The 104,295-nt window shown below is 51.6% G+C and overlaps 2 protein-coding genes, 1 long non-coding RNA gene, 1 other non-coding gene and 1 pseudogene across 15 annotated transcripts; 2 read left to right on the forward strand and 3 right to left on the reverse strand.

Moving 5' to 3' along the window:
- Positions 1–1,353: 1,353 nt before the first annotated feature.
- RAB11FIP3 (RAB11 family interacting protein 3) lies at positions 1,354–77,373 on the forward strand. 6 transcript variants are annotated; one of them, XM_072942297.1, is made up of 16 exons: positions 2,237–2,370; positions 29,816–31,044; positions 41,006–41,099; positions 48,841–48,935; positions 55,899–56,056; positions 59,516–59,665; positions 61,652–61,786; positions 64,840–64,875; positions 68,685–68,778; positions 69,637–69,740; positions 72,057–72,197; positions 74,346–74,427; positions 75,096–75,233; positions 75,364–75,519; positions 75,666–75,806; positions 75,894–77,373. In XM_072942297.1, exons 2-16 carry the CDS (start codon positions 31,018–31,020, stop codon positions 76,005–76,007), a joined length of 1,665 nt encoding a protein of 554 aa, XP_072798398.1. In that variant the 5' UTR covers positions 2,237–2,370; positions 29,816–31,017; the 3' UTR covers positions 76,008–77,373. The 6 variants fall into 6 exon arrangements, with proteins under 6 accessions (XP_015094649.2, XP_072798396.1, XP_015094652.2 ...); XM_072942298.1 differs by having other exon boundaries at positions 48,844–48,935; XM_015239163.3 differs by lacking the exon at positions 29,816–31,044 and having other exon boundaries at positions 1,354–2,370.
- On the reverse strand, positions 33,289–37,655 carry LOC140687042 (RING finger protein 11 pseudogene; annotated as a pseudogene).
- Positions 39,452–39,524, reverse strand: TRNAD-AUC (transfer RNA aspartic acid (anticodon AUC)). Its single transcript has one exon. It is a non-coding gene; the product is annotated as a tRNA-Asp (tRNA).
- A 352-nt stretch (positions 77,374–77,725) lies between the features above and the next one.
- Positions 77,726–81,449, reverse strand: LOC140687043 (uncharacterized). Of its 2 annotated transcripts, none has more exons than XR_012061071.1 (2): positions 81,333–81,449; positions 77,726–80,402 (listed from the first exon to the last, which is right to left on the reverse strand). It is a non-coding gene; the product is annotated as an uncharacterized lncRNA (long non-coding RNA). The 2 variants fall into 2 exon arrangements; XR_012061070.1 differs by lacking the exon at positions 81,333–81,449 and adding an exon at positions 80,790–81,176.
- A 120-nt stretch (positions 81,450–81,569) lies between these two features.
- On the forward strand, positions 81,570–102,504 carry CAPN15 (calpain 15). Of its 6 annotated transcripts, none has more exons than XM_072942291.1 (13): positions 81,570–81,773; positions 89,879–90,168; positions 95,412–96,870; positions 97,707–97,915; positions 97,986–98,169; positions 98,250–98,473; positions 99,152–99,277; positions 99,373–99,525; positions 99,875–100,036; positions 100,117–100,343; positions 100,575–100,741; positions 100,820–100,998; positions 101,068–101,210. In XM_072942291.1, the coding sequence occupies exons 2-13, from the start codon at positions 89,987–89,989 to the stop codon at positions 101,075–101,077; spliced, it is 3,282 nt and encodes a 1,093-aa protein (XP_072798392.1). In that variant the 5' UTR covers positions 81,570–81,773; positions 89,879–89,986; the 3' UTR covers positions 101,078–101,210. The 6 variants fall into 6 exon arrangements, with proteins under 6 accessions (XP_072798392.1, XP_072798390.1, XP_072798391.1 ...); XM_072942289.1 differs by having other exon boundaries at positions 81,576–81,773; positions 101,064–102,504; XM_072942290.1 differs by having other exon boundaries at positions 81,576–81,773; positions 89,884–90,168; positions 101,064–102,504.
- Positions 102,505–104,295: the final 1,791 nt, after the last annotated feature.

Here is a 104,295-nt window from a genome sequence, read left to right on the forward strand (position 1 = left end):
TGAGCTGGTTTATTTTACCTTGAATGTTAGAGATGGAAAATGTCTATAGGCTACAAAGGGAAAGCTCGGGTCTAAATAACTGCCTGGGAACTTGTCACTTTTGTTTTAGGAACAGTCTCTTGTACTGGTCTGAGGAGGAAGGCATATGCTTTCCATGCTGGGGTTCTATTTGGGCACATCAGCCAGCCAAAGAATACCAAGTTTTCAGGCATTGCCACAGCAGCAGGAGGAATGCCTGCTTCCTCGGGCCACAAGCCCTACCCTCATGTGGTTTCTACCTCCACCACATTAACACCTCTATTTAGAAAGGTTGACCCATCATCATAACCACCTCTGAAAATTGTATCTGGTCAAAAGCATCAGTTCATTTTGGATTCTTACCAAAACTGAAGTTTTTTTTTTCCCTATAAATGCGGTATCTTTCTCATGAAAGCATACAGCTCTTACAAGAAATTGAGAATATAGTTTTTGGGTGGGTGGGGGGAATCCCTTGCCCTTCTTTTCCGAGTGCCAACCTCACAAAATCTGGTACCACATGTCTTGGGATTTTGTCATGGGAGATGATTCAGTTAATTAACACACTGCTCTCACGTACACTTGGAAAAAGAGGTTCAGTTTCCTTTGGTTCCTGACAAAGCTGCTTATGATACATACCTGGTGCTGGTGCTTTCCTCCATACATTTCATTACAGGCTATATTTAGCACCTCGTCTGAGGCCCGGAGGTTCGCCGTCTCCTATGTAGCATGTCTCCGCTTTCATGCCTGCTGCAAAGTGCCCACATTGCTATCTAGCACCCTGTGTCCCCACTGAGGATAGTGACATCTAGACAAACATATGTCAGTTGTCGAAGACAGCCCTAGTGCTTGGGAGGCCTGACTGTGCAGTAGCGATGAACACTGGATATCCTACGGAAAAAACCCTTGTCGTAGATTTGAAAAAAGGTCTCAGCGTTTGACCACGCGTTCCTTCCGTCACAAGTGACGGGCCGCATTTTCGGGGCCCTTTCACACTCGGGGAGGAACTGCGCGCGGGCCGCCGCAGGGTGCCTGCGGAGGGCAGCACAAACACTTCCCTCGCTCCACTAGGATGGTGTTTGTTGCTTATCAATTTGTTAGAGCGCTTTACGCAGGACTCAGTCCATCCGCATCGCACGTGGGTCTGTGACGTCACGCCGGGCTTAGCCGACTCCGAAGGCACCCTCCCACTGCGCCCATCAAAGCCAGAACCAAACAGAACTGGTGGACCGCACACCACCTCCCAGCGCCAGCACCCGTGCGCCTGCCTTTATAGCAAGCCGGAGAGGGGCGGAGCCGGCAGGCGCCGCGACGTAATGACGTCAGGCCCAGCGGAGGGCGGGGCTAGGGCGGCGGCGTGCGCTCGGGTACCTCGGGCGCCTCCGCGTCGTCGTCCTCCTCCTCCGCTTCCCCCTCAGCGTTCTCCTTCTCGCCGTCCTCCTCCGGGACCCCCTCCTCAGCGTCCCCCTCCCCAGCGTCCCCTCTGCGCCCTCCCCTTCGGTTTCCCTTGGCCGCCCGCAGTCGCCATGGGCCCGCGCCCGTCGCGCCGCCGGGCCGAGGACAGCTGAGGCGCGGTGCGAAGATGGGCGAGGGCGAAGCAGGGCCCGAGCGCCAGCCCGAGCAGCCCGGGCGCCCCGCGCGCGCCCGCTCGCGCCGCCGCGGGGATGCCCGCGCCCGCCGCCGCGCCCTGAGCGCCTTTGTCTGCCGCCCGCGCCGCCCGCCGCATCACTGGCCTCGCGGGCCCGCGCCGTGGCCGGGGGCGCGCCCATGAAGATGGAGCCAGGCCGACCGGCCTCCCCCGCGGGCGGCCGGGGCCCAGACCCAGAGCCCGGCGGGCCCGCGGCCGCCCCGCGCACGCCCGCCGCCCCCTCCCCGCGCATGGGGCTCTGTCCGCAGGACCCCGCCGTCGGCGCAATTGCCGGGCGGGTTGCGGGCCCGGAGCGGCGGCCTCAGCGTGCCGGCCAGGAGCCCGACCCTGACCCGCCGCTGCTGGAACTCGGCCCACTTTTTTCTTGGACTACGGAGCCTGAGGGTGACGGCCCCGCAAGTTGCCCGCACAGCGCGTCTGTCCCCGCGCAGGATTTTAGCCGCAGCCACCACCTGAGGGGCGAGGTCGATTTTTTCCCTTCCTTCCCCTCGCCCACGGTGGGCGAGCCGGCGCTGGAGGTGGGTCCCGGGGACCCCGACCGGCCCTCGGACTTCAGCCAGACCCTCCCCCTAGCGAGCGAGTCCTCGGGGTGTCCGGAGGATGGCCCCCGCCTCCGGGCCGTGTTCGATGCCCTGGACGGGGATGGGGACGGCTTCGTCCGCATCGAGGACTTCGTCCAGTTCGCCACCGTCTACGGGGCAGAGCAGGTAACTCGCAGCCTGGGAGCCTGGCCCCGTGCGGTGGTCGCGGGGTGCACTGTTAAGGCCAAGGGTCCCGCGTTCTCTTTTGATTCACTTCTGTCAGTACCTCTTCCCCCTTTAATGAGGTTCTATTCCTGGGAGTCAGTTTTTTTCCTTGCCATTCCAAGCCACACAAGCTGGATCTTTCCTAAATCGAGGGGTGCTCCTGGCTTGGGAACATGTCCCCAGGCTGCCCGATAGACTGGCCCCCTGCATGGGTAAGTGCTAGCGGTTCCGCCAGCTGAGCGCCCAGGTTTGGCTTGGCTGAAGTAGTACTCTCCTTGGGTCTGCAAAGTCGAGGCTGCACTTGGACGCTGAAGATCATGTTAATAGACACCTATTTTAAGCGCAGTTACTTTACTGTGTGTGATTGGCATATGTTCTACGTAAATTCGTTAGCTTACTGTTTGGGAGACAGTGAACTCTAAAAATTTTCACTTCCGTACCTTCTGTGCAGAGGGGAAAGAGATGAACCCTGGTAGGTGGGGAATGAGCCTCAGAGCACCGTGGTGAATGCAGACTCGAGTAGAACTCCACTCGGGACACCTCCACTCTTGTAGGACAGGTGAGATGCTGGACAGGAATGCACAGTGCAGTGTGGCAGGTGTCCCCTGAAGCTCCCAATGCCTTGGCTGCTTTGGGAGGTGGGCCTCAAGACCCAGGCCTTCCCTCTCCTCCCCCTCCAGCACTTATGGAAGTTAAGGTGAAGAAGGCATCAGGACTGTGTGTTCTGCAGTTAACCCAAATAGACATTAAGTAGATTACTAGTGTTAACGTTTAAATATTTTATTTAGCAGTGGAAAATCCCTAAAATGCTGATCTGCTAGGTTTTGTATTTTATTGACTTCTCACACGTGCAGACAGTTGTTAAGTGGGTGTTCAGTTTAAGTGGGTGTTAAGTGGGTGTACAGATGCATGTTTAAACCAAGAGATCTTTAAGAGGTAGAATTACACCCTACCATTTAGGGTGTCTGTCATAACATTAAGAACCTTTATCCGTGTACCCCTTGAGGGTTCAGTGTCCGTTAAGCTGTCATGTAAAGAACTGGCTCATCCTGAGTCAGGGCTCCTTGTTGAGTTTTCAGCCTGGGAAGATGTGCAAGCCTCTGTGGGCATCCTGAATGTTGGGGTCAGTGTGACCCTCCTGTTTAGCTCTGGGTTGGAAGATCTTGCTCAGGATGGTCTTCCATCTCTTAGTTTAATGGGCAGAGAGATAGATACATGACTGACAATTTCCGGTATGGTTAACGTGGATTGTGATTGCTGGTTCAAGTTTTTTTATGTTTTTTTCTTTTTGCCCCTGGGCTGAAGAGCACCTTGGGTATCCTTGGTTGTTTTTAACTAGTGTGATGTGTCTTTTCTCCAAACACACCCTTCCTCGTTACACCAATCAAAGATGTTAGGAAAGTGGGACTTTTGTTCCTCTTTACCATAATCTGACCCCAGTCTCTACCTTACAGCTTAAGTGAGGCTCATTTATATTTTCATTGGATCATCAACCTTTCTTTGAGGTGACAGTAGGCAGACAGGATTCATCCTACTTGACAGGAAACTGGAGGCCCAGAAAGGTTAAATAACTTCCCAAGGCCTCAGAGATTGTCAGTGCCAGAACTAGGACTTGAACTAGGCCTTTTGGGTCTTAAGGTTTAGATGGCTTTCAGCTTAGGTTTGGTGGCCCTAAATATTCCCACAAAGTGTCATCTCATTGATTTCCATAAAATCCTTTTCATTTGAAAACCACCTTCTGTTGAAACATTCTTATTGATCACAGTGGGAAAAACTTTGGGTTGCTATTGGGGGCTGAGATTTTTGTCAGTACAAAGTAGAAATGAGTCAACATTCTTTGCTCTGATAGCTCCTGGTGGAATGTTAAGTTTAAGGGTAAGGCAGGGATGACTCAGGATTTGGTGGGGATGGGCGAGTTGGGGAGATCTGTGGCATTGCCCCTTCTGTCTGCTCTCCTAGACTGCTCAGGAAGAAGTAATGTGGGATGTGATCTAAGTACCTGACTTACATGAGCTTCCTGGGATGATGAAGAGAGCTCTTGTTTTGGAGCAGATAATTAACAGGGTAATGAAAGGTTGATTTTTGTGTCTGTAAGCTTTGCTAGCCTTGGTTATGACTCAGGCTTGCTTTTCCAAGTCCAGTGTTGAAATACATTATAGAAAAGCAAAGAAAAGAAATACACTTTGACGGTGAAGTAGTTTGGGAAAAAGTAAAAAATTCTACATTATGATAAATATTTTTTATTTTTTAAAATGAAAAATCTTGTACATATATAAGAATAGAGAGACTAATCTAGTGAAACACTCTACCTGTCCCCAAGTCATCGCTCAGTGTTCACAGTCTTGCTTCATCTGTAAACTCACCACTCCCCACCCCCAGATTACTTTTGAAGCACATACTTGACATTTCATCCATAAATAGCTGAAAGATAAGAACTCTTTTTAAAAATTCGTGATTTTTTTTTAAAACCATAGGAACAGTTTGGATAAGCTGGATAGATAACAGCAATAAAGATGATAAATTTTTGTACTTTCCACCTGAGATTTCAAAATACTGAATGCATGAGACTCTTAGGCTGGTCACATTACTGTCCTTGATGATAGCAACTAGATTATCTGGGTTACTGTCAAATTTTCAAAGGTAGCATGTTCATTCTCTCTTATGTAATCTGTTTATGAAGGAAGCTTTTTAAATTATTTAAGTGGATTATCTGAATTTTTAATAGACGCCGTTCCCATTCAGAATACAGATGGCTTTTGTGACCCTCTTTCTTTAGCAGTGTCATGGTGTGTTTGGATCTCATTACATCATCTGGTGATAGATCAGGTGTGGTGTAATATAACAGTGTTAGCAGGAATCAGGAGGAGAAAGAGGACTACTGTGGAGCTTTCTGGTTGTGTTTTCTTGAAATAGGAATTTACAGTCATATATGCCAGACACTAGTTGTGAGTTTGGAACAGGTTATTTTTAAGGTCTCTGCTAGATTCCTCATTGACATGACCCCTTCATACTGAGAGGACTGATGGTTTTGTACTCAACACCAATGTAGAAAGCGGAAATTGCAAAATAAATTATAAGTATTATGAGAAAGGATTAGTTTCTTTTGGTTTTGCTTTCCAAAGAAATTAATTATAATTGTAAAGATTTTCACATTTTATTACAGCACTCACATAAGCATTTATGTTTTAACAGTCACTGATTCTTTCCAGAGAACCCTTCACGTTGGAGCACTGAATGCCCTTCAGTCACCTTGTGGTCTGTCTGCCATTCTCAGTACTTGCATGTAGGCTGCTGAAGGAAGTGTTGATGCACAGGTCTCCCTGCCTTTCTTTCCTGCACCTCTGCTGGTAGGCAGTTGGAACTCCCCAGGGACATTTGGCTGCACCTTTTAGTTGCTTCAGTGTCCTTTGCAGTTTCTGTCCTAGCCTTGGATTTGTGTGTGTCTATGTGTGAGTGAGAGAGAATGAGCATGTGTACATGAACAGGTGCATATAGGAACTAGTGTGTGTGTCAGGGTCTGTGTACAGATGAACTGTTAAAAGGCAGATGATCCTGTCTGTGCTTGAATCACAGGCAATTTTGTTAGTGTCTTAAAAAACACCTTTTTTATAATGTAAATGTAATACATGCTTATTATTTTAAAAAAACTGGAGAATACAGAATGGTATAAAATATAAAGCAAAAAATGATCATTGTCTTGAGAAAAACACTATTAGCATTTTAATGCATTTCCTTCCAGACTTTTTTGTACACATACACACACAACTTTGTATAGAAGTATGTAATTTGAGATCATATTGGGTAGAAGAAGCTCATTATTTTTATAGATGTTCCTTGTTTTAAAAAAGTGAAATAATACAAATAAGCAAAATAAAAAATGAGAATCACCTATAATCCCACCATCCAGAGATAACTACTTAGTATTTAATATGTAAATTAAAATATGTGTAATAAATGTTTCATTGTCCCCAAATGGTATAGTTCCACGTCTGTTGTTATGAACCTGCTTTTACCTGTTTTTTAAAAACTGAGGATCTCAGGTGTATACATTTATCCTTCTATATGGAGGGTTTTGCTTTCCAGGACTCCCCACTCCCCCTCTTGGACGCTAAAATCCTCGGAAGCTCTAGTTCCTTATATAAAATGGTGTTTATTTGCTTATAACCTACACACATCCTCCCATATACTTTAAAACATCCTCCTTTTACTTATGTAATACAATGTAAATGCCACACAGTTTTAAATATAATATAAATGCTATGTATATAGTTGACAGCATGGGGCAAATTCAAGTTTTGCTTTTTGGAACATACTGGAATTTTTCCCCTGAATATTTTTGACCTTTGGTCCGTTGAATCTGTGGATGTGAAACACAGATATGGAGGGTGAACTATACTTTAATAGAAGTCAAAGGTTTATAGAATATAACCAAGGAAGATTCAGCATCGTTAGGGATTATTCCAGTGTAGGACCTAACATATAGGAGGAATTTAATAACATGTAGACCACACTGACAAGGTTGTAAAGAACACTAAGTTTATGGTTGCTTCCTTTTCAGACACTTTGTTCAAATGCCGGAAATAGGGACTAAACATTAATTATAATCGAAAATATCAGACTAAAGGTTTAGGCATCCATTGAAGACTGTTATGGGGCCCTTGAAAGTACTTTTGTGATAGTTGCAAGGTCTCCAAAGTAACTTAGATTATCACTTCTGATATTAGCGGATAGTTGTGTATAGATTGTACATATACCATGATTTTAACTGTAAAAATTATCCCCGTGAAAAAAGTCTTGAAGAAAATATTTTTTTCAGTAGAAGTTTTCAACAGTTTCAAATAGACTATTGACTATTTTCAATAGTAGATTTTGTTGTGTTACAAAGGAAATATTAAAAATTACTTTTAGTTATGTGAGTATGTTGGGAGATGTGTTTGTAGGAGTAGGGGTGGGGTGAAAATGGGGCTGGTTTTATTTGAAGTATTGGCCAAATTTTCTATTATGTTACTGATTTTAATTAATTTGAAAAGTAGTTCCTGTACACCTATAAACTAAAGAGTAAAGATGAATCTAGTAAAAAATTTCATTATACCATCTTTAGAAATAAAAATGTAAATAAATCCTAAAGAGAAAATATTTACTTGTTTTACTTTGACTCAGTTAAGATTTTAGGTCAATATACAAAATACATCTAAAGAAACTCAGATTTTCTAGTAAATTTAAAAACTTTATAGAACACTAAACTGGAATGTTAATGTACTTATCGAAGATGGATTGTTAATTTTTATTGATACTTAGAAAAATGCATGTTAGAAAATGCCTATAATTCTCGAGGGTTGGCTTCCAGATGGGCATTGTGCTTTCATCAATATTTAACATCAGTATCTAACATAAGTAACTAAGAACTCTCTGGTGAAAAGAATGGCACTGACTGCATTGTAATTTTCAAAAGTTTTTGAGCAGTAGATTAGCACAAATGGATTAAGTATCATTGTTAGGGAGGAAAAGAAATTTTTTCGGTAGGTACAGTTTTCTGTCTAAATATTTAGTACTTTTATGCAAGTTGGTATAACTCTGGTTACAGTCTTTAGTATTGTGTTTGTCATAAATTTCAGAACCAGAGCCAGGGGTCCTGCCTCCTTGTCTATATGCCTCTTGCTGGGCAAGTTGAGCCTTGGGCTCACAACAGCAAGCCTTGATGGGTGCTGCCCCTTTTCTGTAGGGACATATTGTGGGTATTGAGGATGGATTCTCTGAGTGTGACAAACCAGAGGGTTGGTAACATTTTAGTATTATTAGTTGTAAACACAGGAAGCACTATCACTGTGTATTATATTAAGCACTTGTGTACACAGGATCTATATGTTGATAACTTGGGATTTCTAAAATCCCAGGTAATTTTAGCTGTTTTCTTGAAATCCCAGTGATGTTTCTGAAGATCTTAAAGATTTAAGGATAGACAAGTCCTGTAATTCTTGTTTGTTAAATGATCTATTTTGCTTTTTCTTTTGTTGAATACTTTTTAAAAACCTTTGCAAAAGTTTTAGATCTTCCTGTGCCCACAGGTGAATAGTCCTTTATAGTCAGAAATGAGCCTGTCTGTTTATATCCCTGTTTTGAGCAAGGGCTCCAGGGTATTGGAAATGTACCAGTGTTGTTGATGATGGAGGACTTCATGATTCATGTTCTTTTTTATTTCACATATTTTATTCTGATTTTTCTTTAAACAAATTTAATCAGCTTAAAGCCTAAAACTCAGGTTATGGCTGATGTGGTGGTACCTGTTGGCTCAGTCATAGGTGGTTATCTGTTCAATCAGAGGCATTGTTCAGTATTGTAAAGACTTCTGTTGCCATAAATCATTGGGTCAGTAAACAGAACAATGGCTTAGCATTTTAGTGTCACTAGCAATCCAAGGGTGTTTTGTAAACCTTTTTGTTTAGTTTAAGCTTCCTGCCAGTGAACACGTTAATCATATTTTTTTAAAGTTAAATGGAAAAAAAAAAGGACCTGCTGTATAGCACAGGGAACTGTATTCAATATCTTGTAATAACCTATAATGGAAAATAATTTGAAAGAGAATGTATATATATATATATATATATATATATATATATATATAACTGAATCACTACTATACACTTGAAACTAGCACACATTGTAAGTCAACTATACTTCAGTTTAAAAAAATAAAATTTAAAAAAGTCAAATGGTAATTTAAAATTTACTAATAAATTGCTTGAGCCACAATAAAAGTAAAAATCCACATTGATTAGAGAGATTAGCATTTTTTTGAAAGCCTACCTTTTTAAAATCTTCAGCAGTGAGAATACTTTTCTAATCTGACAAGAATGAGGGTGGTTGAAAGGTTGTGAGCTGTGGGAGAGACCTGAGAGATGGCAGCCTCCTGGCTTTCCTCTGAGCACTGTTAGAGTTGGTGGGCTCTGTGTCAGGTCCATCCTGGATCTCCTGACCACGCCCTGTGCAGGAGCCTAGGTCTTCACCTGGAAGATTGGGGAGGCACAGCCAGCCCAGGGCACCTCTCTCGCCCCAGTGTTCTTGAGTAGTGGTTCTCAGTAAGATTTTTTTAAAATCGTATGAGTCACGGATAAAAGGCTGATATAAAAACTCTTAGAAGTCAAAGGGAAAAAAACACTAAAAGCTGATAGAAGAATGGACAAAAGATATGAAAACATTGCATAGAAAAAGATATACAGACAGCCTTTAAATACGTGAAAAGATGCTCAGCTTCACTCATGATAAAAGAAATGCATATTAAAATCTCTGAGGTAACATTTCTCATGCATCTTGATGAAATTGTAAAAGCTTGGACACTTCCTTTTGATGAGACTCTTGAGAAACAGGCACGTTCTCACATTGCTGGTGGGACTGCAGAGTAGTACAGTTCTCATCGAGGGGAGCTGGGCAGTACCTTTGTGTGCAGTTACCTTCAGTGAGACAGTCATTTTCCCCAAGGATGCACCTCCACAGACATAAAGCATAAGATGCACAAGGTTATTCACTGCAGCATTATCTGTGATATAAAAATGGAAACAACCTAAATGTCCATCCCGGATGAATGAACTGTGGAAAATCCACTTAACAGAGAACTGTGCAGCTGCAGAAATAAAAGAGGAAGATTCCCTATGAACTGGTAGAGAGTCATATCCAAGAATATTAAGTGAAAAAGTACAAATTAATCTGCATAGTATATGGTAAGAAAGAATGGGTGCTGTGTGATGCCTCTTATAGAAGTTTCCTTGAGTTAATTATGGAAACGGAAAGTAGAATGGTGGTTGCCAGGGGAAGGGGGAATGGGGAATTAGTGTTTAATGGGTAGAATTTCAGTTGAGGAAGATGAAAAAGTCCCAGAGATGGATAATGGTGGTGATTGTACAGTGTGAATGTACTCAGTGCCACAAGAGCTGTATACTTTAAAACGGTTGACTTACCTCAGTTTAAAAAAAGAGAGGTTAGGGGGAAGAGATGAAGGATCTGAGGCTCAGAACCCTGAGTGATGGACTTCAGCTCAGAGGAGGAGAAATTGACAGAAAGAATAAGAAACCTCGACCCCTAGACTGGGCTCTTCTCTTCATCTATCTTCCCAGCCTATAGTCCGGATCCTCCACCCATCTGAGGCTTCAGTAGTCACAGGCTCCAGGACAGGGTCTGACTGGAAAGAGAGAAAAAGAAAGAGATGGGGGAAGGAAAGGAAGGGTAGGGAGAGAGGGAGAAGAAAAGGAAGAAAGGGAGAAGAGGGGAAGAAGAATATGTATATATTATAAACCAATTATACTTCAATAAAATTTTTTAATGAATATGTATTTGCAAAAAGAAACATATGAAGGATAGACAAGAAACTAATTAAGATAGTTTCTTTGAGTAGGTGGGAGCAAGGTGTAAGGGATCTGGATGGGAGTGAAACTTATCTGAGTATGCCTTTTTATATAATTTTGACTTTAAAATATTCTTATTTTTTATTTTTTTTATTTTGGTGGTGGTAGGGGAGGTAGTTAGGTTTATTTATGTTTAGAGGAGGTACTGGGGATTGAACCAAGGACTGTGCATACTAAGCATGCACTGTACCACTTGAGCTATACCCTCCCCTCCTAATTTTGACTTTTTGAACCATGCAAATATTCTCCATATTCAAAAAATAAAACAATGATAGAAAAAAGGTGAATTCAAATAGAAACAAATGAACTTGGAAGTATATTGAATTAATAGCATAACCATATAGGAAAGAAAAATTCAAGTCAAACATATAGTACTCTATTCCTTTAGTGGGATGTATTCAGAAGAAAAGAAACTACAAAGAAACAACTACAAAGTAGGCTTCTTGCCTGTTGATTAGAGTAGTAGTTCTCAAGTTACTTTGGTTGTATTTTAGGATAAGGCAAATATGTAAACATACTGGTGTTGGGAACAGGTTCTCTGGGAGAAAAGAGAGGAAGTGTGGTGTGGAAGAGGTGAGGAAGGACCTTGTTGTCTTGGGGTCAAAATAGAGTTATCAGTATGAATACATGATTTAAAAAGTTCCTAGGTTTGTCTTCTGAGAGGGTCTGGGAGCAATGACCCCAGTAGCAGTGAGTACACCTAGTCCCCAGATCTCGGTTGTCAAGTACCATTTTCCACTGAAGCAATCAGGGATCTTTGGAGAAATGACTTATTCCAGGTTATGGGCAGGGAAAATTCATTGTCAGCCTGGATTATCTTATACCAAAAGGACGGAAGTGTTCAAAAATTGATGGAGATGTGTCAAAAAAAAGCAGCAGTTTCTACTGCGCAGATCTGGGGCATTCTGAGCACGCACAAAAAATAATGATAATGGATATGTTAAGTTTAAGAAGTCCATGGTACACAGAGGGTAAAAATCAGTCATAGTGATACTCCAGAGCATGGGTGCATGGGGGCTCTTCAGACTACTGTCAGTCAGAGGGGGAAGACTGACATTAGAGAGTCAGTGTTCTGCAGCCACCAGGGTACTAGTTGATTCAGGCAAGGATCATCAGTGGTTGCCACAAAACACTGTGTAAACATGTGTCAGGGGTTGCGGGAGTGGGACAGGATACTCACAGTGAAATATCTTTCCATTAATGATAGATTACAAAGGGGAAAAAATGTCTTTATATTGGAGAAGTCTGGCAGACTCCACCTCGACCAGGTAGTCAAACTCAGACTCCCCCGTAATGGGCAGATTATGTGTCCCTCTATGGGAGGCACAGGGAGAGATGACATTCTTGCCAAAAATGTTTGACCTTAGTCATGTAATGAGGAATAATCAGACCCAGACTGAAGGGTGTCTACCCGACAGCTGCTCGGACTCTTCAGATATCAGTGTCGTTAAAAGGGTCGGGAACCTAGATTGAAGAAGACTAAAGAATCGTGACAGCTAATGCCTGGCTCTTGATTGGATCCTGAATTTAAATTAAAAAACTACAAAGGCCATTATTGGGATGTTTGGGAAGATGTGAATATAGACAGAGTACTTGATAATGACAGTGTTAAATTTCTGGGGTGTCATAATGCTATCGTAATTATGTAGGAGGACGGTCCCTGTTCCTAGGAAATGCATTTTGGAAGGATTTAGGGAGGTATCATGATGTCTATAATATATTTTTAATAGTTCCACAAAAAAAGTGTGTGTATGTATAAAGAGCCGTAAAGCCAACATGGAAGGACATTAACCATCGATGACTCTTGGGGCGGGATGTCCAGATGTTCCTTGTATTATGTGAACTTTACAGTGAGCTGGATGTATTTCAAAATAAAAAGGAAAAATACAATACGGGAAGTTCACTGATGACCATTTATACTTCATCCTATATGGTATGTTAGATTTTGTAGCTCTTACCAGTCTTGGAAACAACCAACAAAAAGAAACAGAAAACCTCCTTTGTTCTCAAACAAGTGAAAGGAACATTACACACAAAAAAGGTTTTACTTCTCATTAACTCAACCCCTAATCTAGCATTTTTTGGGTCATAGATGACATGGGGTGTGAAATGACCCTTTTTTTTTTGACATGGGTTGAAATGGGAGATTGAAAACTCCTCTTAAACTAGGAATAGCTGAGTGGTGAAACCATGTTCCTGTTTATCAAGAGATTCTCCTTCCCTGAGGGATGTAAATGTCTTATTCAACCTACTGGTTCACTCAATAGGAAATTTAGAGAGAGCTTCCTTCTCTCCTCTCTAGAGATGGTGTTCAGATGGGATAAACCCATATTTGAATAAATACATGAAAGGAGCTTAGAAGTGCATAGAGGACCTGAAGATTAATTTCTTGTTTCAGGGTAACTTCATGTGTTTTCTGCCTTGTGTTTTGTCATGAAAGTGGTCAGATGCTACTGTGGAGCTGTTGGGTATGTGGCTTGTTTCATTGTGTATGTAGGTATTGACCAAGTGCAGCAAAATGGGTTTGTGGTGGTGGGTTGTTTTAAGCCTCAGAGTTGCCCGTTCTCACTGCTAGTGATGTAGAAAGCATTTAAATATGGTTAAATATATTTTGTGACCTTTTGGTGATGGTCAGGAGAGTCCTTGTGTAGGTTGTTGATGCCTTAGGCTACTGATTCATACATAAACTTTTTGTCTCAGACCCTGTTACATTGTTCAGTGTTATTGAGGACCAACTAGCTTTTGTTTATATGGGTTATTTCTGTTGGTCTTTACTGTATTATAAAGTAAAACTTAAAAAAGATCTAAAATATCTTTTTATTAATTCATTAAAAAGAATCCATTACAAATTTTAAAAATAACTGCTTTCTAAAATGGTGAGAAGAGTGGCATTTTATATTTTGGCAAGTCTCTTAAACATCTGGTTTGATTGAAGAGAGCCGGGTTTTTTTTATATCTGCTCCTGGAAGCAATTGGTTGTGTTGTGTAGCCTCTGGAAAATTCTACTGTACCTTCATGAGAGAGTGCAATGGAAGAAAGCAAAGAGCATCTTAGAATGTTTATGAAACTGGGTTTGATCTTGCAGACCCCCCTTTCCTCAGACATTAAGGTCCCTAGACCACTGGTTGAGAACAACTGTCTGACACTCCTAAGTGGCCAGGTTGTCGCCTGGTCTCACACTTAGATGCATCAGAGTCACCTGGAGATCCTTTTAAAACTGACTGCTGGGCCCACTCCACAGTGTGTGGTTTACCTGGTCTGTGGGGCCTGATGGTTTCCTTGGCACCAGTTCCCGGTGACGCTGCTGCTCCTGGTCCTGGGGTTGTGTGTGGAGAGCCACTGTCCTGGAGAGATTTGAAAACATTTGCATCTCTTTAAAGACCACCTGACAGTCATATTTTAACCTCACCCTGTTCCTCTCTGCTCTGTTTACCTTGATACTAATTTCATAAGTGTGCTTGGGGCCCCTCACTGCTTTCTGTCTAGTAGGGAAGCCAGGACCCTGACCAAGAGGTCCACCCACCTTGGCCTCCCCTTCCTGACATGTCTCTGCTACTCTCTTGCCTCAGTCTGCTACATGTTTTTGATACTTATTTTAATTTTATGTTTTAGTTTAATTTTTTATCATGTGTTTAGTTTATAAAGTCAAGCAGTGTTCTGCACGGTGTATGACAAAAGTTGCTGTATTCACCTTCCTGCCCTGCCTCCAGTTCCCAGACTCCTGGCTGGTTCCTTCTAGTGTTTTTCTCCCCAGTTTTTTAGGTAGTTTCTCCTGACTTTCTCTTGTGGAAGTTACACACATGTATTTCCCTTCCATCTCCTCTATTCTTTCAATACAGGTCATCCTAATCCTGGCTAAATAGGAGTTCTGTGTTTATCTTATTCTGACTGCAGCCAACCCATTTCTTATATGTTTTCCTTTGTTTGGTTTTTTTTGTACCTGTCAGTAGTTCTTTGTAGCCTGTCTGCCACCATCTGACTGTTCTGCTTGCAACCTGGGGCTCCTGCGGTTGTGTTCTCTAGGGGGCTTGCCTCCCACTGCTGGGCCTGGGGTCCTGCTTGGGGAGCACCTCTGACTGTGTCTCCTGAGTCGGCCTTCCTGCCTGAGGTTGCCTGTTAGACCCTCAATTAGGCTTTTCTTTTCAGGTCTGATGCTCGGTGCCTGTTCCACATCCTGCGCTTTACTGGGGCGTCAAGCATCCCTTCTTAACATTTCTGTGTTCTCTGCTCTCAGCGCGTTCCCGCTTGTCTGTCCCCAGGTGTCTTCTGGAACATTGGGGCCTCTCCCCTGGAGCTGCATTTTCCCCTGGACTTCCTGAAGGGAGGGGAGAGAAGGTCACGTGTCCCCCATTTAACTCGTTTAAGCCTCTCTCTCTCTCTCTCCTCAGCTTCCCACACGTGCATCTGTTAGAACAGGCCTGGGAATCTGCCTATGTGCTTTCCTCCCTGCTCCACCAGAGTCCTGTGACACAGGTGGAGCAGGACTTGTCACTGTCCCCAAGCTGAGGAGCAGGACCGGATGCAGGCTCTGTGGGAAATGTGTGTCAACAAATGATTTGGTTTAGCCTGTCTCATCTGTATTTCATATGTGTGTAAAAGTTTTTGTATTTTGACAAAGTCTACATACACAAACTTGGGTTGTGATAACCTTAGAGTATTCCTTTACGTTGAAGTGTTGTGGTTGGTAGGCATTTATTTTTTCCAGTTTTTCTCTGCTCAGACTAATGCCACTATACCTCCAACCATATGGGTTTCTTTTCACGTACCTAACTCCTAAGCAAGACCTAATTTTTGTGCTGGGAAAATTGAGGTTATTGTCACAGGCTTGGAGATGTTGATATTTAAAAGGGATTTAGTCAGCCTTTCTTAGCCTGCCAGGGCTTTTCTGTGGGATTCATAGTTGGTAATGAAGGGAGGAGGCAGAAAGAAAGTCCTTGGCTGTGCTTCTGGAAATACCTCAACTGTTTCAGCAAAAGCTTCCTGTTACTGGCTCTGAAATGCCGTCCTGAGATGTAAGCTGAGACCTCAGGCTGAGCTGCCAGAGTCCCGCCCCTGCCTGGTTTGCAGGAGCTCAGCCCCACGTGCTGGGTGCTTTGAGGAATGCGGTGCTGCCGTTGATGGCCTCTGGCCAGGTGCTGCTGGACGTCCTGTTCTTTGGTGTTTAGGAGCTAGTTTTCCATCCATAAAGTGGATGTTATATGCCTTCAAAGATGCGGGTTGGTCCGACAGCCCTGGGCATTGGTCCAGGCTCAGCCCCTAATTGTTCTTTCACTCAGTGCCTTGTGTGATGGTGTTTGTGAACACCTTCCTGTGTCTGTGGGGCGATCGGTGCTGGGACGTGGTAGAAGCAAGGCTGACCCACTTCCTGTCCTTCTCAAGATGTTAAACTCTTGTCTCCAGGAGCTGCAAGCTGATGTAAATGCTGTGGAGAAAAAGCAGGGATTATCTGAGGTTGTGTAACAGGGAACCCAGCCTAGTCAGGAGTGTTTCCCATGGGGAGTCAGTTTATTCTTGTTGATTCTTCTTCTTCTTCTTCTTCTTCTTCCTTCTTCTTCTTTCTTCTTCTTCTTCTTCTTTCTTCCTTCTTCTTCTTCTTCTTTTCTTTCTTCTTTCTTCTTCTTTTTTTTTTGAGGTAACCTGTAACCTGACATTCTGAGGGTGAGTAGAGTTAGTGAGGCAAGAGTGGGAGAGGAAGAGCAAGCAGGGGAGGCACAGTCCATGGAGAGGCCTGAGTGGGAGGAAAGGGCACTTGAGAAGGACGAGGAGCCTCAAAGCTGGAGGAAGCGCTGGGCCCTTGGTCTCAGTGTGGTTGGAAGGCGTTAGAGGGTCCAAGTAGAGAAGGGCAGGTAATAGGACTTGCTTTTTCAAGAGATGGTTCAGTTTGGAGAGGACAAGAGTGGTGGGGGAGACTCATCAGGAGGCCAGTGCAGGCTGGTGGTGGCTCAAGTTGAAGCTCAAGGAGATGGGGCAGAGGGGGCCTGAAAGAGACCCTGGGAGGCAGTAATGGTACCACCAGGTGGCTGAATGGGGGTGGGCGGAACAGAGGGGCTTGGCCTGGGTTGGGATGGGGAGGAGGCAGTTGGGAGGTGGAAGTTCTCTTTTAGCCCCTCTGGATGTTTCTAACGGTGTCCAGTTCCTTCTGGGTTTGGAGCTCAGGGAAGAGGTAAATCTGAGAGTTCAGCAGAGAGGACTTGAGCAGAAAGTAACAGAAAGCTGAATTGAGTAGCTCCAGGAATACAGAGGGTTCATCATCTCATTCAGGACAGGCCCCAGTGAGTGGCCTTCACAGTGTCCTTAAGATCCAGCCCTGTCTGTGCCTCAACAGCCAGGGTCCTGAGGCAAAAAGAGGAACCCCACCCTGCGTCTCTATTTAAGAAGCTCTCCTCCAGTCTTCCTCAGGTCCACTGACCCACTCCCCTTTGTTGGCCACTTTGCTCATAGACACTCCTCCCGCAGTACCTGCCCAGTGGGGTCCCTGGAGGTAGGTTGGGGATGCAGCACTCACTCTGCACCCTCCCCTTTTTCTCCTTAGCATGTCCCACCATCTAGGCAACTCCATGTTTTACTTATTTTACAATTCATCACCTCTTGTCTGTTTCCATTCCTGCCTATCTGCCATGAATGTGCCTGCTGGGCCTCCCAGGTATTTGCTGACCTAGAGGAAGGAAGGAAGGAAGACCTGCACAGGGTTGGGGGTCTGTCAGCAAGGAGAAGAGGGGGAGTAGTCTTGGTGCCCAGCCGGCAGTGGCCTCTGGCGTCCAGCTAGAGTTACTGATGAAGCCTCAGGAAAACACCACTGTTGAGGGCCCCTGGAGGATGGGAGGGGGCTGACGAAGGGGTGTGAGGGGCAGAGGCCAGGGGCCCTAGCAAGATACTCAACTGCTTTAGGCCTCTCCCTAAGTGTGGGTCCTGGCAGTACTTAATTCACAGGTGGTTGTGAGCCATGAATAGGGCAGGTGTAGTACTTAAACCCTTCCTGGCACTCAGGATGTGGGGGTAGTGCTCTGAGTGACTGAGGGCTCACTGTGTGCAGAGCAGTGTTCTCTGGATTTTAATTCCCCTTTGGGATGCCCTAGGGGAACTTTAAAACACTGCACATGTATTTATGGCTTGTGGCTTAAGAACCTGGCCCCAGGGCAACCTGAAAGCTGGGTACTGGCCTTTTAGGGGGAGTGGCCAAAAGAAATTAGGAAACACTTTCCTGCCTTCTTGGAGTTATTGGTTTGGGGGCTGTTTGAAATTGGGTAGGAAAAGTAAATACTTTTCTTTTAAAGGGAAGCTCAATTTCTTGTCTGTGGTTTCTGTGTGCATGTTTTTGCCATGTCAGATTATCTAGGACTGTATTTTTTCCTTTGGTTGATTTTCATTTAATTTTTATTTTGTAAAAAGCATTTGTTCTGCCTCCTAGGAATCTCCTGCTCCAATTCTGTAGGTACGAATAGCATATTCAGTATGACCTTTCCATTTTGTAAGTATAGGCATACTGCAAAAACATGTATGTATTATTAATGTATGTGGTGAGCTTGTAAATAGTTTCAAAATTTGGAAAGTGCTTAAAATGTTTCTAGACCGTACGTTTCTGCTTTCTGGGTTCCTTTTTTTTTTCTTTTCCTCCTGGAAGTTCAGAGCGTTTTGATTGAAACCAGCCCCTTGCTGTGATTTGCTAGGACATGAGTGTCTTCCCAGCTGGGCTGTGCCCCCATCACTCTGCAGTCAGGACTGTCTCTGGGGCAGATGGCCCTCCTCGACTGCTGGCCAGGGACCACTGACTGTGGGCTCTGAGTCCTTCTCCTGCCTGACCTTGGGGCGGTTCCTCTCTACCTGGAGGAGACCACCCATGGACCAAAGGCCTCCTGGGCTTGGCTGGGGACCCTGGCTTTTCTTTTTATTGAAGACTTACTAAGTGGCTTCAAGAACTTGGGGATGGGGGAGGGTATAGCTCAAGTGGTAGAGCTCATGCTTAGCCTGCAGGAGGTCCTGGGTTCAATCCCCTAATTACCTCCCCTACAAAAATAAATAAATAAAATTAAAAAAAAAAAAGGAACTTGGGGATGAAATTGCTTTCTGTGAAAGCCAGAAGTGCAGGGAGAGTTTGGACCAGGGTGGCTTCTTCTCTCTTCTCTTCTTCCCTGAGGACTGTGTCACTGCTGGGTGATCTCCTTAGGCCTGGCTGGCATCTTTAGTCTCTGAAGAATGTTCTCTTTGCTGAAAGAGATCCCTTTGCTTTGCCCCGACATCCTACCTGTTGTTTCACAGAAAGTCAGAGATGTGTCTTCCTCCAAAGATGCTCAAAGGGCACAGTAAGACTCTTACCCTCCAAGGGAGAAAGACTTACTTCTGAAGATACCGTGTGCCGAGTCTGGGTGTTAGTGCTCAAGACCAGCCATCCCAGGAAGAGCCATCTCTGGATGGGGAATGGGGCTCCCTGTGTCCCGGTGGCTCAACTGGGGAGGGGCAGGGGAGAGGAGGACAGAGGCAAGAACGGGCAAGAACACCTCCGGCCACACACGTCTACCTTCTTCCTCATCCAGCTGCTAGAGGCCCGAGGAAGGTCAGCTTGGGTTTGTTTTTCTTCAACATTTGATATTCCTGGTGACTCAAGTCGTATTTGTTCATTACTAAAAAAAACAAAAGTTCTAGAAGTCTGTACCATAAGACATGAAATCTTCTCCAGTCACTAACAACAGTGGAGCTTGTTCTCACTTGGGACTAATTTGCCTCTCTCCACGTCCACCCCCACCTCCCAGTGAAGTGCTGCTGATTCATTTACAGACCTGCAGGTAGACAAGCAACGGAGATAAAATACATGAAATTTCCTGTAATGGTAATACAGGATACTTACACCTGATACTCTGCAGTGTCCGCTACAAAGTGTGTCTGGTTGTGGATAGTTGGCGCTGCTGTACCCCTAGCTGGAGCGCTTTGCCTTGTGCTGCTCTGTCCTTCCTCATTAAGCAGACACTTGCAGCTCCAGCCCTCTTTCTGTGATACAATGACAGTCTTCAAGTGACTGGGGTCAGGCATGTACTGTTGACTGAAGTCTTTGAGGCAGGAAGAATCCAGGTTTGAATCCACAAACTGTGAAATAGGAGATTCCCTCCCTGACAGTGTTATTGAGGTGGTAGCTGTCTTGGGGACGTCTGGGGACAGTAGTTGGAGTTGTATATTTACCCCAAGGTCTTTGGCTCCTTTAACCCTATCCTGTATGGTCCCATGAAGTCCTCCTGAGACTGGCCTCTGCTCCTCCCTCTATATCAGATGTTCCAAAGCTGCAGCAGCATTGGATCACCTGGAGGGCTTGTTAAAACACAGTGCCCAGTCTCATCAGCACATCCCTTTTTCAGCAGGTCCTGGGTGGGGCCTGAGAGTCTTCATTCCTAACAAGTTCCTGGATAGTGATGCTGCATCCATTGAAGACTTCCCTCCAGGCTGATGCTTCTGGGCCCGCTGCACCTTGAACAGTTTCAGTCTGACTCTCTTGGGGCAGGGGTAGAGCTGGGAAGAGGTAGACAGCTTTGCTGTCAGGGAAAACCTTTGTCCTGCCTGAGCAGGAGCTCAGTGCCTCTCTTGTGTGAGGAGTATCACCTTAGACCAGCAGCTCTTGAGGAACCGCTCCGAGAAAGCCAGAAAGACAGCTGGGGAGAGAGGCTACATTTGAACCTGGAACCATCAGGCCCAGAGTCTAATTAATTTCCACTTTGGGGCTCTGCCTTCTCCAGGAGAAAGTCCCAGAGCTGCGGTGATGGAGACTGGGGCCTCTCTAGCTGGGCATGTCAGTGGGCCCTTTGTCGCCTTTTTAAGTGGTTAGTTAACAAGCATGTTTTGTGGTCAGGCTTCAGGGTCAGTGCTTGGGCCTGAGCACAGGACTCCTTTGTGGTTGTCACCACAGAGGGTACCCCCTGGGTCCTATACTCCTGCCTTGCCCAGGCCCCATCAGTGTGAGGGTACTCAAGGAGAAATGAGGGGCGGGATGGCTGTGGGTGCACATGCTTTGAGTTAATGCATTTTTCCTTTTCCTTCTGGAGCCTTTGGTAATTCTCATGAGGCCGCTGGTGTTTGCAGAGGAGCAGGGTCTACGGGGCTGTGGTCAGGAGCCAGCTTGCTCTGGCCCGGCTCTTGACGCTTTCATGGATTTCTGCTCTGGAGCAGCACTCCAAGGTAGTCAGGGGAGGATGAATAGTTCTCTGTGTCGTCTTGCAGTTTTCTCAGACGGAGCTGCCCTGTTTACCGAGCTGCGGGAAAGCACAGAGATGGGCTTCCTGTGTGCGCTTGGGGGGCGGCAGCGCCCTGCGTGACCCTCTGCACCAGAGCTCAGGCTCTGCCGGTTGCTTTACCAGGTGGCTCTTTGACTGCAAAGGGGACAGCGGGGTAGTCTTTCTGGCCGAGGGGGTTCTCCTGAGAGTCAGAAGAGACCCTGCTGGGCAGGCCCCTCCCTCTCATCCCTCCTCTACCCCCAGCTTCTTCTTTTCCGCTTGTTTATGGTTTTATTTCATTCCAGCATCGGGTGGGGTGGTTTACTTTACTAAAATCCATGGAAAACAAGGCTGACTTTGGCTACAGGAAACAAAAAGCCCTTTTATGAGAAAGTCCATCCTTATCAACATGGTTCACTGTGGCTGGTGAGGAGAGAGAAGCTGTGAGGTCACCAGCTGTTCTCTTGGTAAGTTTGTTGTTAAGAACCCCCTTCAAGGATCCTGCCTTATGATGCCTTTTGCAAGAAGTACTGGTTAGTGAGGCCTAATCAGCATTTGGAGGAACATTTGGCTCTCTTTTACATTAAGAACTTTCTAGTAGGAGGAATCTTAGCATTTGTGACATGTGAATCAAGAAGCTGTTCTCAGGTTGGTGTTGCCTTTAAAGCAATAACAAGATAATGTACATTTATATAAAAATGTACAAATAAAGGAGGAAACAAAAACCTTATCTGGCATTGTGAATCTTTTCAACCTTCTAGACTTTTAAATCATTATTTATGTAAGAGAAATAAATAAAACCAGAGTCATAATTAATTTACAGTTGTAACCACTTTAAATCATTGTGTTGTCAGCATCTCGCACTGTCAGTATATTTACGTCTACAATGATTTTAATGGTTACTTTTTCTTCATATGAGTGAATATGCTAGAATTTATTTGATTAATCGTCTGCCTTTAGGATTTTAGGTTTTTACTTTTCTGCTGTTACAAGCATTCTTCTACCTGAATCTCCCTGCACAGTGTTTATTTCCTTAGGTTAAAGTCATGAAAATGGAATTACTGGGGAAACATGTACAGATATTAAAGGATTTTAAAATATTTTTTGACAGCAAATTGCCCTCTAGAAAAGTATTGTTGATCTGATCAGGAAAAATGGTATATCAGTGTCACTTTAACTTGCATCTCTCTCGAGTGTATTTGAGCTGATGTTCCTCTATAAGTGTTAGTGAACAAGTATTTCTGTGGGCGTTTATCGTCTGTGTCATAGCATGAATGCTCACTGGCCTCCATTTCTTAACCTTTGATGTGGTGGTTGGCTCAGGTGTCTTCTGAAGTCTTGTGGAGTCATAAAAGTATTATGAGTTTCTGTAGAGTTCCTTTCTTTTGTGGTATTATCCCTTCTTATAAGTTTCAGATGGGTGCCATCAATCCGTATCATTCCATAAGGAGTAAATACTGTCTTTGTCTTGATTTAACATTCTGCTTTTGAAGAGCAAAGATGAAGGCAGAGAAAGACAGGATGAGAGATGGGGATAGAATGAGAGCCTGGAGAATCTTCATTTTGTGTTGATTTAGAGGTTTTCTCCATTGTTGAATGATCTCTTGATGATTAAAAAAAAATTGTGATAATCCTAGACATTAGGCCAGTTGCATAGTTGACTCTATTCAGCAGTAGTGGCCTGATGCTCCAGGGTCTATTGCTTAGTATTTTAGAGCATCTGGAATTTTTTAGACCTCTCAAGATTGGGGTCCTAGGTATTGTCCCAGTCTAGGAACTGTTACTTTTAGATTTAAACAAAGTTCAAAACAAAACAACCAAAACCCAGCCACAGCTACCTGGGAGTGGCTCTTTCTGGTCTGGTCTGGTATTGCAAAGTGAGGTCTGAAGGGCATTGTCCCCAGTCAGGTGGCTGAACCAGAGGCCTGAATCCAGGTTTTCCTGTAGGGAGAAAAGTTCTGCCAGTAGACCTGAGGGGGCCGCAGGATAGAACCCTTTCTTCCCCACAGTGTGCTTGTTGGGGTGTGCTTTGTGCCACTCTGGGCCAGGGGCAGGCTCCCAGCAGCGGACCGGACAGCCTGGTCCTTGCCTGGGAAGGTGGATGAGGAAACAGAGCACTAGAATGTGCATATCTGGACGCCTCTCCAGGAAAGTTGTGCTCTGCGTGAGTTCTGAGGCTCTGGGAGAAGCCCTGGTGTGCAGGGGTGGGGCCAGTGGGTACAGGACCAGAGTGCAGTGAGGAAGGGGGAGGAGGTGATGATACTAGGGGCAGGAGTACCAGTCTACCTGGTGATCCCAGACCTGTAGAAGAGAATGCTCTTTGGCTTTTTCTTATCTCTTAGTTTCCTTGCCTCTTGCCTCGGCCTGTCTCTGGCCTATGTCATAAGTCGGTTTTCCCTATGGACTGGGAGAAAATATTTGCAAATGATACGACCAAAACATACAAACAGCTCATACAACTCAACAAATAACCAATCAAAATATGGGCAAAAGACCTAAACAAGCAATTCTCCAATGAAGACATACAGGCGGCCAATAGGCACATGAAAAGCTGCTCAACATCACTAATTTATTAGAGAAATGCAAATCAAAACTACAGTGATTGACACAGCATTGTAAACTGACTATACTTCAATTGAAAAAAAAACAAACTACAATGGGGTATTACTTCACACCAGTCAGAATGCCATCATTAAACAGTTCACCAACAGTAAATGCTGGAGAGGGTGTAGAGAAAAGGGAACCCTCCTACACTGTTGGTGGGAATGTAAATTGGTGCAGCCACTATGGAAAACAGACGGGAGGTTCCTTAAAAAACTTAAAATAGAGTTACCGTACTGTCTAGCAATCCCACTTCTGGGTATATATCTGGAGAGAACTCCAATTCGAAAAGATATATGCACCCCAATGTTCACAGCAGCACTATTTACAATAGGCTAGATATGGAAGCAACCTAAATGTCCATTGACAGATTATTGGATAAAGAAGTTACAATGTATGTACACAATGGAGTACTATTCAACCATAAAAAATAATAAAATAATGCCATTTGCAGCAACATGGATGACCTAGAGATTGTCATACTAAGTGAAGTAAGTCAGAGAAAGACAAATTATCATATGATACCACTTATATGGAATCTTTAAAAAATGATACAAATGAACTTATTTACAAAACAGACAGACTCACAGGCATAGGAAACGAACTTGTGGTTACCAGCGGGGAAAGGGGAGGGTTGAGGGATAAATCAGGAGTTCGGGATTTGCAGGTACTAATTATTACATTAAAAATAGATAAACAAGGTCCTACTATGTATCGCAGAGAACTATATTCAATAGCTATGTTCAGTAGTGTCTAATAACCTATAATGGAAAAGAATATGAGAAAGAATGTATTATATATAACTGAATCACTATGCTGTACACCAGAAACTAACACAACATTGTGAATCAACTATACTTCAATTAAAAAAAAGTTTGTTGTCCAAGTGAAGCAAAACACTGGTACTACTTGAGGACGGGGTTGGCAAGGTCTGCCTTGTTTTTGGTGATGACTTTGCAGAGGAGGCTCTCCTTGTGGAGGGGTGGAGGGTGTCTCCTTCTGAAGACTTACAGTGTGATAACTTGCAGGCTGTCCTCCCAGAGTGGCCCTTGGTACTGCTCACCTGGGCAGTGTGCAGTGGGCCTAAAGGACTGCTAGGGCCTGGGACCAGTGTGTCCTTCAGAAGACACCTGTGTGCAGATGGTGCCCGGCCTGGCTGTTCACACGGTGCTGCTTATTCACACATGCCGGGGCTCTTTTGTAAAGCAGAATGATTGTAAGTTTAAATCACATAGTAAAGTCTCTGTGTTGCTTGTGAATTTGCCTTCAGATATACCCAGGTGAAGCTGAAGACACAAGGGAAAGAGTTTTGAGTCCCAGCTCTGCTTACCCAGTGCCCTGGGTATAACCGTCTGGAGCACGCAGGGTCAGTGCTGGGGCTGTGGGTGGTCAGGGATTTTATTTGTAGTTTCAAATGGCCTGTGCAGCTGTATGTCTCCTAATCTAGTAGAGTGAGCATGGGCAAATCACAGGCTTTGCCATGTTGCAGGATTTGTGCCTGCTGGAGAGCCCTGAAATGTGTGTGTCCCCAGTTCTCTCCTGTGCTTGTATGTCCCTTTGTAGGAAACAAAGTGAGGAGTTGTACCATGTCTTCATTATGACCGTGTATGACTGCACATGGCACCAGGCCCTGTGCAGGTGCCGTGCTCCAGCCTTGTCAGTTCTCCACCACTTGGAGCCTGGGCTTGTGTGGTTGGTGTCTTTCCTAGGCAGCCTGTCCGTGCATGGTGGCTCCAGGGTTCCACCCAAGGAGAGAGAGACCTTTCCTTGAGGCAGAGCACAGGGTCTAGGAGGGCGTTGGGTTCCCTAGTGGGGAGGTGGGGCTCTGTCACCATAAAAGGGGGACATGGAAACCCACTCTGGGCAGCCACCCATGCTGGGAGAAGCAGATGTTCTTTTGGTGTGTGGTGGTTCTGGCTGGATCAGAGGGTCTCGACCTGCGGCTCTCTGTTTCTTCCAGCTGAGGGTCACTGTCTCGGAGGAAACATTTCCTGAGCACCTGTTGTGGGCCTGGGCGGACCAGAATATGCCTTAGGGGTATAGCAGTGAGCAGAATGGACCATGGCAGTGGGCTCCCAAAAAGGGTGAGAATAAAAGCTTAAAATTGGCCTTCAGATAAGCTGAAGAGTAGATTAATTTAAGACAGAAGAGTGGAAGGTGTATCTCAATAAACTGTTTTTAAAAAGTACAGTGGGTGTGGAAGGTATGGCCCCCAAAGTCGTCCAGGTCCTAATCCCTGGAGCCTGTGAATGTTACCTAACATGGCAAATGGGGCTTCGTGGGCAGATTAAACTAAGGGTCTTGGGTGGGATTATCCTGCTGGGCTCTACATGGAACCACAGGAGCCACAGTGAGGGAGGTGGTGTGATGGTGGAGGCAGAGCCGGGTGTAGCAGCTGGAAGGTGGGGGAGCGGGTTCTTCCTTGGAGCCTCCAAAAGGAACCAGCCCTGTGGACTCTTTGATTTTAGCCTTTAGGACTCATTTTGAACTCTTGACTCCCAGAACTGTAAGAGAATAGATTTCTGTTGTTTTAGGGTTCTGAATTTGTGGTAATTTGTTACAGCAGCAGGAGGAAGCTAATAGAATAGGGATAAGTTTACTCGATCCAAGAAAGGGAAACCAACAGCTTCAGATGAAGGAGATAGAAGTTCAAAGCACTTCAGAAGCTGTGGAGGGAGGATTGAAGATGGGAAGAAACCACTATCGTTTTACATCTAGACGCTTGAGATGTAAAACAGTGACGTTTACCCAGGTTGTTAAATGTCATGGTGTTACAATCACACTGCTTGTACATGTTTTCTCTTCTTAAGTTATACCATTATGGCCGTCATCAAAAAGAGCACAAATGACTAATGTTGGAGAGGGTGTGGAGAAAAGGGAACCCTCATAAACTATTGGTGTGAATGTGAACTGGTGTAGCCACTGTGGAAAACAGTAAGGAGGTTGTCTCAAAAAACTAAAAACAGAACTACCATGTGACCCAGCAATCCCATGCCTGGAGATATATCTGTAAAACAAAACAAAACAAAACAAAAACATTAATTTGAAAAGGTACATGCACCCTAATGTTCATAGCAACATTATTTCCAACTGCCAAGATACAGAAGCAACCTAAGTGTCCATCAACAGGTGAATGGATGAAAAAGATGTGGTATATACACACAATGGAATACTAATAAGCTACTAAAAATGAAAATTTGCCATTTGCAGCAACATGGATGGACGTGGATGACATTACGCTAAGTGAAATAAGTCACGCAGAAAAAGACAACTACTGCATGGTATCACTTACATGTGGAATCTAAAAAACAGAACAAACTAATGAATACAGCAAAAAAGAAACAGATTCACAGATACAGAGAACAAACTAGAACAGTGAAGGGAGGGAAGAAGGGAGGGGCAAGATGGGGTAGGGGATTAAGAGGAACAAACTATTATATATAAAGTAAGTTATAAGGTTCTATTGCACAGCACAGGGAATATAGCCAACATTTTATAATAACTATAATGGAGTATATAACCTTTAAAAATCGTTAATCACTACATTGTACATCTGTACAATATATAATGTACATCAGCTGTACTTCACTTAAAAAAAAACGTTATGTATTTGCACACCCATATTCCTAGCAGCACTATTTACAGTAAGCAAAAAGTGGAAGCAACTCCAAGTGTCCATGGTCAGATGAGTGGAGAAACAGAATGTAGTGTATACATATAATGGCTCTTGTTCTGCCTTATAGAGGAAGCACATTCTGACACATGCTACAACATGGATGAACCTGGAGGTCACATGCTCAGGGAAGTACATCGGTCACAAAAAGACACATCTTGTATGGTTCCACTTCTATAAGGCCCCTAGAGCAGTCAGATTCAGAGACAGTAGAGGTTGCCTGGGGCTGGAGGAGGGGTGGGGAGTTAGTGCTCAGTGGGTACAGAGTTTCAGTTGGGAAAGATGAAAAAGCCCTGGAGGTGGTGGTGATACGGTTGCACAAGCGTGTGAATGCACTTAATACCACTGAGTTGTACTCTTAGAAATGGTTGAGATGGTGAATCTTTTGTGTATTTTATCACAACTAAAAGATAGTAATAGCGTGCCATGAAAGCCTTCTGAAGGTGAAGTAACAATAGGCATTAAAAGCCTTTAGAAAGTGAGGCTTAGCAAAGCAACCCCATGTCTAGGTCAGTGTGAACAGGTGCTCTTCACACAAATTTCCACTCAGCGTGTGGTGCTCAGTTTCCCTCACCAGGCTGGCTTGTGCGGGCTCATCTCGCTGTTGTCCCCGGCTCAGTCTCCTTTCTGGTTTCTGGGTCCTCTGTCCTCACATCCTCCATCTCACTCACTCCTAGTCTGTAAAGGTGGCCTCTGTGCTGACAACCGGCAACATCTCCAGCCCGGCCCACTCGTGGACACTGGGTTCATAGTTGATGTCAGACAGACACCTCACACTCCCATGGCTGAAGCTTTGCGTGCCACCTACAGCGTCCCCATCTCAGTTAACAGCAATCCCCTCTTTCCAGTGACTTGGGCTAGAATCTCTTTTTCTGGCCCTACATCTGATCCATCAGGAATCTTCTGGTTCTGTTGTCAGAATACATCAGGGTCCCCCCCATTTCTCAAGCCTCGTCTGTCTCTGCCCCACCCTGCAGGTAGCCAAACAGTACTGTTAAGGCAAATCCTGTGACTCCTTAGGCTCCCACATGCCACCTTGAGCCCTTGGCACTGGCTGTGCCTTCTGCCTGGGACACTGTCCCACCTGTCCTCTGCCCAGCGTGTCTGCAGACTTATGTTCCCACCTGGGGTTCAGGGTTTCCTGCCACACTTGTTTAGATGATTGACAGGATTCAGTTTCTTGTGGTTGTAGGGCTGAGATCCCTGCTGGTTGGCAGGCAGTGACCCTCAAGTCCAGCCACGCGGCCTTCTCAAGGAACAGTAGCTTTGCAGCCAGCTGTCTGCTACAGTAATATGCCTGCACTGGCTTGGCCCCTCGTGTTTGCATGCAAGCTTTCCCATCATATTCCCAAGCCCTCTCAGGACTCTACCCTGACAGTGTCCCATCCCAGACCGGCCCTCAACACGAGCTTGGTTACTGCCCAGGGCACCTGCAACAAGGTCCCCAGTTGACAAGCCCACCACACAGACCAAACTTTTAATGATCTTTTTAGTAACCATTTTTAAGTGGAAAGGGTAGGTCAGGGACCTCAGGTACTTTAGGAAGACCTCCAACAAGAATGGCAAAACCAGAACAGAGAGAAAAGCAGAAGGCACTTGAAGGGGGAGGGGAGTTCCAGAGTCAGTGCAGAGAACAGAAGAAAGCTTGGTTAATAAAGCTTAATTTATATTGTCAGATTAAAGAAGACATCACATTCAGGGAACTAGAAAGCACTCTTAGAAAATTAAAAATGAAATGAAAGTGTTTCTTTAATAAGAAATTAAAAATGAGGATCAAGTCCAGGATGTATCCCTGAAAGTTCTTTAAGGGGCAGAGAGACTAGGGAATGAAAGATAAAGAAAGTGCATAATGAACGACAAGGTGTGCCTGCAGCCTGACAGACAGCAGGGAGTGGGCAGAGGTGTTGACACCTTCCAGATGCTTCTGGAATGTGAGGACTGTGCCTCCAGGTGAAGCAGTGAGGAGAAAGTACCCCCAGCACATACAGCCAATCCTTCCAGTACAGGAAAGTCCTCACCAGCTTCTCAAGATTAAAACAGGCCCGGCACAGCTCTGGAATGGGGTTAGTGTAAGACACCGCAGCCGGGCAGGGGAAGGGGGCGGCCTTCCCAACCTGTGGCTGTATGCGGACACCTGGCCAGGTGAGGCAGGAGTGCAGTCCGCACGCCCTTTCTCCGGAAGCTCTGGGGGCTTCTCAGATGGGGGAGCATAAGATGGGGACGCAGCTCCTAGCACGGAAGGAAGGTGGGCGAGGCAGCAGAGGTGCAGAGGCAGGTGGAAACAGTGAGACGTTGGGTGGGGCAGGGATGGTCTGGAGGAGAAGGTGTGACTATGGAGAAGGTGGGATAGAGCGATGGGTGTAGAGACGGGGAAGGGAATGGAGAGCTCAGTATTAAGGAGAGATTATATGAGAAAGGCAGTGCTCCACAGTTTAAATGTGGTTCACCGGCGAAAAATATGAACATGGCCCATGGAAGCGCAGCACGTGGCCTGGCCAAACCTGGGGGTGGGGAGGGTACTGAATCCCCTCTTTTCATCCTAGGAGGCCACAGTGCAACGTGGAAATTTGGCAAGCCAAGAAACAGCACCAGGAGCACGTTCGACATGGAACCATCCAAGCTGAAGAGCAGGAAGAAGGGCCTCTGGAGCGGGGCAGGGTTGGGAGTGGAGTGGGGAGGGCAAGAAGGGTGGGAGCTGCCGTTTGGGTCCGGGCCTGCAGCCTGTGACTTTCTGAACCTACACTTGGTAGCCTATGTAGTTTCTTTTCTTCCCCTTCACTTATACTCAGGGGCTGGGATTTGGCTGGGGGAGTTGAAGGGTGTTCCACAGGAATGAAGGGTTAGGGCAGAGGGCAGGCTACCCTCACGCAGCCGGGAGCAAAGCCTGAGCTCGAGAGGGGACACTTTAGCCCTTGGAGCCACAGTGCCCCCTCCTGGGAACCGACCTGACTTGCAGGAATGAGCCGGAGAGGCCTCTGCCTCCCATCACGCCTCTTCTGTGCTCTGGTTTCTGTGGTTACCTAAGTGTTGACCGGATGTGTTCTCTGAGGACTTCTGTGAATTCTCTTTCATTTCTTTAGCACATTTGCATGATGCTTAAATATATCCACTTGACCATTTTCCAAGTATTCTCGCACGCCTTTTAAGACTTTATTGTCAAGGGGAGGGTATAGCTCAAGTGGTAGAGTATATGCTTAGCATGCGTGAGGTTCCGGGTTCAATCCCCAGTACCTCCTCTAAGAATAAATAAATAAGTAAACCTAATTACCGCCCCCCCAAAAGATTATTGTCTTTAAAATAACATGAAGACAGCTCTGTGAATATACTGAAAACCACTGAGTTATATACCCTTTACATTGGTAGACTGTATGGCGTGTGAGTTTTATGTCTGTAAAGCTGGTAACAGAAATCACATGGACGGTCAGAACTGCTGGGTCCCCAAGGCAGCTGAAAGTGCCACTGCCCCAGACCCTGACCTCCCCAGCCCTCCATCCCCCACCAGAGGAGATCTCCTAACAGAATGGGTGGTGAATTTGCCAGAGAGCAGCAATCTGCCAGAATCCTGGTGATGACAGATGTAGGGAGACAGCAGCTTCCGGTACCAGAGACAACCCACGTCCCTGTCCCAAAGCATGGCAAGAAGAGCGTGTAACCGGTTCCAGTCTGGCGCTGAGTAGGTGGTACCTTCCGTCCATAAAGGACACGGCGACATCTATCTCTAAAAGACTCAAGTGGATTCCTGAATATGACACATGGGAATGGCCTTTTCAAGGTATGACCAGTACGATGCTTTTACTTTAGACCAGGGTCGGTGAATCAGTTCATCATCACAGGTCATCTCGGAACTTTAGGCAGAAACACTCCAGTTTCTCCAGTTGAGCACATTTTCTATCAGTTAACCTACCTGTCTTTCACATTGAAGTTTAGAAATAAACATATCTTGCCTTTTAAGTTGCCCCAAAGTTAACACTAGATTTACTTGAGTACTTCATTTTTACCCAGCAGGACCCAGTAATTCCAGAGTGGTTAAGGTGTTGAGGGAGACAGTGAGTTTTCATCATGTGTTCAGACAGCTGGCCAGTTTTTTAAGAAGTAAATATATTTACTCATCTAGAGAAAGCCCTGAACAGGGTCTTTAAGCCTAAATTGCCAAGTGTAACCCCTGAGAAAGGGGTTACCTCTCCCCCATCCCCCCACCTCTCCCTCCTCATCGCTCCCCTCCCCGTCCCGTTGTCTTTTTTGTGTGCGTGATATGTGAACTCAAACCAGTGCCCACTCTGGTGGTTTTCTATTAAACGTGTCGCTAAAATAATTTATCAAACCTCCTTACATTCCTAAGACTCCTTCAGGTATCTCTGTTAAAATGAACCAACCCGCAAAATCTCCGCCCAACTCGAGTATGAGTTTGCTCTTTACAAATATTAACGTCAAGAGTGAAGCCTCCTCAAAGTTCAGCCTGGAATGAGTGACTCATTGATGCCTGCTGCTTGTGGGATTTGAAACTATTATTTTCAGGGGACTGTCTCAAGAAAGATCAGAATTTTTACTAGTAAATTAGTAAATATATGTGAAATACCTGCATTTATTAATAACAGTTGTTTACTATGCTGTGGGGAACTGCCCTCCTCTCTCCTGCCTGCTGTCCCTTCTCCGTGCATCTGTCCACACCTCTGACTTCCAGTGGGTCTGTCTTACGGAATTAAATCAGTTCCTAATCCACCCGTCGTGGCTAGACTTTGTGAGAGTCATTGCATCTGACAGACTGTGTGGCCCATATGATTCCTGTAAGAAGACCGCTTGATAAAGAAGATGAAAGCAGTGCTGAAAGGCTTGCATCCCACTCCCACTGCTTCCCAGAAACATGGACATTCAGTTTCGGGTTTTTTCTTTTTAAAGCTGGAGAGATGTGGTTTCTGTGACCTGTGCCTGTAGTGTCAGCTCTCTCATGAGTGGAGAGACTTGCTGCAGAGGAAAGGCAGGTCCTGGGCAGCGCCTGGGCCTCTTAGAAAGGGAGTCATTCCTGGAAAAGAGGGAGACCGATGTGCCCGCCTACCTCTGCTTCCTGCTGCTGGCCTAGACATGATGAAAGGTTTTTACGCCACATCAGAGAGGGGGCTCCCTCTTTGGATTGAGTTTTTAATCTGCTGGAAAACTGACTGTTAGTAAGTTACTTGAGGGGAATGTAGACTTTGAAGCAACACAGCAAATACAGGATTTTATGATAATCAGAAGGATTTGGATTTACATAGTTGAGGGGTTTTTTTCCCTCCAATTAGGTCAGTTAAAATGTCCTCTTAATTAAAACTTGTTTTGCTTTGCAAGTAGGAACCAATTTGAAAATTTCCATCCTTTAAATTATCTAACAGAACAGTTCAGACTTCCAATTTTGGGGGGTAATTAGGTGCATTTATTTAATTAGTGGAGGTACTGGAGATTGAACCCAGGACCTTGGGTGTGCTAAGCATGCACTCTACCAGTGACCTATACTCTCCCCCACCTAGAGTAGTGCAAATACTAAGCCACATGTGTACTTCCATACCCAGTTCTTGCTTTTCTGTGTCTTTGCCTTCCCTCTTTTTTGGTTTATTAAAGTGTACAATTCTGTGCTTCAAAAAAAAACCTTACTATTATGGAAATTTTCAAGTGTATACAAAAGTAGACAGTAGTGTGATAAACCACTCTGTTCCCATTGCTCTGCTAAATGATCAGCTCTTGTCCTGTCTCCTCACCAGTATTTTCAGGCCAGTCCCAGACATTGTATCATTTTATTCATAAATATAAATATTTCAGTACAGTGATTATTTCTTTTCTTTTCTTTTTTTTTTAGTAAAATGAAGCTTTTCATAAAACCTTGACCCAAATGCTAGCAACTTCAGGAAAGAATTTGGGTGAGGGGAAGAAGAAAGTTATTTCATTTAGGAGGAACAACCACTATCTTCTTCCTAATCTTCACACACAATTTAAACATATACAGCTGCTATAACATTTTACACAGTTCCCATGTACTGGAGCAATAACAAGATCTAAATACAATTATATTTTTAAACACTGGGTCAAGGCTTTACATAAAAATACTATTCTACTTTCCCTCTAAGTTTCTAAAATATCATGTACTTTCTTCCAGCATCTGCAGCCATTCAGGAATTTTTAGGAAACTTTTGTGCATGATCTTAATTCCTAATCCCTGGCTCTTTGGGCTCACTGACAAAAGATCTGAACCACCAAAATGATGGTTCACATGGTTCACTTGAAGTCAGGTAAGAGACCCCGGCTCAGTTAGTCTCACAGGACAAAAGCAGTGCTGCATCAACTGGCTCCATGTGGGAGGGGCACGTGAAGGATCTCAACAACCAGTCATCTTTATAGTCCAGGTGACAGATGTACATACAGGGCAGAAATCTAATTGGGTCCCCATAAACAAAGTCCATCATACAGATCACACACTCCTGGATCTTTTTTTCTGATCCATCTCTTCCAGGGTCATAAACTCCTCTAGGCAGATCCTGTGTAAGTCCTGTTCTTTGAACTGTCCTAATTTGTTCCTCTTCAGTCAGCTGAGTTGCTAGGTGAGTCTGGCTAGGTATTGGATGGTAGACTGGAACTGGAACCTGTTCCTGGTATTGCAGTGGTGGCTCACCAAAACTAGCCTGGTGGGACTGAGTCTCGTGAAGCAGGGAGATGTCATCTGACGTGGGGGATTTTAGGCAGTTCCCCATCTTCAGGGGCTGGTGTGTGTGATCTGTGCACGGTCTGACAGTCTTCTCAGTATGTACTTCTAAAAGATAAGGATTCTTTAAAAGAAAATCACATACCATTATCACATCTAAAAATAATTAAAATAAGTCCTTAGTGTCATCAGCTGTTTTGTCAGCACCATCCAAAGGTAATAGATGCTAACATGTTGCTATATTTGCTGTGGTTCTTTTTTCAGAAATAACTACAGATGTGCTTATAGCCTTGTCCACCCCTTTTCCTTCCTTATCTCTGTCTCCCTCCCCTGACCCCTAAACTTGTGCTAAGAATCATGGCTCTGTTTACTTAAAATACTCCAGATTTAATTCCAAAGGTGCCAGCAAAGAAACAGAACATATATACCCTTTCTGCCTCCAATTGTTTATAAACTTCGAAAACGATATGACATTCAGCCGTTTCCAATTAAGTCAAAGTGACTTTGTTTTTATCCTTCCCTGAAGTCTAAGTAAGGGAAGTTGGAAATGGCGTCTTGAGTGTTGGTACTGCTGGGACACCCTCCACGTGCAGAGGCAGGTGGACCTGTCTGTGTCACAGAGCTCTGGACGCCTTGGGCACTGGCTGGTCCTGTCAGGGGCATGAGTGGAGCAACTCAGGGCAGCTCAGAGGGCTGCCGAGAGGCAGCAGGGAAAACCTGTTGTATATATACGACATACAACATTAGCTGCTTTATAGATGCTCCTAAGAAGGAAGTGCAGATACTATAAAGTAGGCGAGCTGCAGGCCTCAGTGTGGGTATTCAGAATGATCTACAGGCAGGCTTCTCTCCCTGTCCCTCCTGCCCACTCACACGTCTGGTGTGAAGTTTATGAATAGCTAAAGGAGCCCCTAGGAACATTTTGCTTACTGTCACCAAGGCTGCTGCTGCTTGTCCCTGCCCCGCCCCCGTGGAATTCCATAATTTATACATTCTTATGTTGATGGGCATTGGGATTGTCGCCATGTTTGGCCATTACATATGAGGCATCTGTGATCCTTCGTGTGCAGGTCTTTACGTGGACCTCTGCTTTCATTTCTCTTGGGTCAACACCTAGGAGTGGGCTGACTGGATCTTATGGTAGGTATATGGCTAACCTTCTCAGGAGTTTCCTGTTTTCCAAAATGGGTGTGTAATTTTACAGTCGCAATAGCAGTGTAGAAGAATAACAGTTCCTCCACGTTCTCCAAACACTTGATGTGTGTGGTGTGGCCAGTCTTTTATATTTCAGCCATTCAAATAGACACATACCTCTTGGTAGTGTGCATTTACACTTCCCTAAACATTAATGTCAACTTGAAACCTTAATCTATTGAAACTTGCTTTATGGTCCAGAATATGTGTACTCTGTCATGGTAAATGTTCCACGTGCAGTTGGAAGGAATTGGCTGGAGTGTTCTGTAAATGTTAGCTAGGCTGAGGTGCTTGGTAATATCACATGGCTTCTGATAAGACAGATTCTTTTGGAATGTAATTCAAGGATGGTAGTAATGACAAGATGCAGAAAGGAGGCTTTTTTTGTTTTGTTTTAGGTTGGATAAAATGTTTTAGTATATAATAGTAACATTTTTATATCAATGCAATCATAAAATTCAATCTTTTAATCTTTTACTTTAGTTGAAGTATAGTTGATTTACAATGTTGTGTTTCAGGTGTATAGCAAAGTGATTCACTTATACACATATATATGTATATTCTCTTGTAAATTCTTTTCTGTTATAGGTTATTACAAGATACTGAATCTAGTTCTCAGTGTTGTACAGTAGGACCTTGTTGTTTATCTGTTTTGTATATAGTAGTTTGTATCTGCTAATCCCAAACTCCTAATTTATCCCTCCCCGCTACCCTTTACCCTTTGGTAACCATAGTTTGTCTTCTATGTCTGTGAGTTTGTTTTTGTTTTGTAAATAAGTTAATTTGTATCATTTTCTAGATTCCATATATAAGTGATATCATATGATGTTTGTCTTTCTCTTTCTAACTTAATTTCACTTAGTATGATAATCTCTAGGTCCATCCACGTTGCCGCAAGTGGCATTATTTCATTCTTTTTTATGGCTGAGAAATTCCATTGTGTGTGTCTATGTGTGTGTGTCTATGTGTGTGTGTGTATACCACAACTTCTTTATCCATTTAACTGTTGATGGACACTTAGGTTGTTTCCATGTCTTGGCTGTTGTTAATAGTGCTGCTGTGAACACTGGGGTGCATGTATCTTTTCGAATTAGAGCTTTAGGCTTTAGAAGGGTCATATCTCCCTGTGAAATGCTGTGCTTTCTGGGTGATCTCTGTGCTTGGTGCTTCCATAGCTGGAGTTAACTGTGGTTAAAGTTGTTCTGGTTTCTTCTGCAGATTATGTCTGCACATCTGTAGCAGAAACAAAATAATTTGCTAGTAAATTTCTCACTTTAGGATAACCACGTGGGAGCCAGGCTGCCCGCCTGCAGCTGGTTGCAGACTGGGGTTCTCTCCTGGGGTATTTCTGTGGCTTCCCGTGTCCCCAGATCATCAGCTACATGGATGTTGATTTATTCTCCAAATTATAAAGAAAACATAGTTAAAGTGGACTTTGAAAATGCATGCTTTGATTCATCCTTGCTCATTGTAACATGGTTAACTGCCTAATGATTTGTTTAAAAAGCACTGGTTAATGTTTCTGAATGAACACATTGGTACTTTGTGTCCAATTGGTAGTTTCATTGTTGAAATTCTTAGGACTCTTAAGGACAGACCGACCACTGTGGATATCAGGTCCCCAGCAAGATGCTCCCTAGACATCGTATGCTTTAGGAATGAAGGTCTTTGTGAGATAAGGAGGGGGGCATCTTGTAAAGAACTCCAACTCAGTTGTTTCAGAGATTCAGCTGATAAGTGGACTTCTGAGCCCAATGTCTCAGAAACACACCGAGCCCAGGGATGGAGGGACAGGGCTGCCATCTTATTCCCTTTGTGGAGTGGGAGGGGAGACGCCGCCTCTGGCTTGAGAATCCTGGACAGTTAGGTCAGTCAGCTCGAGCTGGTACTGTCCACCGCATGGCCGCAGGTGGTGCTGGGAGGGCCAGATGAGGCAGCACCTGAGGGACCAGATGCATCCACAGCCCTGAGGAATGTTGGTGGGTGGGTTTGGCCTCAGCCCAGGCTCTTTTCCTGCTGATTCTCCACCTTTGAAACACCCTGTCTGTGCCCCACCCCCAGGTGTACCCCATTCACACCCTCCCTGTGTGGTCCAAGGTCAGCTCTCTGCCTTGCTACTGCCTCCTCCTTTGTTCCCTCCCCTCCCCCACCTTGCCTCGCTTTCTTGCTCGTCTTTGCTCTTTTTCTCTCTCATTTTCATTATGGAAAGTTCAGATCTATGCAAAAGAGAAGAGAATTGTGCGATGCCTCCCTACTACCCGCCCCCCCCAGCACCTTTTAGCGGTGTCAGCTGGTTACATACATGTCACTATATACGTGCCTTAGCCCCAGAGTTTTGAAGTATCTCTAAATATATAAGTATATATCAAAAAAGCAATGCACTTGGAAAAATTACTAAAATATCTCACCTGCAAAAATTAACAGCTGTTCCTTCATATCATCAAATATTCAATCAGTGTTCAGTATCCTGGATCAGTCAGTATTCACATTTCTAGTTTTCTTATAAATATGATTTTAAAACATTGCAATTTGAATCTGGATCCAAAAAGTCCCCATGTGGTAGTAGGTTCATATGTCTCCTGAGTCTCTAAATAAAGGTTTCCTCTCTCCATCCCTTTTTCCCCTTGAAGACTGCAGGGCACATATCTGTCTCCTCATGGACTGGGTTTTCTGACCCATCCCTGTGATACTGTTGACCTGCTGCTTTGATCGATGTATTTCCTGTAAATAGGTAGTTGGTTTGATTTAGGCGGTGTCGCACGCTTCTGTCAGGAGACACACAGTGGTTGTGTATGGCTGTGTCCTCAGGGGCACTGGAGCCCCATCATGTGATGTGTCATCACCTCCCCAAGGTTGGCAGGCTGTCCTGGCCCCATCGTGCCCTCGCTGGTTAGCCGGGCTCTCTATCAGAGGTGCTTGCCCGCACTCATGTACTGTGGCCCTGTCACAGCTTGTGGGAGAGGCAGGCTCGCTGCGTGGTCTTCCTCTTAGATATTAGTTTCCCCAGTAATACACTGGCTCCCAAGCGTCCTGCAGTGACCGGCAGTTACTTTACTGCGCTGCTCTGGGTGGAAGCGTGTTTGATCCGTTCAGTGTCCGCTGCCCTCCTCGCTCTCACCAGGGCTCTAATCAGAGTTCTATGATGTGACCTAGTAAAGTCTTCAGCAGCACCTTTGTCTCCAGGGGTGTTGAGATATTCTAGGAGACCTGCATGTTTCCAAGCGTTTCTCCAAGGGTCCTGGTTCCTTTTAATGGGAAATGGAGTGTAAGTACCGCTCCCTGGGTGCCAGAGTGCTGACCGCTCCCTGGACGGGGTTAGGAATTCTTTGTTTTGTTTTAATACATCGTGAGTGATACTTCAAATTCAGATTCAGGATTCTAGGGTATTTGCTTGACATCTTCAGTCTTAACATCTTTTTCTTCTTTTGAGGATCCCAGTTCTCAACAACACTTGGAAAGATGAAATTACAGTATCCTTTACTACTTGGTGTTGCTGCCAAAAAGGTTAATGATAAGCTAATTTTCTTTTATAAAGCACTATTTGAAGGATTTTTTTTCTTTTCCTTTAAAGTCTAAAAAATTCATCACAATGAGTCTTGGTTGAGGTCTTTTGGGGCTGGGAGTTGCTATTCTTAGATATCCAGTATATTCTCTCAATAGGTAAATTTAAAACTTTTTTGTTTAATTTTAGGGAATTTTTCTTAAATATAGCTTTAATATTTGTTCTTTGTCTTGATTTTTTTCCTTAGGGACTTCTGATATCCATATATTAGATCTTCTTTGCCTTCAATATTTGTCACTTTCTCTTGAATTCTTTTTATCTTTTTATTAAAACATTTTTTTAAATGGAGGTGCTGGGAATTGAACCCAGGACCTCGTGCATACTAAGCACGCCCTCTCGAACTGAGCTATTACCCTCTCCCCCAAATATTTACTTCCCAAACATTTACTTTTTAAGAGTTTTGTTGAAGTATAATATATGTGCCATAAAATTCACTCATAAGTGTACAACTTGGTGAATTTTACTCAATTTATAGAGTTGTGGCTATCAACACAACCTAGTTTCACATTTCCACACCCCAAAAAGATTTCTCATGCTGTTTGCATTGAATCCTTGCTTCTACCCTAGAATCCCGGGCAACCACAGATCTGCTTTTTATCTCTATGGATTTGTCTTTTCTGAAGATTTTCTATAAATGAAAGAATATAGTTTGTAGTCTTTTGTGTCTGGCTTTTTTATTTAGCAGAATGTTCTTTTTTTTTTAACTTTTTATTTTTTGTAAGTAGGGGGAGGTAATTAGGTTTATTTATTTTTTAGAGGAGGTACTGGGGATTGAACCCAGGACCTTATGCATGATAAGCATGTGCTGTACCACTTCAGCTATACCTCCCCCAAAGCAGAATGTTCTTGAGGTTCATACATGTTGTAGTTTGTATCAGCATGTCATTCCTTTTCATGGCTGAATAATAAGTCTTTTGTATGGATGGACCACATTTTGTTTATCCATTCCTCAGTGGAGGGACATTTGGGTGCTTCTGCTCTTTGGCTGTTATGAGTACTGCCGCGGGCATAAATATTTGCAGACATGCCTTTGTCTGGACAAGTGTTTTTCTTTCTCTTGCATCGATCCCTAAGAGTGGAGTTTCCATGTCGTATGATCAGCTCTGGTTTTCCAAGTTTGCCAAACTGCTTCCCTTCTTCCTGGCAATGTCTGAGTTCCCATGTCTCCACTCCCTCGTGGACACTTGTTACTGTCAGTTGTTCTGACTGCAGCCGTTCTCATGAGTGAGATCTCATCATGGGTTTAACTTGCATTTCTCTGAGGACTCCTGAGCTTGACTGTCTGTTCATGTGCTGCTTAGCCATTTGTATATCTTGTTTGATGATATGTCTGTTTAAGTCTTTTGCCCGTTTAAAAAAAATGTGTTGTCTCCTTTTGAATTGTACAATTTCTTTATACATGCTGGATACAAGTCCTCTATCAGATACATGGTTTGCAAATATTTTCGTCCAGTCTGTGTCCTGTCTTAGTTATACTAAATGTCTTTTGAAGAGCAAAAGTGTTAAGTTTTGATGAAATTCAGTTTAATACTTGGAAATATAAACTTTTCTTCTTCTTCTCCTTCTCCTTCTTCCTTCTTCTTCTTCTCCTTCTCCTTCTCCTTCTTCTTTCTTCTTCTTCTTCTTCTTCTTCTTCTTCTTCTTCTTCTTCTTCTTCTTCTTCTTCTTCTTCTTCTTCTTCTTCTTCTTCTTCTTCTTCTTCTTCTTCTTCTTCTTCTTCTTCTTCTTCTCCTTCTCCTTCTCCTTCTCCTTCTCCTTCTCCTTCTCCTTCTTCTTCTTCTTCTTCTTCTTCTTCTTCTTCTTTCTTCTTCCTTTCTTCTTCCTTTCTTCTTCTTCTTCCTTTCTTCTTCTTTTTTTTTAATCTTCTTCTTGAAGAGATTTGTTCTCTGGAACATCAGGTGTGAATTTTCCCACTTACGATTATTTTCGATATCCAGGATCTATTTGCCAAAGTCATTTTTACTGAGTATTTTGCCCAGCTGGAAGGCCTGTGGGGTTGGGTAGATGGGTCTGTGCTGTGCACAGAGCCTAGAATACCTCAAACTTCAGCACAAACAGCAACACGGCTATTGGCTTGAGAGCAGGATTTGATTCCATGATTCATGGTCCCGGTCACTGTTGGCAGCATCTCTCCAGGATGTCACCTGTCCTCTGGCAGGAGTGGTTGGTGGATTCAGGACGGAGGATCCCACGGCCCTTGGGAGTAGGCTGCTTGTCTGAATGTGGCTAGAAGGTCATGTGCATAACCCCACTCCCCATTCCCCTTCTTGTGAAGCCTCAGTAACATCTTCTCTCGCTTGGCAATTGCAGGTGACGGACTTAACAAGGTACTTGGATCCCAGTGGACTCGGTGTGATTAGCTTCGAAGACTTCTACCGGGGGATCACAGCGATCAGGAGCGGAGGTCAGTCCTCACACCGTGTGCTTTTGTCACCTCCCCCATTCCTCAGCCCCACCCGTTATTGATTCTGCTCAGACCCCCTTCGCTGAACTTTCCAGCTTCCCTCCCGGAGTCCCTGAAATACCCCAGGTTCAAGATGCTCCCCCATCCTGTCCTTTTGTCCTCATACACCCTGTCCTCCAGGACTGACTGACTCAACTACTTATTCATAAATCTACTGCTCCTTTCCCTGGAAGTCTTATGAAAACTTTCAAGCATACAAAAATATTGCAAGGTGGGGAAGGGTATAGCTCAGTGGTAGAGCACCTGCCTAGAATGCACAAGATCCTGGGTTCGTTCCCTAGTACCTCCATTAAAAAAATAAATAAACCTAATTACCCCTCCCCTAAAAAAGAAACAAAATCAAATTAAAAAAACCCAAATCCCCCCCCTCCCATATTGCAAGATTTACACAGTGAGCCCTTGGATGTGTATTTGCCATCCAGAATGCACAGGCTCCCTTACTGCATTTGTATTTTCTGTCCACCCATCTCTCCCCCAATCCATCTTTTTTAACGGATGCATTTTAAGTCAGTATCCTGCTGTACGCTCCACCCTAAACACTTCATCCTGTGTATCAGTCATAACCTAGAGCTCAATATTTGTCTGCAATCTTTTTTCTGATTAAAAATTTACCTGTAGTCAAAAGTGCAGATCTTTAGTGTGCTGTTCTGTGAATTTTGACATTCTTACACCTGGTGATGTAAATCCCTACCCATAGCGTTCCCATCACTGGAGACAGTTCCCTCCCAGCTTTCCAGTAATGCCTTCCTCCTACCGGCACCCCCTGGCTGATCCCTGTCACTGTGGATGAGCTCTGCCGCTCGTGGGCTGACATCAGTAAGCTCATCAGCACATGCTCTTGCATCAGGCTCCCCAGCATGTGATGTGGAGACTGGCTGTGCCGCCGGTGTGTCGGGAGACTTCGGTGCAGAGCTGTGCTTGCACGTGTGCTGGTACAGCTTGTCTGTCCCCCAGATGACGGGCAGTATACTCCAGGTTGGGCCATGATGAGGGAACCTTCTAGTGACATCAGGCTACAGGTCTTTTTCTCGGCTTGGGGGCCCCTGCCTAGGGGTGGGATGGCTGGTCCCGGGGTGGCTGTAAGTGTAGTTTCCTACAGAGCTGCCAGCTGCTCTTCAAGGTAGCCATGCCATTTTCCACTCTCACCAGATGCCCATTTACTGTCCTTTCAAATAAAATTCAGAATAGAGCTTTCCTTCTTGCAGAGGGCAGTGCAGCAGCCGGCAGTGCAGTGGGTGTGGATGGGGCTGAGGGGTCTCGCAGGCCAGCTGTAGGCAGGCCATCCTCCCAGAGGCCCAGCTGGGGCGAGGCCTGTGTGCTGTGCTGGCGGGGCTGCCGTGGAGGTGCTGACACCTCTGAGGTGAATGGGGCTTGTGGAGGGGCCTGCAGAGCGGGTGGGGAGGAGACCCTCTAGAGGTGGTGTGGGCAAGGTGTGGGCAAGGCGAGTCCTGAGGGAAAGGATCCTGGAGGATCCTCAACTCCAGGCCGAGGCTTCCATGCCTCGTGTCTGTCTGCGCAACCAGTGGGTTGTGGCCCTGCAGGGATTTTTCAAGGTTAGGTGTGCAGTTAAAACACAGAGTTATTTAAATCTTCAGCTTGCACCAAGATTTTTCTCTCGGTTTCATGCAAACTTTTGCTTCTTCTCAACCTCTAGTGCCTTTTGGTGGCTTCCTGAATGCAATGCCCGGCCCCCACTCCCAACCCCAAAGCAGGCACTCATGCCGGGCCTTCTGGAACGTCTGCCTCTCCTCAGGTCACCTTCTGGGCCAAAGCCTTGGTGCCCAGGACACAGGGGGTGGCCTTGTCCTCCCATAGCTTTCTTGGTTTACCTTCAGGAAACTCTTGGTATAGGCTTTTTTTCTCTTAGTTTTGACAATCCAGTATGATTTCTTCTTGGACTTAACCAATTATTTAAAACTAATCTTAATTTCTAAGTGCATTTTAAAATCTTGCCATTAACTTCAAACCAGTTGTGTATGTGGTAGACAATGAGGTATCTGACATGGGTTGGGTTTGTTTTCAGGTCTACCATGTGGCCAGTTTTTACCTGTGTAATGTGTGTGTTTAAAGAACGCTTCCCCCGCGGGGGTGAGTGGTGTGTATGTGCAGGGCTGGAGGCTCACCGATGGTCTGCTGGATCTCAGTCACGGGATCATGTATGGGGACCACTTAAGGAGATCACATACGTGTGGAGATGATATTGGTTCCCAGGAGGGTGGTGGCATCGTCAGTCTTGTCTCAGTTCTATTTCAGCCTCACTCTCAGGTGACGGAATCAGCCGCAGGTTGATGGTGACGGAGCCGGGGAGCCCAGGACTGGTGGGTCACTGGAGAAGCCTTTGCAGCTCTGCCTGAGGGTTTGGGGTGGGAAGGTGATGGGCGCGTGGAGGCCAAGCCCAGGACACCAGAAAAGCGGTCACTCTTGCTGGGGAAAACAATACGTGGACTCAGAGGGAAAATCTGCTTCTGGAACACTGCTTGGCCCAGTAATGAACAGTATCTTACATGGTGCTAATAATTAAACAAATTGAATATTTATGTAGCTAGAGACTGGAACTAAACTGTTTTGGAAGATTGGGGGAGGGATAGCGGGGAGTCCTTGAGTACTGTATCAGGAGGTCAGGAGGACATTCTAGAGTTCAGGAGCCCAGGGGAACCATGGAGAATCACAGAGGAACATGAGACAGGCTAAGCACTGCCGTTGGCTCCCCTTAGCCTGTGGGCGCTGATTCATTGCCCAGCTTCAGGTGAACAGTGTGTGTGTGTTAGGCATCTGGCAGGCTGGGACTCCCTGGGTTTGTTGTGACAGCCCGATTCCCTGGGTGACCACGGAGCAGCCTGCTGACCACAGGGCACTGGCCCTGCCTGTTAGCAGGAACCTTCCTGCATGAATTTACCCACAGGGGATGATAGCATCAGTGGTTCCTGGGCCTAAAATCAAAGGGGCTAGGAGGAGTGCAGTGGTCTCCTCACCTTCCAGCCAGGGTCGAGACTGGGCTTCCTCTGAAGGGTCAGCGTGGGAGCAGCAGTGGCAGCCAGGCCTGTGGGTGTGGGTGTGGACAGGAAGGAGCCCAGGAAAGCAGCCAGCAAGAGACAGTGCTGGCCATCTGTGTGGCTTTGAGGCCCTCTCTGAGCCTCTCTGAGCGCACATCCACAATTCTGTTGCCGAGCAGTGGCCAGTCTGTTCCGATAGACCACGGGCAATAAGAAACGGAGCAAACTCAGCTGTAGGAATTCCTGGGGAGCCTGACCTGGGAGGTCCCAACCTTGGAGCAAACTCAGCTATAGGAATTCCTGGGGGGCCTGATCTGGGATGTCCCAACCCTGGGCCATAGGAATCAGGACATGCTCCTGGAAAACTTGTGACCGCGGCAGGCGCAACCCAGGGCATTGTCACAGAGCTCGCCAACTGCCAGCCCCCCAGGCCCTGGGCAAGGGAGCGGAGGCTGACCCCTGTCTCTCATGCAGAATGGGTGCCGGCTGCTGATGGTGTGGCCGCCCTGTGGGTTCAAGTGTCTCGAAATTTAGTGTGTGGTAGTTATCAACCTGGTGAGAGAAAATGGTCATGTGAGAGCGACCTGTCCCCCAGATCCTCATGGTTCCCTTGTGGTCAGCCTTCCACCTGATGCTGAGAAGGGGCCTCCACTCACACTCCCCTCCTCCCTCCTTGCCTAGGCCTGGGCCCTTCCCATGGCAGCGGGGTGCTCTTTGTCCTGCCCACGGTTGGCAGAGAGGAACCCGAGGTGGGGCCCTGGGGGGCTTTCCCATTGGGACCCGCCCCCTGACCCACCTGCCTGCTGCACTTGGCCCTCCCTTTCCCAGACCCAGGCCCTCTCCATCCTGTCCTACAGCCGCACTTTCTTCAGATTCTGAGCCTCCCATTCAGGACAACAAGTCCTCCCTCCAGGGCCCCTGCACACTACTGAGTCTCATTATTGCATTCTTTTGGCGCTATTTCCACTTTGATTTAATCAAAAACAAAAACCTCTCACAGTCCCAGAGTTAGCATGGACACTCCAGGAAGTGGTGCTGTGGTTTTTTTCAGTGGTGAGAACATTCTGGAATAGCGGCATCCCCAAGGGGTGAGGCTTGGTCTCAACATGATGCCACATTGCACGTGGTGTCCCCCAGCCCCCGTTTAGCTTGTGCAGAACAGACCCCGCTCCTGAAACGAGGTGGCAGGCCCTGGACACTGGGAGACAGTCTGCCACTGGGGTGTGTGTTTGAGGGGCAGAGAATGTGGGAGTGGGGCCTGGCCTGGCCAGCAGAGGGGGTGGGGTCTTGGGGGGAACAGGATGAGGGGAGGCTGTTGTGATGAGAACTTGAATCAGGCAGGATGAAAGTGGCTGCAGGGGGAGGGTATAGCTCAGTGGTAGAGTGCATGCTTAGCATGCACGAGGTCCTGGGTTCAATCCCTAGTACCTCCATTAAAAAAAAAAAATTAAGAAAGAAGGGAGCTGACCTTAGTTCTGGTGGGGGGCAGCCCATAAACTTGGGTGCAGGACAGCTCTGAAAGGTGATGGGCCTCGGGAAGTGGTGGAGCTGAGGTGGGCATGGAGGCCTCCCTGGGAGTGTCTGGGAAGGGGTGCCTAAAGGGGTGCACCCAGCATGTTTGGAAACCACAGGGAGGCTGGTTTGGCTGGGTTGAGCAGCTTGGGTGCTGCGGGCAGACCTGGCCTCTCAGCCCAGCAGGGCCATCTCCCGGGATGGGTATGAGGCTGGGCCTGCAGGTGACTTCAGCTTGTGTGGCCTCTGGGAATGCACTGCCAGGGTGGCTCAGGGCTTCTAGCTCAGTGCTTCTGGCTTAGCTTTTCTTTTTTTTTTTTTCTGTAATTTGTAAAAATTTTTTGGTAGTTTGACTTCATCATTTAACTTGTGTTAGCAATGGAGAGTGAAAATAAAATCTGAAGGAAAATCAGAGATGATTCGGAAGTTGTTATTTCATAGCATTTGGAAGCGTGGCAGCACGACCGCCCGGACTGCATTTGGGCTGCAGTTCACTTCAGGTCCTCCCACCCGTGTGCCGTTGTAGCTGCCGACAGCTTGTCTCATCTGCTGGACTTTCATTCTGCATCCGGAGCGGCAGAGCAGGTGGCATGGTACATTGACCCAGTTTTGCAGGAGAACGCAAGGAGATTTTTACTGTCGTAGCCATAGGCCTTATTTCAGGAATAGAACGAGCTAGAGAGGGAATTGTGACAAATAGGCCATTGCTCTGGCTCGGTCCCCCATCCCCTAGCCTCTGGAAGACTTAGATAAACATACACTAAAAATTTATATTTAGTTGAAATTGTTTTAGTTCTTATAGAGAAAACTGAGAGAAGACTCGTATTTAGTTCCCATCAAGAGTATAGAATTGCCAGCTACCTTTACATCTCCTCTCTACTGAGTGGGGCGGGACTCCTAGATTGATCGCTCACTGCAGGAATCTGAGCCCCCGTCCCCCATGGCAGAAAAGATCGGCTGTGCTTTAGAGTTTTGAGTTCTGTGTTTCAGTTTTGGAAAGTGCAAGCAAGACTGTTACTGTTTGGGAATGGAAAGTGGGCAAAGACAGCCTAGCCTCTTAAAAGGGTGCATGCGGTCTCCAGGTGCGCTGGGGGAACTGGGCCTTCTCCATTCTCCTGCTCCAGAAACCAAACACTTCTGTCCACAGCAACCCTCTCCCCGCCAAGAGAAGCACACACAGTTCTGCTGTAGTTCACTTAACACCCCAGACCTGGGGCCTCCAGGGCTGTGGGCTGGCATGGCAGGCAATGAGCACAGGGTCTGGGTCCAGCCTGCGTGCTCTGAGGCACCTTCACTCCCACCCCAGTCTGAGCCACACTCTAGGGAAAACAGTACAAAACAAGAGCGTTAAAAGTGCTTGTGATTCTGAAGATGGAAGCTACATCAGGGCTTTTGCAGTGTTGAATTGACAATGGCATTTCATCGTTACTGAATGCACTTGAATCCGAGTGATTGTCGAAGGGAAGCGTTATTATTCTGTTTAAATTGAGAGAGCTATTCAGAAGCAACCTGTCGGTGGTGGGGAGGATCCAGTGGTGGGGAGGAGCTGTCAGCATCTCCACCTCTCTTCTGTCCCCGCCCCCGCCAGGGCTGTCTCAGTGACTCCAGGCACTGACCCTCCGAGCCTGGCTGGACACACGGTCAGGAGGACCACATTCTCCCAGGGGGTCCAGGTGCCAGAGCAGAGCGTCCTCTGGCTGAAGAAGCCAGTGCTGACCTTCCAGAGCCCTTTACCCCGGAGTGTCTGGGTGGCTTGCTGGCGCACTTGGCCCTTTAAGTAAGTGACTGATGCTGTGTCAGAATATGTGAAATATATTCAATAAGTAACTGGTATTTTAAATGAGCAATTACTACCATGATCTGATTTTTGCTGACAACTCTGACACCCGGTGTGTGGGTTTTCCTCACCGAGCAGCAATCCAGTGCTCTGGACCTGGCCTGGGTGTCTGCTATGTGATTCCTTCTGATACCAGCCACTCCAAGTTAAGCACAGGCCCCACTCCAGGGCCCTCACCTGACTGAATTGACTCCACAACGAGGGTTCCCACTACTCCTTCCTCGGGTTTGATAATTTGCTGGAATGGCTCACAGACCCCAGGGAAGCATTTTACTTATGTTACCAGTTTATTACAACGGGTGCTATGAAGGTTACAAATGAACAGCCAAGAAGAGGTCTGTGGGATGAGGTCTGGAAGAGTCTGGCGTGGAGGGACTTCTGTCCCCATGGCAGGGGGATGTGCCACCCTCCTGGCATCTGGAGGTGTTCCCAACCTGGGAGCCCTCTGAACCCCTTCATTCCAGGGCCTTATGGAAGCTCCATTAAACAGGCACGACTGATTAAATTAGTTCAGTCTCCTGTCTCTCCCCCTTTCTGGAGGTCGGAAGGAGTGGGGCTGAAAGTTCCTCTGGCAACCAGCCCCATCCTCCAAGAGTCACCTTATCGGTATAAACCCATGAGGTTGAATCGGGCTTGTTATGAATGACAGATGCTCCTCTCGCCTCATCACTCAGGAAATCCCCAGGGTTTTAGGCGCTCTGTGCCAGGAACCAGGACGAAGAGCAAATAAATGTTTGTTGTGATGGCACAGTAGTGAGACATCGTTGGGACACAGAAGTGTCTTGCGTGCTCTTTGGAAGGTGCTGTGTCCACACTGCTGGGAAGCCAGGAAGCCAGGGGCTTTCCAGCGGGAGGCCGGCCGTGTCTGAGAAGTGATGCTGATGTCAGCATTGTCCCTCACGAAACTATGCCTTTTGCTCGGGATTTTCATTATCAAGTTAAGTATTTGTTGTAGAAGGTAAACTTGAGTGAAAAAGAAGAAAAGAAAAGCTGCCGCGAGTCCAGCACCCTGGACAGATGTTGTTCCTTGTCCTACATCATGCCTACACCTCTCCAGACGTGAAGTCTGGCACCTGCTGCTTTCTCGAGCCGTAGTGGTATGGCGTCCTCCTCTGTCCCAACACTGCCAGCTCTTTGACAAACAAACATCTTATCATTCAACCTTGACACTCCCTCCCAGAGCTGGCACGAAGCCTTTTCCTCTGGGGGCCACACTACTTCATTCCCCAGGCCTTTCCCGGCCAGTCCAGCCCCGTTCGTGCCCACCACTCATGCACCTACCCCCTGCCCCCCAGGGATGGTCTGGGCCTTCTGCTGAACCTGGTCTTCTCTCTCCCAGCAGATCCTGATGGCCAGCTCTGCAGCGTCACCTCAGCCCCCGACGAGGAGCCACCCGCCTGCCCCGAGGAGTTCGACGACTTTGTTACCTTTGAGGCAAGTGGTTTTCCCAGGAGAGCTGAGAGGGGATTTGATGCTACCCCCCATATTCATGCACCCTAAATCCCGCCTCACTCTGTGGTCCCCAGGGCTGTTCCTGTAGGAAGTGGCAGGCAGGGCCCACTGTGTGTGTTTGCTGTGATCGGCAGGTGTCTGCAGAGGGCCAGGCTCTCCTGTGACATTGTTGTCACCTTCTGCCAGGTTGCCAAGCAAGGCCAGAGCATGGGTTGTGTCGTGATATTTTTGTTTTATCAAGAACCCATTTTCTAGTCTAGGGACATTTGACTAACACCTTGCCGGCCTCTGTCCTCTTCCTCGGGAAGAAGCCAGGGTGGTTAGAGTTACATGGTATGGCCTGCAGTTGTGGGTGATTTGCCCTCTGCCACGGCAGGGAGAGGATCTGCGTGCACAGCCACAGAAGACAGGTCACTGTAACTTCATCCCGCAATATGGGATTGAGGGCAGACACTGGAGAGCCCATGCGCTGGTTCTGGAATTTTTCTTTTTGAAAATACACTTGTTGCGGAAAGGGTATAGCTCAGTGGTAGAGTGCATGCTTAGCATGCATGAGGTCCTGGGTTCAATCCACAGTACCTCCATTAAATAAATAAATAAACACATACATACATAATCCACCCCCTGCAAAAAAAATTTTAAAAAAATACACTTGGGGCAGCCTCCAGCCCCCTAAGCCCTGTGTTGCCCATTGGAGGCCGTGGGGAGCAGGGTTGGGCTGTGACTCAGTGGGCCTGAGGCCCTGCCTTTAGTCCCCTGAGCTTGGGCTCCTTTGTAGAATGAGGAATGGCATAGAGCAGCTTCTGAAAGTCCCCCTGAATGCTGGCATCCACAGGACTCCACTGCTCTCCTCAGTGCCTTGTGTCCCTGCTCCAAGAAACTGCCCCAGGTGTCGGTCACCCCTCAGATAATGCAAGTTCACTTCCGGATTGTCTGTCACTTCTGCCAGTCCAGGCCTCCAGACCACTTCACAGCTTTGTACCAGAATACCAACTGGGCCTGAGTCCCTCCAGGGCAGGGACCACCCCACCTTGTGTCCCCATATTTAGCAACAGTTGGTGTGTTCATTCTGTGTGTCCTCGGGGTTCCCCGGGGTGCCAGGCCTGGTGTGTGGAGGCCAGGTGCCTGACTGGGACATGTGCTGGCTGAGGTTTGGTGTGGCCGGACAGGGGCCAAGGGTATGCAGGATCCTGACTTGTCAGCTTTCAAACCGACCACCAGACCCTGTGACCGTGGAGACGGCAAGGCGTGGAAGGCTCTCTGGGGATCGACACATCTTGAACTTCCCAGTAATGCAGCTGGGTCGGGGGAGAGGCTGCTTGTCTTATTTGGAACATCTGGGGAACCTGGATCCCAGCAGCCGTGCAGGGTCTCCTCACTCACGTAGCCGGCCAGCAGCTAACCTCTCATCACACATCTCCCACGGGGTCAGGCCTCTCCATTGACACACTAGTGCACACATTTTGTCATCAGTGCCTTCTGTTTTATTCTCTCATATTTCTGGTAGGGCATTATATTGATTTTTTTGTATTTTATGTGTAGGTGGATGTCATGGGTTAGATGGTAGCCCCTAAGAGGTACATTCACCAGAACCTGTGATCTTGAGCTTATTTAGATTTGCAGATCTAATTAAGTTAAAGATCTCAAAATGAGATCGTGCTGTGTAGAGAGGCCCCTGAATCCAGTGACGGTTGTCCTTGGAAGAGAAAGGGAGATGACCCACCAGGGAGAAGGCTGGAGTGACGCAGCCACAAGGCCAGGACCTTCCGGGGCCACCAAGACCCAGACAAGGCAGGAGGGATCCTCCCTGGAGCCTCAGGAGAAACTCAACCCTGTTGACACCTTGATGTCCAACCCCTGGCCTCCAGCTCTGAGAGAATGCATTCCTGTTGCTTTAAGCCACCCAATGTATGGTGATTTGATAATGGAAGCCCCAGGAAACTAATAGAGTTTTGTTGTTCAGGGTGGTAAAAGGCATCAGTGCATTTTGTACTTCAAGTGCTTGTTTAACCTGAAAGGATGAGACCCACTGACGCTGGGGCTGCCTCCTGAAGCCAGGGGAAGAAGGCATGGGGTGCTGTCTGACTCTCAGCCCCTCTTGTCCTCCACACACTGGTGTGGCCTTCCCACCTGTGCAGCACCTTGGCTCTGGGTGCCCACCCACCTGCCGCACCCATTGCCTCCAGAAATTGTGGGTGGGAGCCTGACATTTCAAAGAGTATGCAAAAGGAATGTGTCTCAGGTTTTCAGATCTTCATTTTTTTTCAACAAGGAGGAAATATTTCTTCTTAATTTTTTTGTTGTTTTCTAAAAAATTAATACACTTTATATTTTAGCAGTTTTAGGTTTACAGAAAATGGAGCAGACAGTACAGTGAGTTCCCATTACGTCCCACACACATACAGTTTTCCCACCAGGAGCATCTTACATTTGCTCTAATGGATGAACCAATGTGGATACACTGTCACTCACTAAAGCCCGTAGTTCACATTGGGATGGATACATTGTCACTCACTAAAGCCCATAGTTCACATTGGGGTTCGCTCTTGGTGCTGTAGTTCTGTGGGTTTTGATGAATGTGTAGTGATGTGTATCCACCACTGTAGCATCACACTGAGTAGCTTCGCTGCCCTAAACGTCTTCTGTGTGCCGTTCCTCCCCACTGGCACCTGGCAACCTCTGATCTTTTACTGTCTTCGTAGTTTTGTTTTTCCAGAATCTCTGTCTTCGTAGTTCTGTTTTTCCAGAATGTCGTAGAGTTGGTTGGAATCATACAGTGTGGGGCCTTTAAAGTTCCTCCATGTTTTGTGTGTGTGTGTGTGTGTGTGTGTGCTTTTTAAGGCTTTTGGATGTAATTTTGAGGGAAGTGAAACTAGGTAATGTATAGAAACTTACTGCTTTTTAATAGAGGAACTGGGGATTGAATACAAGACCACGCGCATGCTAAGCACACGTTCTACTGCTGAGCTGTACCCCTCCCCCAAAAGATAACTGTTTTTAAAAAACTTGCAAGTTGTGTGATCTTAATGTGCAATTAAAAATACGAATGGAGAATACGTGTATTACATCCAATACCACATTTGGGGACCCTCTGCTGGCGATCTTCAGAGATGAATAGGCCTTTTATTGACATTCTGGGGCACACGGTGGTGCTGGTCAAGGGTGTCCTGTGCAGTAACTACAAATGGGCTGCTGCTCCTGGGTCCTTTTCCTGCTGGGGACACTTCAGCATTTCCCCAAGCATCCTTTGGCTCCTAGCTTGTAACAGAACTCCCAGGAGAAAGTTACTGATTTGTCGTTTCTGAGAAGGGGAAGAGGTGAGGGGTGACTTCAGCTTTGTCACTGACATTCATTCGAATAGGAAGAAAGCTTCACATCTGACATGGAAGCAACCTAAGTGTCCATCAACAGATGACTAGATAAAGATGTGGTGTTTATATACGGTGGAATACTATTTGACCATAAAAAGGAATGAAATAATGCCATTTGCAGCAACATGGATGGACCTAGAAGTTATCATATTAAGTGAAATAGGCCAGACAGAGAAGACAGATATCATATGGTATCATTTATATGTGGAATCTAAAAAGTGATACAAATGAACAAAACAGAAACAGACTCACAGACACAGAAAGCTATGGTTACCAAAGGGAAAGGGATGGGGGGGAGGGATAAATTAGGAGTTTGGGATTACCATATACACATTACTATATACAAAATAGAAACAATGAGGACCTACTGTATAGCACAGGCATGTATATTCAGTATCTTGTGATAAACCATAATGGAAAAGAATATGAAAAAGAATGTGTATATGTACATGTATAACTGAATCACTTTGCTGTACACCTAAAACTAACACAACATTGTAAATCAACTATAGTTCAACTGAAAAAAAAAATGTCCAGGTCTGAGAATCTGGGTGAGGAGAAGGTTGGAGAGCGGAAGGCCCTGCCGCCCACAGGGAATAACTCATGCGTTAGGGTTTCTGGAAAGTGGTGGGAAAGTCGCAGAGAGCAGGCACAAACGAGTGATAAGAACTGTCCCTGCTGTGCCTTCTCTGTCCCTCCCTCCTTCTCCCACTCCCGGCCTTAGGGAAATATGTCTTCTGTGCAGACTGTTATCAGAAAGGTTGGAAAATGAAGAACAAAAGCCACTCTGTTTTTAAATCTGACTAAACTGTTTGTTAAAAACGCAGCCAGCACTCTCTGAACTTTGCCCACCTCGTGGGCCAGCTCGGCAGGTTTCCTGGAGCAAGTCTGGGAGCGGGTTAGGCTTCTTCCAAAGCAGTGATGCACCTTCAGGTGAGCACACGGGTTTTGCAGAATCTCAGCAAGACTGGCAAATAGGAGGCTGCCGGAAGCTGATGGCTAGTCTGGACAGAGACCCCCAACATCTGATTCAATGGGGAGGCTATCTCCCTGAGCACGCCCTTCCTGGAGTGGGTGTATGGAGCCAGGCCCAGCCTGGACTGGCGTCTGAGGGTAAGAGGAGGCTGTGCCTGGCCACTGGTTTTCCTTGGAGGGACCACGAATGGATGGGGGGGCCCGGGCAGGCTTGGCCACACCTGTGTTCCTAGCCAATGACCATGAGCACAGGCTTCCTTGTCTACCTGGTGGTCCTGGTCCCATTGGCACGTTTGTGAACTGGTGAGGGATACTCAACCAAGCTTTGTAAGGTGCACTTTGACTCCCACATTAATTCATCCAAACATTTTGAATTTGGTGGCGTAGACGGTCGGCTGGGCGGAGCAAGGTCCTCTCTGGCGGCACGTGAACCTCTAGGACGTCTCGGCCATTCTGTGCTCAGCCAGGGGACCATACTCTCGGATGGTCTTCTGCCCCCAGAAAACTGCCTGGCTTACTGACATTCAGGGCAGCCTGGACCAGTAGGAGCTGAACTCCAGGTCGTGAGCAGGTGGGCAGCATCCATGAGACGACCCAGCCCTGTCCTCCCGGCCCCCTCAGCCTTCCCAGGCTGGGTCCTTACAGAGCCTGTCAGTGTCCAGTGTGTCCTCAGGGATAGACTTGCTCTGGGAGTGATGATGGAAGGTGGGAGTGTTTGTCTTCCTCTGTCTGCTCAGCAGGTAGTCGCCCAGAAGGAATTGGTGAGCGCTCTGATGCGCGGTCGGGTTTGTGCAGCATTCACCTCCTTGTTCCCATGTCAGTGGAGAGTTACCTCCATCCTGAACCGTCCTGTCCAACGTCCAGGGAGGGTTTAGGCTGCAGCCTGGCACTGAGCTGGTCTCACACACTAAGCTGAGCTGCCTGCGGGGCCACAGGGGCCACAGGGGCCAGAATCGTTGTGCGTCTGTCAAAAGTGCTAGCTGGTGGCTTTTTAAATGCTGACCTCAGAGTCAAGTGCGGCTCCCTACAGGAAACCATCTCAGAGGGTCCCAGTCAAAGCCTGGGGTATGTGGGCCCTGCCCGCATCCGGGTGGAGGAGGAGCTGTGGACACTGAGAAGCGCTCTTCTGAGAGGTTTTGGCTGAAAGCCCGAGAGCTGGCTTGGGTCTGTATGGTTGTTGCTGGCAGTCTGGGGATTCTGCCCCTTCCCTCCTGCAGGTTGAACCCAGAGCCACCTGCTCAGGGCTGATGAGAACTAGAGTGAGTGCCCTTTGAAGGGATTTCCTGGTTACAGGTTTTGAAGTGAACAGTCTTTGTGGATTACTTAGTAGCTTTAGATTCCCAGGTACATTAGTTTTCCCTTGGAAGTAGAAGTGCCATCACCTGCAGCAGGCACCTCTCCCACCAGTCCCTGTTTTATTCCAGCCTGATGAGCGGCTGTAGGGAGTCCACCTCCAGTGACACATGAACCCCACAGCCTTCCCATCTCTGTTCCTGCACCTGTCCGTGTGATCCCCAAATCCCGAGTGGTTGTCACCTTGTGAGGTCAGCACTACAGCCTCCATTTTACAAATGAGCCAACATGGCTCAGAGTGCTTGAGACCTTGAGGCCCCCAGTCTGGGATCACACAGCTGGAGGACCACAGACCAGGGATGGACCTTGGACCTCTCACCACCACACCAGGCTCCCCTGGCCTGGCCCTCTGGGTCTCCTTGTCTGGGCGAGGGTGCAGTCGTGCAGGGTCAGCCAAGGACCTCTATGTGGCTGCGGCACATTCGACCATGCTGCCCACATCCCGTGATGAACTGAGGACAAAGTGCACCGTTCTTGCTGCTTTTCTGAAATCTTACTTGTTTGCAAATTGTTAACCTCGGAATCTTTTGAGCGTGAAATGTTGGCTACATTTCCGAACCAGAGCAATTGCATTTTAATTAAAGCAGAGATTATTAAATTGAAAATGGCCTGCTCAATGGTTCTTTGGTTTCAAGTTCATCTGTACAATCCACAGATATCTACTGTTGACTGTTTGCTGGGCCCTGTGGTTGATGCTGAGTCCGTAAGAGTGAAAACAGAGATGTGTTTAGTGGGAAAGTAGACATTTAACCAGCAAACACAATTGATTGGTGAAATAATTGGTTAATTAGTGCTTTGGTCTAATTAGGTTAGACCATGCAATTGAATTTCAGAGCAGTAGCCTGAACACACTTAACAGATGTTGAGACGACTTTTAAATTTTAAAAGGCATATTCTTACACTGCTGAGTGTTAATTCTTTGTGATGGAAGCCACAAAATGGGTGGTTGTACTGGGGTTTATTGTGTGATATTGATACTTTGTGTCTGTTTTAGGTATGTTTATATAACTAGCTTCAAAAATCACTCCAATAGTCTTTTCTGCTCTTGGACACATGCCTATTTTTCGTTTTTTAAAAAACAGAACTGTTTTGTAAGCTAATGTTTCTGCTTAGAAATACAGGAGGGCCGTCTCCCCCATGAAGGCCCTTTGTGCACACGGTGTTTCAGTGCCTCCTCTGTGTGGGCGTCACTTGTGGCTGTAGCCATGCCAGGGCACCAGGACTCACTCTCGGCGCTCTCTCCTAGGCCAACGAGGTGACAGACAGCGCATACATGGGCTCCGAGAGCACCTACAGCGAGTGTGAGACCTTCACGGACGAGGACACGGGCACCTTGGTGCCCCCTGAGTGCCTGGATGCCACGGAGGAGCCCAGCCACGGCGCCCTGCTGCTGCTCCCAGGCAGGTCGGTACCGCCTGCACGGCCTGGGTTTTGTGCCAAGGGCGCCGCGAGGCCACATCTGGTGGGCAGATTGGATTCACAGAGGCAGGGACGTCACATCGGGGTGGTTTAGAAGGAGAGTGTGACCTTGCAGTAGGGCCTGCGCCCAGCTGTCCTATGCTGTCTTCCGTCAGGTGGTGCTCCTCCCTCAGAGTCAGGAATTGTAGGACAAGACGTTAACTCAGTCTTTGGGACTTTGTCATCACAGTTCTTAGGAGGCAGGGCAAGACACCCCATTCAGTGGATGTCTGCCATAGGCTCTAAGAACCGTGCATCCATACGGCACTGCAACTCCATGCATTTGAGGATGGCGTTGGGGAGGACGAGGTTAGAGGGGTGCCAGGCGGCCCATATGCCAAGTGATGGCTGAGGTTCTGCCTTGGATGCCTTGGGAATCCTCAAAAGTGGTTTGGTTTGGTTTGGTTTTGCTTATTTTTCGTTTTATTTCTCGTTTGGCCGTCATGGAGCCTGTGTTTTTCCTCTTTAATTGGAGTACCGCCTACTGACGTCCCAGTGCACAAACACACCCGGGCCAGGTGCCCCTGCTCCCTTCTAGGAGCCCTGGCTCCGCACTGCACAGCAGCCCCGCCCTGTGAAGGTCACACCAGCGTGTGTCCTCTTTACACCTGGCTGCTTCTGCTCAGCATGTGGCCGTGAGGTCGTCTTTGTCTGTGTGCACCGTGGTAAATGCTCTACTTTTGTTGTCATTAGAGCAGCGTTCTGCTGTGTGAATGTGCCGCAGCTCTTTGCTTCACAGTCAGTGGATGTTGGGGAGCTCACAGTCTTGGTGTTGTGAGTAGAGCCACTGTGAGCGTCAGGTCTTTTGGTGGCCGGATTTGTTCCTGGGGTGGCGCCAGCCGCACCTGGGCCCATGCTCATCCATAGGGGTTCCTACGGGTCAGACAGCTACAGATGGGTTCTGGCTGCTACTGTCCTCACGACGCCTGACATTGCAGCACCTGGCATTGCGGTGCCTGGCATTGTCTGCTTCCTGGTGCCCATGGTCTGAGGGTTTGTCTCCAGGGGACTGATGAGGCTGGAGCCCTTCTTGCACTTGTTGCCCCATGGAGACCCTCCTCTGTGTGGAGCCTGTCCCAGCCTTTTGCCCACTGGTTGATTGCAGGGTTCTGCATTTTCTGCAAGAGGCCAGGTGGTAAATGGGCCCACAGGCCCAATGGTCTCAGCGCTGCTTGTCAGCTCTGCTGTTGAAACCCACTGTTGGCGGCTGCGTCCCAGCCACCTCTGCAGAGACAGGCTGTGGGTGCGGTCCCCTGGTCTGTCTTCCTCCCTGCTTGGTCGTGAGAGCTCTTGATCTGTCTCAGAGGGGAGTCCATGTCCCACATGTGTGTTTTCCCCTCTGGAGGTCCCTCCCTCTCACTTCCCTGGAGCATCTGTGGAATAGACGTTTTTCATCGCATCACAGTCCCATTTGTCTGTCTGTCTTCTGTGGTTGGCACTTCTTGTTCTGTTTCAGTAGTCTCTGCTTACTCCATGTCACTAGGACCTCTACTTCTGCTTTTTTTTAAAGGCTCTATTTTGGGGGCTTCATATTCAGACCTGTAATCTCTCCATTACGGATTCTGTGTGTGGTATAAGGCTGGGTCACATTCCCCGTGTGGATGTCCCATCAACTCAGGCTCAGTTCTGAAGCATCCTCCGTCCTCCTGCCCCATGAGGTGGCTGTGTCTGGACGCTCTGCTCTGCATGTTCGCCCTCTTTGGGTCCTTACCACACAGTGTTTCTACTCGAGTGGTCACCAACTGTGCCCTCTGGCCATGTACCCCCTCAGCCTCGCTCTTCAAGGCTGCATTGGCACCTTTGGCCTTTGCATTTCCACGTGGATTTTAGATTCTGTCTGTTAGTCTCTGGAAAAAAAAAGTATCTGCTGGGACTTGGGTTTGGAATTGTGTTGGGTCTGTAGATTAATTTGGGGAGAACCAGCATCTTGACAACATTGGGTCTCCTGGCCTTACTCCATTTACTTTTGTCTTCTTTGATTGCCACAGTTGGGTGTGACCGTCCGATGGAGGTAGGGAGGGTGTGCATTCACATTGGGCCCTTGCACTCTACTGGGACCTGGAAGTACACTTTTTGGGGGTACGAGGGGCACAAGCCCAGCGCAAGTGGAAGTGGAGCTTGGTGTGGCGTGCCTGGGGAGGAAGAAGTAAGGACGAAATACAGTGGGAATGGGAATGCCACCTTCATCAGAGCTTTCTTATCAATATTTTATAAGGTAATAAGCTAAATTCTTCTAATTAAGTTTGATTTGCATCCAGTAATCAAAGAAAGTTTAAGAAGAGCTAAGTCTGGGAAACCACTTTGAGGTCTTAAATCTTTCCCTGGGAGTTTCTAGGCTCTGAGCTGTCATGCTGTGTAAGCAGTGACTTGCCTTCAGAATTTGTTGAAGTCACATTAGTGTCAATAAGAGAAAATTTTCTATTCTGAAAAACCTGTCGGCGTGATGATGCCAATTGTAAGCCAACGTCCCCTTTTTCTGTCAACTTGGTAACTCAATATGTGACAGCTGCTTGGTCTGGACCCCTCGGCCCCAACATGCTGCCTGTGGCCCCAGTGTCCCCTCTGACGAGGGAAATTGCCCTTGGGAGAAGTGGCTGGAGCCCCCTTGTCTGCAGCGGGAGCAGCGGGCTTGCTGTGTGTCCGTCCTCCTCATGCTGGGGCAGCTGCCTCTGCAGGACCTGGCACGTTGACTCACTGAGCAGCTCTCCTAGACAGATAGGAGGTAGCTCGGTTTAAAACGGCCACTGTTGGACAGAATCCTTTCCCGCGCTCTCTGTGTAAGAGGATGCAGAGCTGGAGGCACGCGAGTGACAGTCAAACTCTGGGGAGCGCGGCTCGTGTGCGCTGGTGGCTGTGATGGTGGAACTTGCTCTGAGGCCACTCACTCCTGCCCCCAGGCCCTGTGCTCCTTGGAGGGGTAGCTCCTGTGCCGGCTTGTGGATTCTCGCGGGGGTCTGTGGTGAGGAGCGGGCTGGCCGTTGGCTGGAGGAGCTCCCAAAGACTCCTGGAGGCACCAGAGTGGGCTCAGCCTCTGCCGGCCGGATGCGCTGGCCCTGGACGCAGGTTGGTGTGGACAGCGGCCATCCTGTGCAGAGCTGCTGAGCTCGGTGGCCAGGGCAGCTGGGTGTGTACAGCAAACACCAGGTCTAAAGGCATATTATGAAATAAGGAAATGAAGTAAAAATCTTGTTTTTGTAATGGTGATATCCTGGTATGTTGGTGAGTGAAGTATGTTAAAAGCAGTCTCGCCGTCCATTCAACTTCCTTGGCACGGCCACTGGAACACCTGAACTGAACAGGCGGTCTCGGCACGTATCTGCTGGAAGGCACGGGTCACGCCCTGGGCTCTGGGGTGCCTGCGGCCTGGGCCAGCAGCTGACACGTCAGTCATTTTTTCCCTTTCAGATCCCACCTGCATGGCCAGTCCGTCGTCGCGGTGATAGGCGGCGAGGAGCATTTCGAGGACTATGGTGAGGGCAGCGAGGCGGAGCTGTCCCCCGAGACCGTCTGCAACGGGGAGCACGGCTGCAGGGACCCTGTCTTCCTTATCCCCAGGTACCAGCCCTGAGCGGGGAAGGGGCCCCTTCTGGTTCCCAGGCTGGTAGAACTTTTTTATTTACTGGGCTGTACTGAAACAATGCTGAAGTCAAAATCGTAGCATTTACCGGGATGCACGCACGTTCGCTGCGGATCCCCTGGTCCAGTTGTGTTCCTGGGTCACCGGGGTTTGTGAGGCCTCGGCTAAGTCATGCAGCCTGGAGTCTACGCTGGGAAGCTCAGCTTTACGGGATTCTTAGCGCTGGTTGTGGCTCTCCTTGTGGTTTGTAGTGCACTTGAGGGAGGCTGTGTGTGTGTGTGAGCACTTACATCCCTACTCACAGGTCATCTGTGCAGCGCAGGTGGACCTAGCAGACTGCAGCCCCGGTTGTGCTTCGTGGATGGTCAGTCTCTTAGGAATTGAAGGCTTGTGGAAACCCTGCGCCGTTTTCCCAACAGCATTTGCTTACTTCATATCTCTGTCACGGTTTGGTAATTCTTGCGATACTTCAAACTTCAATACGATCACCTTTGTTGTGGTGACTTGTGACCCTTGATCTTGGATGTTACTGTTGCAAAAAAATGACAGCTCCCTGAAGGCTCAGATGGTGGTTAGCCAGTGAGGGGGAGGGGTTTAGCAGTAAAGTATTTTTTTAGTTAAGGTGTGCACACTGTTTTTTTTAGACATGATGCTATTAAACACTTATTAGGCTACAGTATAGTGTAAACATCACTGTTACGTCCACCTTGAAACCAAAAACTCCATGTGGCCCACTTTATTGTGACATTCACTTTACTGTGAGGGTCTGGAACCAAACCTGCAGCATCTTTGAGGTCTGTGTGGTGTCACCAGCTGTAGTCACCGTGTTTTACATTAGACCTTCAGACCTTATTCCTCTAGCAGCTGAAAGTCTGTACCTTCTGACTAGTCTATGAGGGAGGTGTTAACATCATAAATGACTCTTTGGATTCATCTTCTTACAATTATCTGATATCCTCAAATTGCCTGGAAAGTTCCAGCTTTGAATAAACTGAACTGTGGTCTCTAAAGAGCAAGACCTTCGCTCACAGAGCTGGTCCCTCCTCTCCGGGCTGCCCTGGGAGAAGGCCATCCCTTATATCTAGATGGGGGGCAGGACCAGCCAGCCCCTCAAGGAGGCCCTGAGCTGGCTGACCTGCCTGCCCACGTCGGTCACCTCTCCCCTCCGCTCCCAGTTCTCCCTCTCTACCGACAGCAGAGGACAGGTATCTTTAAACCGGCAACTGTGAGATTCTTCCTGTGCCAACTGTCACCCAGGCCGAGGACCTGGATAGGAGCAGTGCTGGGCGGGGGGATGGCTGCCTGACAGACCCCCTGTGTCCTCCGGGGCAGAGTCTGGGAGTGGCTTTCCTCTTCCACACGTGCTCCTGGTGGCCTTCAAGTAAAGGCCCAGGCGGTGGCCTTGCTGAGCGTGTCTGTCCTGTTTTGGTGGTCTCTCCATTTGTTTCGTGTGCTCCTATCTCTTGTCCGGCATTCTTGCTGTTTGCTGTCTCAGGTGAAACTTCTGTGCTGCAGTTGCTGTTTCTTTAAATTGTCTCCAAAGCCTGGGGGTCCTCACCACCACTGCCCTGAAAGCCCACTGAGTTTAGGTTGCAAAATTCTGTGTTTTTTAACCAGAGTCTTAAAGATGACAGAATCACTGGTGATTTGTTGTCCACCCGCAGCTCTTGATTCTGGTAGTTCTTAGGCAGTTACTGAAAGAGACAGAACAGGAAGTAGGACGCCACCTGGTGACACGCTTAGCTCTCACACTGACCTGTTTTTGACCAAGCTGAAAGCACCGTGTCCAGTTAAAGCAGGGTTTCACTTTACACTGAAGCTGGTGGGCTGCACCTGTTTCCTCCGAGCAGGTGCTGAGCTGGGGGGTGCCACGGGTCCTGGAGGCAGTGCTGAGACCGGGGTCCTCTGCCAGCAGGCCCCACAGTCCTTGCTCTCTCCTGAACTGACACTTCTCATCTCTCTAGCGCTGACCCGCTTGCTGCCAAGCTGCACAGCATCCTCACTGATGAGGCTTTTGAGTTTTACTGTAGCCAGTGCCACAAACAAATCAACCGCCTTGAGGATCTGTCTGCTCGCCTGAGTGATCTTGAAAAGAATAGGTAACCGATGTGGTGCCCAGCCTGCTTCTCATTCAAGGGTGAGGGGGACTCCGCCTGCCCACAACTCCTCACTGGTTTGGCCCCAGGTGCCCATCACTCTGTCGGGCCCAGTCCAGGGGTGCTTCCTCCAGAGGCCGAGGCGAGTGTGCAGATAGCGGACTCTCCCTCTGGCCCTGCCTTCCCCTGCATGTGCTGCTGCGCCCGTGGTCAGTGCCCTCCACCTTGCTGCCCTGTGTGCATGCCACAGCCCTGTCATCTGATTCTGTCCTGCCTGAGAAAATCCAGCCCAGGAAAGAGCGTCTGCTGGTAGAAAGAGATGCTTTTCCCGGTTTATCAGCAGACTTCTCTGATTTAGAGTCACATGAAGCAGCATTGGGAAATCTAAATTGAGATGAGGTCTTTAAGCACAGATATATAAGCTGCTTTCAGGAATGTACCGCAGGTGGGCCCTGCCCTGCACCCGTCACTGTAAGGCTGCCTCAGCCTCTTACCAGAAGATCCAGCTTCACTACCCTATTCAAGTGCCCAGGCCTCAGCACATGTCTGCTGCTCCTTGTCTGTCTCTCTTCTCCGTCTCCTGGATCCCATTAAAGCTGATTCCTTCTCTCTCCATCCCCAGTACTCAGTCCCAGGTCAGAGTTCCAGGAGGAGACAGTCCTTTAGCTGACTTTTTACAGCTTCACAGACTCCGGTTACAGAGAATCCTTTTGGGTAGTTTGCACATCTTGATGTGTTCATGATGCGTATCGTCGATTTAGCTTGTTGCATGGGTCTGGAGAAGAGATGCGCCCCTCATGCAGCGAACCCAGCAGAGAAGGCGAGCCACCCACCAAGTACTTGTGCTGGACATGAGGGGGCAGTATGCGCCAATCAGTACTGCAGGCTCCCAGGCAATAATCCAGGGCGACTTCCTGGAGGAAGGGGCCTTGAACTCTAAGGAGCTGCACGAAAGGTGAACCATCCTGATGGCTTTGGGGTGTCCACTTACCTCCCAGGCCCACTGTCCTGCCCTTTAGGGCCTTGGCCACAGCTGCTTGGTCTCCCTGGGTGTCCTTGTGACTGATGTGACTCTGTTTGCCTCTCTTGTTCAGTTGAGGGCTCAGTGCTCCAAGAAGGCTGCTCAGCCTGGCTAGGTCATTTGTCATTCCTGATTGGAGGCCTGCCATGTCTGTATTTGGGGGTGAACACAGAGACACATATCTCAGCTCTCATTTTCTGCAGGTTCCTGAGGTGAGAGTGATCTTTTCCCACATTGAGAACCTGCCCCAGGATGGCCAGGGTCTCCTCTGCTAGGTTCTGTGGGTCAGAGAACAGACTAGGATGTGGCCAAGTCCAACCAGCCAGTCTAGCGGGTCTCACATCATTTCAGCCACCTTTTCCCTGAGAGAGACACCAACAAGCAGGTTGATAAACCATCAAAATCCTAGTTATAATCAGGACACAACCATCAGTCAGGAAGTTCCCACTGCACACTCACTTAAGGTGATCTTAATCTTACCTGTTGGTTTCCACAGAAGTGCCTCATAGTGAATGTATTTTGTCGTGGTTTGTGAGTGGTAAGTGATTTTGTCCACACTGTATCCAGAAGCTTTGACATCAGATAAAACATCTATCCAGTGACCCTCGGAACATACTGACAACTATGGTATTTTCCAGGTACCTTGGAGCCTCTGTGAAAGCAGTTCATCCTGTAGAAATTAAGGAGTCTGCTTTACCTAGAGGTCTGTTTTCAAATTGTAAACCCCGTTGCTGTACAGCTATCTGAGAGGTCGGTGGTAAACTGAACAGGGAGGCTCAGTGATTAGAATTAAGTTAGAGTTGCATTGAAATATACAGTGTCAGTCATGGTCCAGTCAGCAGAGGGGAGCCACGCGGGAATTGGACAGGGGAAGTTGAATAAAAGGAATGTCACTATGACAGGAGATGGAGTGGGTTCGGCTACACAGAAAGCTCAGACAGAGCCAGGAACAGCCGCTGTCAGGGCCTTGTCAGCAACCCCCCTTCTAGAACTCATTGCCAGAAAAGCTCTTCCTTTGGAGGGGCCTCACTAGAGTGGCCTTGCTGCAGAACTGCCCTGGGAAGTGTCAGGGCTGGGGTTTTTGGGTGAGAGCATTGGTGCCAGGTTAGACCCATGGTTTCCTGTGCATCTCTCTCCAGTGCCCTCTGCTGACAAAACACTGCAAAGTACAACTTTGTGGAGGGCCCATATCCACTTTCCCAGAACCAGTGGGAAGGATGGGTTTGAAGCCAAGGGGCAGTAAGTTGCTAGCTGGTACGGCATGTATTTCCCCAGACAACTTAAGAGTCACAGTAACTGAAGAGGGATGTGCCCTGTCTGGCTGTTGTGAGCTCAAGACAATGGCTGTTCTTATTCTTGGAGAGTTGATATATATTTTCTCATAGGTTGAGGCTAATAGTTTAGCAATTAAATTGGAAATAAAACTTTGGACTTCAAAAATGAGAGAGAAGGTAAATTTGGCCCCTTTTCACTGCAGATGATTGCATCAGACAGGCCATACATGCCTGACCAGGTCTGCTGTCCTGAAATGTCATCGGGAAAGTTTTCTCAATCACCGCTCCAGTGGGATTCTGGAGTGTGACGAGTCAGTGCCTAGGTTAAAACCGACGACAAAACTTTCCTGTCGCAGACAAGCCCGTGTCACGCTTCATGTGGGGGACTGTGATGGCCAAGCATTTGGAGGGTAATGTGGCTTCAAAAGCATTTGGAGCGTGGCACTGGCCAATGGCTCAGACACAGCGCAACCACCTGGTGGGTCCAGGCACTGGGGCAGCCTCTGAAGTGAGGTTTGTTTGTAACTCCAACGAAAATCTCTTTGAGAGATGGAATCGTGTGACTTGTGGAGCCTTGACAAGCCCCTGGGATTGTTCCCGTGTCCCTGAATGTTTTGCTGAGTGAGCCTTTCTGTGCATGGAACTGCATGCCTGTGGACGCGCCCCCATCCCCATATCTCTTTAGCCCAAATTTCCTGTTTCCTCTTGTTCCTCCCTGTCTGTTCTCTGACACGATTTTCCTGTTTATTTTGATTTTGCAGTCCAACGAAGCGGCTGTCCAGCAAGAAGGTGGCAAGGTAAGAGACCCTGCTTACTCACAAGGTGTTCTTCTGAAATGTGTCACTCATCACAGCTCTTTAAATATACCTTCTTTAGAAAATACCATTTTCCAAGGTATTTTTTAAAAACTTTTGAAATTTACTTCTCATAGTTTGGGATTGAAAATAATTTGAGGGGATGGGTTGAAAAAAGAATTTCCACAGCAGTGGACTGGGACCTGGATTTGTGGCTGGGAAGTCTGTGTTGAAAGCTGTTGTCATTCCTCCTGTATCTGAGTCTTTACCACACGAGGACTATAGGTTAGCCTGCTGGTGGAGAGTCTGCGGGGGGCCTGATGTCACAGCCCTGGTCTGGGTCCACCGCATTCTTCCCTCCCTGCTGGTTCCCCAGGGTGAGAAGGAGGTGAAGGAGGTGTGCCAGACTGCCAGTTTCTAAAGAACATGCATCTGTGACCATTTCTTCATTTTTCAGTTTTGGAAGCTACCTCCTGGCTTCCTGCAGTGAAAGGTGACGTCACACACAACCCCTCCCCTGCCAGGCTAGCCCTAGTGACAGTATTCATGGGTTTACAAGACACCAGCTTTCTTCGAGGGCAGCCGTGTAACATATTACCAGGTTTCCTTTCTAAGACAGGCTGTTGCTTCTCCTGGATTCAGTGATTGCCTTTATGTTTTCATTTGCTTTATCTTCCAGGCTGCTTTTCTGCCTTCACTGCCCAGCCCTCTAACGGGCCCACCAGGCAGCCCTGCTCCTGTCTGGATGGTCCCTCCCAGAGCTTCGGCCCTTTGTATCCATACTGTGCAGACTGCACGGCTGTGGTCCCCTATTGCTCCCTGGTCCCCTGTCTTCCTTTTTTTAGTCTCCATTTTTCATCCAGCATTTCATCTTCCTGTAGCTGCTTGAGAAAATAAGTGCCCAGGGAATAAATTTTGGGGACCTTACTAGACATTTCACTCTCACAGTTTGGCTCAGTGTAGAATTCTAGATTGGAAATGATTTCCCTTTAGCATTTGGAAGGCATTGCTCATTGTCTTCTAGCCCTGGAGCTGCTGCAGGACATCTGATGCTTTCTGATTTTTCTTTTTGACTATTTTCCCTCTCTGGATGCTTTCAAGATATTTTCTCTATCCCTGAAGTTCAGACACTTTACATATCTTGTGAGTCTTTTCCCCATTGATTGTGCTGGGCAGAATGAAAGATGTGCTGTTTCAGTCTGGAAGCTTCTGTCCCTGAATTCTGGGACCTTTCTCGACCATTGATTGACGGTCCTCCATCCCACCTCCTGCTCCTGGAACTCCGTGGCCCGAGCCTCTGGGTCCTTCCTTGAGGCGCCTGCCACTGGCCCCTCCTCCCTGTCTCCTCTGAGCTCTGTCTTTCTTGCTAAAGATTTCCCTCAAACCACAGAGGTGCTGTCTATTTGTGCTGGAGTGGCGGCTCACAGCTGGCACAGGCCTCTGGCCAGCGTGCGAGTGGGCAGTGCTGCCCATGGCAGCTGGCTAGTTTCCCCAGAGTGGAGTCCTGCCTAGTGCCAGCGTTCCAGGGCTGTGCCAGGCCTGCTGTATTGTTCAGACTGTGCTGCAGTCTCTGTTTGTAGGCCCATGTGTCCTGAGTCAGAGTTGTGGTGGAGACCCCTCCCCCTCTGCACTCATCTCTTCTGCCCCTCAGGGGCCGTCCTGACCAGCTCTCCAGCACCCTGATGTTTCCTTTCTGGTGCTTTCTTCTGCTCTGTGTGTCCTTGAGGGTGTAAACCATTTATTTTTTTTTTCTCATTTTAAGCGCTTGGGATCCAGAGGAAGCAGAGGTGAATCCATCACCCTCCTCACTTGCTCTCTCCATCACCCTCTTAGAAAAGCCCTTTAGAAAAGTCTTAGGAACATAGTATTAATTCCAAACCCCACTTTGATTATAGTTTTAGCATTACCTTCCTTCTCACGCCCATCTTTTACCTGAACAGGCTACAGCTGGTGAGACTAAGAAAGGTAGAACTCCCACTATCCTGTCTTCTCAGACTCCCCCATCAGGGACACAGGTGGACCCAACAGCCACCAGGGCCCGAGCCACCTGGGCTGCTGGGCTTCGTGGCCACTGCTCTCAGAATTTGATTTTTCCTTCACAGATACCCTTTGGTATAAAACAAGCCCAACCCGCAGGTATTTGTAGTTAACAAACAGTCATATTCCGCTGTCTGGACACACATCCTCACATACAAATGCAATTTTAACCTGCTGCTATTTTGCCCTTAAAACTGCCTCCAGACGTCTAACAAAACCCGAGATGCCTGCTGCTGGCCATGTTTCAGCCCTTGTGTATGGTTGGGTTGTGGCTGGGTCGTGGGTTTGGGAGCCACCAGCTCTGACCTCTGACCTGGTGGTGGGCCTTGACTGGATGCAGATGGCTCCACAGTCGGTGTGCCTGGGCTCCGATGACATTTCAGGTGCAATTCCAGCACCTGCTTGTCCACCTGCCAGATGTGACCTGCCTCCCTGTAGGGTGAATCAGGCACTCCCCCAGTCCCTTCTGCTACTGGGTCTCCTGAGTAGGGGTGAGTTTAAATAAACAAGCTCCCCACTCACCACTCCAGGAACCTTGGCCTTACCCTGAGGTGGCCATGTGCTAGGGCCCCACCCTGGGTGTCTGGGGACCATGTCCTTGGATTCAGACTTTGGGAAGTGCACTGAACCCCTGGTAAGACCTCAGGATTGAGTGACAGCCCCCCCTGGCCATGGCCTTTTCTCAGGGTGGCCTCCAGGCCTGGGGCAAGCACCTTCCTGCCCCAGGAATGGCAACAGGAGCTCACATTTGGGTCAGGGTCGTGGGTGTTTAAGAGGAGCGATTTGGCAGGAACATGGTGGTCCCGTCTGCCTCCTGCCCTTTGGGTTCAGCGCCAGTTTAGGAATCAAATGAAATCTATAGAAAGGTACTCATATGTTCCTCTCACCCAGCCCAGGGCACAGTCTGGGGACTCATGATCCCCGGCAATGAAGATGCCCTTCTTTTTTGTTTCACTTGGAGCATTTCTAGGAAAAAATTGAAGAAAGGTACCAGCTCAGTCAGTACTAGAAAGGACATAGAACTTTTTGCAGTTAATAAAGAGAAAGTTTTTAAGAACATTTTATAACAATGTGCTGTGTCCTTAGCAGAGCTGATTCTACAGCAGAGTGAGGGGAGTAGCTTCCTCCAGGTCACACAGCTTGGAGACTTGTCCCGGGTAAATGTGAGCCAATACAACATCACCACAGCTGTGTCTGCAGAGCACCTCCTAAGGTACTAGCAGCCGAGGAGCAAAGGAAGGAGCTCTGAGGGTATGGCCTGGTCCACCTGAGCCTGGGCTGCATGGCACCCGACATGCCCACAGCTGGAGACCTGGCTGCCCTGGGGCTCTCACTGCCACTGCCCCAAGATGTGCACCTGAAAGTCAGAGGTGGAGGATGCATGTAGGTGATGGTGTGCCGAGAAGTCATGACACTGAATTAATGTTTCATGCAGCTCAGTGCAGGATGAGATGATTTCTTATCACGGAGAGGCGTGACATCCTGTTTTATTGCCCGAGTACAAAGTACCCTCGCCCAGTAGCTCGCAGGGAACGGGGCTGGGGCCGGGCCTGTTGGGCCCCACAGGCTGCGGCCTGCTGGCCCAGCCCCTCAGGAAAGTGTCCTGCCTGGAAGTACCTCAGTGGAAACCTGGCCCCTGCTGCTGGTTCTGCCCTTCAGACTGGCCTGGGGGTGCTCATGTTCATAGGACTGGCTGCTCGGTCATCCCCCTTGTTTGCTATCCTTGTTCTGCTGAAGGGCCATCTCTGGACGGAGCTGTCCTTTCTTCTCCACAGGCACCTACACCAGTCGGGGGCCCTGACCATGGAGGCCCTGCAGGACCCTGCCCCAGACCCCACAGAGTGCATGGAAGAGGACATTGCTGACAAGGTAGGCCCTGGACGGGTGGCAGGGCCCATGGCAGGGTGTGTGGAGCGAGGTGTGGAGAGAGCTCAGCAGGAGGCGGTGATAGCACTGTCAGGGCTGGTGAGACCTCCACCAGCCCTGATGCTCTCCAGCAGATTTCCTCAGGTGTCAGTGGTCATGGGACAGACAGGAGCGTTTCATGTTGTACAAGGAGAGGTGACAGGGAGGACGGGAACAGCCTGTGTGAAGGTGTGGGTCAGCTGAGTGTGCACCAGACCCTGGGGGCACTCAGCCTGCAATGGTCCCTGAGCCAGGACGGTGGAATGGCTGCTCCTGAGAGGTCACCTGGGTCAGGGCAGCCTCACTATAGCCAAGGCCCCAAGGCTTCAGGACCAGCTCCAGCAGAAGTGCAGAGGCAGGGGGACAGCAGACCCCTCACCTCCTCCCCCACCCCTACCTCCTCCTGGACCTCCTCTCTACAGCACCTCCAGCATCTCACGCTCTGCAGAGCCTTCCCTGGCTCTCCAGGATGGCCATCACACTTCCCACCACCTGTTGTGCATGCCTGTCTCCTGTCTAGTTAATGAGCTCCTGGAGGAGGGTGGGACCAAACCCTGGGGCTTTCTGTCACTTGCACCCTGGGTGCGTATTGCCTCCATAGTCTGGGTGTGGCTGAGCCTCAGCCCCTGTGTGTGGGGGCCCCTGGTGATGTCTGCCCCTGTGGTTTGTGGGCCCAGCATATCCCTGTCCTCACCAGTGCCCATCGGGCTGCACTGCCTTGTTTGTGGGATAGTCTCCATGAACGAGACGGACCCAGCTCCAGCCTCATGGGCACAGACCACTCCGCCTCCTTGATTGTCAAGCCGCTGTCTCGCTCCCCAGGTTGTCTTCCTGGAGAAGCGAGTGTCAGAGCTGGAAAAGGACACGGCTGCAAGTGGGGAGCAGCACAGCCGGCTGAGGCAGGAGAACCTGCAGCTCGTGCACAGGTGGGCACGGGCGGGAGGGCTGCAGTCTCCCTGGCGGCGGGCCTGCTGCTGTCCTACAAGGGGACACCTGACCCACCTCGAAGTGTGAGGGTCCTCTCGGGCACTTAGCGGCAGAAACAAGCCCCAAGTGGGAGCCTCAAGCTCCAAGTCAGCAATAAAAGCCAAGTGGAAGGTGGTGGAGGGAGAGGGGTGCTTCCCTGTCTCCTGTTCTGCAGACTTTTCAGAGCAGATGGTGCCCTTTTCAGTGTCAGGAAGCCAGTCATGACGTGAACCTCAGAGCAGTGCTTCTGCAAAGTACGAGCTGTGGGGACACACTGCTTCTGGGGCCAAGCTGGTGGGCACCGGAGGCTGGAAGCGCTGTGCGTGTGGCATGTTTTTGCCAGGTGGCTATTGAGGCCTGGCTCTGCTCGGGCTCCTCCCCAACGACCCAGCACCGGGCGTGTGCACCGTGGCTACTGGACCCCTGCCTTACTTCCCACCCTGGGCGAGGCTGGCCTTCATGACCTGTCCTCTGGTGTCAGGAAGGCAATCTGCTCTCTGGAGGCTTAGAGCTGGGGTGCAGCATGTCATCGTGGGCTCCTCCACACACTGCTTTGAGGGCTGGGTTTCCAGTGCTGCACCAAGAATGTGATGCATCTCCAGAGACACTCTTCCTCCTTCCCCATCCTTGTCCAGGGATCTGGGTGGGCCACCAGATCCTTTCTCTAGCTGACTAGGGAGGTTCATCTAATCTGATGGGCATTTGTCAGTCATCCACGTACATAGTGGAGAGTCCACGCTCCGTGCCCTACCCGCCAGCAGCTCCGGGGTCAGCCATGTCCAGTTCCTGGGGATGTTTCTTCTGGTGTTTGCCTGAGTTCCCCTAAACAACATGCTTCTGCCGCCGCTTCTGCTCTCCTTTGACTGCCGTTGTAGGAACTCCACGTGCTTTGTCCGTGTTTGGTTTCTGACTTTCCAGATTCCACAAGTTCTCTGCTTACTCATTTTCTGAACAGATCCCCTATTGCCTGGGAAAGTGTGCTTAGGAGCCAGGTCCTCTAGGACCTCGCACATATGAAAATGTGTTTGGTGTCCCCCGCTCCTCCCCTCCCCTTTGGTAGCGTGGCTGAGTCTGTAGTTCTGGTTGGAAGTAGGCTCTGGTAGGAAGAGGGCTGGTGCCCTGGTCTCCCTGCTCTGTTTGTTCTCTTCCTATTCTGTTCCTGGACACATGAGGATCTCATCATTTCCTGTGCTGCGCAAGTGGTTTCCAGCCTCAAATCTGGAGACTGTCCCCCTCCACTTCAGGAGGATTTCCAGGATTATTTCTCTGTGCGGTTTTCCCCTCTTTCTTGTCTGGCTGAACTTCTGTCAATCGAATGTTAGACCTTGTGGGCTTTCCCTCTCATTTGCTGTGCTTTCCTACTCTCTGTTTTCTTTTTTTGTGTGTAGTATCAGTGGTTTTCTCCTTCAATTCTGTTGAATTTGAGACTTCTCCTTATCCCAGTTTTAATTACTGAGTTACTTCTGTTATCCATTCCCTCTGAGACATCTGCTCCTGTTTCATGGATGTGGTGTCTCAGGCCTCTGAGGGTTTTAGCTACAGGGCTTTCTGTGTGTTTCCTGCACAATGTATGTTTCCTTCAGGTCATTTTTTCTGTTTGCTTTAGCCATTCTGTGTTAAGAGCTTTCTCGTGGTGTCTGGTGATCTTTGGCCGTCTATTCATTCTCAGATGGGAGGCACCAAAAAGCAGACGAGAAGCCCCGTGTGTGTGAACCATGCCACCCATGGGCAGGGTCTGGAGCCCTTCTCTTTGGGATGGTCATTTCGTGTCTCCTGCAGGTGGGCATGATGGTTTTGGAAGGGGCCAGGGTCAAGACTCCAAGTGAGCATTCCCTTTGTCCCCGTGTTCTGGCTAAACCTGCTTTTGCATCTGCTGTGGCTGGCCTGGGCAGAGCGGGACTGTACCCCAGGTCCCCAGCCTGGAGTGTCAGGTGAGGTGCCCTGGGGACGGGCACCTGGTGGGCTTGTGCCCAAGAGGGTCTCCTGTCCACACAGAGTGAACAGATGGCAACTGTTGGTGCAGGCTGGGCTGAAGGTGAGTCTCCCCAAGAGTGGTAGGGACTCTCTGTGCTGTCAGGACTGTGCTGTGGTCTGAACCCCTTGCACCCTCAGTGTGGGGGTGGAGGCTGTTTGGAGGGTACATCCCCTGCTTCAGAACTGCCCTTGACTGGGGCTGTAGGTTGTGGGGGGACGTCCTCCTCCGGGTAGGGCCTCTCTCTCCAGGACCAGGCACAGCATCTCAGGACAGTCTCTCCCCTCCCCATCTGCCTTTGCAGAGCCAATGCCTTGGAGGAGCAGCTGAAGGAGCAGGAGCTGAGAGCCTGTGAAATGGTTCTGGAAGAGACGCGCAAGCAGAAGGAACTCCTGTGCAAGATGGAGCGGGAGAAGAGCATCGAGATCGAGAACCTGCAGGCCAGGTGCGGGGAGAGTGGGATCGAGACCCTGCAGGCCTGGTCGGGGGAGAGCGATCGTGAGACACGCAGGCAACAACAGCTCCCACCCCAGGAGGGCAGGATACCCAGGCACAGGTTTGACTCTAAGAACAGTGAAAAGCATCTGTGAAGAAAACTGTACCACTCTACTAAAGGCCACAAAAGACCTGAAATCAAGGGCTGACCCTACACAGATGTTACTTCCGTAATCTTTCTCCAGTGGAGGTCACACCAATCGAAATCAAAGTTGAAATCTCTTTTTAAGGCATCTTGAGAAAATTACCCTGATGCTCCTCTGAAGCATAATCCTTAGTTGAGTCGGAAGAAGGGGAGGTGAAGAGGGAAGGCTGTGCAGACCCCACACAGAGGCACAGCCGGGAACCAGGAGCTTGGGCTGGAGGGCAGGCAGCACTCATGGTGACCAGTGCTTCTCAAACCGTGTTTGTCAAAGAAAACCGGCGGAGAACCTAAATGGCCACAGCTTAAAGGTCACCCTGGGGTTCCTGCCTATCCTTCCCCAGAGTTCCGCTCCTGGGTGCACAATGAGGGTGGGGATACTTCATAGTTTTTTTAACTGAGCTGGCACCGCCCGAAGAGTTCAGTGTGCAGTAGTTTTACTTACTCGTGTACAACCCCAGGCCCCTTAGTATGTTTGTCTCTAGTTCTTAAAGCCCAGAAAATACACATTGACACATCTTCAAAACGGAGGGTGGCAAGAGGGGCTGCATGCAGAACTGTGCCAGGGTCTCCCTGGATAGGGAGACCACCTCCTGGGGCAGCCAGGCCTTTCTGGGGCCTCAGCATGGTGCCATCCAGTGGACACAGAGAAAGCGGTGTCTCTCCGCATGCTGAGGCCCTCTCCACAGGGGCTGTGGATGCTGAGGTGGGCCATCCATCTCCCACGGTTGCATACCAGACCCTGCACCTCAGGGCATCCTGCTGGCCAAGCAGGCAGCAGCTGGAGGGGCACAAAGTGGATGGGGCCTTGTGAGGCTCTCAGGGAGTGAGGCGGGACTCAGGGTCACCACTGCTTCTGAGCAAACGCACTGCCTGCTTTGTGCACCTCAGGCCAGCATCTGTGTGTACCTGGGCCCTATTGGCCTCCCACAGCTCCCTGGGGTTCTTGCTCAGACCTTCAGAAGCCCTGGAGCCCTGAGGTCAGCCAAGCATAGGAGCCTCCTCGGCTTGGCCTCGGCCCATTGTGTACAATAGTAGCTGCAGTGTAGCAGGATGATGACAGCCAGGCTGTGGAGGGGTCCAGGGCTCCATGGAGAAAGGGCTGGGTCTGTGGCTGAGCTGGGAGCACATGGAAAAGGCAGAAAGTAGGGAAATGCTCAAACAGAAGGGCACATGGATGACAGTGTGTTGAGGGACCCCCAGTAGTCAAGAGTTGATGACACCACTAGACCACCACCCAGGGCGTAGCCCAATGTGAGGCTCCCGTAGAGGAGGTCCAAATAACACATGGAGGCGGAAGTTGGAGCGCAGGCTGTACTCCATGGCTGGCTTCCAGAGAACAGAGAATGGACAGGAAGAGTAGAATCTGATAGGGGAGACACCTGGCACACACCTCAACCAGGTGATCCAGGTCAATGTCACCTGTGACAGGAAGGGACTCTCCCCATCCCACATCCTGTCCAGTCTGGAGAAAACACTGGACAAGGCAATTTGAGGGACATTCTACCATATACACTGCTCAAAACTGTCATGGTCATGAAGAACCAGGGCTGTCCAGAGACTTTTATAAACCACAGGAAGTTCAGGAGCCATGAGGGCTAACGCCAGGCGCTCCTGGGAGGGAGGGACCCCAGACCAGAACGTGCACTGGTGGGAAAGCTGGGTGGAGTCCGTGTTTTGGTTACCAGTGTGTCTGGTGTGTCCGGTGTGGGCTCAGGGTCCACAGGACCTCGCTCTCTGTCTGCAGCTTTTCTGTAAACCCAAGATTTTCCCCAAACCTGAGTTGTATATAAACACCATCCAGACTCATGAAGAAGCGATGGCCCAGAGCCCTTGTGTGGGTGCATGTGGCAGTAGGGGGACAGCTCCATGGGTCCCTGGGCGGCTCCTAGCAAGGTTTCCCCGAGGAGGTGCATTTCCTGGGAAGCGGGTCCCAGCCTTGTTCCTGTGCCCTAGGCTGCAGCAGCTGGACGAGGAGAACAGTGAGCTGAGGTCCTGCACGCCCTGCCTGAAGGCCAGCATCGAGCGCCTGGAGGAGGTGAGCTGCCAGCTGAGCTGTCTCCCCGCCTCTGCGCCTGTTGGGATGTGCTGAGAGGTGCTCCAAAGTGGGGCAGCTGCACAGTCTGCCCATGGGTCTGCCAGGGTGTAGCCAGCCAAGCTGTGCTGCTCCAAAGTGCAGGCTGGTGACACCAGGCCCTACAGCCTGGGGAGGTGAGGTGGTAGACAAGGATAGCTTGGGCCTGGTCGTCACTTTGCTGGAAGATGATGGACCCTGCCCACTTCTCAGGATTCTTGGGCTCAGAGATTCATGCTTAGATTAACCCCTGGTTTGAGTCCAGGGATGATGTCCTTGAGGGCTGACTTCAGCTTGGCCCCTGGTGCCCCTTCTTCACCCACCCCGCCCAGCGTCCCCTAGACAGCTCTGCACCCTGGGAACGTCTGAGAGCACTTCTAGCCCCTGCTGAGTAGCTGGGGGTCACCTCCTACTCTTGTGTCGGTCCTTTCTGCCCTGCCCCTGAGAAACAGTCCCTGGGGCCTCGCAGGCACACCTGCCATGTGCATTGGCTGGATCCACGCCCGCCCGTGATGGAAGTTCCCAGGTGCAGCCCCTGGACTCAGTGCATCAAGAGCCAGGGCATCAATAGCTGAAGAGAGCTGTGCAAACAGCGGCAGGTGTGCACGGCCACACAACTGTGTCACTTGCAGGAGAAGCAGAAGTTGCTGGATGAGATCGAGGAGTTGTCGCTGCGGCTCAGCGATGAGCAGGAGAACAGGAGGAAGCTGGGGGACAGACTGAGCCATGAGAGGCACCAGTTCCAGAGGGACAAAGAGGCTACCCAGGAGGTGAGTATGGCACCCAGGTGCACGCAGGCCAGCCCGCAGCCGGCCCCTGGGGTGGAGGTGCTGGGCGCATGGAGGGATTGGTGTTCAGGCTGCCCTGAGGCCAAGGCTGAGCTGACACCCATGGCCACAGCTGATCGAGGACCTGCGCAAGCAGCTGGAGCATCTGCAGCTCTTCAAGCTGGAGGCAGAGCAGAGGAGGGGCCGGAGCAGCAGTGTGGGCCTGCAGGAGTACAACAGCCGCACGCGGGAGAGCGAGCTGGAGCAGGAGGTCCGAAGGCTGAAGCAGGTGAGGGGCTGGGCAGGCTTCTGGGGGTGGCGTGGAGCGTGTGCAGGTCAGCGCCCAGACGGGGTCCTGCCCCTGCTAGTCTCTGTGCAGCCTCGGCCGTCTGGGGACCATGGCCCCAAGCAGTGAGGCTGCTGTGTTCCCCCTAGGACAACCGCAGCCTGAAGGAGCAGAATGATGAGCTCAATGGGCAGATCATCAACCTGAGTATCCAGGGCGCCAAGAACCTCTTCTCCACGTCCTTCTCTGAGTCCCTGGCCGCAGAGATCAGCTCTGTCTCTCGAGACGAGGTAGCGTCCCCCACCCCTGGCTTGGCCCGGCCACCTGCAGGTGCCTGCGGTCTGTACATCAGACACCAACCCTTGCTCCTCCCACAGCTCATGGAAGCGATCCAGAAGCAGGAAGAGATCAACTTCCGCCTGCAGGACTACATCGACAGGATCATTGTGGCCATTATGGAGACCAACCCGTCCATCCTGGAGGTCAAGTAGAGGCAGGAAGGCCCCGCCCCCACTGCATTCAGGACTCACCGCAGCACACACACACAGGCAGAGACCAGAGGTCCCACGCTGACCACCGGAGCACGCAACTGGGCAGGGGCAGGGGGAGGAGAGACGCCGGGACTGAGCTCACAGCAGCTCTCTGTGCAGAGGTGGGGACAGTCTCTCAGTCTAGGGGTGAGCCTCTCTGACTTCTCAACTACTTCCTGCCTTGTCAGGGAAAGAAGGTAGGAAGGAAATGGGTCCCTGCTGGGGGTGCTGCTACCTGTGCCTGCACAGGCCCCCTGACCTGGTGCCGCCCAAGCCTTGGCCGCTCCTGGAGGGTGTAGAGGCCCCAGGACCCTGGCACCAGACATGGTGGAGTGGGGAAGGCAGGTGGGCGATGCCAGTGAGAGTCAGGGTCTGACCAGGAACTGCAGGGACCCCCCAGCTTTCGTGGGGCTGCTCAGGCCACCACCCATCCAGAAGGCACCTTGGTCCAGCTTCAGGCCCAGGGGCCCTTCAGGCCACACAGCTTTGCCCTCGCTGCAGTAACTCTCAGGGGCTCTGACTTGAGAATCCAACAGGGTGGAATGTGCTGTCTGGCCTAGGTGGGTGTCACTGGTCCCTGCCAAGTCTGGGGATGCAGGCAGGGCTGAGGCAAGGTGCTGCCTCCCCAGGGGTGTGTCCCCCTTCCCTGTGCGGACCTCGGCTGTCTCTGGGGAAGCCCAGGTTTCCTAGGTCTGAACCACATCTCTTCGGGAGGTTTGAAGTCTTTAGAAGTTCTCGTGCCTCCCCGAGGTGCATTTTGCAGGAGGCTGGGCAGGGCAGGTTCTCCAGGTACACAGATCAAGGCCTTCCTGGTGGCTTGGGGTTCCTTTAAGGAAGCCCCTGCCCGGCGCCTGCACTGCCAGGAGCAGCAGCGTCACTCCACGGGGTCTGCTGGGCCTGCCCCCCACCCCAAGCCTGAGCACTGGCCAGGAGCCTCCGGGTGCTCCCAGGTGGGCCATAACCCTGCACACAGGCTGGCCACTGCTGTGTGTGAGCACGTATGTGAGGGTGTGTGTATGCGTGCGTGTGTGTGTGAGCATGTGTGGCCCTGTGTCCCTCCACCCTCACGTGGCCCACCTTCTACACTAAGATTTAAGACGTTGCCTCGTATTGTACATTTTGGGGAAAGCCTTGGGTGTAAATCAGTGTAAACTTGGAGGAGAGATTTTTCTATCATGTAGAGTAGGTATTTTTTATAGATTGAAGGTTGATCAATTTTTTAATACTTCCAAGAGAGAAAACTATCTGTGTATACACATGAAATATATATATGTATGATAATAAACACTGGAACTCTGCTTCCTGCCCTGCTGTGCCCTGCCACGCAGACTGGGTCTGTTTCTGTGCCTCACTTGACAGCTGTGGCTATGACCTTCATGCGAATGCCAGGCACTGACTTGCACACTGACCCTGTTTTTACCCCTTTGAGAAAGACTTCCAGGCAGAGTGACAGAGGCCTAGATGTGGGAGAGTGAGGTGGGGTGAGGGGTGGGCTGCACAGATGAGAGGTGGTGCTGCCTCTGCCAGGGCTGAGGGGCGGGCAGGAGCTCCCCAAGGAATCATCTGGGCTTAGACAGTGGGAGGCCTTCTGGTCGAGCCAACCCCTCCCAGAGGCCACGGGTTGGTTATCTCCAGGCTGGGCCCCCAGAGTCCAGCAAAGATGCTCCTGGGGCAGGGCAGCAAGGTAGAGGACCATTTATTCATGGTACCCAGGTGCAGCCCAGCTGCCAGCACAGTGCCAAGGGCCAGCATGGTGGGAAAGGGAGGAACAGGGGCAGCATCACAAGTCTCTGGGGCCCGTCCCGGTAGGACACGTAATCAGGAATGAAGAAAAGGGCCCCAGGAGGGGCTGTGAACAGAGTACCCAGATGAAAGCACAGGAAATACAAGGGCTCCCTGGAATTAGGCTGGAGATGTGGGCAAGGGGCTGGGGAAGGAGAGCTCAGGTGCTACTACACTCATGGGGACACCACCAAGGAGGTCCTAAGTGTAAGTGACCAAATCTGACTTGAAAGGGGGGTTGTTAGCCAACAGTCCCCCAACTTGATTCCCCAGTCCAGACTGACGATGGTTGACCTGGCCTGGCCTGCAGTGAGCAGGGCCCCAGGCCTCATCCTCAGCTAGGGTGTGGCATTAGGACTCCAAGGGTCAGCAGTCAGGCCAGGAGTCCTGGATGATGCACAAGGTGGCACTGAGGAGGCAACTTGGAGAGTGTAGAGTTCCTGTGTGGAGCCAGCAGGATTCCAGGAGAGGGTCTGGAGAGGATGCAGGCCCCCACCTGGGCTCCTGGTGCTCATAGGTGGTAGCTCCCCAGAGTCAATCGAACACATTATCTAGTCCATTAGTGGGGTTGGGACTTGTACCTAAGGGTACAAGTCCTTGCCAGGTGGGACTAACTGGCCACACAGCCAGGGAGCAGTCAGGGAGGGCACTGGTGTGTGGGCTTCACCCCCAGGCTTCTGGTGGGACTCAGCGCTGGGGGTGCCCAGCTGCCACAGCGGGTTCAGGAGGCCACCTGGGAGGGCCTTGTCCCCAGCCCAGCTGCACTGAGGGGATCCCTGGTGGTCCAAGAAGCCAGTGCCTCTGCTTTGACTTTGATGACACATCCTTATGTCTCTGCCTGGAGCCTGCGGGGCCAACTCAGCAAGGACAAACCAGGTATGGGGTGGGGCCTCTCCCTCCATCAGGGTAGGGCAGAACCAGGAAGGGGAGGAGCGGGAGCAGCTTCCTCCTCCCCATGCCCACCGGTGCCTGCCAACCCCTCCATTCCACTTCCACTCTTAAACTCCAGTCCAGCTGGCCCCACCAACAGCCGATGCTGAGATCCCTTCCCTGGTCTTGAAGGGATCCCCAGCCCAACAGAGAGACACAGCCCTCCCCTCAGGATAGGGTAGGGTGGGAGAACATGTAACAAAAACCCATTGTAAATGGAAACAGGGCAGTACCTGGCTGCTGTCCGGGAAGATCTTCCTAGAGAGCTGCTTACAGGTGGCCCGGGCAGAGCATGCTGGAGGGGGCCGCTGTGGGACACATGAGGCCAGTATCAAGGCCCAAGTACATCTCTTCTGTATGGGGACCTTCCACCCCCCCCCCCAGCCCCAAAGTGTCCTGGCCCTGGGCTCTACTTATGTTGCTAGAGCTGTGGCTTGACCAAAGTCTTGGCCAGTTCTTGACTGAAGAGCACAGAGCAAGGCTCTGCCCCTCCCCTGGAAGAAGACTGCTGGCAGGTGGCTGCACAGGCGGGCCCCTGCCCGTGGTTCCTCCAGTGTCCCATGGGCACTTACCAGGCCCTCCGCTCAGGCCTGCTCCAGCCTGTCCACTCTAAAGGAATGTGTCCCAGTGCCTGTCACTCCATCTGTGGGTGGTTCAGGACCAGAAGATGGAGGCCTAAAGAAGGTAGCTCACCCATGGATCATTATGTAAAACTAGCCAGAGCACAGGTGTGTCACACCAGGGAGGGTCCCTCATCCCACAGAATCTCCACTCCTTAAGGGCATCTGGGTGTCTTATTCACTGCTGTGTCCCAAAGCCATGGCAAGTGTGGGCACCAGTGAGACCTACCCAGAGACGCTTGACCTAATGCCTCCCATCCCACCCCAGAGGACTCTTTCTGCCCTCCCCGACCCCTCCAGGTGGGCTCTTTCCTCTCCCCCCGGGGCTGCTATCCCTTGAAATCCCGTATCTTTTGCTTTAGAGTTAAACTGTCCATCTGTGTTCCTCAGAACATGAGAGGTGATTACAGGCTGACACCACAGATGCTGCTCTGGTCTCCTGCCTCCCCTGCATGTAGAACCTGTTCCAGTTCCCTCCTGGGACAGACTTGAAGACTTCCCCTGAGGCCCTTTTCTGGGGACCCAGGTTTCTCTCCATAACAGGCCTTGGCCCCTTATTGTGGAGGGCTGATATGCTCCTGCTCTCTCCCCACCCCCATGTAGGACTGGCTCCACAAAACTGTGCAGTGAGTGGGCGGGAACCTTGTCTATCAGGTCACCAGGCTCAACTTCAGCTGTTCAGGGAGGTTATAGGGCTGTGGACACCAGTCCTGACCCAATCACCCCAGGCAGTGCACAGGGAAAGAGGCTGGGAAGGAGAGGGAACCGTGGTCACTGAGCCCACACTAGCAGCTGGCTCTTGAATCCATCTTCTCGTGATCCCGCAGCCACACTCGATCAGAGGCTGTTCGTTGTCACTTCCATGCAGGTGAGGAAGTTGGGGGTGGGCTGAGTCCCTGCAGGCACTATCTTGGCTGTGGCTGAAGTCCAACCCTCTGCAGTTGGCTTCTGGGTGACTTGGCTGCCACAACAGGAGAGTAGGACGGAGGTGTTCCAGGAGCCGTGAGTGCTGTCACTGTAGGTGCTGCTGAGCAAAAATCGCCCAACCTCCGTTTTATAAAACTATACTCCATCTGGAGGCAGAGCTGGACCACAACCCACTTTCCTGAAATCTGTCTTAGCCAAGGGGCCTCGCTTTCTTGTCTCCAGCAAGGCCTGTGCCTTCTCAGGCTCCCCACCCGCCCCTGAAAGCCAAGATCCTTGGAGATCCGACCTTAGCATCCCCACTCCCCAATGCAGCCTCTCCCTCTCTGTGCTTCAGTTAGTTGCACTCGGTAAACCGCTGACACCAAAGCCCTTTCCTGCAGGTCCCGCAGCCTCCAGGACATCAAGGCGACGGAGGGCAGGATCCCCCCAGCCCCAGTTCCGTGGCTGCTGGGTGTGAGAGTGACCTCCCAGGGAGTGACCGCACCTGAGGAAGTTCTTTGCGAATGGGGTGGGGCGGGGGGCGGCGAGAGCGCGAGTTCCGCTCAGAGGCCCCGCGCACGACACAGGATTCCTTCCCGCCAGGCACTGAGCTGCGCCCTGTGCCTCCCTCGGTCCTCCCAGTGGCCCGGGATACTAGTTTCCTTGCTGGCCGAGGAGAAACCGGTTCAAACAAGCGGCGTGCCCAAGTCACACCGAGTGGCGCGGCCGTGCTCAGCCCGGGTCGGTCCCAGCGAAACTGGGGCTCTTGACCATGACCTGCGGGGAGCCAGGGAGACTGACATGTCCAGAGGGGTCCCAGAAGAAAGCTATTGGGTCCGGTGGCCCCGCGGACCACAGGGACCCGGTTGGCGTTGGCTGCCGCAACCCCGGCTTCGCCGTACGGCAGCCGGAAGCGCCGCGACTCGGGTCCCGCCCCTTCCTCCCGCGCCGGGCATTCTAGGAGCTGTAGTCTGGGTCCCGTCCTCGGCGCCTGCCCCTCGCCCCACGACTTGCAGCGCCTCCTGGGACCCAGGGCTCAGCCACCTACTTGAGCGCCCGCGGTCCGGTAGGCCCGGGAAGTCGGCGGGCCCCTGGAGAGCCTCCAATACTGGCCACCGCCCCGAACTCCGCCTCCCCACCTGCCTCACGCACCGCGCCGGGCCCCGCCTCCCGGCCTGCCTGGCGCGCCGCGCCGCCCTGTGGGAGCCGTAGTCCTAGCGCGCGATTCACAGCGCCGCGTGCGCCCCAGGCGCGCCGTAGCCGCGGGGCCCCGGCCGGGCGCTACGCTACGGAAGCGGCGCAGGGCGCGGCGCGGGCTGGGCCCGGTCGTGGTGCTTGCCGGCTCTGCCACTCAGTGCGGGAGGCCATCAGGGCAGCGCGCCGGCGGCACAGGGGCCGTCCTGCCCTTCGAGAACAAGTTGTGGGCCGGCCGGCGCAGACGAGCGGGCCCGGGCCACGGGGACTGAGGAGGCGCCGCGGGGTTGTGGAGGTGAGCCCCGCCGACCGGGCCGGACCGGGGCCAGGGGCGCGGCCTGGACCCCTTCCTGGCCGGGCCGGCCGAGCGGCGCCTGCTGGGCATTGGCCAGTCCTGCCGGGCTGGGGGCGCTGCTGGAGAGGGGAGCCAGCGTGACCTGGGGCACCGGGCAGCGGGAGACCAGCCCAGGGTGCTGCGGACACGGGAGGCGGCCTCAGCCCCTCCTGCCCTTGAGTGCCCTTATTTCTGGGCAGTGTCCTGGCTCTGGAAGCGTTAGGGGATGTGTCCGGGGGTCCCGTGGAGTGGGGAGCGCAAGCGCGCCCTGGGGGCCCACTGGCCACCATACTTCCTCCTCCCGGTTCCTCTCTTGCTGTTGCTGTGAAGTTACCCAAGGTGGCCCAAAGAATGTTTGCCAGACTACCGGCCGACCGGACTGTTTTACTGCCTAAGGAGGGGCCCTTCCGGTCCTGACTAGTGCACCCTTGTTGTATGGTCAAGTGGCCCTGACTGGACTGGCTCCAGGAGGAGAGGAGGGCCGTAACACACAGGAATTTGTGACCGGACCATGGGCAACAGGACCCCAGTGAGACCAGGCCCGGGAGTTTGGGGTCTTGCAGCTTGGTGCTGTGTTGTGCTGTCGGGGAACTGGGGCTCAGGTAGGTGCTGAGTAGGTCCACACTCTTCCTGGGAGCCCCTCCTTTAGGAATCCCTGAGCTCTTCCCTCTGCCCAGGTCTGGGGAGCTCTGTAAGCCACTGTCGGGAAGATGCCCGTGATCACCTTCCTACCCCCAGAGGCTAGGCTGGAGTAATTCCATCCTTCTACTTCTAAATGACTTTCTCAAGTGTGGAGAGAAAGAGAGATTGTGTTTCCTTGGCCCAAGTCGCAGGAAGAAGGCCCCAGGCAGACAGGGGAGCCTGGGAGGCACTGCTCTGTGGCTGGCTGGTGGAAGTGGGTCTTGTGAGAGGCCAGCTCAGCCTAGCCTTGGTTTTGGGCTCCTCTTACTTCGTCTCAGGTCGTTCTGCTCCCAAGAGTAGCACCCCTCTTCCCTTCTGCATCTGAAACTCTCTCAAGCTGCTTTTCCTGTCAGGCTGATGACATCGTGACCTACTGAGAGCCAGGCTTAAGCCTTCCTGGGCCCAAGGCTCAGTGACTGCATGGCTTTAAAAAGGGACTTTCAGTCTGAGATCTACTGTCTCTGCTTTGACCCCCCAGACTTCGGGCTCCAAGAACAGGAAGTGGATGGGCACTCTAATCCTGTATCCATGAGGGTTGCTCTGAGCTCCTCTGCCCTTCTTGATAGGGTGCCTTTGCTGAAGCTCCTTGTCTCAGGGCTCGTGTCTCGCGGGTAGCACTCTGCTAAGCTTCACAGATCAGGAGACGAGGCTGAGGGGCAGCCGTTGCTGGTGGGGGAGGGGCAGACAGACTGCACATTCAGCTCTGATCCTCGAGGATTGCCTTTCAACTTCCTTGTTCCACCACCTACTGTTTATGTCTTTTATGCACAGAGACGGGAAGGATTCTGCTGCCCTAAAAATCCTCAGAAACCACAGATGTCTTCGTGGGCCCTAGCTGGTCAGAGGGCTCTGATCAGCTGGTTCTTCACCCTGCTTTTCTGCCTGGACTGCCTCTGGCACCTCCCGCCCCATAATTATGGCACCCCATTATTCGGCTTCCAGCACCTGTGGGAACATCCCAAAGCAGGAACATGGTTGTGTTTCTCGCCTACTCCCTTCTGCCAAGGTCTCAGGCATATGCCCAGCACTGCCCCATCCACACCGAGGGGGTGGTCCAAGAGCGTCCTTAGTCATCTACATACAGGCTGGCAGCTCTGGTGACCCAGCTCTGAACTTGGAGGGGAGCTCCCAGGGTGGCCTGGAACAGCACCCACAGGCTCTTTGGGATGAGGGGCTCACCTGCCTCTGCCTTCTTTGAATGAATAGTAGGGAGGCTGTGAGTGGAGTTTGGGCTTGGAGACCTGCCTAGCCACACCCTGTCACTCTGGCAGTGGCCCAGGGTGGGGTCTGAGCAGAGGCTCGCAGAAGCTGTTGGTGCTGCCAGGAAAGTGCAGGGAGCTGCAGGCTGGAGGAGGACACTGTGGGGCCTCCTGGTGCCTGTGGGATGTGCTGTCCTTCCAGCAGGACCTGTCCAGGGTACCCAGCGTGGATTCATACAAGACCAAGTGGAACACATGGCCTCACTCTCTGCCCTAGCAGCTCTGTCTCCCTTGGACAGCTGCTCCACACCCTGTTCCCTGAGGTCAAGGACTGCGCCGTTCCCCTCCATCTCCCCTGTGGCCGGGCTGGGGGACATGCCTGGATGGTGCTGCAGGATATCAGGAGGAAAACAGGTTGATAGCTGCTGTTGGGAAGAGTCACAGCGTCTGGGTCCCAGGGAAGGCAACCACATAGGTTCTGCTCCTCTGGGTGGTCATAGCCCACACATAGAGTAGAGGAATTCCTCTACACCCGTCCACCTCCACATCAGTGCTTCTAGGGTCTCCTGCCCCAGCCCCAGTGGAAGAGGAAGGGCAGCGTGTTTGGAGCCCCTGCTGCTCCTGAAGAGGTGGCTTCAGAGGCTCCCCTACTCGACATCTGCCTCCCTTTGGGGCGAGCTGGAGGCTGAGTGCCCTCATGTCCCTGTGCAGCAGCTGTGCCACTAGCGAGGCCCAAGGTCACCAGGCTGACCAGGCCAGGGTTGCTCCTGCCACCACTTGGCAATCAGAAATGTGGATGTGCCAGAGAGCAAGAGTGCTCATCTGGTGCCTCTCTTTTCCTGTTAAAAATAGTATTAAAAATAGTATTTGTAACTAGACAATATTGAACTCATGAACTAGAAACTGGTGGCGTCCCTGACAGTATCCTTTTTCACAATGCATGAGTGAGGTAGGTTGGGCTTCAAAGATACCAGAGGATACACAGTGACCTCCTTCCCCTTCCAGGAGGTAGCCAAGGGCCCCTGTGTGCTCATGCTCTGGCCTCCCTGCTGGTGAGCTGCTCCTCCCCGTGGGTTTGATTTTGAGGGACCTGTCTCCGCTCCTCCACCCCAGCCAGAAAGCAGGGGCCTCGGGAACAGAGCAAATCCCGCCAGACACTTGCCAGTCGTTTACATCACCAGCGTCAGTGGCTCTGAGCATGCAGGGCACCCTGACCCTTCAGGGCTGACAGACACACACAAGTCCAGAAACACCAGGCAGAGCATCTGCCTTGGAGCATACGCGGGCAGGGGTTTGGGGCCCACGCATTCTTCTCAGGAAGTTGGATACTAGGAAGTGCTGGTTATGATTTTGTTCCTGGACCTGGTTCTTAGAGGGATGTTTATGATAATTTTCAGCAGAACCTCTACAGTCCCCTCTCAGAGATTGATAGCGCTATTGCAGGGTACTGGCCCAGGTAGGGGAGGCGTCAGGCCTCACACTGGTTTTGGGAAGGACAGGAAGGGGCACATGTACCCTGTGGGCCAGTGGAGTGGCCAGGTGGTACCGGGACCTAGGTCCAGGTGAATCTCCATGGCTACTGGCTGCTCACCCAGAGCCCTGCCCTACCTGGGCACCTGTCCCTGGTGGCCCTAGCCATAGGCAGAGGACTATCCCCTGTGCCCCTGACTGGCTTAGAGGTGGTCATGGTCTTGGACTAAGCAACAAGGAGTGGCTGGGTCACGACATGCCCCTGGGGCCTCCAGCCTACTCTGGGTGAGGGACATATGTGGCTTCTAAAGGGACATGGTCCCTGACTTCCTCCCATAGGACTGTTCTTGGGGTGGGGACAGAGTCCTCTATTAGGAGTTCAGGTGGCTGCCAGGCCCAGACCACGTGACTGGTCGGTACCACTCTCCAGTGGACTGTGGCTCCTGCTGATAAGCCTGGGGGTTGGGGCTGCTGCTCCCGGGCCAGAGTCCAGACCCTCCCAGGAGAGTGGGGCTTGCCCTCTGGATAGACGTGTTCTTGGCAAGTTTGCCATGGAGCCTTGCCTCCCAAGGCAAAGACCCAGGCATGAGCTCTGTGGGTTTGTCCTGCTGCAGTGGAGCCGTGTGGGCACCCCCTCTGAGGTGGTGTGCAGGCCTGTCTCAAAACCCTTGATTCACAGAACCTTTCTTCCCGGACTCCTGCCCTGACCAAGCCTGGTCCTCACAGCCCTGTGTGCCGCCATGCATCTGAGGCCTGGGGCTGTGGTCCCATAGTTCCAAGCGCACTGCAAGGCAGACTTTTGGCTGGGCTGTGTCTGTAGTCCCTTTGGTGTTCCCCCCACATAGAATCCCCACGTCCCTGATGGCCCCACCTCTGACATGAGCTGCTGATGCAGGCAGCTGACCACTTTGAGGGAGGGTGGCTGCCAGAGGATGCTGTCCCATCGATGCTGGGGGCAGAGAGGTCAAAGTCGAGGCCCTCCCAGGGTGGGATCCCAGCCTGGTTTCTGGAAGGGACTTAGGAGGGTTCACTCAGGCAGAAGTTTCAGGTCCTCTGCATTTCTGCCCAGGGTTCAGGCTTCACCTCTAATGGGTGCAGCCTTGGTGGCCCAGGGAATGATGCCCCAGAAAAGCCTGGGGTCCCCTCAGTGAGCCTTTCTTCCTTTGCACCCCATCCCAGGCCTAGTTCATGCATCCTGTAAGGGTTGTTGCAGTTGGTGAGAACACCATTATTACGAGATGGAGAGATGGGTCTTGAGATTTAATGAGACTTGGGCCCTGGGCCCAAGGTGTTGTGCAGTTGGGACAGGCCTGCTCACCTGGAGAGAATCAGCCAGGCATCAGGTGCGTGGGTCCTGAACACAGACCTGGGCCAGGTGTATACACACATGTCTGTGTGGAGCCCCCGAGTTTGGGGGGATGGGGCATGAGGACCGTGCACCCTCCCTGACCAGTACCTGGGGCTCGGCTTCTGCCAGGTCTCGGCTCCCCAATTCTCCCAGTCCTTGGCCAGGTAACTCGCTTGGTGGGAGCAACTCACCTGTCACCTGCAGGGAAGTGCCCTCGAGCCTGTGTCCTTGCCTCACGGCACCTGCCCCTCTTCCTGCCTCAGGTGTCGGAAGGCCCTGGGGAGCAATGAGAGGCACTGAACTGGATGAGGAAGTGAGGTGTCGCCCCCAGGGCCTGGCCTGCCACCACTGAGACAGATGTGCCCCACACAGGGTCCTGAGGAGAGGGTCGCCCTGATCGAGCCCTTCCCCATCACTCTGGGGAAGAGTCCCCTGCTGTCTTCTCAGGCACTTAACGGGGGTGCTGGTTAACCCTGGTTTTCATTTGGGGCGGGGAGTGGCTGCAGCCCCACCTCCATGTTTCCTTGAGGCCAGATCTAGGCCGCCGTCCCATTCAGATCTAGGACAGTGGTTCCAGAATGAGGACAAGGAGGAGCCAGCATGGTCTGTGGGTGGTGGGGCAGGCACCTCATCCCCTGGTACCCTGTCCTGGAGCGCCCGCCCCTCGTGCTGGCGGGAGGCTGGTGCTGCTGGCATGTGTGCTCCAGCTTCTGCTGGGAGGCCTGCTTACATAGTGTTGTTCTTAAGCCACAGCAGCCGGGGAGCCCCCTGGGGCAGTGTTGTCGGTGCCCAAGTGGTCTGGGTGCCGGCTTAGTAAGCGAGGACTCAGAAAAGAGGGGATGAAAGGACTTGGTTCTTGGGGCAGGAGCAGAGGCGACGAGGCTCTTGCCCGGGGCCTGGGTAGCTGTGTTTGTGAAAGCCACCTCCCTGGTGGGTTGTCCTGATATGGGTTTCCACGCATCACCCTGGGCAGGGGGACCCTTGAGCCAGGGCAAGCCAGGGCTCCTCACCAACCCCGCAGGCCAGAGCTAGAGTGTGAGGGTTTTGGGTTCTGGCATCCCGGGAGAGGCCCCTCCAGAGCTGGCTGCTTCCTAGGGGGCATCCATACTTTCTCTTGGAGGCCTCAATGAGGGTGGGCTACATGGTGGCCTGGCTGCCCCAGACCCTCTTATTTGCAGGGTCAGTGTTTCCTGAAGGCAGGTCAGGAGGCCGGCACATAGGGTGTGGCTGCTGTTGAGACTTGGGTGCAGAGCTGGCCCTGCTCAGTACCGTGTGCTCTTCCCACATGCAGTGGGGTCACTGGCGTGCACCCCAAATGTCTGTGCCTGAGCACCCACTACCCCAAAGTTTAAAGCATTGATGAAGAGCAGGCGGTCCTCACAGGACTTTGGTGCCCTTTTCTCCAGGCAGAGCCAGGCCCTGTGGCCCGCAGATCCCCCATGGGCCCAGGGCTACACCTCACTTTTCACTGGGGCTGGTTTCCTCCCTGGCTGTACCTGCATCAGATGCACATGATGCCAGCTGACCGGGCCACGGGCACACTGTCTACTCTCACCCATGCTCTGCTCTCACAGTGGACACGGGTTGAGCTCTTACTCAGGGGTAGAGCAGCCCTGGATCGAGCTTGAGCAGTTCTGCTCCATGGGCAGCTTCGCTGAGCCCAGCTTCAGCTCAGGCCATCACCCACCCAGGATTTGACTGTGAAAGGGGAGTGTCAGGAACACGTGGGCTCTCTTCCTGTGAGGGCCTTCTGGATGCGGTGGGGTTCAGGAACCTGGGGGAGCTGTTCCAGTGGTTCTAGTATCCGACTCATAACCATGGGCAAAGCAGATGTAAATGACCCTGCTCACCTCTGGCATGCGTGGCTGCTGCCCCCGGAGTGTGGCTGGTCTCCATGGAGAAGAGCATCAACCACCGTAGGGGAAGGACCTTGACTGAACACAGGTGGCGCGTGAGTCGCGTGGGGCTTCATCCTGATTTCTAAATGACACGGTGATGTTTTGGATATGTTGGGTTACCTAGGATAGGTTATCAAGACTCCTTTTACCTGTCTTATCTTTTTCACGTGGCTGTCGGAGGGTTAGAAATGACACGTGTGGCTCACACAATGTTCCTACTGGGCTGTGCTCCTGTAGCCGGAGGCCCAGCCCTTCTTTCAGGGTCCAGGTGGGCACTGTCGGCTTGCAGGACACGGGGCCTCTGTACCACCACTTGGCTCTGGTCCTGCTGAGCAGAGGACACTTGAGTGGTAGGTGACTTTCAAGGTCGTCAAGCCTGTCAGGGCCTGTGTTGCTCTGTCCATGTCCCTCAGAATAAGGGTCCAGGCAAACGGTATCACTGCAGGAGACTCAGCTGTTCTGACTGAAGCTCTAATGGGGCAGTGGGCCCAGACTTCTCCCACCCCTGTCCTGTGGCGGTTGGTGCCCCAGGTTCCAGAGCTGCGCATGCTGGTCACTCCCAGGTGTGGGCAGACTTACTTGTATACCCTGGTGCAGCATGGACCAGTATTTCTAGGGGGCTTGGGCGCTCACTGGCTCACCTGTATGCAAGGACAGCTCCCCTCGGTTTTACCCCACCGCTGACCCCTGTGCACAAGGGACTTACTAGGAAGCTGGGGGAGGGTGTCATTGGGTGATGCAGACCAGGTGGTAGGGGCAGAGCTGCTGGTCACCTGCTAGGCCAGAAAGCCAAGCAGACACCCACACTGGGCCAAAGCCCAGCCCAGGTGTCTTTCCTGAACTGACTGGGACTTGCCTCGTTTGAAATGGGATGCACCTGGTCTCTTGTTACAGGGCAGATGCTCTTGGACCCATCGGCCTTCCCGAGAGGGCAGGCAGTCACCCTACTGGAGGCCTTGCAGCCTCCCGGGTCCCTCTCGGGTCACCCATCTCTGGGTTGGGAAGGCTATCCCTCTAGAAAGGCCATGGTGGCCTCCCTGTGGCTGTGGGCAGCACCCAGTGCCCCTCTTGGAGGCCGTCTTGCCAGGGCTCACCTGCCCCACTGGGCTCTCTTCCCTTACTTTCCTTTCCTCTAGTTAAATATCTCCTCCATCCTTTCGTCTAAGGATAACACCCTCTTTAAAGACCAGTGGCTGTGGCACAGCCGTCTCTCTTCCGTGGGTGGCTGATGGGTTGGTGTGGGTTTTCAGAAACAGAGAAGAGGGCGTCATTACGGGGCAGAGGCGTGCCGTGTGCCGGGGGTGCAGCTCTGTCAATGCTGAGCCCGAGGCCCTGGTAGGACCCCTGGCTATGGGGGCACTGGAGAACCTCCCAGGGCTTCTGGGGACTCCATGCCTGTGAATCACGCTATCTTTTCTCTTTCTCTTTATTCTGTGTTTATTTCTGTTGTTGTCATGTGACTTGGACCAGCCCAGCTGCCCTGTCTCCGGTGTGGGTGCTCCATGCTCCACCTCGCCCGCCACCGCCGGCCACATGTGACCAGGCCCGGCTCTCAGCGTGGCCACTGTCGCGGAGGCCATGGGGAGCTCCGCCTCCTCGCTGGCCGCCGAGACCGAGTCGGACCACGGCTTCCCCGGGGGACCATCCTACCCAGGGCCCCCGGCAGCAGCCGGCTGGTGTAGGAGTGGCCCCGGGGGGCCTGTCTGGGGCAGCACCCTGGTCACCCGGCAGCATCAGCCCCCACGCCCCCGGGCCCGAAGGTAAGAAGGTGGGGAGGGGTTGGCCCCGAAGGACCCAGAAGGGCGGGTGCTGCTTTGTCAGGGTGCGCCCTCCTTGACAGAAGGGCTTTCAGAGAAATGGGTCTCCGTTCCTTAGGGTACCCTGGGGTTGCTCACCCAGCAGAGAAGGTCTGGGATGCTGGCCCCTCCCTTAGCATGGTAGTGGGTCTCAGCCTGGCTGGCTGGAGGTAGTTGGGACAGGCACACACTGCCTGCCTTTGGCCCGGGGCTTGCTTATCTAATGCTGAAGCTGGAGCTGCTGCTGGAGCTTCTTGCAGGGGAGGGGTGTGCACGGGGGATGCTGGCTTGCTTCTCATGGGACTTTGGGGCACTACCCTGGCCCCCTGCCTGTGTGGGGGCTCCTGCTCTGACATGGCTGCCTGCAGGGGTGCAGTGGGGACTGTGGGGCCCTACTGGCAAACCTTCACCTGTCAGCTTCTTCCAGCTACAGCTGTGGCCGGACACAGCCCAGGTTTCTCTGCTCAGGCTGCCCCAGATCACCTGGAGGGCTTCCCCGCTAGGTGCTGGGGTGACAGAGTGGGGCAAGTTGGGCTCCAACATCCCAACCCATACTGACACCCCTGCCTTCACCGCATCCTGTGGCCTCACTGGAGGGAAGGATGCCCAGGGCTCAGCAGACTTTTGGGTCCCCAGACCTTGGGCCAAAGGCAGCCCTCACTCCTGGCCGCCCAGGCCTGGGTTCAGTGGGTAGCAGACACCATCCTCTGTCTCTTGAAGGCACCTGCAGTGGCCCTTTTCTGTCACTTCCCTCGGACCCAGCTCACTTGTATAGAACATTCCCCAGGGTCTGTGGGCCCCAGATGTGTCCCAGGCCTACCCACTAGGTGACTAGCAGGCAGGGCCCTGGTAAGTGTGCAGGAGCAGGACCAGCCTCCTGGGAGGCTGCCCAGGGAGTCGCAAAGTCTTGTCTGTGTTATCTTCAGTGGACTGAGTCATGGGAGCTTGAGGTCCTGAGGGATGTGCTGGGAAGCAGATGGTGGCAGGGACAAGCGAGTTAGCAAATCGCTTCAGTTCTCTTGTTACTGTATCGATGACACTTTTATTGAGGTGTAACTTACATACAGTCAAATTCACCACTCACAAGTGTTCAGCTCAGTGGTTTTAGTCCATTTGTGGGGTTGTGCAGTTGTTACCACAACCCAGCTTCACAGCATCTCAGTGACCCCAAAAGATCCTGCCCACTTGTAGTCACCCCCTCCCCTCCAGCCCCTGGAAACCACTCATCCATTTTTGGTGTTTGTGGATTGCTTGTTCTGGACGCTTGGTATCAGGGGAATCACGCAATGTGTGACCTGCTGTGTCTGCTTTTGTGACTGAGCCTCGTGTTCTCAGGGCTCATCCACGTTATAGCGAGTGTTGGTGCTTCCCTTCTTTACAGCCAAGCGACACACCACGCATGGAGTTGGCCTGCTCATTAGCTGATGGACGTTTGAGTTTGGATTTTATGAATCTGCTGCTGTGAAAGTTTCTGTGTGGGTTTTTGCGTGGACATTTTTTCACTTCTCTTGGGTAGACACCTCGAACGGAATTGCTGAGGTTTATTTAAGTTTATGATTAACTTTCTGAGAAACTGCCAGGCTGTTTTCTCTAGCGGCTGTGCTGTTTTGCGTCCCCAGCAGCCGTGTGGGGAGGGCCCTGGTATCTCCACACGCTCCGAAGCTGTTACTGCCCGCGGTCCCAGCCTCCCGGTGGTTTGGTCTGCGTCTCCCTGGTGGCTGGTGCATCTCTTCACACCTCTCTCCAGCACACATGGCATTTATTTCCACATATTTGTTTCCTCAGGATAAATTGCTAGGAGTAGAATTACTGGGTCTGAGGAGGGAGGCTGGGCCTGAAGCAAGCAGCAGTGAGATGGAGACCCCGTACCCCAGGCTGCTCGGGCCTGTTGGACCCTGGCTCACACTGTCCTGCGGGTGGCCTGGGTGACATTGCCCTTTCTCCTTCTCTCCCTCCTGCCAGGCCCCTCCCCAGGCAATGAAGGCAGGCGGCCCGACCACCAGACACCACTGAGAGCGGATCAGGAGGAAGTGCTGTTAGTGACCTCGAGGAGTCCAGACACCCAGGCTAGCAGTGAGAAGGGACAGTGCAGGGAGCTGGACGTGGCAGATGGTGGGAAGAAGGGCAGAAAGGCAGGCGGCCCAGCAGAACCCCTCTTTGCACCTACACCTGGATACCTGGACACGCACATGTGCTGCTCTGGCACCTCAGGGGCAGCTGGGCACGTGCATGGGACACAGTCAGGCAGACCCTTCCCCTGCTCCAGTGGGCATGCGCACGGTGAAGAAACCAGCCCTAGGCTGCCCCACTCACTGAAGAGCCTCCATGTCTGGGCATGTCACCCATCCCCATTGATATGGGTGTCAACCACCTGCAAGCTCCAGGCCTTCCCTGGGGACACAGACAGAGGACAACCGAGGCAAGCTGAGGGTGATCTCAGAGGGAGGCGCCTAGGTATACCTCAGAACCAGCGAGGGTCAGGGGACAGGTAGCCACATCCTGCACAGGAGCCTGGCCTCAGGTCTGGTGGCCTGACTGAGGTCCTTGAGTGCAGAGACCACTAACTGCTCTCAGCTTCCCTGGGAAGGAGGAGGCCATCTCCCAGGCCTGGGCTGCACCCAAGGTGGTGGTAGGCCATCCCTGCCTGTCCCCAGGTGTCCCCGGAATGTCCTGGGCACCTCCATCACCTCTCTCTTGAGTTGGGGCCAAGTGTTGCTGCTCCCAGATAACTGAGAGCAGAGCAGGCATTCGGTGTCGGGTTTTCCTGGACAGTCACCTCAGTTTCCCACTCAGCCTTTCTGTCGTGAGGAGTAACTTGAGTCGTTTCCTCTATGTCCTGGAGGTGGGTGTGGTGGCCTCTGCATGAGCATGGGAGGGGTTGGGTTGAGGCTTTGGTTTGACCCTGGGTTCTGGGTGCCTATCTCTTAGTTCCAGGCTTTGTCTGTGGTCTGCCCTCACCTTCACACATTGTAAGGATCCCAGGCCTGGGCCCCTAGTGAGGCAAGGTGGCCGTGAGAGTGACCCTGGGTTGTAGAGACTGGAGCTGGGGAGCTGGGGAACTGAGTGGGACTCAGGCCCAGGATCCCCTCTGGCAAGCTCCCTGCTCAGGGCTCCTCAGGACACCCGATCACCAACCCCTGGGTCACCTTGTCTCAGCCCAGCCGGTGATGTTGAGGTACGGACTGAGGTGTGGGCCACAGGGGTGAGAGAACGCAGCCCCCACTGCCTCCTTCCAGCCCTGGGCTTCCCTCTGCCTCCCTGGGGCTGTATTTGACCTCCAGGCAGTGTTTTCAGGCAAACTTTCTGAACTCCACACACAATCTTCCTGATTCAGCTGGTACACCAGAACTGCTGTGAAACCTGCCCTGTGTCACGCCTGTCCTGGTCGTGACACCCCATCATGGGGTCGTGAGGGTGGGTGAGACTTGGGCTCCCTCTCTCCCCCAGGGTCTGCTCAGCGCATCTGGAACCATCGGGAGCCAAGGGCAGGTGTGTCCTAGGAGGGCCCCAGCCCACCTGTCCTGTGCTGGGGGCAGGGGCCTGAATCTTGTCCCTGGAGACCTCTCCCAGCAGCAGGTGGTCTACAAAAGGTCAGACCAGCTCTGCAGGCCCATGTGACCAGGCCAGGTGGGGCACACTGGGAGTGACCATCCTCTGAGCCTGGGGCCTGGGCGGAGGCTGCCCAGGACCCAGTGTGTGTGTGTCTGTCTGTGTGTCTGTCTGTGTGGGCACACATGTGCCCATGCCTTAAGCATGGACCCTTCTCTGAGCGGGGAGCCCTGGTTGTAGGGGAACCCCCGGTCGTCTCCAGGCAGATTTCTTTGGCTTTTCGTAGTACAAAGGCCAAGGCCAAAGCTGACCTAGCCAGGCCACCCTGCTGGTGCTGGATGCCCCCACCTACCCACCCTACCCATCCGCGTGGGCGCCCTGGGCAAAGCTGTGGGCAGTTCTTAAGTCTCAGCCACACAGGGCGGCTTCACAGTTTGCTCTGGGCCGAGAAACAGTCGTGCTGCTCGGGGGAGGTTTTTAGTTTATTGTTTTTGAAGAGGCAAGTTTTCTTTCTTCCTGAAGGGTTTGGCACAAACGTAGCATGAGAAGCACAAGCTTCATGCCTTGTTGTGAAGAACAACTGATTTTTCTGCCGAGCAGAGCGACTCCAGTCAGTGTGGGAGACTGTGTGTGCTGAGGAGTGTAAACACCCGCTCGCACCTGGATTAGCCCTCGAAAGGCAGGTCAAAAGGCCAGCGCTGCCCACCCCCAGATGCTCCTGTTCCCTCCCTCCCCTCTAGGGATTTCCAGCTCCTTTCTCCCGCTGGATTTGCCCGTCCTGAACATTTCCTGCAGACAGAATCACACCGCACATGGCCTTTTGTGTCTCTCAAGGCTCACCTGTGTTGTAGTGTGTTGTTCTTCATCCTCCATGGTGGCTGAATAACATTCCACATTTTGTTTATCCATTTATTCATTGATGGATACTTGGGTGGTTTCCACCTTTTTGACTGTTGTGAGCAGATCTGCTGTGTGTGTTTGTGAAGTGCGCCAGTGTTCAGCTCTTCGAGTGTGGACCCAGGGATGGAATTGCTGGGTCACATGGTGGTCCTCTTCAACTTTTGGGGTAACTGTCAAACTGTTTTCCAGTCCCACCAGCAATGTAGGAAAGATTCTGGTTTCTCCATGTTCTTGCCAACACTGTTTCAGTCTCCCTTTTGATTCTGGATCTCTTTGTGTCTTCAAGTCCTCTGCCCATTTTTAAGACAGGTTGTTTGTTGTGTAGTTTGAAGAACTATTTACATATTCTGGATACTAGAGCATTATCAGTTACATGATTTGCAGATACTTTCTATGCTGTGGGTTCTCTTCACTTTCTCAGTGGTGTCTTTTAAAGCATGAAAGTTGCTAATCTTGATATAGTCCTCTTACTTTCCTTTATTTACCTGTGCTTTTGGTGTCATCACTGCCAAATCCAAGGTTGTGAAAGTTTACTTTTCTCTCTTCTTCTAAGAGTTTTCTAGTTTTCATTCCTACACTTAGGTCATTGGTCTGTCTTGAGTTAGTTTTTGAATATGGGGTAGGGTAAGGGTCCAATCTCATTTTTCAGCATTTAGATCCAGTTTTCCCAGCACCGTTTGTTGAAAAGACCATTCACTCCCCATCAAATGATCTTGACAATCTTGTCAACACTCCCTGACTGCTGCCTTTCCTTGCAGCCACACGCACTCGCCTGGGCCCATGGCCGCAGTTGGGGAGTGGTCCTGTGCACGCTGCACCTTCCTGAACCCTGCCGGCCAGCGCCAGTGCTCCATCTGTGAGGCTCCCCGACACAAGCCTGACCTCGACCAGATCCTGCGGCTCAGCGTGGAGGAGCAGAAGTGGCCCTGTGCCCGCTGCACGTTCCGTAACCTCCTGGGCAGGGAGGCCTGCGAGGTGTGTGGCTTTGCCCCGGAGCCTGTCCCTGGGGCCTCCCTGCTGCCTGTCATCAACGGGGTCCTGCCTAAGCCACCTACTGTCCTGCTGGAGCCCAAGGGCAGCTGCAAGGAGGAGGCGGGGCCAGTGCTGACAGCAGGGTCTGTGGAACCAGCTGGGGGGCAGCCTGAGGAAGAGCAGGAAGAGGAAGAAGGGGAAGGTGGGGAGGCGGCAGCAGAGCCCGGGAGCGGCTGGGCCTGCCAGCGCTGCACACTGCACAACACGCCCGTGGCCAGCTCCTGCTCTGCCTGCGGGGGCCCCCGGAAACTCTCACTGCCTAGGATCCCTCCTGAGGCCCTGGTGGTCCCCGAAGTCGTGGCTCCTGCTGGCTTCCATGTCACGCCTGCCCCACCACAGCCAGGGGAAGGCATCGAGGCTGACCCTCCCTCTGCTGTCGACCAGGAGCCCCCCCGGGGGCCACCCTTCAGTCCCTTCTTGCCCACCCTTCAGAACAACCCTGTGCCTCGCAGCCGCCGCGAGGTGCCCCCCCAGCCGCAGCCACTGGTGCCTGAGGCCACCCAGCCCTCCCCCTCTCCCGGCTCCAAGGGGCCCCCACAGGGCCTGGGGCGGACCACAGCTGGGGCTTCCCGTCTAGCAGAGCTGCTCTCCAGCAAGCGGCTGAGCTTCCTGGAGGAGGAGGTGGCCGAGAGTGGCCCCACGTTGCGCCCACCTGGCCCTGCCAGCCCAGCCCACTGTGAGGCTGGCGGGGCCGTGCCAGGCAGTGACGTCATTGACCTGGCAGGTGATACTGTGCGCTACACACCTGCCAGCCCCTCCAGCCCCGACTTCACCACCTGGTCATGTGCCAAGTGCACGCTCAGGAACCCCACGGCGGCCCCACGGTGCACAGCATGTGGTTGCTCCAAGCTGCACGGCTTCCAGGAGCACAGTGAGCCCTCCGCCCGCTGCCCCAACTGCAGCGCGGACAAGTCCGGGCCCTGCTCAGCCCACAAGGCCAGCCGCCTCTTCCCCATAGCACCACCTGAGCGCCCAGGCCAGTGGGCCTGCCCTGCCTGCACCCTCCTCAACACATCCCGGGCCAAGCACTGTGCCGCCTGCCACACTCCCCAGCTTCTGGTGGCCCAGCGTCGGGGTGCAGCGGCCCTGAGGCGCAGGGAGAGCATGCATGTGGAGAAGCGGCGGCAGACAGACGAGGGCGAGGCCAAGGCCCTGTGGGAGAACATCGTGGCCTTCTGCCGGGAGGTGGGTCCCAGGACCTCCCCCTTGCGCCTCCCTAGCCCCAAGTGAGGCCCCCTCTGCATCGCTTGTCCTTCCCTGCTGTCCCTTCTCCGTCCAGGGAGAGAGTAGGACCCTCCTGGCTCTGAGCTTGGGTGGGCCACCACAACACCCTTTGCCTGAGTGTGTGAGCCCTTCTGCCTCTGTGCCCACAAGGGTCCATGACCCCTTGGCTAGGGCGAGAGTTCTTACAGATGGTGCCGAGGGAGGTGGGGATGCAGGCAGTGGCTTCACACCAACAGGCAGGCCTGGTGCTTCTAGCCATGGAGACCCTGCTGAAACTCCAGGTTGCGGCGCCCCCTCATGCTCTTCTGACCTTGGAGCTGTAGTAGATGTGAGCCCAGGGCAACATCACCCCCAGGGTCAGCTGGCGTGGGTATCTGTCTCCTCTTGGGCTGCTGCCCTCCATCACTGCCAGCAGCCAGCCCAGAAGCTTGTGTTCTGGCTGCTGTCCTCCACCTCTCTTCCTGGGGCCTTCAGTGCAGCAGACTGTGCAGGAAGGCTGCCCAGGTTCCCCGAACCCCATGCCCACCCCCTCCCCCTGCAGCCTCCATGCTGGGGGCTGCACCATCTCCCTGGGGTGCACACACCTACTGACCCATCACCAGCCTGCAGCAACGTCCTGATTGGCTGTGGTCCTCCATGCCTTGCATGGGGTGGTGTGGGCCCCACAAGCCACCCATAGGGATCAGCGGTCTGCACACATACCCACTTCTTCCTTTTGGGGCTCAGGCAGAATTTTCAGGGTGCTCCCCTGGGCAGGGGTCCAGCCCAGCCTGAGCATGTGGCCATGGTCTCTGCAGAACAGTGTGAACTTTGTGGACGACAGCTTCCCCCCTGGGCCCAAGTCTGTGGGCTTCCCTGCGGGCGACAGCGTCCAGCAGCGTGTGCGACAATGGCTGCGGCCCCACGAGATCAATTGCTCCGTGTTCAGGGACCATGGCACCTCGTGGTCTGTGTTCCACACTCTCCGGCCCTCGGACATCCTACAGGGCCTCCTGGGGAACTGCTGGTGAGTTTGGGGTGCCCAAGTAGGGTGGGCAGTGGGCGGGCCGTGCTCACCATGACCCTGGCTGTGGCAGGTTCCTGAGTGCACTGGCGGTGCTGGCCGAGCGGCCTGACCTGGTCGAGCGGGTGATGGTCACACGCAGCCTGTGTGCAGAGGGTGCCTACCAGGTGCGGCTCTGCAAGGATGGCACATGGACGACGGTGCTGGTGGACGACATGCTGCCCTGTGATGAGGCCGGCTTCCTCCTCTTCTCACAGGTGGCGGTGGGCATGCGCGGGGTGGGCCTGGTGGGCGCAGGCCCAGAGACGGGCCTCATGACTCCAGCCCCTCCACATAGGCTCAGCGCAAACAGCTGTGGGTGGCCCTCATCGAGAAGGCACTGGCCAAGCTGCACGGCTCCTACTTTGCCCTCCAGGCCGGGCGTGCCATCGAGGGCCTGGCCACGCTTACTGGTGCCCCCTGTGAGAGCCTGGCCTTGCAGGTCAGCTCTACCAACCCCCGCGAGGAGCCTGTGGACACTGACCTCATCTGGGCCAAAATGCTGAGTTCTAAGGAGGCTGGGTAAGAGGGATGGCTGCACTGGGGCCTGGAATGGTGGGAGAAGCAGAACCAGCACCCTCTGACCTGCACTTACGTTTCACAAGATGTTTCTGTCAAGGGCTGGCCACAAGCCTAGCTCCTCCTGCTGGGCCAGTCTTCCCACCTGCCCACGCTAGGTGGGAAGCAGGCGGGATGCTGCCCATTGGCCTGTACCTTGAAGGCCCCATCCTGACCTGGGCCTATGATGGCCATCCACATCCAGTTGGAGTCGTGGAGAGTGAGCCCCATGGAGGCACCTGGCAGGAGCAATGGGGGAGAGGCATAGCATGAACTAGCCAGTGTCTACGGGAAGGGCCCAGGACTCCAGGCCTGAGGGAGACAGATCATTGGTACTGGGACCCTTACACTCAGCTGTACATGGCCCCACCCTCTTAGGGAGCTGCAGCCCTGAGCTGGCTGAGCCAGCCAGCCTCACAAGATCTCCAAGGGACCCAAGCCTGCCCGTCCTCCTGCCCAAGCTCTCTGAGCTCTTGGGCCAGCACTTCTCACATGGGTCCCCCACCCTGTGCTGTATCTCCCCGGGGGCAGTGCCAGGGCCAGAAGGGATCCCCTAAAGAGTGAGCCCACCCCCACACCCCCATAATTGAGGCCTCCAGTTACTGAGGGCCCCTGGTCAGCAGGGATGCTCTGCCCTCACAGGTTCCTCATGGGCGCCTCCTGTGGGGGGGGCAATATGAAGGTGGACGATGCTGTGTACGAGAGCCTAGGCCTGCGCCCCCGCCATGCCTATTCCATCCTGGATGTCCGGGATGTACAGGGCTCCAGGTGAGGACTGGGCTGGCCCCGGACAGCTAGGCATGTGGATGTGTGGTGGAAGCTGTGGGGGGTGTGGCTGTGGCCCTCAGCCCCGTGGTCCACAGGCTCTTGCGCCTCCGGAACCCGTGGGGCCGCTTTTCCTGGAACGGCAGCTGGTCAGACGAATGGCCACACTGGCCAGGGCACCTGCGGAGTGAGCTCATGCCGCACGGCAGCAGCGAGGGCGTTTTCTGGATGGAGTACAGTGACTTCATCAGGTACTGGATGCTGGGCAGCAAGTGTCTGATGTCAGCCCCAGACACTCACCCCAGCATGTGTGGTCCTCCCCTGGGAGCCTGGCCTCTGCCTTCTGCCATCCAAGGGCCTGAGCCATCTTGGAATCCAGGTCAGCAAAAGCGGGGGTGGGGGTGCTTCTGCCACCAGGGCTGTCTGTGGGCCATTTTTAGGGCCTGTTGCCCCCTGGTGGTGTCCGCATGCAACAGCCAGGACCAGAGCTTCCAGGACACTGGTCCCAAGAGATGCTAATGGGCAGGGACGCCTGCCACCCAGCCCAGGGATGTGCTCTGTGTCTGGAGCTGGGGTGGGGGCTGTCCTCTTGCCATCCAGGTACTTCGACTCTGTGGACATCTGCAAGGTGCACTCAGACTGGCAGGAGGCACGGGTGCAAGGCTGCTTTCCCAGCTCAGCCAGCGGGCCCGTGGGCGTGACAGCCCTCACAGTGCTGGAACGGGCATCCCTGGAGTTTGCTCTCTTCCAAGAGGGCAGCAGGTGAGCGGAGTCAGGCCTGCGGGGGTCGGGCAGCAGGGGGGCCGGGCCTGGCTGCCCATGACCCCTTCCTATGGACACAGGCGCACGGACTCAGTGGACAGCCACCTCCTGGACCTTTGTGTACTGGTGTTCCGGGCATCCTTCGGCAGTGGTGGCCGCTTGAGCCTGGGCCGCCTGCTGGCCCACAGCAAACGGGCCGTCAAGAAGTTCGTCAACTGCGATGTGATGCTGGAGCCCGGCGAATATGCCGTGGTGTGCTGTGCCTTCAACCACTGGGGCCCCACACCGGGCCCACCGGCTACGCAGGGTGAGGGCCCTTGGCACCCACCCAGCATGCACCACCACCCACGCCCCATAGTGGAATCCCTGCCTCACCCAGACCCAGCAGCGTGACTCCGCCTACACCCATCGGCCACTGCACAGAATAACAATCCCCTCCATGCCCTGCATGGCCTCCCCAAGCCGGCATGCCCCGTCCCCACTTCTGGCCACCTGGTGGGAAGAGCTGCCTACTCCCCTCACCCAACATCTCCCACAGCCTCTAGCCCTTCAGTGGGGGTCCCGAGGAGCACCCCAGAGCCGCCTGGCCACGTACTGGCCGTATACAGCTCCAGGCTTGTCATGGTGGAGCCCGTGGAGGCCCAGCCGACCACACTAGCTGACGCTATCATCCTGCTCACAGAGAGCAGGGGCGAGCGGCACGAGGTAGATGGGTGTGGGCCTGGGGGGTGGGGAGGCAGTCTGGTCTGCCCTCCCACCCACACCTGCACTGCCTATGCCCAGGGACGCGAGGGCATGACCTGCTACTACCTGACGCATGGCTGGGCGGGGCTCATCGTGGTGGTGGAGAACCGGCACCCCAAGTCCTACCTGCACGTGCAGTGCGACTGCTCAGACAGCTTCAACGTGGTGTCCACACGCGGTAGCCTGCGCACCCAGGACAGCGTCCCGCCCCTGCACAGGTGGGCACCGCCCTCTCCCCGTGGCTCCCCAGCCTCCGCAGGCCCTCACTGCCCCCCTCCCCCAGGCAGGTCCTGGTGATCCTGTCCCAGCTGGAGGGCAATGCCGGCTTCTCCATCACCCACCGCCTGGCGCACCGCAAGGCAGCCCAGGCCTTCCTCAGCGACTGGACAGCCTCCAGGGGCAGCCACAGCCCCCCACTCACCCCCGAGGTTGCTGGCCTACATGGGCCCCGGCCGCTGTGACCGCCCCACGCCTACCTGCCTGCCCCCACACGCACTTTATGAGGGAGACCCCAACACAGGACGCTTGAACCAGAATCTCAGGACCCAAACTAGGGAGTGCCAGCCACAGGGTGCAGCTTCCCCTGGGCCTTCCTCCCTGCCCCTTCCTCCTGTCCAGGGCCTCCCAGCCCAAGCAGAATACCTCGAACTGGCCTTTAGCTCAAAGGGGCTATGTGGCAGCCCCTCTGACCAGCCCACCTTGAGGTCGGGCTCAGACTGCTAGGGCCTCCTTCCTGGGTGAGGCAGCCAAGAGCTCCATTCACAGAACCAAATCTGGGCGGTTCAAAGGCCAGGACCCCAGGGTGAGAGCAGAGACCAGCTCCTCTGTGGGAGTCAGAGGCCAGGACGCTGGGGTGAGCAGGGACCAGAAGCCGGGACCCCAGGATGAGAACAGGGACCACCTCTTTGGGGGGTCACAGGCCAGAACCCCAGGGCAAGAGCAGGGACTACTCCCCTAGTGGGGCATGAGATCAGGAGCTTTTTCTCCCCAGTTTGGCCCTGGTACCTGTCTCCCCCCTCAACCCCCATGAGGCACGTAGGAGTCCCTGAAGTCCAGCAGTGTGTCCCAGGAAGCAGGTGCCTGGTGACCATGGGCTCAAGTAAGGGTGGGGAGGGACACTATGCAATTCCTGGAGTGCCAGCCAGGATCGAAGCCATGTCCTGGGCTGCAGTGGGGGCAGCAGGTCAGGTGGGCCTGAGCCCAGCTCTGCTGCTAGGTGAGGTAGGCACCACCTGACCTCTGCCGGGAGGAACACAGTCCAGCAGAAATCCTTGGCCAGCCCTATCCAGGCACACACAGGGTGCGGCCCCTCCCAGCCTCTCCCCACCTCAGAAGCCCAGCATCCTCCCCATGGCTGCTCTGCCCTGAGTTCTGTATCTGCCCAGGGATGTCTGAGGCCAGCTTCCCCGAGGCCCACCCGGCCCCCTGTCCTGCGGCCCCCAGGTAGCAGGTGGCCCTGCCCACTGCCCCTCACTTCCCATGGGGCTTGCAGGGGGTGGGCTTACACCTGGAGAAGCAACCAGAAGCACTAGGCTACCCCTTGGACCTCCTTTATACTTTCTCCTTTTACCTGAGCTGTGAGTATTTTTAACCCTGTACATACGGCAGCTCTTCTGACGCAGAGACTATTTTATCAATTGTCAGTACCATCCCTATAGGATGACTCCATGGGTGTTCCCAGACTCAGGCTCCGAAGGACCAAATAAAAATGTTTTGTTTTGTAACGATTCCTCCTCATCTGTCTGTTCCCCTCTCCCCGAGGGATTCCAGGCCCCTCCCCTCCCCTTCAGGGGCAGAACTATGCTGGAGAGCACCCAGGCCCACCTGGCGACAGCTCCTGGGAGGTGGGGATTGCTCAGCCAGGGCCTGAGGTCAGCCCCACAGGGAGCCTTGAGGGACACCCTGCTCACTAGCTGCCTGTGCCCCAGGAAGGATGGAGTGCGGGAAGGCTCAGGCCAGACCTCACGATGGTTGGCAGACTGATCCCCACAAGGCCTCAGCCCCATGCAGGCAGAGACTGTATGCATGCGCAGCTTTTCCCAGAGAGACACCTGCGTTCGGAGGGCCTGTCTGAATCCATCAGAGTCATTCAGAGAAGCAGATGGAGCAAGGGGCTGTGTGGAGAGAAAAGTTGGTCTGCGTGCCCCTTCCCTGCCGTCCTTGTTGCACAGGTGGTAGCCGAGGCTGGGCACGCAGTTGGCAGTCTCAGACTGGGCACCTGGGCAGGATCCACAGCAGAAGCTGGTCTCCCTGGACGGAGGGCTGCTGAGAGGGGAGCTAGGGTGCAGAGGCCGCTTGGAGGGTGTAAGAGGCCTGTCACAGGCCAGCCTATCGAATGTGAAAGCAATTAAAGCCACCAGCAGTGTTCGCTCCGGGCGGGCCTCGGGCAGCGGGGGAGCTGCCACAACACATCTCACCTCGGCGCCCGCAAACGCCCTCCTTCCTCCACCATGGCTGCGCCGGCCACACTGGACCTTGTCCCAGGAGTGGGGGTTGCAGGGACAGCCGTGTGCACCCCCATGTTGGCACAGAGCTGGCTCCACCACCCCTGGGGCCTCCTGGGCAGACTGGACTTGCATTCCTCCAGCCCCAGGAAGGCCCAGGAAGCGAAATTTGACAGCAGGTGTCCAACATCCTTGTGCACCCAGGCAGGGGTCTCCACAGTGGGATGGGGCTGTGTGCCCACCCTGTCAACTGGCCTGCAGAGCCCAGCTTGCCCCAACCAGCACCCTCTTCCCACCCCTGCTCCATCAGGGAGGGGCTGAGGGAAATGAGGGCCAGAAGCCCCCAGCCCCAAAGAGTACAAAGTGTCAGGAGGAGTCAGGGACCTGCAGGTGGGATGCTTTGTCAGGACGTGAAAGCTCATGGGAAGTGCTGGCCAGGGTGGAGGTGGAGGCCTGGCCAGGGTCGGGGGCTCCTGGGGAGGTAGCTCCTGTGAGGAGAGGATGGGGGAGCCAGCCTGAGAGGGGACTTTGTCCCCCATGCCCTTGGCCATCACAGGGTGGCACCTGGGCCCAGGCCAGGTGTGAGAAGTGGACAAGGGAGAGCCACCTCTGCACTGTCTGGCCCTGGCTCCCTGCTCAGCCTACTGCCTACTGCGTCTCTGACCCTCTGACCACTGGGGCTCCTGGTCTTGAGCCCACTTCTCTCCCTGTCTCATCCCCACCTTCCCCTTCCCATGTCCCTGGCCCCCTCCCCATCTCTGCCAGGCCCTCTGCTGGGCAGCTCCCCCTACGGTCCCTCTTCCAGCCCCTCACCCAGGCCGCCTGGTTGCCCACCCGTTGGCCGCAGCCTTCCTGAGGCGAGTAGTGGTGTGTTCTCACTTGTGAGGCATCCCTGTCAGAAGCACTTAGTGTACAAATTAGCCGCGGCCTCCCGCCTCCTCCGCTCAGCTTTGGGCTCTGGGCGCTGGGCTGACTCTCCTGCCTGCTCCAGGCACCTGCCCACAATGGAGCAGCAGGCCGGTCCTGCCTGCTGTCCAGGGCTCCTCTCAGGGCCCCCGACCTTGACCTGGA

Source organism: Vicugna pacos, chromosome 18, assembly GCF_048564905.1.
Source record: "Vicugna pacos chromosome 18, VicPac4, whole genome shotgun sequence".
Taxonomy (NCBI): domain Eukaryota; kingdom Metazoa; phylum Chordata; class Mammalia; order Artiodactyla; family Camelidae; genus Vicugna; species Vicugna pacos.

Bases quoted from the DNA above. Each gene is read 5' to 3' on its own strand.
- RAB11FIP3 (XM_015239163.3), top strand. From the start codon at position 1,783: ATGAAGATGGAGCCAGGCCGACCGGCCTCCCCCGCGGGCGGCCGGGGC. The intron at 41,100-48,840 runs GTCAGTCCTCAC...TCTCTCTCCCAG, and splicing joins CACAGCGATCAGGAGCGGAG to CAGATCCTGATGGCCAGCTC. The intron at 72,198-74,345 runs GTGCGGGGAGAG...CCTGTGCCCTAG, and splicing joins ATCGAGAACCTGCAGGCCAG to GCTGCAGCAGCTGGACGAGG.
- CAPN15 (XM_072942289.1), top strand. From the start codon at position 89,987: ATGGGGAGCTCCGCCTCCTCGCTGGCCGCCGAGACCGAGTCGGACCAC. The intron at 99,526-99,874 runs GTACTGGATGCT...CTTGCCATCCAG, and splicing joins GAGTACAGTGACTTCATCAG to GTACTTCGACTCTGTGGACA. The intron at 100,344-100,574 runs GTGAGGGCCCTT...CATCTCCCACAG, and splicing joins GGGCCCACCGGCTACGCAGG to CCTCTAGCCCTTCAGTGGGG.